The 144,179-nt window shown below is 34.4% G+C and overlaps 1 protein-coding gene across 12 annotated transcripts; it reads right to left on the minus strand.

Annotated features, from left to right (window-relative positions):
• Positions 1 to 31,702: 31,702 nt before the first annotated feature.
• Positions 31,703 to 114,838, minus strand: TRIQK (triple QxxK/R motif containing). Of its 12 annotated transcripts, none has more exons than XM_040625951.1 (7): positions 114,721 to 114,838; positions 104,530 to 104,689; positions 95,828 to 95,897; positions 93,203 to 93,325; positions 71,893 to 71,974; positions 38,392 to 38,477; positions 31,703 to 33,135 (listed from the first exon to the last, which is right to left on the minus strand). In XM_040625951.1, exons 4-7 carry the CDS (start codon positions 93,218 to 93,220, stop codon positions 33,022 to 33,024), a joined length of 300 nt encoding a protein of 99 aa, XP_040481885.1. In that variant the 5' UTR covers positions 93,221 to 93,325; positions 95,828 to 95,897; positions 104,530 to 104,689; positions 114,721 to 114,838; the 3' UTR covers positions 31,703 to 33,021. The 12 variants fall into 12 exon arrangements, with proteins under 12 accessions (XP_040481885.1, XP_040481888.1, XP_040481891.1 ...); XM_040625954.1 differs by having other exon boundaries at positions 71,893 to 71,971; positions 114,719 to 114,814; XM_040625957.1 differs by having other exon boundaries at positions 71,893 to 71,971; positions 93,187 to 93,325; positions 114,719 to 114,814.
• Positions 114,839 to 144,179: the final 29,341 nt, after the last annotated feature.

Genomic DNA, 144,179 nt, shown 5'->3' on the forward strand with positions numbered 1-144,179 from the left:
ATTCTTTTCTTTGAGGAATTCTGATAGTGCTGGTCTTGAAATAACAATAGTAAAGATCAACTCAGCAATATTATTTCCCAGGGCTATGTCATATACCAATTTTTCTTTCAGAAATAGCAAAAGATGAGAACTTTATCTTGCTTTTGGTTGGACAAGCTACTGATGTTTATCAGTTGGGAAGTCAGAGACGATAAAGACAGACTACTGCATGGAGGAGACTGTAGCAAAGATCTACTGACCAAAAGTCAGAGCCTGAGCAAAGAAGCAAGATGGTTCAGGGCTTTCAGAAAGGAAGAATCTGCACTAGGGTTTTTCCCCCAGACTGTGCCACATTTGCTTACCGGGGAACTATGCTACCTAAAAGTAGTAGAGAGTAAATTAAGATCAAGATAAAACCAAGAACAACAATAATAAATACCCATTATTCACTGAGAACCTATTACGTGCCACATGCTTTACAGATCCACCCAAATGCTATTACACATGAAGATACTGAAGCTCAGAGAGGTTAAGAACATGGGTTAAGATCACATAGCTCCTAAATCATGCAACAGGGACTCAAGCCAATTCAAAAGCTATATTTTTTCCACTAAACTGTTATCATGTAAGAAAAAAGCTATACTCACCATTGTATTTCATTTATACAGAAAATTTAAGCTACTTAGAATCTAGTCCACTGTCATTTACCAGCACTATTTCTGTAGGGAAGAACTACACTAATTTCAGTTCAATCAGGCTGACTCAATGGCATGCATGGGTTTATGATTATAAATACCTCTGTGATTCAAAAAGGCAACTGGTGTTCCATTTTTCCAATCCATCAAGTTGACTGTTTGCTTCAGAATAAAACATTGCTACATGAGCTGTTGCATGTTGATATTAGCCTTTCTAAAAAGGAATGGAATTAACATTAATTGTGTCCAGGTCTTGAGCAAGAATTTGCTTTCTTGATCCTAAGCTAACTTTATGAAAGTTTAGGTCCATTTTATAGATGAGGAATTAAAAGCTCACAGAGAACAAGTCAGCTACCAAAAAATACAAATGCCAGTAGTTAGCACTCTTGAACAGAGTGGTGGTAACACAGATGCAGAAGGAATGAGATAGACGTAGGGTTCAAGTCCTGGAGGTGCTCCTCACCATAACTGTTCCAGAGTCTGGACCAGGCATAGGGATACCAAGAAAGAGTAAGTTTCTTGCACTTAACTTGTTCATGGAAGCAGTTTCTTTGATGACTCAGTTCTGTAGTGTGCCATTTGAGAGGCATTCTTATGAGCCTTTTAGGATGATTTTGTAACCCATCTCATTCCCTATAGCAAGTTCCTCCCTGCTTAAAGATGCTGGAGTGAATTGATTCTCTTCTATTGAATTCTTACTAATACCCATGTGAATACAATGGATTAATGAAATTTGTGAATCATTTACACCTTAGTGTTCCTTAATGTTTTAGACTTTAGGTGTCACAATTCAGGAAAATGTGTGCCCCTATTGTTTGCTCAATGGAGTGTCAGAGGGTTTGACTTTTCTTTAAACTCTGGAAAGAGACAGGGCTAAAGAAAAAAGTGCACCAGATGCCATGGCCCAGGATAGGACGGCAGCAAATGGATTGTCTGCAGCACTCTTTCTTCTTACTTTACCGCATCTCTTTATCAAGTGTGTAGTGAAAAGAGAAGACCAAGAAAGAGAATGGAAAAACCATGGCCAATCTTTTCTTTTAAGAGAATAAAAACAAAACAAAACAAAACAAACACAGGAAAAAAAAAAAAGAATAAGAAGTACCAGAAGCAGATCACACAGAAAGATTAAATATTGTTTAAAAATTATCTCCTGACATTATTTCAAGACTTACAAATGTATTATGAATTGAAGTTTGAAACACACTGGAGTTCTAATTTCTCCATCATCTTTGGTTGGCAACAAAGTTTAAACAGAATGAGGAGATGTTCTCTCCCCCAACTCCTGCTTTTTTATTCTTCTACTTTTTTTCCAGAGGAAGTCTTAAGTATCTCCATCTAATTGGAGACTTAACCACTAAACTCCACCCTGTCCCCAATCACCCAAACCATTTAAACTTGGGGACTTTGTTTTACCCGCCAAGATGTCAAGAGACCACATTATTAAACTAGATCATGTCCAAACTCAACAAGGTAGCAATTCTTTTTACAACATCCCTAAAGAATGGCCATTTAACCTCTATCTGAATAGTTATGTTAATGCTTTTGTTTCCTAATTAATTAAGAGAAGGAATTCAGGTCAGATGTGAAGAATAGTCAGGTATTCTTCCCTAAAAGTAATTAGCCACTCGGTTTTAACATTTATGTTCCTTGAAAACATTATGTTTATTTATACTGTGCTTCCCCCTCTCCCTACACAATTCAGGTGTAAACAAAATAATAAAGTGTTAGCCTTTTCTGGTGCATCTGTGAACACAATATTAGCTTCTAACAGCTGAGGACGGCTGGACCTTCACCTTTACTTTATTTCCTCAAAATAACAGTTGTCAGATGCATAAACACAAACATGTCTATATAAATAAAACCTCAGATATTAACATATGCAGAGAATCATGTGCTCATACTAAAATATCTTAACACAACTCAATCAATTGATGTTTTAGACTTTTCAAGTTCAAGTGATAGTCAAAGATTTACTCTGATGCAAGATGATGTGGTCAACCATAGGCAACCACAACACAGCTGGGAGCCCTTGAGTGTTGGGTATGCTAGAAAGGAATGAAATCATTTTGCGATACTGGGAGCAGGAGTCACAAACTCAAAAGCCCACAGGGGCCAGGCAGATGACAAAAATGAGGGAAGTGGTGAAGAAATGGGGTCTACTGGAATGTCTGTGCCCTACTAAAAGGAAGTTCCCACTACTCAAGGTTTTCCCACCAGCTAAGGCTTTCTGGCAGAAGATGTAGCTCAGTTTTCTAGATTTTTCTGTTTTTTAAGAGAAGCCAGACAACTTTTTTGTATTTAAGGAAATCTTTTTATTTTTAAATGTTGGACACTAGCTCAATTAAAGAAACAAAACAAAAACAAACTATTGGCCAAAGAAAATATATCTGCAGGCTCACGTGTCTCTAGTTTGGTAAACTTATTTTAGGCAGATGGGCCACTTTCAGCTTTTTTCCTAAAATTCAATATTTATATTCATTTACTTATATGCTTAGGCAAAAGTAAGTTATTTCTCTGATGTTTTTAATGTACTTAGGCTAAATTAGATAGGAAATGCCTTTGAGATGAATTATCTTAAAGCGATGGCTGCTAGGTAAGGCGGAGGCACTTCTGCTAGGTTGTAGCGGGGTGGGGGTGGGGCAGGAAACCAGAATGAAAAGAAGTATTTCCTTGTAGAAATTATTGTTGAAGACAGTCTTAGGGTCACCATCCAGTAGAAGTTTCTATAATGATGAAATGTTCTATATCTGCTCTGTCAAATATAGCCGCCAGCCACACATGTGGCTGGCTGTTAACCATTTGAAATGTGACTAGTATGAGCAAAGAACAGAATTTTCAAAGTTATTTAATGTAAATTAACCAAATTTAAATTAATCAAATTTAACCATATGTGGTTAGTGACTACTGTATTTGACAGTACAGCTCTAGATACACATGAGAAAGAGAACATCTGGTTCAAAGATAACACTCCTTTGTGCAACCTTTATTAGATATTGTCAAATTGATTTCCAAATTTGTTTTACTAATTTACATATGTAAAAATTATTTGGTTTTTATAGTATATCTTCTTCAACACTTGTCAAAGTTTTAAATTTTGGGTAGTCACATGAGCAATAATGTCAGCTCTGGATTAGTTTACTCTCAATTTTCCTGATTATTAGTGAAGTTTATCTTCTTATAATATCAAACATTTGGGTTTACACTTTGAATTGTCTATTCATGTACTTTGATCATTTTTCTACTGATTTCTTTTCCTTCTACCTTTCTCTTCTTTCTTTCCTTCCCTCTTTACTAATCTGTAGACATAATTTATAAATTCTCAATTTTAATCTTTTGCCAGTTATATGAATCACAGACATCTTATCCCAGTCTGCATATTGTATTTTCTCTTCACTTATTGTGTCTTATTTGATCAGAAGTTTTAAAATTTTAATGCAGTATGCTGCGTCTATCATTTATTTTATGGCTTACGCAGTTTGTGCCTTATTAAAGAAATTCCTTCTGAACCAATGTCTACTTTATCTGGTATTAATATAGCTAGACCACCATTGTTTTCATTGAGGTTTGCCAGATTTAGTAAATAATTATAGGGCACGCAGTTAAACTTGACTTACTGATAAACAATGAACTCTTTTTTTTTCAGCATGTTTGCTCATGCAATATTTAGGACATACTTATTATAATAAAAGATATTCCTTATGTATCTGAAGTTAAAATTTAGCTGGTCATCCTGTATTTCATCTGGCAAACACTATGTTGTTTAGAAAATACCTACTATGTATTTTTCTCCCATTTTTCTTCCAAACTTTCAAGATCCTTATGCATTAGGTGTGTCTTTCATAATTAGCATTTAAATGAGATTTAGCTCCTTACCCAACATAAGGATCTGCCTTTCAAAAGGCAAAGTCCATTTACATTTATTGTGACTATTTTCTTTTAATATTTACCATGGTTTTTCCTAGGCTTATTTTTTCTCTTTCTCTGCCTTTTCCTATATTGATTGGGTTTTCTTTATTCTTGGCTTTATACTCTGCTGACTTGGACGATATGACTCTGTTAATTTTAATTATTGACCTTAATAGCTTCAGCAACCTTTTTTTGTTGAAGCTCTATTTATTTTAGAGACATGCATGTTCTTTTGCCATATCTGAATGAAATTTTTCTCATTACTTAAATTCCTTCTTTTCGTGTGTATTTAATGCTTTAAAAGTCGTCTTGTCTTCTAGTCTGTGTTAGGTTGCTCTATTATCTCAAGTTTTGAGGAAACCTAATACTTATCTTTCATGCACTTTTATTTCATGTTTCCATGTGTACTGGGTTTCAGACCTTTTAATTACCTCTGACTTTTCAGAGCTAGTATCTTTAGTATCCCTTAATATTTCTATTTTGCAATGGTATGTTTATTGATATTACAAATACGTGTTAAAAGTCTACTCTGCTTAAGTAAGAGTTGTGGTTGCTACAAGATGAATAAGGCAGAATCCCTGTGGCTCAAGATATTTATAGATGTTATTGCCTCATAAAATAATAAACATAAAATACATCTTTTATGTAAGTGCGTATATATGAGTATGTGTGTGAATATAGCTTGCTACCTAACATCTATATCTATCTACTACTTATAAACACACACACAAATACTTATTCCACCGACCATTGCTACGATGGCGCATTGGTGTGAAACTGCCCATATGCCAGGTACCAGTGGGGGGCCACATGGAGCCACTGAGCCATAGTCTTCATAATAAAAAAGTCTGAAGTGCTTTATAAACACAGAACAGTCTCTCATAACATGATAGCAGTGTTTTCAAAGCACTTTCATGTTCCTTCTCTCACTTAACTTTTTCAAAATTCTTATGGGAGTAGGAAAGATATTCTAAACCTCTATTTGTAAAGTAGTAATCGAGACACCAAAATGTTTTAAAAAGATTAGTTCAGAAAGTGTATTTTCTGAATCCTGGAAAATGAATTTCTAGGATTCTGTAAACCTCAACTTCAATTTCAGGCAGTATTTGATTTGTTACTACAGACTATGGCCTTTTTATTTTACTTTATTCATATTTTAAACATAGCTTAATGAAATAAACTTATTTTAACCAGAGTTCTGTGCTTTTTTCTTCACAAAGCCCTGAAAGATTAGAATAATGAAGAAAGCCACATCAAAAATAATCTACTTTCAGAACAGAAACTCAACATGACCACATATACCATGTTTAAATCGAACATCAAAGTGTATGTTTATGTTTTTAAAATTACAGTAAAATAGCTAACATTTTCTCAGATACATCTCATAGTAAATAGTTCAATGATTTATGTTGCAATGTTAATTAAAATCAATCTTATAGAAAAAAATTACTTAATCATGTGTTTCATATAAGGTTTTTCCTGGTTAAATTTCATAACCTCGTGAGCTATGCAGCTAAAACTTTTAAAAGCCATCGAACTGCAGACATGAGGTAGAAGGAAAGAACAAACTTCTGGGATTCCTTTTATAGGGGACCAATGAAGAGAGAATTTTTTTTTTCTTAATCAGGAAAATGAGGGAGATGACCTTTAAAAGGATATGCATAAGAAGAAGGAAACCTGTTGAAGATAGGCGTAGCCACAGAAGCTACTTTGATTAGTCAAACAATGTAATTTATAAGCAAATAAAAGCCATTCTCATTTATCTAATTATATGTGTCTTATCACGGATTAGCTCGAAAACTTATCCCTCACCCATATAATACAAACTGAAATCCAGTTGTTGGACATGCTTCTATAAAGATTTAACACATTTGACCCTGTTAGAAGTCAGTCTACTGTTGAAATGAGTAACCGGTGTAGGAAAGGAGGGGTGCTATAGCAATTTCCTACTTCCTCAACATTGCATTGCGAGAGCAGAAACTGGAGAAATAGATGGTAGAACTGTTGTCTAAGCATCTGTGGGTAGTAAAAGCATCTGTTCCATTCATTCACGGCACTGTACTCACTGCCCTAAACACCGCTTAACACATATGAACCACTTAATAGGTATTTATTGAAGAAATGAATGAATGAAGGTTAAGCAGCAAAAACTAAATTTTTCTTTTTCACTCTTTCTCCTAAACTGAGACCAATCCAGGTGGATAGGAAATAGACTATAAGATTGTGCCAGTTGCTGCCTAAAGGGTTTGGCATCATGTTGGCTCCAAGGCATGCCACAGCGTAGGAATCACACCGCTGTCTGATCACCCTCTAAGTTTTCTTCATCACTATCCATAGGGGTCCCAGTGTTCTGGTGACCGTGTCCACGTTCCCATGCTCTGGGAATCACAACTATTCCGTCTGCCCCTGTTAAATGAGTTTAGCAGCAGCTGTGTTTGCTTCTTCCTTCTCTTCTTCTTAATAGAATAACATCCCTGTAACTTGGAAACTTAGCTCTCTTTCTTACAGAATCAGCACTCTTTTCCTGGGAGCTGCCCCTCACCCAACTATGATCGCATGGCTTAGTGGAAGTTGCCAATCATATTATTCTTCCATCCACTCCCCAGACAGCTGAATTTCCAACTGGATTGTGAGGTTGAAACAATCAGAATCTGTCTGTAGAACTTTTTGAAATAATGCACAAAAAGAAATATAAGCTCTTTCTGTGTAAATCTGTGAAATACGGAGAATGAATTTATTGGTGATCAAATTGTTTTATATATGTGAATGGAAGTGGTCTGAAAAAACTAACAGAGTGGAAAAAGCAGATGAGAGAAAGAGAGAGAGAGAGAAAGAGGGGAGAAGAGGAGAAGGAGAAGAAAGAAAAAGACAAGGGAAGAGAAGGATGGGGGGAATGAATTTAATTTTCCCTGAAGATTTAACTATATATCCCTAATCATCCCCTGGTTTTGTGGGGGAAGAAATGGTTCTTTTTGCCCATGTTAATATGATTTTTTGGCCACTTTCAGTCAAACAATGGGGAATAATGATAAAGAGCAGTTGGAGGATTAATACTCCCACTTTTGCAACCCACCTGAGGGTTGAGTGCTCCATGCAGTTTTCCAAAGGTCCCTGGCAGGGCTGAGTCCCAGTTGCTCACAATGGTATGTAATCTGTCCATGAACAGCCTGCATAGGCATCATCCTCCTCCTTTTTTTTTCCTTTTTAATTTATTTATTTATTTATTTTTGCGAGAGAGTGAGAAAGAGAGCGCGAGTGTGGGGAGGGGCAGCGAGGGAAGCAGACTCCCCGCTAAGCAGGGAGCCCAATGCAGGACTCGATCCCAGGACCCTGGGATTGTGACCTGAGCCAAACGCAGACGCTTAACAGACTGAGCCACCCAGGTGTCCCATCATCCTCTTTCTTGTTTCTACTCTCCACTCCCTACCAAGGCTCCCAGTGGTTACCTCCCAAGTAAATTCATTGTGCTCAAATCCTTATTTCAGAGTTTACTGCTAGAGAAGCCAACTAAGGAAAAAGAAGAATATTTTTATGTTGCTACTATTTTCTGATCATAAAAATAATACTTGTCCACTGAAGACAATTTGAAAACTAAAGAGGTACAAAGAAGAAAACAAAAACTATTAGAACATTAATTGTGGTAGCTATAATAATTAAAATTTTGAGGTATTTCAATCCATATAAATAAAGTATCTGAACTGTGTTCACTATCCAAGTTTGTATCCCTATACCACCACCAAGATGTATAACTTATCAACAGCTATTTTACTTCCGTTTGTCTCAATTTTTTATTAGTAAAATATGTACACAGAGACGCACACAGACACATAGACACAGACAGACAGACACACACACACACACACACACACACACACCCCAACAGGATTGTTGCAAAGATTAAATGCAATAAAATATGTGAAAGCATGTGGTGCAAAACATTTGCCTAGTATTCACCATTATTGTTCTTCGTTTCAGGGATTTTCAGTGAAATAGAAGATCTACCCATGCCTCATTCATCCTACTTGGTAAGGTAATCTTTACCCACATTATCTAATACTTAGAGAGGTCAGTGTTTCTCAAATTGTGGTTGAGAAATCATGAACGTCAGAATCACATAGGGGGCTTATTTAAAGGGAAATTCCTACACTCTACTAAATCAGTCTTTTAGATTGGGCCCTAGAATATGCATTTCAATAAAGCACCTCAGGTGACTCGTTTCCCCTAAAGCTCAGGAAAGCAGTCATTTAGGTGAAGCTAGTAAGTGTGGCCTGGGAGGCCTGACACCCAGCCAGCTTTCCCCATTTGTGGGAGTCAAGCACCCCGTGAGAAACCTGCACTGACACTCTGCCTACTTTGAAATGTCTCAGCTGTGAAGAGTCTGGGCTCTGAAGCCAGAGGCACTTGACCTCAAACCTTAGCTTTGCCATGTACTTGCTGTCGGATCTTGAGCAGGTTACTCAATCACCACGAGCCTCAGTTTCCCCCTCCGGGAAATACAGGTGGTACCGGTAACCGCCTTCGAGGGTCTGGGACGACTAAAGAGGCTAATCGTGCAGGCAGAGTAGAATGCGTGGCACAGGGCACAGAGCGAGTGCCTGGTAAAGGCTGGCATCTTCTTTATCATCGGCTCCCAGGAAGCACTGGAAGTGTACAACCAACAAAGCATCTCTTGAGAACACCCAACAGTGAGGCTGTGGCCGGGTTGGTTCCTCAGTGAAACAATATAACTAGAAGGGAAATCTTTGACTTAAAATTGGGGTGCCAGAAAATTTACTATACCACTAATCCATTTTTGTTCAGGACAAATGCTAAAAACCAGGGGACTATCTAGACAACACCTGGAAACTGGTATCTGCCCTCGTGAATCAGGAGACTGTGTGGTCACCCTGCTTACACTCCAACCTCCGCACTGCAAAGAGCCTGTCTTTGCGATGGAAAATCCCAGTATTGCACAGTCTGTCATTTTCTGCTGGTATCTAAAACATGTGATCCCTCTGTTGCCCAAATTATAGGACAAATCAGGGCTCACACTATGCTTTCCAATTGTGCATTAAATAAATTATTTCATTGTTTAGCAGACTGCATTTACCAGAAGGAGTTATTTTTTAGGTTTGTCTCGTCTACATAACAAATAATGTAATGGACAGCATTACCAAATAGTTTGTTAGCAGGTCCTAATTTAATTTCTGTGGCTGGAAGGCGAGGGATGATGCAGGGGAGAAGCATCAATAAAATTCAGGATAGTTAGATTATTTGCATGCTCGTTCTGGTGCCATCCCCAGCTGGCTGTGTGATCACAGGGAAATTACTAGACTGTGCTGTGTCGCAGTTCCAGCAGCTGCAAAATGAGAAAAATGCCACCTGCCCTAAGTCCCTCAGAGACTGGTAATAAGATCAAATGAGATGTCAGTGTAAGTGCTTTGAAAAAGTATGACAAAAGAACACTTACTTTTAGTAAAGGATGGAGCCTCACTTCTTAAACAGAAAGCACCCATATCTCCTTTTAAGCCACCAAACAGAATTGAAAGAGGCAATGTATAATTATAATAAAGCTCAAAAGATCTGGTCTCATGGGCCTCATCTTCCTTGCCCTCCCATTGTTGTGGCAGATGATTAATCATCAGGTTCTTGACTTCCCTCTTTGCTGATTGGCCACCCTAGGGTCGTAGCCACTTTTCAAATCCATCGCTGGGCTTTGCAGCTATGCAGGGCAAAAAGCCTTCCCTAGTGTTAGGGCATGCCAAAGCTGAACCCGGAACCCCCATTAGCCTAATTGACAGCATGACTTTCCCCTGGAGAGAAGAGTGATAATCTAGCTATTTATCTTGTCTGTAGGTTTATCACCACTGTGCTCAGGCAGAGATGTTTAAATATAAAAATGGGGTAAGGCACATTCTTGCCAGAATAGGTGCCATTAAAGCCAGGTTGGGGGTCAGAAGCATGAAAGGGGAGCATCTGGGATTGTGGTCTTCTCTGCTGCCGCTTAATGTCTCAAGTGGCCTTGGAGTAAGGGGCTGCCCACGAGGGCACTAAAGGACATCTCTTTGTAATTGGGAGCAGGCTGGAGCTGCGTGGCCACTGCTACCCATGGAGCTGCTGCCTGCAAGCGGCTAGACTGCTGCTTTTCTGCAAGGCAGGAGAGGCCCATTAGAAACACGAAGGGGCGGTTTAATTCTGCAACAAGATGTGTACAAATGTATGCCTCCTATTGAAACCCATGCAACAGCTTCCAAAGTTAATTAAAAGCTAATTTTCTAATGAGGTGGCAACACTGGCAACAACATGATATCAGTATGAGAGCTGCAGCCAGCAGCTGGTGAGGGAACAGGCAACCTCCTTCTTACAGGATGGAACATCCTACCTGCCTCCATTAATTAGCCTCCAGCTGTATTGCTTTAATACCAGACACCAGTATAGATTGTCATAAAAACCATAAATTGTTTTGGCATTGCCAGGATATTGTTGATACTTATTTTACCGCAGGACTCTTTCCAGCCACGACACCATAGGCAATGAGATCCATTTCTGGAAATATTAAATCCAGAGGCAGTGCCATGGACACTCGGTTATGTCAAGTGACATGGCGTTTTAATCCTTTGGGCAATTGTTAATTGTAAGCCAGACTTGCAATTAGCTTTAATAAATAGAGAGAAAGTACCTTAAATTAACTGCACTTATGTTGGTTTTGCCTCTTGTTTTGATTTCAAACACATAGCCAAGCAGGATGACTCGTGGCCATTATCCTAATGATATCGGTCTCCTGGCCATAGTCAGTGTGTGCCAGACACCTGTGGCTGTTCCTTGGCATTCTTCACAGGGAGTGTATAATGATGTCATGCAAATAGATGCTGAGAATCTTGGGGAAAAAAAATATTTCTATAGATACTCCAGGGTTCTAGATATTTAAGATGTAACTTGTTTGTTCACCTCTATCCAGAAGTAATTAAAAGACATATGTAAGGTCTCCAACATAATCTAAGAAACAGAGCAAAAACTTATCACATAGTCATTCAATAATAAGCAGCTGGTAGAAAAATCCACTTGAAATTTTCTGCTTCTACAGGAAGCTTCTTGCTGCCAGCTCAATAGAAGAGTCATTTTTTATTTGCTCATCCTCTTGGAAAATAGTATAGAGTCAGGGCTTTACAGTTAGCTGGTCTTCATGTACACTCTTTCTCTCTTATTCTTGGACTCACTTTCTCTCCCTCACAGTCTTGCTTGTAGCTTCTGTCTCTCATTCTTGTATTCATTTCTTACTATCTCAGTCTCTTGTATCAGTTCATTGTGTCTCTCTCTTACTCTTGCTCTCTTATACCATTACATTCTAGCACTCTTTAGAGTGCTCTAAAACTTACAGTACAGTGTTATGTCTACTTTGTTACCAGCTCAAGGAAACTTTAAGAAATGCCCCTCACGTCTCACTGGGCAACACCTAAATCAATCACCAGAAAAGGGAACAAGATCGTATGATTGATTAGATTAATCAGGACCCATTCCCTGGGGCTGGGGCTGGCCTCACCTCCCCTGAAGCAATGGCTGTGCACCGAAGTGTGGATACCTGAACAGAACTTGGGTTCTGAAGGAAGGATAAAAGGGAAAATGGCTGCTGGGTCAGTAACCAATCGTGTGTGCTATGAGGATCACAAGCAATATTTGAAGTATGGCAAACAGACAGGAGGACAGGATCTGAATAATAGCTCTCGGGATTATTTCCAGAAGAGTAAGATGACCAAAGCCGGGCCCTCTGGAGAGGAAGTAGAGTTCCACGTTCTGTGAGACTAGGACCTACCCATGCTAGCCGGCGCGAGGAAAACCTTAACTAGTCCTAGGATGAGTAAGAGTTAGGTATCATTCTCTTGTTCTTTTCATCGATGTTTGTTAAGTGCTAACTATATGTCTGGCAGTTGATGACTTATGGTCATGACAAGGGAACGAGATAAAGTCCTTATTCTCATAAAAGGGACTCTCTAGCAGGAGAGAGAGACAATGAGCAAGTTAAACACAGAAATAAAGTAATAGATTATGAAGAATCTGAGACTCAAGAAGAGTAGAGAATTCCTGGTTTAAGACAGGAGTAGGGAGTCTTAACCAGGCTCGTTGGGATTGCATCTCTGAGGAAGGGACGACAAACAGAAAGTAGCAATGGGAACTTCAAACAAGCTGAAGGCTTGCTGCAAGTGGCATACAGTTAAAAGGCATGTCACAAAGACTTCTTGACCTGTCTGGTGATTATTTCATTTCCAAAATGTTGTTTTAATCATTGTGGTTAAAAAATCATTACTAAGGACACACCATCTGCTAAGAATTCTGTGTGCTTTATTGATTCATTCAATAAATATTCAAGACGCACCTACTATGTGCCAGGCGCTGTTCTGGACCAGAACCCAGGAACAGCAATTAACAAAACCAATGACATTTCTGGGGTTGGGGAGCTGACGTTCCCATTTAATTCTCACCCATTAAAACACGAACAAACAAGCAATGAAGTAGATACTAATCACACTTAGCAGATGGGAATACTGTCGCTTAGAGATATTAAATACCTTGATTAACATTATTTCTCAAAGCCTTGACTTTTGCCATTATACACACCGCCTTAAATGAACCAGTAATACAAAACAGTTGTGCTAGAAAATGCGGGTGGTAACCAAATCTTATGAAGGCAGTCTTCAAAATATTCAGAGTAAAGACAGGTATAAACTTGTGAGGTGAGATCCTACAACAAATATCGTTAAAATTAAATTATTTACATTAAAATTGTAATTGCCTTGATACAATTGTGGTAATCTTAATGAAAATGAAAATGAGAAAGTCTTCAATAATGGTGGTTGTAATCAGGATTTTGTCCACAAGGGTTCATGACTGAAAGTCTTTGGTTTATAAATTCCCTGAAATTATAGCAAATTTGAATGTCTAGGTGCACTATTTGAAGGAGGGTTATCCAGAGTTTTCATCAGATTCCCAAAAGTCTGTTCATTCAAAGTGGTCTAGAATCATCACTTCAGAAGTTACATGTATCCCCAAAAGAGGCTTTCCAATAGATTTCACTGTACAAGGGTGTATTAAAGAAGAACACATAGTACCAGACATTTCTAGAGAATACCATCAGGAAGTCTTAGCCCCTACGTGAATTGAAGTGAGTCAAAATTGTTAAGGACGAATATATAAAAAGTCTCACTTACCTATATTCCAAATAAAAGCAGGGAAGGTCCAGGTTTGCCTGTGGCTCAGGTCCGATTGTACAATGCTGACAGATGACAAGTAGAGAACAGATCTGATAAGGTCTGATGATTTTTCTGCCTTGGTTGTCAAGGAGAGTGATCTTCAGATAGGAAAAGTAGGGCAAATGCTGGTAAGAGGAAATCGAAGTCTGCAATCCATATAAAGACTGTAAGAATTTCTATGTCTCAATTGCACTGGTCTCTTAGCTTTCAAATATTCCTTATTTAGAATTTCAAGGAAACTTAATATCAGTTCATCCATCTAACTTAGGTATCTTTATGGAATCATTAAAATCCGAAATTTTGAAAGACCAGAGGTGGGCAAACTTCACTCTTGATGTTCCAAAACAGGTCAGACCACTTGACCGCAGTCAAAGGTAGAGAATAGATTGTTTAAAATGTATTTTTGTGAGCACGTAAAATGAAGGCAGGCTTATTTTCTTTTAAGTTAGTGCTTCTCAAATAAAAGATTATGGAGATGCAAATGCAGTAAACATCCTGCACTCCATAGGATGTTTAAAAAATTCCCTGCTTGGGAACATTTTTTTTCCTAGAGCCAAGTACAACAGGACCTTACCAATGTTAAATATGGGAAGTGGCAGACTAGATGGAAATGGTGTCACCTACTCAAATGTCTGTCCTACTGAAAGCAAAGAGATCTAGAAGCCAAATAAGCGTGGTTAAAAGACTGGCTCTGGAATCAGACATTTTTATTTTGGAGACCTACAACCATTATTTTTAGACTATGACCTTGAAAAAGTCACTTCACTCTCCGAAGCTTCAGTTTCAACGTAAAATGGGGATAACAATGTTATCTACCTCCCAGGTTTCTGTGAGGATCAAAGAAAATGATACACAAGAAGTGCTTACCAGTGGGTCGAGGCTGGCATAATGCTCAATAAATGAACTTTTATTTTTATTCCTAGCTAATTAAATGTAGTAGTTTTGATAGTTATAAGCCCAAGCAATGCTCAAAGAAAAGGGGCCCATATAATGGCATAATAAATTTTAGAACCTTTAAAGAAATTATCATATGAGGGATATTAGTAATAAGTGTAATAAGCCCTAATCTCCTCACATGTTAATATAATGCTCCATTAAAATGCTATTAATAATCATTAATGTTAATTGTATTTCAGAGTGAACTCTGCCAAGGTACTCAGAGAACTGTGAAGTCATACATAATAAATGTCTAAAACATTATAAAAACTTGTGAAATAACAATATTGATGTACATATAAATGGTTCTTTGAAAGTAACTGAAGATAACCACTATAATTTGCATAGTTGTAAATGTGTTTCTGTATCTTGGTGTCCAGTTATTCAGAACTGTGAAAAAGATACCTACTTCTCAGTGGACCGTTACCATAACCATCACTCACTGAGATGCTTTGCAACCACAGTATTTTCAACAGAACAGGAATCCAACAGGACTGAGTTTGCCCAATCCTTAATTTGGGAGTGTGGTAGGCAATTCTGGAAGTTGCTAACCAAATGACCTTCTCCTATGAATCTACTGTGTCATTTTAACGTTAGGACATTCCTATTTATTTATTCTGTTCTCAGTCCGTTTGTTGAGTTTCACTGATCCAAAGCCAATGTAGGAAAGGAGGCATTTGACATGGGCCAGCGTGCAGGGGGATAATGGGCTACATAAATAATTCTAATGCTTGAGCTGTAGTAAGTACCTTATGAAAGGGACAACTGAAGTGTTCTAGGGAGGAAGAGAAAATGCCGTTTCAGTTGAATCGTAAAGCACCAGAACTATATAGACCTGTGAGTGAGTAGGTGGTGACAGCAGGGAAAGAACCTGGAAGTAGATAGAACACCAGCAAAACGCAGAGAAGGGAAACACAGGTGAGCAATGGGGAATGAATGAGTTTATTTAGATTTAATTAGATTGGAACAAGAGGTCCATGTGGATTAAAGCCTGAGGAATGCTTAAGGACCATAGATCGAACCTGAAGGGATACTCTCTTAAGGTCAGAGAGAGAAAAGGGAATTCACAGAGGAGGCTACAAAGAATCACGAGGAAAAGTGGAAAAGAAGGATAATGTGGTGTGACAGAGCCAGGAGAAGAAAACGTGTCAAGCAGAAGAGAGCTTCCAACAATGTCAAATCCCCAGACAGGCAAAGTAAGAACCAAAGAGTGTCCACTGAACTGGACAGTTAGGCCATTATCAGTAATCTCAGCTTGAACAGATATGGAGATATAAGGACCTAAGTGCAATAGGTGGGGAATGAAAGGGAAAGTTAGTGAACACAGATGAGCCTTGAGAGAGATTGCTTTCATGACACTAGGTTATGAAGAGAAAACTGAAACCACAGTATTAAGGGCCTGGAAGAAGATGCCCACTGCGGGGAAAGAGAGGACAGGAGATGGGAATGAGCACGGGGTGAAGCTGGCAGGATACAAAGCCTAATAATACTGGGTAATACTGGATATTATTAGCCATAATACTGGATAATATTCCAGTTTGGCTGGAAAAGGGAAGAAGAATCAGGTGGGACAGCTAGGCTTCTACAGAAAAGATAAGCCATGTGGAAAGCAGAGATGCAAGAGAACTAAAAAAGCAGCTGATGAATCCTTCTTGGAATGATCTCAATCTGAGGTCCCTTCCAGACTTATTTTATAGATCAACAATATAGTAGAATCGGTGCATCTTAAGACATTAAAAATATTTGCTATTCATTTTCTGGGCCACACTGCAGTTTATGCATGTATTGCGTGTACTTAATTTTACAAAAATTTGAATCTCTGTAACACTTGGGAGATTGCAGTGACAATAAAAATTGTTTTTACTAATCAGAATTATAGAGCTTCTCTTGTAGTATAGTGCTTATAAGAGCAATAAACTTAAGAGATGTTGCATATTTATCTTTTACCAAAAGATATATATTCCAAATTTGCTGGCCTTTTCTTTATTGAAACATGTTCTTCTCTCAGATCACAGAAGGCCATGCTCAATTGGTGTTCCTACTTTAGTCCCCACTTTTCTCCCTGGAGCTTCCTCATCTTGCTGATTTCTTAATATTGACATGCCTAACGATTTTTCCAACAACCTCTCTTCTCCATTTTAACTCATTCCCTAGGAGATCTCTTCCAATTTTATGACTTAAAATGTCAGCCTACAAGACTTCCATGTTTGTATTCCTACCCTGGACTTCACCTTCAAAACTCAAGTTTTGGATATGCAACCACTTATTCAACATCTCCACTTTAACTATCTCACATATATTTTTTGAACACCTACTGTGTGCCAGGCACTGGTTTCAGCACTTGGAATACATGATTGACCAGACCAAAAAAAAAAAAAAAAATCTCTGCCCTTATAGAACTTACATTCCAGTGGAGGGAGATTGAAAAAAAAGAGATAATATGCAGAATAACCAAGAAAAATATGCATAATGTTCAAAAGTGGTAAGTGTCCAATATGAAGAAAAAGGAAAGTAGCTGGGGGATGCTGGGGGCAGGAAAGGTGGCATCAGGTTGCAATTTTAAATAGGGTAGTTAAGGTAGGCCTCAATGAGAAGGTGACATTTGAATGACAATGAGAAAGAGGAGGAAGAATGAGTCACAAAGAACTAACAGTGAATACAAAGGCCCTTAGGTCAAAGCGTGTCTGGTGAAATCAAGACAGGTGTGAGCTGGGGCTATGCCAGAGCAAGTGGGAGGATGGGGACACTCATTTTCCAGCCCCCTACCTTCTTTTCTCCACAACACTCCTCATCTTCTGGCATACTGTGTTTATATATTTTTATGTTATTTTTTCATTTGTCTATTTCATATTTCTGCTTACCTACTCTTCCAGAATGTGAGCTCTGTGTGGACAGGGACTTTACTCATTTTATTTCACTATTATATTCCCAGGTGCTAAAAGCGCCTTCCATGTAGTAGAAATGCAGTTAAGTATTTGCTGAATGAATGAAAAAATTAGAAGGAATATGGCAACATGGTAGACCTGTATCTGTCTACATTTATGCATCTTTTGATTAAAGACAGCAAAAATGTGTGTATTGCTGTAGTTACAGGCTATTGGGGTCTGGGAACAAATAAATTACATATTTTTATAAGACTATGAATGCACCATAAGGCCTAGAAGGCTAAAAGGAAAAGCACAATATATAAATATCATTAGGGAATACGTCTGGATAATATGATTTGGATTGAGTTTTTTTATTAGTTTTTATATTTTTTCTTTCATAAACATATATATTAAAGAATGATAAAATATATATTAAAATATATATTAATATATATATTAATATATATATATCTCCTAAATCTGTGATATTTTCTGTATTGATTTGAACTTTTGAAATAGAGAGAGGAGGTTAGTGTATATTAAAGCTCTGCTTTGGGATCTTATTATAATTTTTGGTTCAGTAGACTATAATTGTGGTATCCCTCCACAAGCCACAATTTAATGAACCTGAAGCCTCATTTCTAGGACCAAAGAGGATTGGGAAACCTGGAGCTCGATAATGCTGTTTTGTTTCATTAAATGTTCTCACTGTCTGTGTGGAAATAAATGTGACTTGTCCCTGACAGATGATAAAAGGCAGCAGACATCATTAGTGTCCATCACATGACTCCTGACACCTACTGGAGAGAGGGCTTCTGTTTGCTCATGATCAGAGGTAAAATCTTTCTACAGATTGATTTGAAATTGCTTCTTAACTTTAATGTTCAGATCTAGCCATGAAGCCAAGAGTGGCTTCCCATTCCAACCTTAAAAACCTTCTTCTGTGGTTTTAAATCATTTCAGCTCTGTATTTCAGGATGTTTCAAGGGGCAGCAATGTTCACAAAGGAAGAGGGCTCTGTGGAATGCTTTATTAGAATTTCAAAAAAGTGCCATCTCTCGAACTGCTCATTACTAGGAACAACCTGATGCCAAGCAATTTATGATTATTAAAACATATAATTTGCATATAAATTAAATGAATTAATAAATCGCAGAGATTACAATAATGTGTTATATTTCTTTATTGTTTGCTGCTTTAATTTTTACACATGCTAAAATAAAGAACAAAATGTATAAGTTTTCTTTTGTGTTTCTGCAGAGAAGGTATTGAGAAAAATATGAATTGGAGAAATTACTCAGTTTCTATTATTTCATGAGAATGAGTCCTCAGATGGGTGTTTCCCTTAAAACATGGCTTCTTTGTAAGAAATTGAACTATATTTTAGTTGTTTCAGAAGATATTTCTCAACATTTATTCTGAGGTAAGAAATCTTTCTTTTTTAAAGATCTATAAGTAACCCAAATGTTTTGCTTTAAATATCATATACAATAACATTTTCTTATATCAATAAATGATAGTCTTAATAACTAAATAATTAATATTTATTGAAAAACCATTATGTGTACATTAATATACCAAGTTCTGTGGTAAAAATCAAAACTACAAGACCCCTCCCCCCAAATTATGGAGTCCAGTTGGAGATATGCAACTTACACACAAAAAATTTAAATTCATAACATAATAAAACCTGTTGAAAACAAATCCAAGGTGACCTTATACATTTAACCTAGAAAATAGTCAATTTCAAACTCTATTTCCAAGGAAATTCTGGGGCTGGAAATAATGGTGTCCTCCTGAAACCGAATCTCTCCTCAAGTCTTCCTCCAAAATGATAATATCAAAAAAAGTACAAATAAAATCCCAAATGACTCAAGATTTTAGCTTTACTAGAAAGTAGAAAACATCATGATTAAATTACCTATAAATAGAGATATAAACATCACATCCAAATGATCTCTTGAGCCTGTAGATGACAAACACAGGAAAGAGATACCATTAAGAAGTGGAATACACAGACAAAGCAAAGACCCCAGAAAAAGAAAGTACGATGCTAAGTGGCAAAATCTGGCATCTGGTATTTGGTAGTTCACAGTACCAGCTATAAGAAAGAGGTTAGAAAATGAGTTGTACTGAAGAAGTCAGCAGCTTCAAAAAGCACTACTCCTTCCTGGAGACAATCCTAAAAGTAGAGAAAAGATTATGCCCTTGAGGATGTAGTAGAAGTGAGAAAGAAGAAAGTAACAAGGGAATTCAGAAATAAAAGAGACACAAGGCATGCCAATTCTCTGTCTCCCCTATCACTAGGGCATTCATAAAAGAAACCGGTCCTATTATACTGACAGAAGGGGGCACTCCGGGACTACAGACGCTACCCCCAAAATGACTAGGAATAGAAAAAAAAATTAAGCTAACTCCATACAAAGTTAATGGAAGAAGGAAACAGATAATTCAACTGAAATACTTCAGTTGTTGAAATGCTCCCTACCAAAGAAGAAAAGAAAGAATGAAGAAAAATCTACAAAACAGAAGAGCACTCTAACATAATTTTTCACTGAATTGAAAATCCTCAAATAAGCAGTTGGAGATTAGATGTAGATATGAAGATATGCATAGATGTAGATATAGATAAAAATAAGAACCAGAAAATTCTAAACTAAGCCCATAAGTGGGAAAAAAAGAAAGTAAATCATTAAGAGTTAACTGATCTCAGTAAACAAACTAAAGAAAAAAAAAAAAAAGTCCATTTCGGAAATAAAGAATAAATTAAAAAGTATCTGAGGTATAACAGATTCTAATGAAATTGAGTAAGAGACTGAAGAAAAGCAAGAAAACCAAGAGAATAAAAATGAGATAAGGTAACAAGTAAAATGGCCAAAGAGAAAATGGTTGAAATAGAAGATACACAAAGAGAGTTCAACATACATATAATTGAAGTCTTTGAAGAAGGGAAAAAAACGCATAACTATAACTGATATGTAAAACTATAATCAAAGGAAACTTCTCAGGACTAAGAAAAGTAACCATTTTTACATATTCAAAGGGCCCACTGTGTGTCTTTCAAAACTCAGAAACAAACTCTGACACATATTCTAGAGAAACAGTAGGAATTTAAAGTCAAAGAAAAACATTTGGTGTATACAAGACAGTAAGATCAAATTACTTGCAATCACTACTTTTTAAAAAATTGGCAGGCATCAAACTTCTCAAGGGCAACATACAAAACAAAGCAACAGTGGAAAACAACATTTTAAAGAAATTCAAGGAAAGAACTTGCAAGCCAAGTATTTTAGAAACAGCCAACCTCCCCTCAAGTGTCAAGGCAACAGAAAACCGGTTTTATAGGTTTATGAATCCACAGAATACTTTACACATGAGCCCTTCCTTGTCTGGATAAGCTTCATTCAAAGGGGACATAACCTGAAGAATTCTGGGAAAAGAACTGATGATAAGCATTTCATAGATTTAATTTTAGAATTAAGTGTAAGAATTAAATGCCTAAAAGGAGGTACGTAGTAGCAAGGCTGGAAGAAGAGTAGTGTGTACGTATTATGTGTTACCTATGATATACTATGGCAAATTAGAAAGAAAACACCTTGAAATAGAAGGAAAAGACAAAGAAGAAAATAAAGTAAGATTGACTGTTCTATAGGCAACGGATGAGAATCAAGGATATCATGTAAGATTGACAGTCCGCAGACTAAAAGGTTTTTTATAAAAATATTTTCAAGTGCAAAAAAAAAGCATAAATAGAAGAGAAACCTCTAAATAAAAACACCAATGTTCAAAAATACCAAAATGATCTTTTTTAAAAAGCAGAGATATATCAGAGAAACATAGCATATGTAACAAAATTAATACAGTAACTATTACATAAAATTATACGCAGAATTGATACCAGTATATTAGCCACATCAAAAATTGTGAATGGGCTTGACTCGATCCATTACAAGAAAAACATTCCTAATTGGCTCATGGAGCAAATATCAACTTTATGGTTCTATGCAAGGGGCCCACCTCACAGTGATTCAAAAGGTAGAAAGTAGAGGTGTGGGAAAGATATATCAGGAAAACAAAACTACGAGAAAGCAGGAAATGTGATATTTGATGTAGTTTTTGAATATATATGAGGTTTGGTGGTGGGGTCCAGAGCAGACGGCCAAGAAAGAATTCTTGAGACGTCTTCGGTACAAAATGGTGGTTTTATTAAAGCATGGGGGCGGAGCGGTGGGCTGAAAGAACTGTGGCCAAGGTTGGGGCTGCCTGTTGCTTCCAGCTGCCCTGGAATTGTGAGGGGCAACTGATTATATACTTTGGGGCGGGGGAAGTAAAGACAAGGGAAGTTCCAAAGGATTTTCATATGCTAAAGAAGACTCACCAGATACTTGCTATTCTCAAACCAAGGCTGTTTTTCCCTCTAGCAAGGCATTAACATTAAGACAGTTCGGGAGCTTCCAGGAGGAAGGTTATACTCTGCCTGCCTCACGTATTTGTCAATTCACGGCAGGTTATAAGGACATTTAAGTTTATCTACTTTTCCTTTTACCTTTGTTTCGCACAAAGGTAATTAAAAAAAAGTAGAGTTCAGGCCAAAAAGTATCAAAAATATTCTATAATGCTAAAGCCAAAACTCACGATAAAGATATAATAGCTATGAATATCAATATATCAAATAACGGAGCAACGGTGTCCAAAAAGCAAATACTACAGAAGATGCAAGAACAAATAAGTACCTAATAATAAAAGACTTTAACATGCCAGTCTCAGTATAAGGCAAGTCAAATGGATGAAAAACAAGTAAGAATGCTGAAGATCTGTACAGCATAAGGTAGATTTTGTGTACTAACACTGAACAGCATACTATAATAGAATATACCACTTTTTAAAGTGTACATGAATCATTCACAAAAAGTATATATTAGGTCAAATAGAAAACAACAGCAAGTTCCATAAAATAGAAATAATGCAAGCAACACTGATTACTGTGAAGTAAAACTTGAACTAAAAATTTAAATTTAAATAACAGACTGTTCTACCTGTAAACATACATATTTTAAAAATTTCTATGAAATAATTCTTGGATTAGAGGGAAAATCCAAACAATAAGGATTAGATAAGAGGGACATAAAGTATTCATTTACAGAGGACAGCAAGAGAATCCTCAGAAATCTTAAGAGAATCAACAGTAAAACTAATGGTGAAACAATAATGATGATCAGGAAAATGAAAATTTTAAAGTGAAACATCTTTATATACTCTTCAAAAAGGCAAAAAGTAAAAGAGCCAAACAATACGAAATGTCAGTAAGCCGGGCACTGGTTGCATGGGTACTTATTTTATCCATCTCTCTCAACAATATACCTGTACATACATATATATGCTTTTAAAAATAGGAGTCATTTCACATTACAAAATAGAGAAAATGGGAATCAGACACTGTATCCACGAAAAAGAATTTATACATTAAAGTTTCCAATAACTCTCAGAATTATGTATCTGTTTCTAAGGCTCATTACTTAGCTTTCTACGTATAAAATTTCTCTGGCTGCACTGAATGTGCTTAGTAGTAAGTAAGTAACTAAGTAAATAAAAGGAGGTGGAAGGGCCATCCTTTTCCTGCTTTAGGAGTTTTGTCTTACAGTGTGTTTAAAATTTCTTGAAAAAAAATTCTAGATTGTTTGATAACATCAATATCTTAAAGTCCTTCTCCCTTTCCTTTGAGAAAAGAAAATGAGCTTGCAGTAACCCCAGGGATTTGAGCAGCAGGTGGGTCAAGTTCAGACCTCTCTTGTGACCTCCCCCCACCCCACCCACCAGCAGGAGTACAGGATTTGAGTCAACAGTCTGTACCAAGTTGTGGCCAAACGCTTGGCGTTAACAAACATTAAAGGCCTCTGAAAAAAGGCGTGAAGTAACTCCAAAGTCCTGTCCCGCGCTTCCCCGTTTCCACCTTGTTCTCAACGCAACTGTGATTTTCATCGTTCTAGGGCAGCGTTGGTTCTCAGGGATACAGCTGGGAAACATTCTGACCCCAGGGGACACTTTGCTACGTCTGGCTGTCCTAACCACTGGTTCGAATCCTCGGCAGCTTCCCCGGTGAAATGTGAAACAGGCCCCAGACACAGCCGGAAAGAGGAGACGAAGAAAGAGGCAGAGAACCCCAAACTAGGAGGCGGCAGGTTTAAAAAGCGAGGAAATGAGCACAACGCTTGTCTGGGCGGCGGGGCTACGAAGTCCTAACAGTTTATGAAGAGACCTTACCTGGGTTCAGGCAGTACACTGCCCACGTTGCTCCGCCGAGGCTGCCGCCTGGAAAACTAACGCTTCCGGCGTGGAACCTGCGGGGGGCGGAAGTACATGCCAAAGACAGGGCGGGCCCGCGGGGCCTCGGCTTGCCCATTGCTCCTCCTGCCGCTCACGGGGCAACCAGTGGTCACATCCTGTTGATGACCTCCTCCAACTGTAAGTAGGCCAGGAGCAGGTGCCACCGGCATCTAGGTACATGTGAGCATCTAGGTTCGCTGCTAGACAGCCTACAATTCGCAGGAGCGATCTCCACGCGAAGAATTAGCTGGTTCAACACGTCAATAATGCCGAAGCTGAGAAATCCCGTTCTATGGGAATGAGGTGTAGTACTTATTCAAACATTTTTACCGTGGAATAAACCACGTGTCTGGTGCAGCGCTTCGCATTTGAGATAAAGCAAAAAACCCTAGAGTTCCTTCCTTACAGACCTCAGAGTCCAGTTAAGAGGCACGTAAACGGATAATCATGGAATAGATTCTATGTAAGAGAAGAATCACCTAACTTAGCCTTGGGCGGGCGGGGTTGGGGGCTTCTGTGGGGAAAGTCGAGGGATTTACCTGGGAATAGATAGATCTTGCGATAGATACGTAGGCATTTTCCAGATTAAATAAGAGAAAATGGTTTTCGTTGGAGGAAGGAAAGAAGGTGAACAAGGAGCACAAACGGACATTAACAACCTTCCTATCCCACTATACCACATACAGGCCAAGCACTAATATGTCTTTGTACCCTTTCATTGGTTTTTCTTTCATTTGGAATACGTTTTTCACCCTCTTTTTCTGTTTAATGAAACCATCACCATCTCTCAAGTCGTATGTCATGAGAGCAAGAACACTATTTTTGCTTTGTTGTTTGTAATGTTCATGGATTTGTTGCAAGCATAAAGCACAGTTCTGCCATGTGACAAATGCTCAATAAATACTTTTTGAATGAAAATGGATCAACTTAAATACCAGTTCCTTTCTGACACATTCTGAATTTCTCACTATAAGAAAAGCAGAGCCGCCTTTTTCTATACTACTTACATTGTGTATAGATGGGGAATTTGAAAGATGAGTTATTAGTACCTGATAGGTGCTTAATGGTTATTAATGAAAAATAAAAGTACATAATGGGAAAAAATGGGCGGACTTACCAGGTGTCTGGACTCATAGCTCACTAAAACTGTCTTTCCAGTCCTCTCTGTAGAGTGGAGACTGATTCACTCAATATAAAGAAGTAAAGATCACTTATAATCTAATAACCAGAAATAATCTTCTACTTCTTCCTATTCTTCAAATATACTCAGATAGACTCTTATGCGTACACACACACAAACACACATACAGACATATACAATCAAGCAAAATAGAATCCTATCACACATCTCCCATTTTTAAGCGCTTCTTCACCTCTCTCCACATCAGTAGGTATAAATATTATTTTAATGAATCCATCACATTTTATTTAATAGTTGTAACACAATTTGTTTAAAAAGACTCTTATGTTGGACATTTACATTGCTTTCAGGTTTTTTGAGGTTATGAACAAAGCTGTGGTTAACATACTTTGTGCACTTTTGCACACGCTAGGCATTATTACCTTGAAAGAATTTCTAAAGAGATATGGAAGCAACTAAAGTATATATGAAATTTTAGACTTCTAAAGTACACTGCAAAAGTGTCTTCCAGAAAGTGTGTGAGATTACCATTCCCCCAAGCAGTATATGAAAGAGACTGTTTCCTCACATCTTTAATTAACACTGAGTGCTGGGCTGCGTGTTAGATTTTAATTTAATGTGTTATAATCCAACAGTATTTCCTTTATGATTTCTGACTCATGAATCAATGCCTAGAAATAATTTCAGTACTAAAAGATTCTAAAAATGCTGTAGTTTCTTCTAATAATTTTATGGGTTTTTTTTCATTTAAAAACAATAAATTCCATCAGAAATTAATCTTGTTTTAAGTCATGGTACAGACATCTTTTAATTTCCAAATGGATACTCAATTGTTTTAATATATTCAATAAGTAACATATCTTTCCATCTTCATGACTTATAGGATAAGCAAGTGAATATTTATATTTGGATCTATTTCCAGACTGCACATTTTATTGCTTTGTCTACTTTCCTTGACTATGAGATTATTTTAATTATTATAACTTTATAATACACTTTAATATCTGGTGGATTAAGGTTCTCTTTTCTGTTTCCAATTTAGAAGAAAGTTTAAATTTGTACAATATTGAATCATCTCATCCAGGGAGACAGTTGGTCTCTTTTTTATTAAAGTTTGATTATCTTACCCTGTAAGGTCTTTTTTCCAGTGAAGACTCTTCATATTTCTTGCAGATTTTTTTCTAGACAATTCGTAATTTTGATTGTGATTGTAAGGTATATTTTTTATGTTATGATATTTAGCTAATTATAGTAATTATTAGATAGAGCTATTAATTTTCAGTTATTTTCTAATGGACCACGTTATATAAATCTTACTCAATATCTTATTAGTTTTCCAGTTAATCCTATAATATGCAAATATTAGTCTTTTTCCACATTTACCACTTATTCCTATTTTAAAAATCTGATTGTATTGGCTATTACTTTTGGAAAAATGTAAAATCATATAAAAGCTTTTGCGATTTTAATGATAATACCTCTAATACAAAGCATGATAATGGAATTTGTATTTCAATACTGAAAAGCATGGTGATTGCAATGGGTTGAAACACACATCACATATGTAAAATCTATGGCTTTATATTGATAATAAAAGCTACAACAGGAACAGCAATGGCAAATCTCCACTGGTCACTATTAGAGAGTGTTAACGTATTACTCCAAAATTTGATAAAGGCAAAGATGCAAGTATTTATCCTTCCTTTCCTGTTATGAGCCATATTTTAAGGTAACCAAAGAGTTGATTAAGTTTTGTTTTGTTTTGTTTTTAAATAATTTCATTTAAATGCTGAAGGAATGATAGGAAAGTGTCATTCCAGGGTGCCTGGGTGGCTCAGTCACTTAAGCATTCGACTCTTGAGTGCAAGTCAGGTCATGATCTGGAGGTCCTGAGATTGAGCCCCAGGGCAAGCTCTGTGCTGGGCATGAAGTCTGCTGAGGATTCTCTTTTTCCTGCTCCCTCTGCCCCTCTTCACCATCTCATTTGTGCACATGCTCTCCCACTCTCTCTTGAAAAAAAATAATAAGTAAAATTTTTTTAAAAATTGCCATTTTTTAATGTCAAATGAGATAACAGACCTAGGGAATAATTATAAACAGATGCTAAAAGCTTTAGGCAAAATGTTGATATAAACCTTATTTTGGAGGGAATCAGGTTACTGGCACATGAACCCATGGTAAATTTCAGCATTGTTATAAACGAGACAACCAGAGATAATGTGTCTCATTAAGTACTATGACATACTATTGACTTAAAAACAAACAAAAAACAACCACAAAACTATCTGGATCTAATCTAGCCTAAGATCTAACTCCTACTTTATAGAAAGTATGAAAAATAGAGGTATAAAATAAATAACAAAATGAAAATAGCCAAATCTAGAATATTGGACATTCAACAGGACAAATATTGTGGTTTCTTCAACAAATAAACGACATTATAGAAAAATAGGTTTGCTATAGAATAAAAGAAATTTAAGACGCTTACAATCAAATGCAGTACAGATCTTGATTCAAAACCTATTATAAATTGATATCTTGAAGACAATTAGGGACATTCTAATATAGGCCTGGTATTAAACGATTTGAAGAAATAACTAATCCTATTAGCTGTAATAATAGCTTCCTGGTAATGTAAGAAAAAAACAACAAATAACAAACGAAAAATGAAAGTTCTTGTCAGAGATGTATACTGAGATATTTATAGGTAAAATGTCACCTTATTTGAGGTTTGCTTTAAGATACCTCAGGTTACCCAAAAAATTGGGGAAAACAAAAGAGTGGCAAAATATTAGTAATTGCTGACTCTAGATGATGGGTACATTGAGGTGCATTATACTCTTCTCTTTAGTTTTGTGTGATGCATGTGGTCAGTGATAAAAAAGAAAGGGGTAAGGAATGAGAGATAGTGGGAAAAATAGTCTTGATTTTAAGTAAAAGAGTAGAGGCAGTTAATATGGTAAGTACGTAGTTAAACACGACTTAATGTACAAGTGAGGTTCATACAAAATTAAAGAAGAAATGTTAGAGATTGCCTAGAGTTTGGAACTGGGGCAGATAGAGGAGAAGGTGAAGGGTAGAAAAGGGAGCAATGGTACTCAAATAAGATGTCTACAAGGGCGCTAGCTATCTGGATCACCAACGTTTGGGAACTAGGGTAATAAATGATCGTTTATCTCTGGATTACTTCTCTTTGATCTACCAACTTCTCACAAGCCAGTTCTTCATGCAAAGCATCCCACTGCAGCTAAGACTGTGACCTCCTTCTCATGGACATTATAGCCAGAGTTGTATCTTGACATAGTTTATTTATAAAACCTTCTCTTAAAAAACTAATTGCTGCAAATTAAGAGACTTACAATGTCTTTAACCTCACTTTATAAATATGAAAGCAGAAAAAACAATCTCTGATTTTTTGTGTTATCCTAGGATGTACAGAGAAGGCAATGCAATGAAGACCTGCCTTGTCACATTCAGTAGAGCAACTGCAGAAGCAATTTGTTACAAGCAGATGGATAGTTGAACGCTAAAAAGGATAATAAACTAGAACCAAATTAGATATTGAAATCAATTTCTTTTAGACTTACCATGAAACTTCAGATTTACACAATTGTATTTGAAGAAGTCAGAAAAAAAAAAGGCATAGTAAGATGGGTGCCCATGAAAACAGAACTTTACACATGCTATAGCCTTTATAGTCACCATTTACTTGGTTGGTTCAAATATTTATAGTTCATTGTTATGACTGCCAAAACTGGCAACCACAAGGATTGTTGTCTCAATTAGGACAGTAAACAGATTGTCTCTTTTTTTAATGAAAAAATCTAAAATGTAATACTTCACAGTTTAACATGTTTATTCATCTAAACGAGCTAAAAAATAATGGTGCGACATCTGTTCGAGAGGCATTGGTACCTCAAATTTTGGCTGCCTCCCCACCAATTTGGTTGTTGTTTTAAAAAATGAAGAATAGGAGGGGGTACTGTCATCAAAAAATCTTCTGGCATGTAAAGTATCTTATTTTTTCTTGAAATAAGGATCTCATGTCTGTTGCAAAAGGATAAAAAAAATTATTTAAGAATGAGGCACTATGCTGAATAGGGCAGCAGTTCACTTGTTTTAAATGAATTTACTGGCCCACTATGGATATTTTCACACTGGTATAGTTCTTTGAGTGACTCTCCTAGTTCCCTTCATACTTACCTGCATCATTAAAATACAAAATAAAATAGTAAGAGTGTTTCTGTTGGCACTGAATTCCTGCTAGGGTTTTTTTTTTTTTTTTTTTTTTTTTAAACTGTGGGTTGCACTGATTCTAGATATGATGTCAGTGGAACAAAATCTAGCAAACATCATTCTATCCAGGCTGCACTGGAGCAATTCTAATAAAAGAAGGCAGTGCCGCTAAGGGAGAAATGTTAAGAATCTCCCCAGAGAAGCCCGAGGTAAGTGTACTTATCTTAGATGGTTTCTGGCTCAACAACCTTACATTATGGATGAAATATATGAAAATTCTCTAAGTTTAATTTCTAGAAGTTTTATTTCTGAAGCCCATCTAAAGAAATCATAATTTACTCTACTGAATTATATTTGACTATATCATTTTAGAATCTGGAAAACATAGTGCTTTAGTATCTACATAAATATAAGCATTTTAACGAAAACTTAGTTTTATTTTTGTTGGGAGTGGATGTATAATAAGTTAAATTAAAAACACTTGTGGTTTTCAATAATACTAAGATAAAAATAACATATTTGATTCCCTAGAAAAGAGCAATGTTTCTGTTCTACAGCAAATTTAACACTAGTTGTCGTGATCTTAAAAAGGAACGGGATGAAACATACATTTGTCCCAGAATATTCAATGATCATAAATGCTAAATGCTAAGTTGGTCAATATAGTGATTTCTAAGTTTTATTTATTAAATGCAAATAATTTTTGATCATCTATTACATGCAGCAACTGTACGAGACTCTGAGAGCACTAAAAGAAATTAACTTAAATTTTGACATGCATTTATTAAATATGTGCAGTTCACTACACTACTGGAATTACAGAAATGAATAAGAACATATCTTTTGGAATCTTGCAATCATTGGTTGGGGTAGAAGTAATTCAGAAAAATTGAAAAGACAGAAAATCTTCAAGTATTTGCCACCTTAAAACAACAATCTGTATACTGGTACTATGATAGGCTTTTTGTTCATTTGTTTTAAAAGAAATCCTGGATGAGGTTATATTTTTACAATATCTCCTCTCAAATGAATCTTTTATGTTTATTTTGCATGCAAAATAAGAACCAGCAACTCTTCAAGCTTCTTTCACAGTATTCCATAGGCTAAATGTAAAGTCTGCTGCATTAGGTGAAATTTATCCTGCAGAGTATGTTAGCAAATAGATTCTAACATTCTGAAAAGTCATTATATTTTTTCTGTTTTTGTCTTCTGAATTACTCTGAGCAGTGAATTATTGTAGGAGAAAAAACCCACGCCTAAAATTCGTGTCTAGTGCCAGTCTTAGATTTATGCCGAACACCGCTCATTATTCAGTAGTGTGGTCCCCTGAAAATATAGGCCGGATATCACCTCTCTACCTTCAAGGATTCAAACTAAATTTCAATCTGGGATTTCTCCACAGGCTGCTTCTCAGTTAATGTGAGTTTGAAAAATTTGCATTTCATGAAAACAGTGTTGTATAAACATATATTGTCTCAGTTTACCTGCTATTTATTAAAACCAGAGTTGGGCCTTTGGGACTTGGTTCTGTGGAGCCATCATAAGTCAGTTACGCCAACGGACTAGCCAGAGACTCAGGGTATTGATAAAATGAGGTAATCAAACTAGCCTGTAATTATACTATGTATAGATTAATATTAATTACTCTCAGAAACAACCTTTTCCCTTAAGAGAACACCTCAAGAACAGAAGGGAACAGTAACATTTTTTTTTCCCCAGGGTAATGAATTTTCAGACATTTCCAAGAGTATACTCATCTATTTTAAATACTGTAAATCCTGTTATATTTCACTTGGATAGGTAACTAATAAACAATTATTACATATCTTCTCATTTAAATTACTACTGGAATTAGAAATAATCTTTATTTAATATGACTGTTTTTAACACCATATGGGAGGTAAAATAACTAAATGAAAATTGTTCACGTAAATGTGATAGGAGTAGGGGAAAAGCAGTATTTCTTGACATGTGGCATGTCACTCAGGAAAGGAAAAGGCCCATCATATCCAAAATGCCAGCTTGGATATTCCCTTGCCACCCACTTCACGAACAGACATACCACATGGCATTAAATGCTGCAACCTTTCCTAAAAATGCCACTTGGATTGGTCTGCAGTGGTGAGTGTATAAGAACTCTTGGTCTGTCTCATGAGTTTGTGATTTCAAGGGATAGAATCCAGTAAATAACACTGGCTAAATTTTGCCCTCAGATGTTTGGCATAAATGATCTGTGAGGATACTGGAACTTTGGGCTGTTTTCACATTGATGAAATAAATTATGCTACTTGAAAAAATTCTACAGAACATAATGCTACACAGCCATACTCAACTATTTGCAAAAGTCTCAAAGAATATCGAGTGTATTCATCAAAGCTTTCTTCTCTGGGCAAATATGGAAACAATCTTAACATTTTATTTGCTCTTCATAAATACAATGTATATGATAGAAAACACTTTGTGCACATGTTTCTAACTATTAATTTTTTATACATCTTTATATAAGGTAGTAGCTAACAACTCTGTTGTGGACAAATATTTTCTCATCTCTAAGCTTTATGTATTCGTGTATTCTAAAAATATTTTTAAAAAATCCATTACTGGTAAAAATATTGAATATATTGATTGTTATACTCCAACAAATGCAGAATATCTTGAAAATTTATGTAAACAAAAAAATTACATATGCAAGTAATATGAGACATATATTTTCTTCTATTATTTATTTTTTCACGAAACAGTTCTAATTGATTAACTCTCAAGAGACAAGATGTAATTTTGTAAACCAACTTTGTATTGTTTAGGCTTAAGAGACAACCCAAGAAAATTATTCTGAGTAGGTAGGACTTCCATTACTGTTGTGTGAAAAAAACCAAAAAACCAAAAAAAACAAAACTGCACAACTAAACGACAGATTGTTACATATCTCCTTTACAAGAAGGGCAAACTGATACTGCAAGCATCCAGAACAACATAATTAAAATAGAATTCCAAGTTTATATTAATACAATAATAAGTTAATTAAAATCAAGATCAACTGAACTTTCTATTTACACCAGTTCAGACAGCCCAAGAGGAAAGGAACTCTATTTTACAGACATATGTGACTCTTTGAGCTTCTGTCATCCAGGTGCCATTTCTGATGGAGCACATGTGCACTGAACAGTTGGCAAAGAAGGAAAAAGATTACTGTAGATGTATGGCAGATAGTCTCTCTAATGATATAAAATATGTCTGGAAAGAAAGCAGGGCTTCTTTGTAAAATGAAAAATTTCCCACGACTTTTCATTCCTTCTTAGGCTCTGAATGTGATTTGAGAATGTTTCTGTAAATGAGGATATATACTTTTACTTATGTATACGGAACAAAAATAGATTTAGTAATCTGTAAGTGATGGAGTTATACACATAAATTGGCTAAGACATCCGAAGAATTTAAGATCTGTTTTCCATTTAATATAAACGCACCATGAATAGGTTGCCTGTCAAAGTAGAAAGATTTATAAAAGTATCCAGTAGCATACATTATACTACATTGCTAGGTAAGGTTCTTTTCTTGATATTCTATGCAACTATTTAAAAAGATATTTCTGAAAACTGAAAATACCAGCAGAAAGATTTCAAGATGTTCCAGTTTCAGTACTTTAGAAAGTATTGGTCCCAAGGGGTGCTTTTATAAAATTATTTCCCTTTAATGCATTGATTGCTGTTCAGCTAATCTTCATCTTGTTCCAGATCAGGGTCAACATCTGTGGACAGTCTGAGATAAAAGAAAGCATAGAAAGCCAGTAGGAGGGCCAATATAGCTGCAAGTACGAGGCCAACTTCCTGAGGAGGAAAAAAAAAAAGTAGGTTTGAAATTGATGAAAAGAGATTGGTTAATGTTACGAGTTTCATCAGAGAAAATAGTGATATAAGTCCATCAACTAGAATAATAATTTGAACCTAATTAATCACATTCTTTTTGTTTAACACTTCTTGTCATTTAGTAAAGTAACTTATTTTGTACTTGACAATACCGACTGCAATGACAAGTACATCAGTGGGTGACTAGTTTCTATCATTTCTTCTATGTAATTTGTGCTTTTCTAATAGTAAAATTAAACTTTATAATTTTGATATATTTGCACAGTTTGGATATCAAGATAGTTTCTACTACATAGTTTCTCTGTTCTCTATTTGAGTATGTTTAACTTTATTTGTTGCTTCAATTAATTTGTTATTAGTTATAGCGTTAGGACACAGATTTTAAAACATTTATATTTCTTTTTCTAATGGGAAGAAACTCCTATTATAACCAGTTTCTAAATTATGTCTCTGTAAATCCTTATTAAATATTTTTTTGTTGAAAAAATTTTTAAACTCTAAATTCTATAGTTTATAATGTGGGGGAACAAAACTGAGTACTCTTGGCTCACGAAGCAGATACAGTATAGTTTATCAGAACTGTGAAGGGTGATTCTGAATATTTCATTTGGTGATTTGATGTGGGTTACATTAATTATGTTAAAATAGTAGCCAAAAAATTTACTACATATATTATGGCAAAAATCCTATTATCTCTTAAAAAGTCCATAAACTTCATATATATGTATGAAGTATATAGTGTGTAGTATGTAGTATACACACACACCATTAAGGAATGTTCTCAATATTAACATATCATTTGGCTGAAAAGGTCAAAAAAGAGCAACTAGTGCCAGTTTCACATCTTAAAGAGCCTAATATGCCTTTCTAATTTTCAATTGTGTATCACACCCATTCCTGGCATTGTTTTATGGAGAAGCTATTTATTTGCATTTACAAATAGAATTTGCATTTCATCAGAATGTAAAATTACTAATTCAACATATGCCACCTAATAAACTAAAAATATTAAAATGAATTTGGTTTATAATCAACATGAATTTTTTACCTGGATATCGAAATTACAAATGGGCACTTTATACAGATATTTAGCTTCAAATTTACATTTATTTAGATTTCCAAACTATGAAAATAAATATTGATAAAAATGTGGGGGTTGATAGCCTCAGTGTCAACTACTTTTGTAAGATTTGGTTTTTTTAATCTAATACATCAATATAATGTCAAATGAACGTGAATTTTTCTTTGTTGCAGTTGGAACACTTTGGCATCTCAAAAGGGCATGGCAGCATCAGACAGGTTTCATTTATATTCTTATATCCACAGCTGTGCTCCCAGACCCATCTGGTTACACAGCTACTAATTTTAAGAGGATGTAATAAACAAGTGACACACAACTGCAAACTCCATCTGTTCTGTATAGTGGACAACAAAACTGTTCAACAGCAGTCACCATTCATACAAGCTTAAAGCAAGAATAAAGTTTTTACTCTTGATTGGAGGCCATCATCCACATCTCATTTGATAATCACCTCTAACTGCTGCTTTTCAGCTGCTCCTTGTCCCTTCAAAAAACTATCCTCTTCACTATACATTTTCAGGATATCCAGATGCAAAAAAAAAAAAAAAAGGGTTTTAAGGGTAGGAAGCAGAGAACATTCATAGAATACAACTTCAGAGGATCCACTAATTTAATTAAGTCTACTGAATATATGGTGGAGCGGGGAGGGCTAAAGAGCATTGAATGGGGAGGAATATTATCATTTTTTTTTAAAATGCCCCTATTCTGTTGAGGAGATGAACATTGTGGGGACTGGATGTATAGAGGGTTAAAACAATGATAAAATTTGAAAATACTGCTTTCAGGATGCTGGTGACACTAACCATAACTTAGAGACCTGTAGGCATTTATGACCCCCTACCCTCCAGCCATTTTTAGTTTTACATCTGAAATCACAAAAAAGAAGAAAAATAACGTTTCCAGACGGCTCATCCCAAGAGGTTGTTAGCAGGATCTGGTTGACACTTGAATATTTTATCTATGTAACAGATAAATTTTTGATCCTTACTCTCTTATTAGATTATACCTTTCAAATAAACTAATTAACAAATATGAATTATCTTTTTCCTTTTAAATACTAGAAAACATGGGTATTTACGTTCTAAAAAAATTTTAATGAAGTCGTAATTCTTGAAAAATAATCTAACTGAACAGCAACCAAATAGGAAATATTAGTTGTGCAAGTATTTTTTAGGTAGCACTCATTACTGGGTCATAAATTACAACATTTTGTTTACATTGGTAAGATATGGGAAATAAAATAGCAAATAAAATAGCTTCTAAACAGAAATTAATTCTAGATTTAACACAACAATATTCACATCTTATTTTGAATCATTACTGTTCTCCCAAAACATTTTCAATTACTAAACGTATGTTTACAAAAAGGCACTAAAAGTCTTCGAGCATAAAGACTGTATTATGTATTCTTTACATCTCCGGTCCTACATCTCTCAGTCAATACTGTTGGTTTTATATGGTAATGAAATCTGGAAGTTATTTCTTGTATAATTTCCTCCAAGATGATCACGTCTTGGTCATCTTTCTTTCTATAGGTTCTACAACATTGTAATACAGCATTTCTAAACAAATAATGAACGATTGAGTAAGCTTTATATAACCTATATATAAAGTATATTAAAATTATGCAATACTTTGAAAACTTTACAACAGCAATATCAGTCTCCACAGCAAAACTGAGGACATTTTACAATATGCAATATAATAACACAAAGCAGACTGAGTTGAAGTGGGGGATCTTAAGGCCACTGACAACCAACCAAGGGAAGTCTTATGTGTGCAAACCAGTAATGGCTAATTCGAAAAAATATTTTCTCAATCAGCTAACATTTCATAAATGAATTCGATGTCCTGGGTTCAATGTTAAGTGTTTTTGTGGTATTATTTAACTCTTCTGACAACCCTGTGAGGTAATGACATAATTGCTTTTGCAAATATGTCAGGTTAGACTTAGCTAGATCATGACAACAGGAAGAGACCAGAGGAATGTGATCCTAGGCCTCTTTTTTCTGTGTTCAGTATTGTCATTGCTGGTATTTTTCTATTCCATGCAGCTGTTCATATTTTCTATAGATTTAAATTATTTTAAGAGCATAACTATGATTCATTCTAAAAATAAGCAGTAAAGTGATAAAATACTATAATATTATGGTCATCCTGTATCAACTAGATAAGAGTCAAACATGTCTGATGTTCATTAGTCCTTAGTTGCTTCTCTGACATTATCAATATGGATCAAATCACTCACTGGGGAAATTAAACAGCATTAAATGGCAATTGCTGAAAGAAACTTCGTTATTTAAAATCCTATGCTAAAATGACAAGGCAATCAAAGTTTGACAGGGCAAACTAATTAGTATGCCAGATTTGAAATGTAAAACACTTCCATGGTTCTGATTCTAAAAAGTTTCGAATCATTTTAATGGGCTCTTCATGTAATTTTTTAAGGAACGTAAACAATGTTTAAAGTTAAGGTTTTTGTTTTCCACAGGTTTATAAGTCAAAATTATATGCTACCTTAGTAAAAAGGAGCTATGTTTGGGTGTCAGTTAGAAATTCTTCCGTACATACATTAAATCATGAATGAAATCTAAGAAGAACTTTTTTCTCAAAAAAAGATAAGCAAATTCTGCACTGTTTATAAAAAGATAAAAGAAAATTGCACTATAAGGTAGATTTATCTGATGCCAAGATAGTCATTTCCCCAAATTAAAATAATAATAAAAAGTATAAGAGCAAATAAAGAGAATGTGTATATATTAATATATGAGTGGCTGCACTATTTCTCAAATTCTAATTTACCGCTGCTCATTATATTATGCCACAAGTGGATTTTGCTACCCCAATATCTTTCTTTTAAAAAACCCCCAAACCAAAACACCACATTGGGAGAGATAAAAGTGAGTGCCATAGTGCCTTGGTGGAAAATTACAAATAATGCTCTCACTATAAGAGACAATCACCAGGTAACTAACTGTAAAATAAAGAAAGAAAAAAACCCCTAACTAATGCTTTTAGAAAGATCATGTCATGGAAATAATTTTAAAGATGGAAAAAATTTCATGTGATATTAGAAGAAAACTTCAAAAGATTAATCATCTCTCTTTTAAACAAAAAGGCAATTTACTTTTTTTTTTTCATTAAAAACTGACACACAGCACTAACTGAAGGAGATTGTGTTGTGAAAACATACCGTATCACACGGCAATGCTTGATCAAAATCAGCAATCAAGAGTAAAAAGAAGGCAGTGTTTCGTGATCATAATAGCAAATTCTGGAAGACAACCAAATATATCATCTGGCAGTTCAACAGCTGTTACAGCCTGGTAGTAATACCTTGGCATTTGCTATAAGCTATAACTTAGAAAAATTGATTTTTCATCTGCCAGATAAAAACCAAAATCTCCTTTTAACAGTTTAATATTTAAATAAAGTATATATACCAGTCACTTTAATTTTACACATTTGACAGTAGAACCATCAAGTTAATTTTTGTATTTATAGTTTGATTCCCCTCTAAATATTTGGCAAAAAATTGACATGAGTAATAATGTAAATGTAATTTTGCTGAACTTGATTGTGCTAGCACACTGGATTAATATCTGCTAACATCATTCTCCAATGCATTTATCCCTCTTAAGCAGTTAAGACACTGGTTTTCTAAAAGAACAAGTTTGGGGACATCATTAGAATTTCATCGTAGAGAGTACTGACAACAATAATAATACACAGAGTAAAATTACATATATTAATGATGTAAGTATATATAATTATAACTAAAATCTTGATAACCATAAAATTAAATTTATTGAAAATATAAGTTTTTGATTCAGACCACATAAATCACTGAAATGTTTGAACAATATATACAGTAGCTAGAGAAAAAATAAATTGCAACTTTAAGTATAACTGGTTCTCTTATGTGACATTGTGTTTTATTTTAAGACCTGGTAAAAATCTCAGGATCAGAATGATGTTTCCCATTAAGTAAATTCTTTATAAAAACCTTCAATTCTGGCATTGACTTTGATTTTGAAATGTCATAAAACATTTAGCATTCAACATTTATGCAATCCAGTTTTAGAAAATGAAATGGCATGCATATATCAAGTCTTAAAGTTACCAAATACAGGTACCTTTATCCCTATTGCTGTTTTCTTTGCTTCTGCTTTTAATTTGGTTGCTCGTAAAATAGGTTTGGTTTTTTTATAATCTTGTTTACCTAGAAAGAAATAATTTCAGGCAATGAGCTATGCTTATATATAATTCAAGTTTAACAGCCATCTGAAATGTCAAAGAATGTTTAAATACAGTAAGACTGGGACACAGAGTTGCAAAGTAGCTCCCAGGTTTAGAAACCATAAACTTGTCACCCTAAGGTCAATTTCTCCTCTCAATTTTTTTGCAGGAAGAAGATCTGACAGACATCTTTGATTTGGTGTGCAGTGAAGAGCTAAAAATATAAAAACTTATTTCAGAGAGTAGGATTTTTAAAGACAGTAAACCTTTTGGAAGGATTTAGAAATAAATGGGTAAATGAGTATACATAAGATCCCATTAATAGGTAAGTTAACTTCATCTTCCCATGTGAAGAATAAGAGCTCATTATAAATTTTATTAGGGATATATAAAATACCCAAATAATCAATTTGAGGAATATCCTCAAGTTTTCTGTAAGAAACTAAGGAAGATCTGTAAATACTTAACTTCAGTCACTGAATTCATCAGAAAAATACACATTTAAATTGTGTTTGCTCTTTAAATAGAGGACAGAATAAATATGGCTAAATGAAAGATGTAGGAAAGTTACATTTAGATATTAGATCCAATCTTCGCTACCACATTTCACAACCAAAGATGAACAAAACTAAGTTAGTTAACATCACCAAATTTCCTTTTTTGTGCACCGTTTGATGAATAATGACTAACAAACCTCAGTTTGTATGTAACCTGTATGTAACTAATGAGTTACATAACCTGTGAAGAAAATAGTTTCGACAGTAACAAAAAACAAAACAAAACAGAACAACAGTAACAAAAACATTGATATAATATACTCTTTCCTTAACCAAAAGAATTAACTAAGAACTGGGTCAATGGGTCTCAAAAACAGTATGTTACTCTGTGGGGGAGTTAGCATAAGACCATGTAATCTCTCTTTTATATTCTTAGTTTGCCTTGTTTCTATCTTACTCCCTTTCCTTCATGACTGGTTCCTTTCCAAATCTTACCTTTATGTAAATAATACAACTTCTAACTTTAATTTCCACATCTTCCTCACATTGAAATAAATCTGAACACAGTTGATCTATACTATATCATAAAAAGTTAATGTACAATAAAATAGTGTCTTTACTAATGATTCAAAAGTGCCTTTAAAATTCCATATAGATTCTCAGAATTAGAAATGGCAGGGAGAAGGGAGTCAAATGGATGGGAGTGATGAAGAAATGCTCTATTTGTGTTCATTAGACACATAAAAGTGTTTGTTTGCTGAAAAGATTTTTTTTTTTAAAGAGCCAGTGTATGCTATTTCCTTAACTGCTATCATACAGCAGTCATTCTGGATCTATGAACATGCGGAAGCTTAATAAATATTATTTGATGATAAGGTTTAATGATCCAGAAATGAACCAATTGTAAAAATGTATATCAAATGATCTAAATTTAAATTATGGAATGAACAAACTACAGAAAAATATTACTCTGACCCATTTTAAATTAGCAACATTTAATTTTGCTGAAAAAGCCTTGACAAGTGTTCACTCTGATTTCACATCTCAACAGTCAAACTATTCATGTCATTATTCCTGCTGAGATATAAACAGCTCAGAACAATGAAAATGGTGACACATCAAATGCCTCCACTCAGGGTTACAAAGCGAATTTCTAAGGAGAATCTAAGAGAAATTTGGAGATTATAGATCTGAGGCCAAAAAGTCATTTCTTGTTTTATCTTATATATGCCCTATAATAATCTCTGGGTGCGATGAGGAAAAATAAATGGAAAAAGGATCGTCTAAACCCAAATGTTTTACATACACATATGCATTATTCTGGATGATGTGTCTGCCATAAAACAGATTCAAATATACCTCAAAGAGTCAAGGTTAAAGTGAGAATTTATCACTCTACTTCACTTGCCATGTAACTTATTGGTTAAATAATACATTCCATTTCAATTCAACTCCTGTATCTCTTAGAGAATAATACCTCTAGATTCATGTTAAAGTTGATATGAACATTTGAAACTGTATTTATAATAAATAGATGGCTTTAAAAATTATTTACACCTGGTACGTCTCCAAACAGTGCATCTGTCAGTAGTTTAGCATTCTGCTTGCTAACTATGATATCCAAAAGTATATACTGAAAAACGAGGCTTCAGTCTACAAAGTGAAAACGTTTACAGGGGCATCTGTTAAGTTCTTTATAACTAAAACTAGATATTTCTATTATACTCAAAGAGGTTTTCAACATTCAAATTTTTTATGGCTTCAAGAACGATACCTTTGCCTACACAATTGTAAAAAATGTAAAATACAGAAGACTTCTGAGTACTTAACTTAGAAATAATACATACATATATATATAATGCATATATAATAATCTAGATTTTATATGTAGATGGCTTCTTAGACATAGTTGGGTCTGATTTTGGTTATATCAATAATGCAATAACCAAAGTAGCTGTTTGGCAATTGCTCATTACCTTTTATATGAGAAGAAACCTGAAGAATTCAAGCCTATGAAGCTAATCTGGGGCCTCAATTATCTAGTTTTTCTGTTTAACGACAACATCCATCGTATTTCTCTATTTTCATTTCCTATGGTGTAGTTTAAGTAACAAAAGCTTATTTTTTTTCCATCCCCAACCTTCCTGATTGAGTGATTTATGCTTCCTCTCTCCAATATAATCCTATAATACTACTTTATTATATTTTATTCTTAAATTATCACAATGAAATTGACTTTTTTTTCCTTTTGGTATACAGTTCTATGAATTTTAATGCTCTTGTATAGATTCATGTTACTACTACCATAATCTGGGTACAGAATAGTTTCATCTCAAAAAATGCCCTGTGCTATCCTTTTATATACATGCCTCCTCCCATCCATAATTCCTGACAACAACTGAGCTACTGTCCATTTCTATAGCCGTGTCTTTTCAGTAATATAGCAGTAACATGACAGTGGCTTCTTTGATTCAGCATAAGGCCTTTAAGTTTCACCCAAGTTGTATGAATCACCAATTCATTCTTCTCTATTGCTGATTAGTATTCCATTATATGAAGGTACCAGAGTTTATTTATCAATTCACTCACTGAAGTGCATTTGGGGTATATCTAGTATTTGGCAAGTACTACAAGAGCTACCTATAAACACAGGTGTATGGGGTTTTATATGAACACAAGTTTTCAATTTATCTCGAGTAGGACTCCTGAGTCATATGGTAAGTATATATTTAACTTTGTAAGAAACTGCCAAACCATTTTCCAGAGTGGCTATATCATTTCATATTCCCACCAGTAATGGATCAGAGTTCTGGTAGCTTTGCATCAGAACTTGTATTAGTATTGTTTCATCTAGATTATCTAATTTTTAACATACAGCTGTTTATAGTATTCCTTTATAATCCATTTTATATACATAAGGTCAATAGTAATGTACCCTGTTTCATTAATGATATTAGTAATCTGAGTGTTCTTTGTTTTTGTTTTTGTTTTTTTAACAGTGTAACTAAAAGATTTTTCAATTGTGTTGATCTTTCTAAACAAACTTTTGGTTTTGTTGATTTTTTTAATTATTTTTCTCTTCTCTATGTTTTTTCCACTTAAACCTTATTATTTCCTTTACTTCTGCTTTGGGTTTAGTTTGCTCTTTTCCTATTTTAACTTGTCTAGGCAGAAAGTTAGGTTATTGATTTGAAATTTTTCCTCTTTATAAACATACTGTTAAACAAGTATAAATTGCCATCTAAGTACTGCTTTAGCAGCATCTCATAAATTAGCAAGGTGAGGAAAAAAGTTACACACAAAAAATATATGTAGACTTCTATTATACTTATCAATGCAGTTACCTTTACTGGTGTTAGTTTTTTGAGTTTTTTGTTGTTGTTTGTTTCTGTATATGGACTTGAGTTATTGTCTTGTGTACTTTCATTCCAACTTCAAGGACTTTCTTTAGTGGATCTTGCAGGGCAGGTGTGCTATTAACAAATTATCTGGTTTTGTTTTTCCAAAAACATCTTAATTTCTCCCTTTTTAAAGAACAGTTGTGCTGGGTATAGAATTCTTGGCTGACCATCTATTGCTTTCAGCACATCATATGTAATATGTTACTTTTCTCTTGCTGCTTTCAACAATCATTCTTTACGCTTTACTTTCAACAGCTTGACTGTTGATAATGTAGCCCAGTGTGGATCTCTTTGAGTTTATCCTATTTGAAATTTATTGAGGTTCTTGGATAAAAAAATCAAAGTGTTTCATCAAATTAGGGAAGTTTTTGGATATTGTTTTTTCAAATACCCTTTCTGACCCTCTCTCTTCCTCCTCTTATTTTGGAACTATTGTTGTACACAGGTTGGTATGATGGATGGTATCCTACAGGTCATTGTGTCTCTGCTCATTTTTTGTCATTCTTCATTTATTCTTTTTTCTTCATGTTCCTCAGAAAGTACAATCTCAATTAACTTCTCTTCATTATTCCAGATTCTTCTGTCAGTTCATATCTGCCATGAGGTCCCTCTAGTGAAATTTTATAATTATTGTATTTTATACATTTTATAAATTATTTTTTATTTTATAATTATTTTATAAAATAATTTTATAATTATTGTATTTTTCAACTCCAGAATTTCTATTTGTTTTTTAAAATATACATAATTTACATTTCCATAACAAAGTGCTTTATTTGATGAGGCATCATTCTTATATTTCAATTCTTTAGACATCATTTTCTTTAGTTTTTTGAACATATTTCAAAGGGCTGACTTAAAGTCTCGGTTCAATAAGTCCAAGATAAGACCTTCTTAGAGACAAGTTCTACTATTCTTTTTCTGTGTATGGCACACACTTTGATGATTCTTTGTGCATTTTATAATTCTTGTAGAAACTGGACATATCAAATAATGTAATGTGGCAACCCTGAAAATCATATCTCCCCTATGATGTTGTTGCTGCTGTTTGTTTTTCTTTTGTTGGTTTTATTGTTTGTTTTTTTAATGACTTTTATAGTCTAAGTCTGTAAAGTCTGCATTCTTGTCATATGCAGCCACTTAGCTTCATGTTCATCTAAAGACTGGACAAATATTTTCTTAAATACTTTGAACCAATATCTTTCACCTTTGCTGAGGAGCTGTGTGTTGTGTATGTGGGTGTGGGTGTGTGCATGTGTGTGTCTGTGTTGGTATATATTTTCTATGTTCTGAGAAGAGTTTATAGTCCTGCCTTAGCCTTCACTTCCTTGCTAGCTTCCTCAAGGTCAGCAAGAGGCAAGAAATTTTATAGCCTTTTTGGATCTTTATTGGACATGGTATACCACTGCACAGGCTTGTGGCTTTCTAGATTCCCAGAAATCTATGTTGAAGATTTTTAAAGACCCTACAGACATCACATTGCCCAGTTTTTTAATATTTTTAGGACGGCCTCCTACTAGTCCCAACTATTAATACTGCTTCAAGTAGTTGTGATGTTAAAGACTTGCCACTGACTGTCAAATTCTGGGAGAGGGCTCTTCACACAGAGTGAGCGCTAAGTCTAGTCAATTAAGGACAAGTTTTGAGAATGAGACTTTTCAGTGAGTTACCAGACAGGTCAGATAGGAACAATTCTCTGAGGATGGAGTGTGGCATAACTCCAAACCCATTCTGCCTTCTCCGTTAATTGCAGGATGCTGTTTTTCACAACTACTATAGTTGCAATGATGAGCAGAGAAAGATGGAATTAAAGACCAGTTAAAACCCAACAAAGCTTACTGTTCTTACTGAGATTCAGTTGTTTTTCCTCAAATAAATACTCCTTGGACTTTTTTTTTTAATGTTTTTTTATTATGTTAGTCACCATACAGTACATCCCTGGTTTCCGATATAAAGCTCAATGCTTCATTAGTTGCGTGTAACACCCAGTGCACCATGCAACACGTGCCCTCCTCACTACCCATCACCAGTCCATCCCATTCCCCCACCACCCCCTCTGAAGCCCTCAGTTTGTTTCTCAGAGTCCATAGTCTCTCATGCTTCATTCCCCCTTCTGATTACCCCCCTTTCTTTATCCCTTTCTTCCCCTACTGATCTTCCTAGTTCTTATGTTCCATAGATGAGAGAAATCATATGATAATTGTCTTTCTCTGCTTGACTTATTTCACTTAGCATTATCTCCTCCAGTGCCGTCCATGTTGCAGCAAATGTTGAGAATTCGTTCTTTCTGATAGCTGAGTAATATTCCATTGTATATATGGACCACAACTTCTTAATCCAGTCATCTGTTGAAGGGCATCTTGGTTCTTTCCACGATTTGGCTATTGTGGACAATGCTGCTATGAACATTGGGGTGCATATGGCCCTTCTCTTCGCTACGTCTGTATCTTTAGGGTAAATACCCAGTATTGCAATGGCTGGGTTACTCCTTGGACTTTTGTTAAGAGTTCCTTTAATTTCCACATTTCTGAAAAAGTTGATTTTGACTTTTTTTTTTTTTGCCATTATTCTTATTGCTTTTATAGAGGAGCAGACTTTTGAGATCCTTACTTTTTATTCAAGAAGTACTTCTCCATCTCTTTATTTTTAATGTCATTATATTTGAAGTTATATGCCTATATTTGCGTTATTTTATAAAATTTCAACCTGAAAATCTACTGTCTTTTAATTGGTCTGTTTAGATCATTAATATTTAATGAAACCATTAATGCATTTTTATTTAAGTCTACTATTTTATTATTGCCCTCTTTTGTTCCCTTTGATTTGTTCCTGTTTCACTTTTCCTGCCATTTTTTAAATTATTTAAACATTTCTTAGTATTTGATTTAAATTATTATGATTTTGATATATTTTTAGTATGTTTTAAAAATTGCCCTAGAGATTACAAAATGTATACTTAACTCTTTAGATTCTAATTCAAATCAGTATTTTATTCAATCCCCTATTTTTAGACATAATCTACATTATTTTCAAAATTTTAACATGCACACTGTAATAAATTTCATATTCCAATATGATGAAAATAAGCAGTATAGTGCTTTGTAGAGCTATTTCTACTAGCTGTAGTTTCTATTTTTGACTTTGCTGTGCTTATATTTGAACTTCTGGGACATGTGTCATAGGTTTGGAAAGTTGATGTATACAGTGGACTTCTACTAATTCAGGCCTTTAAATGTCTGCAAGGAAAGAATTATGAAAGTGAACAGACTGCTGTAGCACAGGTGTGTATTCCTTAAAAATGCCAGGCAAGACATTGTTGTCCCTATTGGATGTATGTGCTTATTGTAGCTTAATAGTTTTGCAATAAAAGATGAAAGGCACATGCATAGTTAGAAGGATATTATATTCTCGTTACTGAAACTTGAGATTCGTGATAAAAGCTACAACTTATCCTTAGATAATATCTGTGATTTAGTTATGAAATAACATTTCCTACCAGTTTTGTGACTGGCTGAAACTGAAGAATATCCTGAAGTTTCTATCTCTGTACTATTAAAAAGTTACATTATTATTTTTAACTATTCACGTTAATAGAATTTTCTTTATATTGTGAAACCAAAACAAAGTACAGAAATACATGTAATGTTCAGGATGATACATGATTACAAGTGCCATTCTTAATCCCCAATCTCAATGACCACCATCAAAACAGCCATAATATTCTCTTTAATTCTCTCTAAAATAACTACATATTATAATTTAAACTTATGAGATATATTTATACTAAGTGCCATCTTTGTATGTTTAAATTAAAGTTGTAAAATTAATATTTTAGTAGAAAATTCTATAATATGGGAAACTGCTTTTATGGCCTACTAAGAATACAGATTCTATTATCCATTATGTATAGTTCTTAATAAGGAAAATACATTTAGATAATTACATTATTAAGATTACCAATCCAACAGAAAATTTCCCAAAAATCATGACATTGAGAATTAAAATTCTGTCAAATCAATCTGAGATTCTTAACAAATAGAGAGTGTGTCAATGTGAATTACTCATTACAAAATTCCTTTTCCATGTAAAATTCTAGATCATTCTTGGGGAGAAAGTGAAAAAGTCCTCCCCAAATATGATAATGATGCAGCTAATTAATACACTTAGAACAATAAAATACATTTATTTTTATGTGAATGCATGGATTTACAAGAACTAACATAAGGCAAAAATACACTTAGGATGTGTGAGGTTTAGTATTTATCCCATAATAGATTTTAGCTTTTTTTTTTTTTTCCAAAATGAATCTGGATTTAATGCTGAAAAATGGACATTTTAAAATTAAGAAATATTAAAACTTACATTTTCACATTGGAAAATATGTCATAAAATTGCTCTTTGAACTAATATCAGCACTGATTCCCAAATTATTAGTATATGCACATAATTATTGAGTAGAAGGTAAAATCTCTGAAGTAAGGTTATTTTGGCTAGCAAGTAACAAAATACTAATTATTGTCCATCAGGAAACAAGAAAAATATGAGAAAATTTATATAATGGTTTACTATTTTCACCTGCATCCAAAATTTTAATTGCATGTATCATTATTTTTTTAAGGTTAGTAGACAGACTTGCCAGAACCTCAGAATAGTGTGACATTAGAACATATCACTGACTATAAGTTTTCTGTATGTAATTAAGCATAATTGAAAATGTTCCCTTATGGTCATGAGAATTTTTATATTCTGTTTTCTAAACAACTCTTTCATTCATTCATTCAAGATTATTTATTAGGGGATGCCTGGCTGGCTCAGTTAGTAGAGCAAGTGACTTTTGATCTCAGGGTTTTAAGTTCAAGTCCCACACTGGGTGTGGAGATTACTTAAAATCTTAAAACAAATTATTTATTAAGCACTTACCATGTAACAATGTTCAAGGTACTAAATATACAGTAGTGTGAGCAAAAGAGACCAATTGCCTATTGTCCTTGTTAAAAGATAAATAATAAGCAAAAAAAAAATTAGTTTTCTAGGTGATAAAAAGCACTAAAAGAATAGAGTTGGAGAGGGGCAGAAAATAAAAGGGAGAGAAGTACTGCTTCAGATAGAGTGGACAAGGAAGGCTTCCTTGATAATGTCATTTGGCATTATTACTTGATGTCACTTGACCAAATACTTAAATGAGTTTAGGGAGGAAGTTATGTAGATATCTGGTAGAAGCAATTCCAAATACTGGGAACATCAAAATGCAAAGACTCAGGAAACATGAACCCCCAGAGGGTGAAAATGTCACTAAAATCTCTCAAGTCAGAAAAAGAGCTTTATAGGTAATAAAATAAAAGTCTGAGAGTGAGGTCAGCATCATGGCAGCATGTGTTATTCCTTTTTTCCCTACCCTTTCATTTACAACTAATCAGACTCCATAACCAAAGAAAAGTACCTCCACAGCACATACCAGGACACTCAAGAGACCCATCTATTCATGCACCCAAAAGTGGATGGACTGGATAGCAGAGGAGGCAGTGGAGCAAGGGGAGTTACACCAGAAGTGGCAGTTGCAGAGAAGACTGATGCAGGTCTGGCTATGGGCCAGCACAATCTTTCTCGCAAAGAAGGTGGAGGGTGAAGGTGGTAAATGGGGTCTGCCCAGTTTTGCATTTTGCAGCTGGGGAATCCATTGCTCTCTCTTAGAAGGGAAGTAGGCAGACAAAGAGAACTGAAGGGAAGTATCTCCTGCTGTCTGCCTCAGGGTTCTGGCAAAGAATCACCCATATTCCTCTGGGACAACTTCCTCCACAATCATGGAACCCTCTGTAGAGCCATAGGCTCTACAGCCCCCAAGAGCTAAATACACACATACCCCCACTCTGTCACCTTTTTTTTTTTTTTTTAAACGCTTGGACTCCCAACCTTAGCGCGGATCAGCTCTGATAAGAAAAACCAAAAAATTATGCTATACCACCATCTTCTGGAAGGCAAAAGGAAGGCTCCTAATTACCAACCTGTTGAATAATTAAAATCACATTAAACAAAATCTTGCCTAAACAAGAAAGGTGTACACTACTTTTAATGTGGTGGCATATACACTTTTCATCAAAAATGAAAAATCATGATAATATCACTAAAAGAAAATGACAATTTCCCAGCAACTGAACCCAAAGATATGGAACATTGCAATCTAATGGATAAAAGAATTTAAAATAGCTGTTATGAAGACATTCAATGAGCAAAAGAAAACTCAGAAAGGCCATGAAAGGATCTCAGGAATAAAATTAACCAAAAAAAGGAGTACTTTACCAAAAAGATTGAAATTGTAAATAAGAACCAAACAGAAATTCTGGAGGTAAAGAACTCAATTAATGAGATAAATAATGCATTAGAATGCATTGGAAGTAGAGCAGATCAGATGGAAGAGAGAATTCACAAGCTAGAAGACATGCACCTGGAAATGAATCAGGTAGAAGAGGAGAAAGAACTAAGATTTTTAGAAAGTGATGAAATCCTACAAGAGCTATCAGACTCCATTAGAAAAGCCAATGTAAAAATAATGGGTATTCCAGAAGGAGAAGAGTGGGGAGAGGGCAGAGAGTTTAATTAAATAAGTAATAGCTGAGAACTTCCCAAATCCAGGGAAGAAACTGGATATAGTTCCATGAAGCTTATAGAATACCTTATTACTCAATGCAAAAAAAAACAAAAAAACAAAAAAACAAAATTCCAGGACACATTTTATTAAAAGTGTCAAAAGTCAATGATAAAGAAAGAATTTTAATGACAGCCAGGGGACAAAAGACAGTAACCCACAAAGGGATGCTTATTAGACTATGTGTAGATTTCTCAGCAAAAACTCTCCAGGTCAGGAGAGAGTGGAACAATATATTTAAAATATTGAAAGATAAAAACTGCCACCCAAGAATACCCTCTCTGGCAAAGTTATCCTTCACATATAAAGGAGAAATAAAGACTTTACCAGAGAATTAAAGCTGAGGAAGTCCATTGCCACTATATCTGCCATACAAGAAATGTTGAAATAAGCACTTCAAGCTGAAAATAAAGGACAGGAGTACACAAAAAGAAGTCAGTCAGAATCAGAATTGGAATCTTTTTAGAATAGGAGCGCCTGGGTGACTTAGTTCATTGAGTGTCTGACTCTTGATTTCAGCTCAGGTTATGAGCTCAGGGTCCTGGGATCAGCTTTGCATTGGGGCTCCATGCTCATCAGGAAGTCTACCTGAGGATTCTCTCTCCCTCTTCCTCTGCCCCTCCCCCTGCTCGAGTTCTCTCTCTCTCAGTCTCTCTCCCTGTCAAATACATAAATAAATATTTTTTAAAAATCTTTTAGAATAGTATGTTAAACTCTTAATTATAGCATAAAGGTAAAAGGAAAAGAACATTAAAAATATAGCTACTACAACTTGATAAGAAAATCACAGTGTAAAAAGAGATTATTTGTGTCATCAGAAATATAAAAAGGGAAGAATGAAATGACAGAACCCTTACAGCAAATGAAGATAAATTGCTACCAGCAGAAAAAAAAAACAAACTATTTTATTCATCACATTTTTTATACAAACCTTATAGTAACCACAAAGCAAAAATGTAGAGGAGAGACATGAAACAAAAACAGAGGAGACAAAGCAAATCATCACAGAAAACCACTAACTTAAAAAAAACATAAAAAGAAAATAAAAGAAACAATGGAAAGACAGAATAACCAGAAGGCAAAAGATAAAATGACAGTAGTAAATCCTTACCTAGCAATAATCACTCTAAATGTAAAGGGACTGAACTCACCAATCAAAAAGCAGAGTGGCTGAATATGTTAAACACACACACACACACACACACACACAAGTCCCAACTATATGCTGTCTACAGGAGACTGAGCTCTTAAAAACACACATAGGTTCAAAGTGAAAGGGTGGAAAATTATATTCCAAGCAAATAGAAACCTAAAGAAAGTAGGTGTAGCCATACTTACATCAGACAAAATATACTTCAAGACAAAAAAGGTATGAAGATACAAAGAAGGTCATTATATGGTAATAAAGAGACCAGTACCTCAGGAAGATATAAGAGCTGTAAATGTTATTTTCCTAACATCCGAGCACCAAGATATATTATTAAGTAAATAATAACAGATCTTAAAGGAGAAATAGATGATAATAATGATTGCAGGGGACTTCAATACCTCATTATACAGCAATGTATAGATCACCCATACAGAAAATCAACAAAGAAACTTTGCATGAACCACGCTTTACAACAAATGGACTTAATAGACATATACAGAACATTCTATCCAACAGTACCAAAATAAACATCTTTTCAGGTGCACATGGAACATTCTCCAGCATAGGTCATATGATAAGTCACAAAACAAATCTTAGCAAATTTAAAAAGACTGAAATAATACCAACTATCTTCACTGATCACAATGGAATGAAACTAGAAATCAACAATAAAAGGAAAGTGAGAAAATCTATAAATATGTGGAAACTAAACAATACACTTCTAAACAAATACTGGGTCAAAAAAGGAATCAAAAGGAAATTAAAAATAAAAACTAAAACAAAAATAATATGGAAAAACAATACACCAAAATAGTCAAATAGTGTGTCAAATCAAATAGTGTGGGTTGTGGCAAAAGAAATTAGAAAAAAAAAAGAACAAATAAAGCCTAAAGTTAGCAGAAGGAAGGAAATAATAAGAACCAGAGAAGAAATAAATGAAACAGAGGCCAGAAAAACAATAGAAAAGATAAATGAAACTAAAACCTGATTCTTTGGAAAGATAAACAAAATCGACATAACCTTTAGCTAGACTAAGAAAAAAAAAAAAGAAGATTCAAATAAGTAAAATTAGAAATGGAAGAGGAGACCTTAAACTGATACTACAGAAATATGAAGGAGACCTCTATGAACAATTATTTGCCAACAAGTTACTTAACCTAGAAGAAACGGATACATTTCAACAAACACACAACTTACCAAGACTAACTCAGGAAGAAATAGAAAATATGAACAAACTAATGAATAAAGAGGTTGAATCAGTAATCTAAAAACTCCCAACACTGAAATCTCAAAGACCAGACAGCTTCACTTGAAAATTCCACTGAACATTTAAAGAATCAACACCAATCCTCTTCAAACTCTTTCACACTCTTCCCAATTCATTCTATGAAGCCAGCATTACTTAGATACCAAAACTAAATAAGGATACCACAGTAAAAGAAAATTATAGAACATCCCCAATGAATATAGATGCAAAAATTCTTAACAACGTATTGGCAAACTGATTTCAAGAATTCATTAAAATAATTATACACTATGGCCAAATGGGACTTATCCCTGGGATGCAAGGATGGTTCAATATATGCAAATCAATAAACATAATACATCACATCCATAAAATTAATGATAAAAATCATATGATCACCTCAATAGATGCAGAAAAAGCATTTGACAAAATATAACACTTTGATGATAAAAATCCTTAAAAGATTAGATATAGAAGGAACATACTTCAACATAATAAAGGACATATGTGACAAACCTACAGCTAAGATTATACTTAATGGAGAAAAATTGAAGGCATTTCCTCTAAGATTAGGAATAAGACAAGGATGCCTATTCTCACCATTCCTATTCAATATAGTATTGGAAGTAATTAGGCATGACAGAGAAATAAAAGACATCCAAATCAGGAAAGGAAAAAGTAAACTCTCTATTTGTTGATGATACAACCTTATATGTAAAATCAACAAACTTCAGTAAAATGGCGGGATACAAAATCAACATACAGAAATCAATTGCATATCTTTACACTAATTATGATGCATCTGAAAAAAAGAAAACTATCGCCATCTAATTCACAATAGCATTGAAACAATAAAATACTTAGGAAATACATTGAAGCAAAGAAGTAAAATATCTATACAATGAAAATTACAAGATTTGGCTGAAAGAAACTGAAGAAGACACAAACAAATGGAAAGACATCCCATGCATGGATCAGAAGAATTAATATTCTTAAAATGGCCATACTACTTAATGCCATCTACAGATTTAATGCAATCCTCATCAAAATACCAAAGGCATTCTTCACAGGAATAGAAGAAAAAAGTCCTAAAATTTGTGTGGAACTACAAAAGACCCTAAATAGTTAAAGCAGTCCTGAGAAAAATGAACAAAGCCAGAGGTATCATGCTTCCCAATTTCAAATCATAGTATAAAGCCATAGTAATAAAAACAGTATGGTACTGGCATGAAAGCAGACATATCAAGGAATGAAACAGAATAGAGAGCTCAGAATTAAATCTCAGTATATATAGTCAACTAGTATTTGATAAGGGAGCCAGGAATACCCAACAGGGAAAGGATAGTTTCTTCAATAAATGGTGTTGCGACAACTGGAGAGACACATGCAGAACAATTAAACTGGACCCCTATCTAACACCACTCACAAAAATTAACTCAAAATGGATCAAAGACTTAAACATAAGACTTGATACTATAAAACTTTAGAAGAAAACATAGGAAGATAATTGTCAATATTGGTCTTCACAATGACTTTTTTTAACATGATACCAAAACACAAACAACAAAAGCAAAAATCAACAAATGGGTCTATATTAAACTGAAGAGCTTCTGCACAGGGGTACCTGAGTGGCTCAGTCGGTTAAGCATCTGCCTTTGGCTCAGGTCATGATCCCAGCGTCCTGGGACCGAGCCCCACATTGGCCTTCCCACTCAGCAAGGAGGCTGTTTCTCCCTCTTCCTCTGCCTGCTGCTCCCCCTAGTTGTGCTCCTCTCTCTCTCTGTCAAATAAGTAAATAAAATATTTTTTTTAAAAAAGCTTCTGGACAGCAAAAGAAACAAAATAAAATGACAAACTATAGAGTAGGAGAAAATTTTTGCAAACCATGTATTGGATAATGGGTTAATTCCAAAATATATGAAGAACTCAGCCAACTTAATAACAAAAAAACCCCCCAAAAAATCCAGTAAAAAATGGGCAAAACTAAATAAAATTTTTTCCAAAGAGAACATCAAAATGGCCAACAGACACACAAAAAGATGCTCAACATCACTAATCAGGGAAATGCAAATCAAAACAACTATGAGATCTCATCACCTCATGCTTGTTAGAATGGCTATCACCAGAAAGACAAGAGACAACAGGTGCTGGCAAGAAAGTGGTGAAGGGAATTAAGAGTACTCTCATTTCGATGAGCACTGAGTAATATACGGAATTGTTGAATCAATACTATACACCTGAAATTATTATAACCCTGTATATTAATTACACCGGAGTAAAAATTTTAAAAAAGAATGTGGTGAAAAGAGAACCCTGAAACATTTTTGGTGAGAATGTAAATTGGTCCAACCACTATTAAAAACAATATGGAGGGTTCTCAAAAAATTTAAAAAAAGATGTACCACATAATCCAGTAATTCCTTTTCTGGTTACACACCCAAAAGTAATGAAATCATGATTTCAATGAGATAGGCACATTCCCATGTTTATCAGAGCATTAGTCACAATAGCCAAGATGTGAAAACATCCTGAATGTCCATCAATGGATAAATGAATTTAAAAAGATGTGGTAAATACACACAATGGAATATTGTTCAGCTTGGAGAAAGAAGGATATCTTCCCATTTACTATAACATGGATGGGCCTTGAGAACATTATGCTAAACCAAGTAACTCAAATAGAGAAGACAAAGACTGTATGATATCACTTATATGTGGAATCTAAAAAAGTTAAACCTGTTTTAAAAAAACAGTAAAATTGTATTTACCAGGGGATCAGTGGAGGAGAGGGAGAGGAGTGATGGTGTTTAAGGGTATAAACTTGTAATAAGTAATAAATAAGCCATAGAGAGCTAAAGCACAGTATAATGAATATAGACAAAAATGTTACACTTTAATTATGTAAAGTGATAAATTTTGTTACATCAGCAATCATAATACAAAATGTAATAAAGTAATACATCATATACCTTAAACTCATACAATGTTACATGCCAAATTTATTCAATTAAAAAAACAAAATAGAGTAAATTTAAAATTAAAAAGTTCAATTCCTGATTGTAGACTCAAAGGGCCAGAACACACCCTATGAACATTGACAGTTTCTGGGTGTATGGGTTAAAATGATAGGCAGGATCTTCAGCTTGGCTCCCTGACATGTGCTGTGAGTTATTTTGAAAGTAAAAGTGAGGTAGAAATATTACTCCCCTTCTTACTAAAATGGTAAATCAAAGGGAATGTACATTCCTGGAGAAGTTTCAAAGATTCACTGTATCATCAAAATATACAGTCACACTGTTTATTTCCATAGACCTATTTATTTTCTTACTGCAGCTAGTTGGTCTTGAGAGACTAACTGAGCAATATTAAATTCAAACTTATGGTAGAATTTTCTTATTGTTCTTACAGTAGCAGAATATAAAAGTCCTTCACACATGGTCACAAATAGCTCATTATTCTAGACAATGCTTTTTTCCTAGGTTCTGATCACAGGTACAAGAAACTATCTGCCTTTACTGGAACAGGACAGCAGTATACTTATAGTCCTGCTCAAGAACTAGAACAACTGTCTATCTCAGTGCTATGGTCTCATTCCCAGAGAATTAACTGCCTTACTACTACACAATATATCACAATAACAATGATATGATGTAAGCCTTGGAGAAGACCTAACAACTGCCTGAGATGCCTCATTCAAATACATGCATAAGAGGGAGAAGAGAGAACATTCTGTTAAATACAGAAACTAGCTACCCAAATCTGATTCATGGAGGTCCACTGATTTAGAGCATGTCAGGATGGTTTCTAAGAAGAAAAGTCCAACTTGCTGTAGTTCATGCTATATCTACCATTAAGAAAGGGACATAGGTCTAACTTACCAGCATTTGATAACATTCTTCTATGACCTATGATCCAGCATTCTTCCACTAGGTATATATTACAGAAAAACTCTTGTATATATGACCAAAGAACATACACATCCAAAAATTTGCAATTAATCCTTTTAATAACATTCATAGAAAAAAAGAAACTGAGAATGATCCAATGTCAAAACCAGGAGAATAGAAAAATACTGGAATATACGTACAATAAAATGCTAGAAAGCATAAAACATGAGAAAACTATTATCAAATTTCATCAGTAAGAATAAAACTCTAAAACATGATGTTCAATTAGAAGCAAATTACATAACAATATATATGGTATGATTTCATTTATATAAAATTAAAAACAAACTAATATATTGTTCAACACGTATCATAAACAGAATTTTACAAAATCAAGATAGTGGTTTATCTCTCAGAGGCTTAGACAGTGTTGCAATTCAGAAGGGGCATAAAAAGGGGTCTAAGGTACTGGTATATGTCTAATTTTTAACCTGGATGATGGATACTTGGTTGCCCATGTTATAATTGTGTTTTTAAAATCCGCATACATATTTTATACATGTAGAGAACCTGAAAAGCTGCTAGGTTGAGTGGGGCATGGGACAATAAAAGGTTCTCCAGTAGATTGCTGTGCAAGCCATTCTACCTCTTAGAGCTTATGACATGGCAGAATAAATGAAGCTTGAAGTGCTTTTAGCTGTGACATAGAAATAAGCCTTTAGCAGGTCCCCCCAAAAAGAAGTGGCAGTCTCTAGGGTTTTGGAATAGCGCCATACATCCCTCAGCAGGTAACAGCTGCTAAGAAACAACTTCTGGATTGCTACCAAGCTCTGATGGAGACTGACTACCTGGTCATAAGACACAGGGACCATCTGGCCAGAGCTACCAGTTATGAATTGGAGGTTATCTAATTCAACAAACCATAAAATTGGGTGTACCATTTTAGCAGTTAAAAAAATGTTTATAGATGGCTCTTTACAACATGCTGACACCAGCTGGAAGTAGACTGCTATCCTTGGAGATGGCCCTAAAACACAACCTATAAAGGAAATCCTCCCAGTGGCCAAAGTTTGAGTAGTACACTTTGTTGTGCACTTTACTTAGGAGAAGAGGTAACTTAAGAAAGGCACAATATTAGTTTTCCTGAACTGGATACCGAGTCTGCCACCTGGTCAGTTTGGATTATTTATGCCTATAAGTAAACAGGCAACACAGAGAATCACAGTATCAGCTGGGGTAATAGATGCTGGTTATCAAAGATAAAATGATTTGTTAACACACAGCAAAGGCCAAAAAAATTACAGAAAGATATTAGGGAACTCCTGGGGTAATCTCATGTACTATTTTGATCAATAATAAAATTTCATGAAATTTCTACATAATTTTATAAATAGAAGAATCACTTAGAACCTTCAGGAATAAAGATGTGGGTTATGCACTAAAGACAAAGGGCTCATCAAACTAAGATGCTTGCTAGGGACAAGATCCAGAATGAATTTTGGAGGGAGGAGGTCATAAATTACAACTACTACAACTAGCTAAAGAACTGAGAATGGTAACCTGAACTTTTATTTCTTTGTTCATCCTCTCTATACAACCAGTTTCTCTGTAAGATTGGCATTACCAAAATTTTAAAAATATTTCTTCCTCTTCCTTAGGCTGAATCACAATAAAATATATATATATATTATATATATTATTGAAGATCCTCGACTTAGAGAACAGTAGTCCCAGGCGTGGTTGGAAAATATGTAGGTAGTTGTAGAATATCTTTTTAGATCCTTTCAAGATTATTTTAATGATAAAGGGCAGAAATCCAGCCTGGAATAATGTGAAAATAAAATGGGTGGAGGGAGAAGGAGAGAAGAAGAGAAAGAAAGAGAGAGGGAGAGAGCAAGAGATTAACTGATTTTTTTACTTATTCCAGGAGATAAGAGAAGAATGAGTTCAGTTGGGGATTGACTTGAAACTCTGAAGGACTTTCCACCACCAGTTTGTATTTCTTGTCTCACTCTAGAATCATGGCTATTTCCTGCTCTGGTTCACGTTCTTATAAAATGAAGAGCAAAGTGGAATGGATACTTTACCTTGGGATCATTTTAATCATTCTTAAACTCAAAAAAATTATCAAGTTTCTTCCAATTACAGAAGAGTAAGATTCACCTAATAATATGAGTCTAGTTCCCAATTGCAGCAACTTTAACAAATCAAACTAGCCTATCTCTGATTTCTCCTGTTAAATATAGATTGAAAATATATACTTGAAAACTAATGGTACATAATCAACAGAATTTCTGCTCCAAGTCTTAAACAGGGGTTATGAGTATCAAGTAAAAGCAAAATCATAACTAAAAAGTAAACATTGATGCAAAAGAATTACACCTGGATTTTTTGATAGCTAAGATGATTTCACACATATTCACAATTTTTATTTATATATACTTTGCAGACAATCTGTGTAGTATCTGCTTTTAAAACAGAATAATTTAAGAAGGCATTTTCAGCTATAATTTCTAATCAGTAGATATTATCTGTGTTAAAGTTTCCTTTCTTATTCAGTATGTTAAAATATATTTAACTCTAGCATGGGCACTGTTTCTATAAAAAATCACAAGTAGATACAAAAACATATTTAATAAAAATAATAAATATTCTGATACTGTAATATTGTCATATACTTTTCCTCATATTACACTAATTTAGAAAAGAATAGAACAATTTATATGCTCTATTTAATTTGACATAAAAACTCATTTTATGTCATAAATTATTTCATATTTAAAGACATGGTTTTAATTATGCCATTGTTTCACCAAGTTTTCTTACTTTAATGAAAGAATAGATTACTTAACTGCTTTTGGCTTTTTGCTTTTCAATTCCTTTACTTTGTCCAGAAACAAGACTGCATCTTTGCCCTTGTTGATATTGCTGTCTAAGCTCATTATCATGTGAATATCTGGTTATTGTTTTATAAATGTTCATTTTTCAGAAGCTCGCTGTTTTTTTCTTTCTCAACAGTCGACATTACACTAGCCACACTCATTATCATCATGTGGCAGTACTGCTCTTCCTCTGCCTTTGCTGCTTTAAAAATTAATGCACTGTTATTTTCTGAATACTGCATAAGCTGCTTATGAGTACATTATGCTATCAAGCAAGCACATGCAGAAAAGCTTCCTAAACTGTTATTCTTTCAATGAAAATACAGCTGGTTCTGCTTCAAAGGCACATCTTTTCACCTGCAAATGGACTTGCTCCTACACTTATTCCTCAATTCATTGTCTTTTATTTGTGTCTGGAAATCTTTAATTGCCTTTAATTAGAAAAAAGTAAATTCAGTGCTTTAATCTTGCAAATACATTCAATCATAATTCTGTCTGGGATGAATACCAAGTTCTATTCACTGTCTGATCTCTATAACAAAGATATATAATTTATTGTCCATTTATAGAGACCACACCAATTAAGATACAATAGAAAAGCAAAGAGATAAGAGTCAAAATATTTGAAAAGAAAAATTTGCAATCTAAATTTAATTACTCAAACGAATTATTGGAAGATGAGTTATTTACAGCATGCCAAAAATACTGACAAATAATAATATTTGTTAATCAAAGTAAAGACTTATATTTCCTTCAACATTTTTAGAATAATTTCTCATCAACTGCTTCAAATCCCTCCCCTCTTCTTCGAAAAGCAAAACACTATTTGAAATCTTACTTTTCTCATCTTACCATATGGTATTACCATACCATATTACTTGTATTACATATAAAAGAGCAATATAATTTGGCATATAAAGTAATTTCCCTACCATATGAACACAAATTTTAGTTACAATATTATAAACTACAAATAACTGTGGAAAGCTCATTATAAAAGCAAGGGTCTATAGTCTCTCCTATGGAATCCTATAGCAAACTCCAGTAACTATGTCAACAAACAATTGATCAGCATTTTGATAGCTACAAGAAGAATAAAATCAGAAATGGCATGATCACAGGCAAAAAAATAATCTAAATGTTAATCAAGTTGATTAAAAACTTACTGCAAAACCAGAAACACAATAAAATACAGATAAAGAATAAAAAATACAGATCCAGTGGATTATCACTGGCATAGTACACCTTTATATTTAGCCAGTCATACAAAATGATGTAAAATTTGCAAAAAGTATTTTTCTCAAAATTATTTAGGGATATTTGAACTAAGGAGAGGAAATAGGTAAATTAATCCTTAAAAATAAAAACTCATGCAAACCTTAAAAATTGTGTTAGAAAGGCAACTCAAACCAATTTTTTTAAACACTTGGACAAAACAGCTTGATACTAATCATATATTACAGAGGACCCACCATCATTTAATATCACGTTAAGTACTCAGAAACAAGTACTATGCTTTGGGTTGCTAGAAAGATAAACCAGCAAGTTGTTCATGAGACACCAATTAATTTCTCAGAAAATCATACTAAAAATGCTGACCAAGTAACAACTTAGATATGGAGAGAAATTAAGTTGAATAGAAGATATCATCATAAAGCATATCAAACTTTAGTTTGGACCTAGTCAAAACAAGGAAAGAGTTTTTTTAGTAACTGCTATGTGTAATGTATCCTTGGGGATACAAAGATGCAAATCAATAGAAAACATCAAAAAGTACCATAGGGAAGATAAAACATAAACTTGCAGAAAAACTAAATAACATCATATTTCAGTAAGTTTTCAAGTTAAAAATACTCATTATTTCAAGTGATATAATAGAACACTTAAGACTAATATGCACAGAGTAGATTAAACAAAGACTATATAGAATTTAATTACCTTAGAATTATGGAGATTTTTTATTGAATATTTGTAAGTACCCTCTATCATTATAGATGATCAGCAGGGATGCAAAATAAAATTAGATAGAGCTTCTGTCTTCAAGAATGTTTAAATCCCAGTAGGTACAAAGAAAAAATATATATAAATACTTAAATCAAGGCAGAAAGAAAGTGGTATGTGCTATCAGCCAATAAAATTCAAAAGACTTCCAGTTCTGGAAATATGGTAGACAGAGCTGAGGTGGACACTTCTTTGATATAAACACATAGAAACAGTAGTAAAAATTCCATCCTATGAAGCTATAAATATATGAATATATATTTACATACACATACATACATACATACATGATAATAAAAGGAAAAATGGAAGTGTTCAAATGGCAGAAACAAAGATAAAACTCAAAGCAAAACAGCTAGTTCTAGCCGATATCCTAATAAACTTGGGTGGGGAGGTGCGGGGTGGTACATCTAAAACCAGTGCCTGGTTCTAGATGTCAAGAGGATTGCACATTGGCTTTTAAAGCCCAGGCATGGGCAGCGCTGCTGTGAGAAAGGATAAAATTGATGTTCTCACAGGATTAACCAAACCATACAAAAAAGACACTGTATTTATTTGGAGAAATAGCAAGGAATATTTCTACTTCCTCTAAGTTCTGGGTGTAGAGAAAAGATGTGTCACCTGTGAGAAATATAAATCTTAAGCCTGTCAGGCCCAAAAAGAAGGTGTGAGGTCCAAATTGCAGGACTCTTTGGCCAAGAAATAAGTCTAGAATAATGGTCAAAAAATACCTACTGTCAGTAAGTAAACTAAACACTGCTCTGTAAGAATATTTCACAATTCAGATTGCTTGTATACTTACAGAGGGAGAAAACAGAAACAAAAACAAATGACCTTCTGTTGAAGATGAATACACACACACACACACACACACACACACACACACACACATAAGGGGTGGGGGACAAACCATAAAAGGACTGAAAAAAAGAAAGAAAGATAAAGAAAATAGCATGAGGTACAATAAACCAATATAACAAATGGGAAAGTTGGTACGATAAGAAGGAATAGTGGAAGAATCTGAAAGAATATATAAAATTGATATTTAAAATAATTAAAGAGGAAAGAAACAGAACAAAAAAGAATGATTTTTAAAGTGATTAAATGGACCTTTTACACATGACAAAAAAGGTCATTGAAATTATATATCCATGGATGCAATTTAGACATAGTAGTAAATAAATGATTGAGAAAGAAAAAAATTCGTAAATTTTAATCGAAGGGAAGATAAGTCAGAGAAATAACAAGCCCAAATACAATAGAAATTTATTTTTTTAAGATTTTATTTATTTATTTATCAGAGAGAGAGAGAACATGCACAAGCAGGGGGAGCTGCAGGCAGAGGGAGAAGCAGGCTCCCCACTGATCAAGGATGTGGGACTCAATCTCAGGACCCCGGGAGCAGGACCTGAGCAGAAATCAGACACAACCAATGGAGCCACCCAGCCATCCCAGCAATAGAAATTTAAAGAGAGAAAATATATAACTATGATTTTAAGAGATACAAATGTTCTAATATAAGACTCAATTTATATACAATAGTAATTCTAGAAAGAGAAATTAGAGAGAAGGGGGAAAGCCATTATTTCAAAGACAAAAAAAAAAAAGAAAAAATCAGATACTGAAGTCTTTCCAAGACTTAAGAAAGACAAGACTCTTTAGGATGAAGGAACACACCAAATTTCAAGTCTTTTTTCCTGTTTACCAAATAAAAATAAGCATTTGCATTAACTAAAGGTGAAAAACATTTAAGATAAAAAGAAAAATCTTAAAAACAGGAAAGAAAATGAAAAGAAGTGACAATTATATTATTGGAAGATGTCTCATCAGAAACACCAGAAACAGGAAATGAATAAAACAGTATTTTCAAAGTTCTGAACAGATATAAATATTGACTTAAAATTAGGTACCCAGCTAAACTGTAATTCAAGCATAAGTACAATATAACAATACTGTCTTATAAACAGAGAGCGAGAAATTTTGCCACTAATGGATATTTGCATGAAGGCAAAAGTAACAAGAAAACTTTACTAGAAGACAGATGTGAAATATAAAAAATAAAAACAGCAAATATGAAGTTAGATCTTAGTGATTACTGGTGACTGAAACTAAAAAATAATAGCTGTAATAATTGAGTTGGTGCTGTTAAAAACAAGAGAGAAATAAAGTAATACAATAACATGAGCAACAGGAAGGAATAATCATATATAGAGTTAAAAATCTTTATATTGTTTTGGATAAATAAAGATATTAATGGACTTTAGATTTCATCAAGTCAAATATATCACAAATAAATTTGAGAAATTCAAGAAAAGGAAGAAAATGAAGATGAAGAACAAGAGGAAGAAGGAGGGGAAGGAGGAGGGAGGAAGGGGAGGAGGAAGAGGAGAAGGGAAGGCAGAAAGAAAGGAAAAGAAAGAAAGAAAGAAAGAAAGAAAGAAAGAAAGAAAGAAAGAAAGAAAGAAAGAAAGAAAGAAAGAAAGAAAGAAAGAAAGAAAAGAAAGAAAAAGAAAAAGGAAGGAAGGAGGGAGGGAGGAAGGGAGGAAGGAAAGGGGCAAGAATTGAAATGAAATGAAATGAAATGTAATGTAATGAAATGAAATGTAAACCTTTCAAAATCTGAACAATAAAAAGAACTCCAAATTTCTCAGGACAGAAGGTTAGGGTAGAGATTAGCAAAAAAAAACCCATCACAAGTAAAAATTAAAAAATAAAATTGTGGAAATATATCTAGCTTTTTCATTCACAGGAAATGATATAGAATTAAATTTGCTTGCTCAAAAACTAAGATTCTTAGGCTGTATCAAAAACATAAAACATAATGCTTAAGTTGAGACAAAAGTAAAGCAATGGAAAAAAATATCAGAACACTAAAAAAAAAGAAAGGTATATATCCATATTAATGCAAGACAAAAAGCTCTAAGGAAAAACTAAATGCATTTTTAGAAATAAAAAGACCATTATTTAATAGAAAAAAGAGCAATTACCCGAAATATATACAAATTTAGAAATGCTATGCAATAAAAACATAGGCTTAAAATATACAAAGCAAAAACCAATAGAATTACAAAAATTAACATCTCCATAGTCTTAGTGAGGATATTTTAATTCTCCTTTCTCACAGAACTACAGCTCAAACATTCATATAAAGTACAAAATAGATTTGAACAGCATAATTAACATAAGCAGTACAACATCCTGATGTTAGAGAATACCTATTCCTTTCAAGCATGGACAGAACATAAATGATATTGACCACATACTAAGCAATAGAGAAAAGTTTAATATCACAAACTGACATCATCCTGAAAGTCTCTGAACAAAAAACAGTAAGTTTAAGAATCAACTGAAATTACATGAGTATAAATATCTATGAAATACCTATGTATATGAAATACATATATATATATAAAAGTTCATGAAAGCTCTAAATAATGTAATGGTGCCAATAATGAAATGAAAAAAAAACTGATCCATTAAATGAATATGTTATTTTTTTAAAGTTATAAAACAAATAGCAAAGCATTCAACTCAAGTAACTGCAAAAGAAAGAGAGAAGTTGAGGAATTGCAATGAAGGAAGTCATAAAGAGTAAAATTATGGAAAAAGAAACAATAGAAAATATAGTACCAAAAGCTAATTCTTTAAAATGTGTAAAAAATTAGACATCTCAGTTAATATTGACAAAGAGTAAAGATAAAGTTAAATAACATCAACTAATTGAAAAACACAACATAACAAGACACAAAAGATGAAATGCAAGAATTAAAAAATTTTTAAAATATACCTATTAGAAAACTATAGAGAAAATCAAAGAGAAATTACAAATTATTACAACTAATAAGAAAATGCACTCAAGTTGCTTAAGATTAATAATTAAAATTCAGTAACATGTTTATATGGCAGCAACAACCAATTACAAAATATAATTTTATAAGATCTAGTCACAGTAATAGCAAAATATTGAGGTATGTATCACATCTGTTTAACTCAGAAAATTCAACAACTTTATGAAGAAAATAATAAAAATTTATCAAATATATCACCTATTGATGGTTATCAATTGATATTGATACAAATTTCATGTATAAAGATAGAAATTCTTCCCAAAGTAATCTATAAATCCACTATAATTCCAAGATGACTACCAATGGCCTTTTTCATGACTATATAAAGTTAATTTTAAAATTCATGTAAGAGGATAAAGGACCAAAAGTAATTGAGTTAAGTTTTAAACACAGCAAAGAGGAAAGAGGATTTGTTCTACCATTTGTCAAGACGTATTATAAAGCTGTAGTAATTAAAAAAGTAAAGTATTACCAAAGCAATAAGCAAGTTTAATAATGGAATAAGGTAACAGAGGATTATTATCGATACCTAAAGAACTCAACACAATGAGAAAAAAACAATTCAATAGATTTCATTTGACTTTATCACAAAATGTGTTACCCAAATTCACTCAAGAAACTATAGATATATTAACAGATGAAAAAAAGAAAGAGCAGTTAAAAGTCCACTCACCAAAAAAAAAGAAAGAAAAGAAATATGAGCAGCAATATATTCACAAAAGAGAAATCAAAAGATCAATAAATATATGAGATGTTTAGCCACAGTAAGCAGCACAATGAAAACTAAAATAAGAATGAATACAATTTCATGTGTATGAAATTGGTAAAAATTTAAGTCTAATGGTAACAAAAAGATATGGAGAAATAACACTTTGCTTATAGGGCTATAAAATAGCACGACCACTTTAGACAACAATTTAGCAGCTAAAAATGCACATATCTTATTATGCAGCAATAGAATATCTGGTATTTTCCCAAAAGGAGAGAAGAAGAAAACTGGAGTAATATTTTAAAGAAAAAATGGCTAAGAATTTTCTAGAACATATTAAAGAAATGAATCTACAATAACATATACCATTACAATAACAATACCTCAAGTAGGATAAATGAAGTCAAATCTATACCTAAACTCAACATAGAGAAACTACAGAAATCCAAACACACAGAAAATTTTTAAAGGAGGTACAAAAGAAAAGATTGGTAATTTTTAAAGAAGCAACATTTAGATCAACTTCACAGTGACAAAAAAATAATAGCCGAAATGCAATGCAGTAATATTTTCATGTGTTGAAAGAACACAGTGAAATAAAAACAAAAACCTGCCAAATGAGAATTCTATAACCAGAGAAAACATATTTCAAAAATAATGGTATGTCCCCATAACCAGCAAAGAAATTGAATCAGTCATAAAAAATCTTCCAACAAACAAAAGTCCAGGGCCAGATGGCTTTCCAGCAGAATTCTAGCAAACATTTAAAGAACAATTAATACCTGTTCTTCTCAAACGGTTCCAAAAAACAGAAATGGAAGGAAAACTTCCAAACTCATTCTACAAGGCCAGCATTACTTTGATTCCAAAACCAGACAAAGACCCCCAAAAAAGGAGAATTACAGGCCAATATCCATGATGAACATGAATGCAAAAAGTCTCAACAAGATACTAGCAAATTGAATCCAACAGAACATTAAAAGAATCATTCACCCCAATCAAGTGGGATTTATTCCTGGGCTACAAGGGTGGTTCAGCATCCACAAATCAGTCAATGTGATACACCACATTAATAAGAGAAAGGATAAGAACCATATGATCTTCTCAATAGATGCAGAAAAAGCATTTAACAAAGTACAGTACCAATTCTTGACGAAAACCCTCCATAAGGTAGAGATAGAGGGAACATACCACAACAACATAAAGGCTATATACAAAAGACCCACAGCTAATATCATCCACAAAGGGGGAAAGACTGAGAGTTTTTAAGAAAATGATGTCCACTCTCACCATTGTTATTTAACATAGTACTGGAAGTCCTAGCCTCAGCAATCAGACAACAAAAAGAAATAAAAGGCATCCAAATAGGCAAGGGAGAAGTCAAACTTACACTGTTTGCAGACATGATACTCTATGTAGAAAACCCAAAAGACTCCACCAAAAAATTGCTAGAACTGATACACAAATTCAAAAACGTCACAGGATACAAAATAATCTGTTGCATTTCTATACACCAATAATGAAGCAGCAGAAAGAGAAAACAAGGAATTGACCCCTTTATAATTGCACCAAAACCCAGAAGATACCTAGGAATAAACCTAACCAAAGCGGTAAAAGATCTGTACTCCGAAAACTATAGAACACTTATGAAAGAAATTGAAGAGGATACAAAGAAATGGAAAAACATTCCATGGTCATGGATTGGAAGAACAAATATTGTTGAAATGTTTATAGTACCCAAAGCAATATAAACATCTAACGCAATCCTTATCAAAACACCACCAGCATTTTTCGCAGAGCTAGAACAACAATCCTAAAATTTGTTTGGAACCACAAGATACCCAAATAGCCAAAGCAATCTTGAAGCAATACAACTCCAGACTTCAAGCTATATTACAAGGCTGTAGTCAGCAAGACAGTATGGTACTGGCACAAAAACAGACACATAGATCAGTGGAACAGAATAGAAAACCTAGAAATGGACCCAGAACTATATGGTCAACTAATCTTCAACAAAGCAGGAAAAAATATCCAATGGAGAAAAAGGACAGTCTCTTCAACAAATGGTATTGGGGAAACTGGACAGTAGCATGCAGAAGAATGAAACTGGACTACTTTCTTATACCATACAAAAATTCAAAATGGATGTAAAGACCTAAATGTGAGAAAGGAAACCATCAAAATCCTAGAAAAGCAACCTCTTTGACATTGGCTGTAGCAACTTCTTACTAGACACATCTCTGGAAAAAAGGGAAAGAAAAGCAAAAATGAACTATTGGAACTTCATCAAGATAAAAAGCTTCTGCACAGAGAAGGAAACAATCAACAAAACTAAAAGTCAACCTATGGAATGGGAGAATGTGATTTGCAAATGACATATCAGATAAATTTAGGGTTAGTATCCAAAATCTATAAAGAACTTATCAAACTCAACACCCAAAAAATAAATACTCTAGTTAAGAAATGGGCAGAAGGCATGAATAGACATTTTTCCAAACAAAATTCCATTTCCATTGTGCGCACACACACACACACACACACACACACACACACACACAGTGGAATATTACTCAGCCATCAAAAAGAATGAAATCTTGCCATTTGCAATGATGTGAATAGAGCTAACGAGTATTATGCTAAGTGAAATAAGTCAGAGAAAGACAAATCCTATATGATTTTACTCATGTGTGGAATTTAAGAAACAAAATGAGAGGGGGGGAACTATTGGGTAAATAGGTGATGGGAGTTAATGAGTACACTTGCTGGGTGTTGCATGGAAGTGTTAAATCACTAAATTGTACACCTAAAACTAATATTACAGTGTATGTTAATTAACTGGAATTTCAATAAAAACTTTTAAAAAATGGTATGTTAATATCATCAAAAAACAGAACTTGCCACAGGTAGACATACATTCTAAGAAATTCTAAAAAATGTTCATCAGGCACAAAGAACATGATTTCAGCTTTAAGGTCTGGGATGCAAATGAGAAGAGCAGAGTAGGTGATAAATATGTATACAATTGTATGAGCTTTTACTGAATAAACTACAACAATAATGTCTTAGGAGTTTTAAAAATAGAATTAAAAAATGGAAGCATCATATTTGGTCTTTCCAAATTAGGAACAGAGATACCTCAGACTCTCCTGACAGCCAAAGCGCTTTTATACTGTCAATTCCATGAACTCAAATCTTGTGACTTAATTATCTTTGCATCTGCCAGTACCTAGTATAGTCTTCAACCCCAGAAAAGTAGTATGGTGAAGGGATTATGTGGTCAATTTCTTGGAATTGAGTCCTGCTTTACCTCCTACCAATTGTAGAACCTTGGGAAAATTCTTTAACCCATCTGCGTCAAGTCTTCCTGATCTGTATAATGGAGATAACAGTAATTGCTTTTTTGCAGGACGACGGTAAAAATCAAATAAGATGTGCCTGGCGCAAGATGCTTAATAATTATTAGCAACTTTTATTATATAAGAAAATAGAGATTCACAAGTAAATTAGTTGTGTTTACCTAGTACATATAAATATTATTTGCCTGATATACTTAATAACATAGATTTAAAAATATCTTAATTATGTTAAAGCAGCTTTTAAAATTCTCTTCCAATTTTGAAATAATTTATCTCTAGAATAATACATGTAATATTAGGCAATGTTACTCTCTATTTTTATAATATTGTATCTGAAGAGATGAAAGGACCCAAACCAGTTTACTTCCCCTTTAAGCCAGCAATATTTCAGAACATTGTTTTTCTTGGGTGCATTGACTTGAAATAGAGAAGGTATTTCATCTTCGTTCACTACACATTTCGAGATTATGCTATAGTAATTAAAACAGTGTCCATTTAATGTGAGGATTCTGTAGCTACAAAGTGTTTTCAGTCACAGCATCAGCCCATTTGATTCTTACCTGAGCGAAGAATATTGTAAAGAAAGCTTTTATGAAAGCCATTAATCACTGTCATTTAGTACATAATTGAAAAGGCAAAACTTTTAGCAGAAGATAAATATTAAACGGTGATATTAAAATCATCATTCAAAAAACGGCACTGGTATTGCCCGATATAGATGCTGACTGTCCATACAAAAACTACATAAATAGGTGAGATTTTGTAACAAGAGGACATTGCACATAGGTAATACCACTATTCTTTGTGAATGTTTATAAACTAGCAATTAAATTAGCTCACTAGTAACTTTAATAGTAAAAAAAAGCCCACTATGATACTCATTTTATTTGCTATTTATATTTCTTTTTTTTACCACCAATACTGAAATATCTCATCAAAATAACTTTAGTTGATTTATTCCCTCCTCAGATTTTTGATCAGATCTGGGAAACATCTGCATAGGGCTCCATTTAAGGGAGACAGTGCCAGTGATAGATCTATTATCATTAGTATGAGCTCAGGCTTGTGGTACTTTCTAACTCTGATATGGAAAATCAGATAATCCTTCCTTGAGGAAATTCTTGAATTAGTTAATATCTTAATTAATTAGTTTGTATTAATTAACTAGTCAATATCTTTTCCATTTCATTTCTCTGTTTTTCCAAAGAACTTACATATATCATAATATTCTATAGTATATGCATAAGAATCTTAAGACTGCAGCACATTATCTTTAAAAGTAGTGAACAAAAGTATACCATCACTCTTTAATTTTTAATACAGTGTGTTTGATTATGATTTCTGTATTTGCAAAGTACACAAAGGATAACTCATATCCATGTAACACTGTAGTTTACAAACTGGTCTGACACTTCTCATGGATCTCCAGAGAACCTTGTGAGACAGTGAATTTGTGCAGCTAATATTTTCAAGAGGAAGTAAAACAGGAAAGAGAACTTTATATGGGAGTATAATGCAAATCACAGCACCCTCTGAACAATTTAGTGTAAGAACAGGGCTGAGGCCTTGTAATTATACTACTTTGTCTCACCCGTCCTTGGTTCTAACAAATATGAATAGAACTAAATAAAAGAACAGATATGCCATGTTTATAAAACAGAAGATTTTAGATTTTTAATGTCTGTTCTCCAAAACTGATCATTAGATAAAACTCAATTTCAATAAAAACGCTGCAGGCCTTTTTGTTGTTGTTGTTGTTTTGTTGTAGAAAAATTCATCTGTGGTGATAGAAATCAGACAACTGGTTGCATATGGAGGAGGGTAGAGACTGACCAGAAGCAGATACGAAGAATTACATGAGAAAAATGGAAATGTTTCTAGTTTGATTGGCGTTTCTGGTTACATGGGTATGTCGCTTGTTAAAATTCTAAGAATTGTATATATAAGAGTTGGATTGTGAATTGATCCATGATACGGCTATTCTTTATGTGGTTATCATATCCCATTTGATCAGAGACTTTAATCTGATAAGTCAGTCTTGTTTAAACACGTAAATAACATAACAATCCACACTATTTATTCATCAGGCATCCTGTAAGTGAAGGAAGGAGGAATATAACAAAAAAAAAAAAAAAATCAAAATCATAAACCAACCTTGAAGAAATTTTATCCCATTAGAAATACTTTTTTAATTTTCTTTTATCTGACTACCAGTTAGACGAGTTAGATCATTTTGTAAGGCTCTTTTGATTTCATTTTTTATTGTAATAGTTGTTTGCTTTTTTATTTTTGTTTATTTAGATTTCCTCTTTCACGAATCACCTCTTCATGTTTTTTTTTTTTTTTTTAAAGATTTTATTTATTCATTCGACAGGATAGAGACCGCCATCGAGAGAGGGAACACAAGCAGGGGGAATGGGAGAGGAAGAAGCAGGCTCATAGCGGAGGAGCCTGATGTGGGGCTCGATCCCATAACGCCAGGATCACACCCTGAGCCGAAGGCAGACGCTTAACCGCTGTGCCACCCAGGTGCCCCCCTCTTCATGTTTTGTACACATTTTACTATTGGGTTTCCAGACTACTTTATTTATTTATAGTAGGACTTAATTTTTCTGCATATAAATTTTAATTGGTTATATATATATACTCTAAATATTCTTTTTATTTTGCATCTCTTTTGTTTTACAGAAATATCTTTATGGAACGCACCTTATATATCACATTTATTAAATAGGTATACACTCTTTTGGTAAAGACTTATTTTCTGACTTCTATTGTGACTTCTCTGTTTATCCTTTAGTTTTTTAGAAGAGGTTTTTTATTAATTGTTATTTTTTTATTTCCAAAGAAGCGGGAATGGGTGGGAATGAGTAGGAACATGTTAGAAGAGAAGGTGCAAGATGGGAAAGGGTAAGTTACCTTTTTTGCTTCTAACCGATTTCTTTTTTTTTCTTTTTGTTAAGATTTTTATTTATTTGACAGAGAGAGACACAGCGAGAGAGGGGACACAAGCAGGGGGAGTGGGAGAGGAGCTGAGCCCGATGCGGGGCTCTATCCCAGGACCCTGGGATCATGACCTGAGCTGAAGGCAGACGCTTAACGACTGAGCCACCCAGGCACCCACTTCTAAACGATTTCTAATTTACTACACTTTGCTCCAAGTTGTAGTTGTAGGATACGGATTCTTTTAAAATTGGGGGAACTTGGTTTGTGGCTTTGTGTGTGGGTAATTTTTTATAAATACTCCATGTACCCTTGAAGAGAATGGGTAGAAAATCTTGTACTTAGAACATAGTCTAAAATAGATAAGCTTCCTGTTATTTTTTTATGTTGACAAGTGGACTTTTCTCTAGTCCACCACTGTATTAAAGGAAAATTTTAAAGAAGAATTTCAGGCTTATCAAATTATTGTCGTTGAGTCAACAAAATTAAAAGTTTTTACATGGATAAAAATAAATGATTTAATAAATGACAATACTAAAAATATTTACTATATAAAAGCATCTAGCCTTAAGTAAAATAATAAAATGTATTTTTGCTTTTATTAAATTAATACAAATTATAAGAGCTTTGAAAATAACAAGTACACGAAGTGTATTTCTCCATCAATAAACAGGGCTACACTTATTTTTTGCTCTTTAAAAATATATGGTCCTTCGTTATTCATATTCTGTGTATCATATGTATTAGGGAAAAGTTATTTTCTTAATACCACACATAATTGCTTTTATCTTTATCTTAATTCATAGGACTGTATCAAAGGGAATTCATTGCTTACCAATTTGCTTTCTGTACTGATCAACAGGAAGTTTTATAGTGGAGGCATCTTTTCTACCCATCTTTGATCTCCAAAATGCCTGCTGCAAAGAAAGAAAATAATTATGATGAAATCCTAAAAAATCAAAAGGACTATCTACAGACTTCAGGAATAATTTATTCCATAAAATTCATTTTTAAAGCAATGGGTAAAAATGTTTTTGACTTATTCCCATTAGATATCAGTAAAGAACACAAAATTCTTTCAAATAAATTATCAAGGATACAATTACTGGTAATTAAATTTCCCAGTTATTTGTTCTTGGTAACATTCATTTCATCAAGTACTACCAATACTCAATTAAACCAAACTATTAGAGAGTATTATCTGTAAATGTGAAAGTCATGTACCATTTATTCAGATGGGCTGGGGTTGTAGGCATGCTCTTGGCAGTATGTTTCTTTCCAATTACCTATTCTGTCACACAGAAAGACTAAAGTTTGAATCTCAGATACTTTGAATCTTGTTTTAAAAAGCATGACATAGGTACCAAAGGGGTATAAATTTGAGTTCTAGTTCTGTCTCCCCTTCTGTAAACAGTATAAATTACTACCATTTACGAATATTCTCATCCTTACTACATTACATGCACTGTTTGATTTAATCTACAACACATCTTTCAAATCTTATAATTTTTATTGAATTTAAATACATGGCAGACATATGTGGAATTTAAGAAACAGAACAAATGAGCAAAGGGGAAAAAAGGACGGGGGAGAGAGGACAACCATGAAACAGACTCTTACTAAGAGAACACACTAATGCTTACGGGTGCAGGGGGTGAGGGGATGGGATGCTTACGGGTGTGGGGGGTGAGGGGATGGGTGAAATAGGTGATAGGGATTAGGGAGCACGCTTGTGATGAGCACAGGGTGTTGTACGGAAGGGCTGAATTACTGTATCATTCACCTGAAACTAATACTACACTGCCAACTAAATGGAATTCAAATAAAAATGTTAAAAAATATATGTGGCAGAGACTGCACTGTCACATGGAACTAAGCAGAAATAGTAAGAAGGTTACTAAAAGCTAAAGGATTTTATTGACAAGGAAATCAACTTCGTCTAAAAAAGTATGTGAATGAAAACCAATTCTAGGACCTCTAAACTCAAACCAACAGACTGCAGCCGCCAAGGAAGGCAAACTCTGTAGATTTGGAACATCCACTTCATATATGACCAGAAAGGGGAACCATCCAGAAGGGAAGGCCATAAAGAACAATGGAAAAAGGAACTTTTCTAAAAAACCATAATTAGGGTCCAAGGAAGAAACTTGGGTAGGTACGGTAGGACTTCTCAGTGACCTCACGCACAGCAGGTTTCCTTGTCATGCTGGATCAGTGCTTCCTGTATGTTTCCCATTCTTCCCATTCTTCCCATTCTTCCCTTTCTAAATGGGAGTGATTATAGGAGATATGAAGCAGTTATCTTCTGCTTCACCATTAGGAAAATTTCATAGTCTGTAAACTTCAAGGAAGCACATTTCAACCTAAGAGGGAGCACTGCGCCCTCACTTGAGATCCTTGGCTTTGCCCTGGATGCAATAAGTGGGGAACTCTAGGATCTTCCTACTAAAGAGGCAGGAAAAAGGATGTGTATGGCTATTTCATGACCAGAAAGGTGAAGTATAAGAAAAATGGCTGGCTGCTTACTAAAATACATGTACTCCTTCGTTTTTGGTTTTGTTTTTTTTTTCTTTCCTGAGCTCACTTGACAACTTTTCCAGCCTCCTTTGATGTTAGCTGTGGGCATGTGACTGAGTTTCAGCCAACAGAATATGAATGAATTAGTGTTTGCTACTTCTAGAACTAACCTATAAAAACTTTCTATATGTACTCATTCATCTGGCTAACATGGAGATGGCCCCCACAGTGATGCTGGAAATAATGTGATGAAGAGGGCAGAGCCTGGGACATCCTGGACCCTGAATGACTACATGAAGGAAACCTACTCAACCAACTTGTTTCTCTCTTTCACACTGCTGTGAGAACAAGAAATGACTGATAGCATTTGAGCCTCTATACATTTTATATTTGTTTGTTACAGTAGGTAGTATCACCCTGACTAAAACAAGTACGTATAGATGTCTCTGTATAAATTATTAAACTGTAATTTTCCTAAAGAGCATTATTAAGGTCCTCAAATACAGAATGTCTTTGAAATCTGTTCCGATCAAAGTGTATTTTTTTTACATATATGGTCACACAGAGCAATCCTAACAATGATAACACCTAACACAGAAAAAGGCATCCCCAAATTAATAATTATTATTTATGTGTAAGAAAATTATAAGCTCTGTTAAAAATCTATTTTTCTATTCATAACAATCTTCAGATTTAATATTACAGTAATATTTAAGAATGTACAAAGACAAAAAGTCAAATAAATGAAATCTTCACCTCTCATAAACCATGTAGCTATCACATCTAAGAAATACAATCTTACAGTTTCAGAAATGAAACCAAGACATCACCTAATCCTATATTCTCACTTATTATTATTCAGAACATTAATAAAAGCATCATAAAAAATATCAATAGATATGTTATAATTTATTCATATAGCAATCCATTTGCATAGTGTTTTGCATGTACTAATTGTAAAGAGGAGTCAAGTTATTTTAATCTTGATTATGTGAGGTTAGAAAAAATACCACTCCAATTTAGGAGAGAAGTTTAAATAAATAAATACACAGACATTATTCCCTCTTCGGTTTAGTTTTGTCTGTTGCCTTTATGGAATAGCTTAAATTTTTAAAAAGCAAATTACTAAGGCTAGCTACCAAAACGGTCACTCACTATGCTTCCCTCAATTCCTGCTTGGTCATTTAAACCAACATCCTACCAGAGATAATACTTTAAAGGCCAGTATTGTATTCTTTCCTTACCTGTAGTAAATAAAAAAGGAAGGGATCCACACAGAATATCTTTTCAACAAAAGGAATTAGATTTTACTGATTTTAAAATGTACTTTAAATGAACAAAGTGATACCAACAAAAGCTAAAGAATCTATATTTTTATAAAGGCCTATACTCTATGAATTGACCATTTTATAGGTATATAGCCTGTGAATATAAAATCTTTAAAAGAATTTCAACTTAAGAGATACATTAAAGAGGAAATAGCTTTAAATTTTTGTTCCCTATGATTTTGGTAACTGATAATCCTTACCCAGAATTTCAAAAATTAAAACTTTAGTCTCTGAAATTATTCTATTCAATTCATTTATTCTATTCTATTCTTTAAGCAAAATAAAATTTTACCAAATGTTGAAACAAAAAAAGTCTGAAGAACACACCCATGCACAAATGACTTACATTTTATTAGCTGTAACAAACACAAGAAGAAAGAAAATATTTTACTTTCCTAATAAACACACTGAGGCTATTTTAAATGATCTAAAGAGATTCCCATTCACGCGTATGGTGCAAACTGTCAGTGTCTCAGACATCTAGAACCTCTAAAATGTTCTGACTTTTCTTTGTTCTTCAAAGCCTTGCAGTAATCATCATTCATTTCTATTGCTTTGATGGTTAGATAGCAAACTCCCAAGAAATCCAGGGAGACATTAGCACATAGAGCCGCAATTTCTAATAAGACAGCTATTTGCATACAAGATCAGCCACTATTTAAAATGTGTTGTGATAGATGCGGAAAGGGAATAACAGATTTATATTAGCATGTACAATACCAAGATTGTTTTCACAATTTAATTCCTTGGAGATTACATCTCATCACCTTCTTTTATAAAGAACACCGCATTCCCTGAGGAACTAACTTGCTCTGAGACCCAGCTAAACTAAAATATGGATTAATAAGATAATATTTATTATTTATGAATTTCGCTGTAGGAATGATTTCAGATTAAATCATCAGAGAAGTTTTTAACATTCTTGAAACTTGATAACACATACTTAAGGAAGAAAAAAATGCTAATTGTATTTAATGCCTAAATTGCATATTAAAATATTTCATAATTAATTTTTATTTAATTAAAACTTCACACTCTTCAGGACTTTTCAGATTAAAAGAGAGTGTTTTTGTTTTTAATATCCTTTCTTAACCTGAATTTTACACAGTAATTTGCCACACGTATTTTTAAGTACAATATGTGACCTTTAAAAACAAACAAAGGTAGTACAATATCCTATCACATTCCAACCAAGTTATTTTATTGCTCATTTATACCTTTTTTATGAACTCCAGAAAGAACAAGTAAAGAAATAAGAAACCTGAAGCCTTCACATATGTCTCTGCTTCCAGAAAAAGCATTCAATCCAGACTGTGACATTTAAATACAGATCAAAACACAGGTTATTAAAAATTCAACCCATGACCACAGAAAAAATAATCAGTTCAGTTTTTAAGGCTAAAAGACCCTTCCTTAAAAAAATTCTTACTTTAGAATGAAGTTATAAATAGGCAGAAAAGATGTTTGGTTATGGCTGGATCAGAATTGAGAACCAATTGTGAAAATAAAATCTTATGCCAGATGTTGGGATGAACAAAGTAATGGGTAAGTAAAGAAGGCACTTGTCCCTGATCTGATACATTCATTATTCCCAGACTGATGTTTTTAAAAATTCAAAGCCGATCATGTAAGCAACATATTTAAGTCATCCAAATAATGGCCCATTTCCTAAATAAAGCAAAAACTCTTTTACAGAACCATTAATAACACACGTTTGCCATGTGTTCCTTACTCATAGTTCCGATGCATTATCAAATTCAGCTCTTAGTTCCATGATTTTGACAAGCTCATTCACATTTTTATGAATTTTCTCGTGCTCTGCAATGTACTTTAAATGTCATTTTCATATTCCCCCACTTGTGGAATCTATATTTTGATATTTTAAGCAAGGGCACATGATTCAGATCTCCAGAGATAATTCTCCACACTTAAGGAAATGAAAAAAATAAGTCATTTGGGAGACTATCAAAAGTGTGACACAGTAGACAATGTATACTTTGACATAAATATAATATCGAGGTAAGTTATTACAAGCAGGAACAAATTCCTATTGTGTAAAACTGGAGAGCTAACCAGTGGTCTTCTTAATGTTTTCAGGGATCAAAGTGACCACCTCATCATTAATTTGTCAAATTAATTTCCTTTATAGCTGCAGAAAAAAAATATCAAAACTTGAATATGTGAAAAGGTGATTTCTAAAATCCTGATCACTAGCCAACACTGACATAAAAATTCATAAGAAAGAAAATTCATAAGCTGTGAAACCCCAAAAAGTCATATACCAGGAAAGGAACCTTAGTTGTTGGTCCTCATCCTTCAGCCATATGATGGAACTAATATGAATACAGTATTAACAAATAGTGCTGGAACAACTGTATATTCTTATGGGAAAACAAAGCCAAAATTAGACCACTATCTCACGCATGTCTGGCTCCCTGCTCAGTGGGGAGCCTGTCTCTCCCTCTCCTTCTGCCCCTCCCCCAGTTCCTGCTCACTCTCTCTCTCTCAAATAAATAAATAAATAAATAAATAAACAAATAAATAAAAATCAATTGAGGATAAATCACAAACCTAAACAAAAGAGCTAAAACAATAAAGCTACTAGGAAAAGAAGAGATTACCTTATAACCTTGGAGTAGGCAAATATTTCTTAGAACACAAACAGTATAGGTTATAAAGGGAAAAAAAAAGAGGATATACTGAACTTCATCAAAATTAGATTTTGCTCATAAAAAACAAGTGTGCACTGAATTCTACCCCTTCCTACCTACTTGAAAAGCCCAATCATTTTTTTTCCTGTCCTTTCACCCCCCCACTTTCTACTGGCTCCTTCTAGTTATTATGTAGACAGTTTGTAAATACCCACAATACTTGTATCTGAAAAAAGAACTTGCATCCAGAATGTATAAAGAACTACTACTACTACTAATACACAACATACATCCCAATAAAAAAAACAGGTGAAAGACTTGAACAGAAACTTCATCAAAGAAGATATACAGATGACAAATAAGCACATGAAAAAGCTCAACAGCATTAGTAGACAGCAAAATGGAAATTAAAATAAGAATTAAAATATTACTACACCCACTAGAATAGTTCAAATAAAGCTTTACTATACAAAATATTGGGAGGATGTGGAGCAACTGAAATTCTGGTACATTGTTGATGGGAGTGTAAAATCACAACCACTTTGGAAAACTGGCAATTTCTTACAAAATTAACTGCCAGAAATTCCATTCCCAGGTATGTACCTAAAAGAGATAAATACACACACCCACAAAAAAAGCTTTGTACAAGGATGTTCATAGTATCTTTATTCATAATAGCCAAAAATTGGAAATAGCCCTCATGTTGAACAGAAGAACTGATAAACTGTGGTTTATTCATCCAGTGTAATATTACTCAGCAAAAAATAAATAAATAAATAAATAAATAAATAAATAAATAAATAAATACTGATAATGGGCAACAATGGTGAAAAATCTCAAAAACAGTGTGCTGAGTGAAAGAAGCAATGCTCTTTTAGACCTAAATTGAGTGAGTGTTCACCAGTTTTACATGCCCTTGTAACATCATTTAACAATAGTGATCCCTGCCTCTTTCCTGAAACACTCATTAAAACGCTTACTTCCCATGGGCGAAGGAATATATAAGAGGTAAGAAAGCAGAGTGGAAAGCATAGACAAATCTATTACAAAATAAGTAAAGGGAAGGGGAGAGATAGGATATTACTCAGAGAGGGAGAAGTTAAGGAAGATTTTTTTGTTGTACTTTGTTTTGTTTTATTCTTGAGGGTTCGTTTGTTTTTGAATGCAGATGGAAACTGGAGTCAGTCTAAATAATGAGTAGAAGGGGCCAGCAGAAAGTGAGGGGGTGAAAAGACAGGAGAAAAAAAAAAAAAGATTGGGCTTATCAAGTAGGGAGGAAGGGATAGAATTCAGTGCACACTTGGAGTAATAATCACAGCAAACTACCTCTTTCATTTTAACAGTGAGGGGAAAAAACGATGGATAAGAGTAATGCAACTTTTGAGGTTTGGTAGTCCAGAGCAAAGAAAGTTCCACCTGGCAACTCCACGTTCACGATGAAGTAGGAGGCATGATTATCTTCGAAGAGTGAAATAGAAGGTAGAAACTTTGGAAATTTGAGTGCAGAGGCTGGAATTTATGCTGGGGAAAATTTATGCAGGGGGATAATAGAAAGGGCTGTCCAGGGGAAACAGGATTAATGAGAAACACTATGATACCAAATTAATTTGTTAACCATGAATCCATGGTGGCATTAAACTACATGATTGAAAATAGCATGTTTTTTTGGTTTTTGTTGTTGTTGTTTTTTTGTTTTTCTGAGTGCTCAGCTGCTCACTGCTGGCTTTGGGAAGGGATAGATAGCTGGATTAAGCAAAGTTCAGGTTTTCCCAGGGAGGCATGACAGAAAGGCAGCAGGGCAAAAAAGTTCAGGATACTCTATAAAGTGGATAAAGTGATGTGCCATGGCGTCTAAAACTAGAGAAGGAAGTGAAGACAGCAGAGGGTGTAGAGTTAAGCAGAAAGGAAACCAATTTTCGGACTTAAAAATTTGCATGAGGTCAAATAACCAAAGTTTGGGGAAGAAAAGAACTAGAATTTCTTTGACTAGAGAACTAAAGGTTATTAACAGAGAATATGGAGTGATTGATGTTATTACTGAGATGGAGCAGGTTATAATCCAGAGTGACTAAAGTAATAGGAAACCAGCAAGGCAGACAAGTTAAGGAAATGAGGGCTAGGATAGTGCAAACATCACACATGTGGAGAGTGAAGGCACCAGGATGGCTGAAGGATCTGGGCTAAGGAGGAAAGACTCGAAGTTAGGAAGACGGAGGAGTGACCACGCTTAACAGCACTAAGGAGGCTGAGGTTCCTAAGTCAAATGGAATCAACTACAAAGGAGCTGGGTTTCTTGTTTCATTTGTCTTCTTTGTTTTTTATATGCATGGAAAAGTAAACAAACTAGAAGCAGCAATAAGAAAATAAGAAGATAACAATCAGACTTTTGATCCACAGGTATGTGGAGAATTAAAGAAAGAAGAGTCTCCACTTAGAAGGCTTTAGGGAAATGGTGTCTATGAGAAAAATCAGGTTTCAATTAATGTCAAGAGGTAAAAGTGATAATCAATGAAGTGCTTGAGGATGGATAGGGTTCAAGAGGGATATAAAGAAAAATAGAAGGAAGAGAATGGCAAGAGATTGGTCCAGTAAAAGAATAAAAATAAACCATAGAATAACATGGGCATAAGTGTTAAATGTGGAGACAAATAGTTAAATGTGTCATCTTGGAGAGCAAATAAAGATAACAGGAATGCATAATATCTTTTTTTTTTAAAGATTTTATTTATTTATTCAACAGAGATAGAGACAGCCAGTGAGAGAGGGAACACAAGCAGGGGGAGTGGGAGAGGAAGAAGCAGGCTCATAGCAGAGGAGCCTGATGTGGGGCTCGATCCCATAACGCCGGGATCACGCCCTGAGCCGAACGCAGACGCCCAACCGCTGTGCCACCCAGGCGCCCCAGGAATGCATAATATCTTGAATTAGGTTATCTCAAAACTGCATTGAGTACTCAGGCTTCTTCAGGAGTCAGCTGTGGCCTAGGTAAAATGAGGAAATCCCAGTCCCTCTGTTAAGGGTCAGCTGGCTGGAACTGAACACCTCAGAAGACACACTCAGATCTCTAGAGTCTAGTTAGGTCCCAACTCACCAGGAGTGACTAGAGGCTCTAGGCCAGCGTTTGTCAAAGTGCTGCTCACCCAACACCATCAAGAGTTATGTGGGACGCTCATTAAAATGCAGATTCCCCCATCATAGTCCTACTGAATCAAAAGCTCGAGGACTCAGGTCCATGAATCTCCAGGGGCTTTTTTTGTGGTTTTTTGTTCGTTTTTGTTCTTGTTTTTTGGCCATTAATGTTTAAGAATCACTACTTTTCTTTTTAACCAGCTTATAGGTAATTCTGTGCACTAACATTTGAGAAGCGCTGCTGGAAGTCGATGGAGGGCCTCAGCAGGGACTGTGAGATCCTTCAGCCTCTTCGGTGGAGGCTGAATAAGGCAGTATGACAAAACTGGGGAAGCTTTTAAAAATCGGCTAAAACTTCAGACTTTTCCTAAATTCAACAGGAAACTATAAGAGGGTATTGTGCAATGGGGTAATCAAATCAGATACTTTTTAATATGTTTAGAAAGGCTAGAAGTTTAGAAGATAATTAACAAGCTTAAAGCAAATCTGGGTACTTTCCAAAGGAAATCTACTAAGAGAGTAACACAGCGAGTAGAAAGGAAGAGACACTTTGGTGTTTGACTTTTCAGAATTTGGGAAGAGCAGAAAGGGGGTATGAAGCAGAGGAAAAGCTGAAGATAACGGTGCTTTTAAACTTGAGTGGTGATTAAGACACGAAGTCCAGGCCTGAATATCAAAGATACCCAGTCAGTAAGGTTGGGGAAAGACCAACGAAGCTGAACTTTTAATAAGCACCAACTCCCTGCCAGGGTTTTCAGTCTCAGGTGGTACATGGACCAGACTTGACAAAACATTCGGTTAGAGAGATGGTATGCCATTAACAGAAATAGGTAATATAAGGAGGTAATAGGGAGAAATAGATAAGGGTAGGTGGAGAGGGTAGGGGAGTATTATAAATATACATTATAAAATGTTTATAATTATAATTGCTGTAAGAAAACAATGCTCTTGTTTTTCCTGAAACCCCATAGAATTGGTTTATCTACGTAAACTGTAGATAACTAATTCCCTGGTCTCCATCAAAAAATACCCACAAATATTTTACTTACTTTTATTTTAATGCCTTTTTAATGCACAGATTGTTGTGGCATCTGGACACATGACATACTTGAAAACAACACATTAAATTTATACTGCCCAGAATAGACAAAAATCCGCCTTGCGTGTACCATCAACAATGCTCATCACTGGGGGAAGGGGATGCTGCAGTAGCAGGGTCCCATGGAATTATTATTCTTTAAATTCCAAACTTTGCACTAATATCAAAGGAATAAACACTTCAAATCTGAGAAGCAGAGAATTTCTACCAAGTAAGTGACCATGTTCTGAAGTGGAAAAATCATCATTACCATTTACAGAGTTTAAATTCAGCAAAATGGGAAATGCACTGCAGTTAATTTCTTGTACTATATTTGCAAAAGGAGATAGGTTAAACTAGGATTGGCCCACGATATAACTTTTAATTGTCAATAAAAAGTCATTAGTGACATAAATTATACTGTCTTTCAAATAAAGGATTGTATTATGTCAACTGTACTGTCAAAAAGTTTCTAAGGTTACAATAATGTGGTAGCAAATACATAAAACAGCAGACGCTGTTTTTACTATTACAAAGTGCTGACAGAAGAAGAGACACATAGCCAACCATACTGAAAGAGCAAAGACATCTACAATTCTAGCATAAAACCGATAAGGCAAGCATGATGTACCACTGCGTGCTAAGAGCTTACTGAGTCAAGAGGAATGAGAAGAAGCAAGTGTATGTTTGGTTTCAATGATCCTGAGGTAGAGAAAAGGCATTTTCATGTCTACTTTGACAGCTAACTAATACACCTTCAGACTATTTTTTTCTGATGAGACAAAGAGTAATTGAAAATAGGATTATAGATCTAAAGGTCACAAGCCTTGATATTTCAATACTTATGATCCCTTTAAACTGGTTATTTTAAAAGAATTATATGAAACCCAAGATTGTTTCAATTATCATATAGATAATAAAAAGTTCTATTCTGTCCAGATGGTACCAAAAACTGGTGGCTAAAGGATGAGGGAAAACAATAAGCTCTAGATGCAAACATCTCAGATGGCATCTATTCTTATCTCTATAATTCCTAAGTAAACAGATATAGATCTATTTTATCATAATTTCTCAATATGAATTCCCTTTCCTTGGTTCTCAAGTAACATTAGAGAATTCTTATCATTCAGAGCTTTCAATAAGTTACCAGAGACAAAGATTTACGGACAAAAACTACGTTTTTTTCTATGTAGTCCAAGTTTAAACACATTTCAGTGGGAATGTCCAAATAATATATGTGTTCAGTGTAGATGAAATGTTCTGATACACTCTAAATCAAACAAAATCAGAATAACCAAGTTTGACTTACTTGAAGTTAACAGCTTTTATTTTTCTTAGTTTGCATGTATCTTACATTGAAGCAAACATGAACCAAGTTCCCCAAATATGGTCATTTTAGGACAATATATTAACAACTTTGGGAAGTCTACTGAAAAGCTTTTCTGAGTCTCTACATGTGCCTGTTGATCTCTTAAAGAGGACTTGAATATGTCATTTCCAATGTTACTTGACCAACTTCTCAAATTTTGCACATTATCATCTCATGAAGCCTCTATTTCATGTAATGTTTGGTGAAATAGAGGGATTATTGGAAAGCTGATTTAGAAGGATTATAAGGGAAGTGAATAAGCATCTTGTTGATGAATAAAAGATGTCAAGAACTGGCTAAAAGACATGCTTATTAGCTCCCAGCTTCATATAGGATAGGAATATTCTGCCAACAGAGACCTAGATTAGGGTGACCATATAATTTGCCATCCAAGCCAGAACATTTTGAGAGTGAAAGAGAACTCTGTGACACCAGGACAGCAAGTATAAACCAGGACTGCCCTGGGCCAACTCCTACTCCAATACACTCTTGCCCTAACTATAAAGTACACAAGTACGATTCACAACACACTGTACCTCAACTAGTTTTGTCTTTCATAAGGTGTTGCAGTAGAGGGAAGGAACGGCTCACTTCTGGAAAACTTACATTTCAGGAAACAAATGATTATTTTAGGCAATACTTGCTGCAGGCATGACGATACCACAATATCAGATTGTACTATGGGACAACCTGTCCTCATTTAAGAATCTCTCTGTGACATGTGGCACTACTGAGTACTTGGTCTTGAAACTAAGGTGTTGGTTTCCCAGCTAGCATTGCCTCAAGTCTCCCCTCTTCCATCTTGATTTCTTCTTGACCACCTTCATATGCACTCTTACTCTGCCTGTTAAACACTGGTGCTCCCGATAGTTCATCCATTCCACATAAGCTCTCCTTGGGTACCTCATTCCCTTGAATATATGTAACAAGGACCTATATCCCCAGCCCTGGCTTCTTCGATCATACATCTAGCATCATTCTGAGTATGACCAAACTGAATTTTCATCTGTCCCAATGACTGACTTGTTTTTCCGATGTTCTATCTCATTTATTTTCTAACTAAACTCAAGGAATGTCACAGAAGCAATGTTGTTTTCTTCTCGTTGCATGTTTTCTTCAACTGGTAGTGTTAACTTTGATCACTTTATTAAGGTGATACTCTGCCTGAGTTCCCCACTGTGAATTTAGTCTTTTCCTCTTTGTAATTAATAAGTATTTGGTTGGGGGTACTTTGAAATTATATAAATATCCTGTTCTTCCTCAAATTTGCAACTACTAGTTTAAGATTTATTGATATTTCATGCTGAATTAATCATATTCATACAGTTGTCAAATGATTTTTTTAAAAGATTTTATTTATTTATTTGACACAGAGAGAGACAGCCAGCGAGAGAGGGAACACAAGCAGGGGGAGTGGGAGAGGAAGAAGCAGGCTCCCAGTGGAGGAGCCTGATGTGGGGCTCGATCCCAGGACCCCGGGATCACGCCCAGAGCTGAAAGCAGACGCTTACGACTGAGCCACCCAGGCGCCCGTCAAATGATGATTTTCTAATTTCATCATTCCTTCTACACTTATTAGCTGGTATTCTATGGTATGAAAAGTGTTTTCTTCTCCCTATTTATTCATTTTTGTGTTTATAACAGTATACACTCATAAATTGCTGTTTTATTCAATGGGTTAAAATTCATTTATATCATTTGTTTATTTTGATGCTCAGATTGTCCTGGATTTAGCCAATGAAAGGTCCTTCAAGTGATTTATATCTTTTTGACATAATGCCATCATTTTTTAAACACTTGCTATTTTCTGACATAATAAAATATTCAAGGTTCATCTTATACTTTTCCTGATCCTTCCCTGGAATCTCCCATTTCTCCCATGAGCCCTCACCTTTCAGTGTGGAATAGTATTTAGACATCAAGATCTGGGGACAGGATATGTTCCCTGATAATGAGTGATACCATTTCCCTGATAATGTTCCCTGATATGTTCCCTGATAATGAGTGATACCGTTTCCAAGCTTGTCAATGCACAGAGCTAGGGAACATTATGTATTGATGTGAACTCAGTGCTTCCAATTTCCAATCGAATGCCACACAATTTATTGTAGTTTTGCCCTTTCCACATTTATATTTGTAACTTTCGTCTCCAACAGTGACAAACCTATCAACATTATTATCAATGAAATTTGTCATATTCATTTTTTTTGTATAATATTTGGTAATGTAAAGTTAATATCTAAGATTTTGTAACTTGTAGATCACCCAGGAAACAATGGACAAAAGCCCATTTGAACTAAATCTAACAAGTAACTAACCTATGTTAATGTAGACCAACTTGAGGGTAATAGTAATATCAAATATTAAATATCCCACAAATGTCAGTCACATTATTTTATGCCTTAACAGACATGTGCTCCACTCTACGGCAAGAAAAATGAGACTTCTCTTAAAACAACTAGGCCTATCCCTAAAGTTGGCCATGGGGTCTACTTCTCAGAAGCATATGTTTGCATACGGGAGGAGTAGCTAGTGGAGTAAAATCAAGGTTCTTTAAAGATAAGGGTTAATGGAATTCTAAACAGACAACTAAAAGTGTCATTTCAATGTATACATAAGTATTCATAAAAAAGAAATAGATTGAATATATCAAATTGCTAACATTCAAGACCTATAAAGATTTATATTATGCAATTACATGTATGTGTATTGATTCATCACTTAATCTAAAATTTGAAAATGATGGTTTTCACAATTTTTTCTTTTTTTCATTAAGCCTTTTAATTTCAGTATAGTTAACATACGGTGTTATATTATTTTAGGTGTATAATATAGTGATTCAACAATTCCATACAGTACTCAGTGCTCGTCATAAGTGTACTCTTTAATCCCCATCACCTATTTCACCCATGCCCCCAACCACTGCCCCTCTGGTAACCATCAGTTTGTGCTTTATAGAGTCTGATTTTTGGTTTCTCTCTCTCTTTTTTTCCTCTGCTCACTTGCTTTGTTTCTTAAAGTCTACATATGAGTGAACTCATATGGTATTTCTTTCCCTGACTGACTTATCTTGCTTAGCATTTTACTCTGCAGTTCCATTCATACTGTTGCAAACGGCAAGATTTCATTCCTTTTTATGACTGAATAATGTTCCATTGTATATATGTACCACTTCTTCTTTATCCATTCATCTATTGATGGACACTTGGGCTGCTTCCATAATTTGGCTATCGTAAATAATGCTGCTATAAAGATAGGGGTGCAAAACTCCTTTTAAGTTAGTGTTTTTGTAATTTTTTTGGTAAATATCCAATAGTACAATTACTGAATCATAGGGTAGTTCTATTTTTATTTTTTTGAGGAACTTCCATAACGTTTTCCACCGTGGCTACATGAGTTTTCATTCCCACCAACAGTGCAAGAGGGTTCCTATTTCTCCTCATCCTTGCCAATACTTGTTTTTTTATTTTAGCCACTCTGACAGGTGTGAGGTGATATCTCATTGTAGTTGTGATTGGCATTTCCATGATTATGAGTGATGTTAATCATCTTTTCATATGTCTGTTGGCCATCTGTGTGTCTTCTTTGGAGAAATGTCTGTTCATGTCTTACTTGTTTTTTGGGTGTTGAATTGTATAAGTTCTTTATATATTTTGGATAGTAACCCTTTATTGGGTATGTCATTGGCAAATTTCTTCTCCCATTCAGTAAGTTGACTTTTAGTTTGTGGCAATTATCATTTATGGCAATTATCACTTATGCTAATTATTAGTCATTTCAATGTGTATTACCTATTTCAAGTAATTAGGTTTTCAAATTCAACAAAAACATTCTGGAAAAAGTCACTTAAGTCCATCTGGAGAGAGCAAAAATATGATTTCACTTATATGTAGAATTTAAAAAAAAAAACAAATGAACCAAAAACCTAAAAAAAAAACCAGAAACCAACTCATAGATACAGAGAACAAACTGTTGCTTGCAGAGTAAAGGAGGTGGGGGTACAGACAAAATAGGTGAAGGAGATTAAGAAATACAAACTTCTAATTATAAAATAACTAAGTCATGGGAAGGAAAGTACAGCATAGGGAATATAGCCAGTAGCATTGTAATACCAGTATACGGTGACAGATAGTACCTACACTTATCATAGTGAGTACTGCATATTGTATAGAATTGCCAAATCACTATATTGTGCAAGTAAAACTAATATAACATTGTATGTCAACTATATTTCAAGAATAGAAATGTTTTTAAAACTTCAAAAAAACCCACCTAGATTTGTCTTTCTTTCTCTCTCCTTCTCTTTGACTAACCACTTTAGGAAAAGCTAACTAAAAAAGAAAATTCTAGTTTGGTACATGGAAATTTCTAAGAAACATTCAATGTTAATATACCAGACCAGAACATATAAAAATTTGGTTGAGCCCAGTATTTAAAAAAACAAAACAAAACAAAACAAAAAAACATTGGAAGACCTTGACAAAATCATGCTATTCCCCTTCTTAAATGATTGCTAAATTTCCTTCAAATTAAAAAAAAAAAAAACTAGTGTACATGATCATACGTATCAGGTTAAGGATAATTATTTTCATGCCTAGCAACAAATCGTAGAAACAAACAAATTGGATAGGCCCAGTAATAATACTACATACTTTTTAAACATATCTTTTAAAACCAATGAAAGATATGTTCACTGAGGTAAAGTTAATCTGAGTATATAAGGGGAAATAAACATCTCAAGGCAACCATCAGAATGCTCTTTATGGTTATTTTGTTTTTAATAGTTTCATAATTCTGTATGACTTACTAAAAAATAGCTTTATTAGTAAGTAAGTGTCAAAACTATAAAAATAACTAGTATACATCCAATTTCATAGAAGTTGCATTAAATGCATTCATTATATTGAAGTCTCATGTGATTATATCATTACCATTTTACTAATATAAGGATTTCTCAGACTGGTAGTTTTCAAACAGATTGTGTTATTAAAACTTATATTTATAAACAATGATGCAAATTGCTCATTTTTAAAACCACCAAACTATACTACCAGAGAAATACAATAAAAAGTATTGAGTTTAAGAACTGAGAAAATAATGTAGAAAAAGGTTAATGGGGAGAAGCACTGGGTTATTGGGGCGCCTGGGTGGCTCAGTCGTTAAGCGTCTGCCTTCGGCTCAGTGCGTGATCCCGGAGTTGTGGGATCGAGCCCCATGTCAGGCTCTTCCGCTGGGAGCCTGCTTCTTCCTTTCCTACTCCCCCTCCTTGTGTTCCCTCTCTCGCTGGCTGCCTCTCTCATCACCTACAAGCCCGTGAAGCATGGCAGGCCAGGCATTGGGGCCACCCACTCGTCCTGCTTCATCCCGCTCAAGTAGCCCATCTGCCCAATAAAGGCACAGACTTGCGTAAAAAAAAAAAAGCACTGGGTTATTAACTAATATACTTCTACTACGTAGAAACAAGCAAATAAAAATAGAGAAAAAAGTGCAAAAATACAAAAGTAAGCTTATTCTTTTTAAAGGATCTATTTATTTGAGAGAAGGAGATAGAGGTGGGAGGCAAAGGGAGAGAGAGTCTTAGCAAACTCCATACTGAGTGCCCAATGTGGGGCTCAATCTCATGACAGTGAGATCATGACCTGAGCCAAAACCAAGAGTTGGATGCTTAACCAACTGTGCCACCCAGATGGCTCTGAAAGCATATTAATATATTTCCATAACAATGGATCAATAGAGAAAAAAATACCCCAGACACGAACCAAAACGCAAATGAAAAAACCATAAATTCTACTTTGTACCAGGTTTTATTTCCCATTGCCTATTCCTTAATTCCTATTCTATCAAATATATAATGCTTTTTTTTTTTCAAGATGTATTCATTTATTCCAGAGAGAGACAGAAAGAGAGAGAGAGAGCAGGGGCAGAAGGAAAGAATCCCTGGGCAGACTCCCTGCTGAATGTGGAGCCACACCACGGAGCTCTATCCCGTGACCCATGAGATCACGACCTGAGCCAAAACCAAGAGTTCGAGGCTCAACTAACTGAGCTACCCAGATGCCCCTGTAATGCCTTTTATAAAGCATTTCATTTAAAAAGATGTCAAAGTATTGCTTGATAGCTGACCTAAAAGCATTCAGTTTCACAAAAAAGAAATAATTAAAGAAAAGCTATCAAGTGAAAATATGGAAGATATAGATTTATAATGGTTAAAAAGCAACAAAAGACTTTACATTCCAGCAATGCTATGGATTACTGAGATTAAAATATTTCAACTGCAAATTACCAAGAAATTATCAGGATTCTGCTTACATGAGTGTTCATTTTGTGAAAACTGAACATCTAACACTCTTGCGTTATGTTGTTTTATGTATTATTATGTATTTATAATTTATGTATTATACATCAATGAAAAGTTACAAAAAATACAGAATTCAGCTAACATAATACTTAGAAGAAAGAAATTAGACAAGAGACTGAAAAAAAAGAACTAAAAAGTAAGCACTAGGAAAAAAAGGAGTGAAGTCCCCCAAATTACAAGGAGTGATAAACTAAGAGCAATAAACAATGAAACAAAGATGCAAAAGAGATGAGATGATCAACATAGACAAAAGTTGATCTTCTGAAAAATAAGAACATGGAACAAACTCTTGTCATGATAGAACAAGAAAAAAGGTACAAAATTATTAGAAATACGTAAGGGAACATGGCTAAAAATTCAGCAACTATTACTATTATTTAACAAGAAGATATTGTAAAAAATCTTCTTGTCAATAATTTAAAAATTAAGATAAAAGATCATTTCTTAGAAAAAAGATTTACTAATACCACTTCAAGAAGGAGATAGCATAAAATTGAACAGAACAAAAGTCATTTAAAGAAATCAATCAGTGTTAAAAATCTACCCTTAAAAAGTAAAAGGCACACAAAACAAAACCAACAAGACTGGATCGTTTTAGAGGTAAATTCTATTAACCATTCAAGAGACAGATAATCCACTTAAACAAGCTATATCAGACCCATAAAATGATAAGCAATTTTGAAAAATACAAATAGGTACACCACTTTTCAACGCATTTCATGAAGCTAACAAACCCTTACAATGACACCAGGGACATTATAAGAATGAGAAATCATAGGCCAAACTCACAAAGAGAGAGATAAAAATCCTAAATATAATATTAGAAAATAAATACAATATGTATAATCATAATAACAAAATTTACCACAATAAAGCTGGGCTAATAACAAAAATGGAAGGATAGTTTAACACTAGATAATGCGCTAGTAATATTCTCCATGTTAACTGATTTAAGGTGAAAAATTTGGAAATCCTCAACAGATAGAGGAAAAAAAGTTATATTCAATATCCATTGATTCTTAAAGAGTGAAAGAAGAAAAGAAGGGAGGGAGGGAGGATAGAAAGGAGAAAAAGAGAAAGGAAGGAAATCGCAATAGAAAAGAACCTTCTTACTGTGTTGACAGGAAGCAAACAGAGAAAGAAAAGATTATCCTTAATAGTGAAAATCATGAACAAGACAAAGATAATCACTGTAATGAGAAATCCAGGTAATATAGTGAGACAAGAGGGAGACAGGACATAGGGATTGAAAGAAAAAAAAAAAGTTACTATTCACAAATAATATGACTGGGGATGGGCAGAGAAAAACTACAGGCAAATTATTAGAATCTGTACAAGATTCTTTATAAGAGCTCAGCAAAGTTACAATTTATAAAGTCTATATACAAAAATCATTATTACTATACAATAAAAAATTTTAAATATCTATAAATACTATGAATACCTATAAAATATATGCAAGACCTCTTAAAGAACTTTTTTAAGAGAATAGATTATTAAAATAAAATAATAGCAGTAATTAATGTGCATTTGGGAAGTGCTACAGCAATATTTAGTAAAATCTAAGATATGTATATACCAGAACCATCAAATTCACTGCTGGTTATATGAATTAGAGAAACAATCCTCTATGTGAACAAAACACAAACAAGGCTATTTAATAACACAAAAATTTTAAAAAATTGAAAAAAAGCCCAAAGTCCTATATGCACACCACAATTCATTCATCAATGAAATATAATGCAGTTAAAATGTGTGGGCAGTGAAGGGTACACCTGGGTGGCTCAGTCAGTTGAGCACCCCACTCTTGGTTTTGGCTCAGGTTGTGGGATCTATTCTGGCTGGGGCTCTGCATTCAACACAGTTTCTGCCTGGGATTCTTTCTCCCTACCTCTCCCTCCCCCTCTGCTCCTCCCCCCATTCACTCTCTCTTTCTCTCTAAAAAAAATGAATACATAATCTTTAAAAAAAATCTGTGGACAATGACACACCTGTTAATACATTTACATAATATTTTAAAACATTCAAGGGGTGCCTTGGTGGCTCAGTCAGTTAGACATCTGCTTTGGCTCAGGTCCTGGGATCAAGCCCCAGGCAGGGCACCCTGCTCAGTGGAGAGTCTACTCCCTCTCCCATGGCCCCTCCCCCTGCTTGTGCTCTCTCTCTCTAAGAAATAAATAAATAAAACATTCAAATCAATAGCTGATACTATTTAGGGAAAATACATAGTATATATAATATATATTTTCATGCTTCTTAATAATAAACATCAAAATATCAAATTTGTTGGTTATCTGGTAGAAACAAGGAAGACAGATACAACTGAGAGTGCTTGCACAGAGGTATTTAATTGGATCTGTAAATAGCATACAGTTGGGTCTTGCTTTTTTACCCAACCCGAAAATATTTGGTTTAAATGGAGTGTTAAGGGACACCTGGGTGGCATAGTTGGTTAAGCAACCGACTCTTGGTTTTGGCTCAGGTCACGATTACAGTGTCGTGAGATTGAGCCCTGCATCAAGCTGCACACTCAGCACAGAGTCTGCTTGAGTTTCTCTCTCCCTCTGCCTTTCCCCCCTCAAATAAATAAACAAATCTTTTTATAAATAAATAAATAAATAAATAAATAAATAAATAAATAAATAAAGAGTGTGAAGATCACTTTATTCAATGGAATTATGTTTGTGTTTATATCCACTATCATGTAATTTATTTTCTATTTGTTCCATCTATTCTCTTCTTTGTGCTTCTTTACCTGCTGCTTTGCATTTAATTGAACATATTTTAGTATTCTATTCTATCTTCCCTTTAATTTGTAGTTATTCCTCTTTGTTTTGCATTTTTGTGGTCACTCTAGAATTTATAATGTCCATATATTGCTTATCACAGTCTATTTTTCAAATAATCTGCTACTATATTACATATTACATAAAGCTTTACAACAGTAAATTTCCATTCCCTTTCCCCAATCCTTTGGGCCATTATTATGACACATGTTACATCTACATGTATAATAAATAAGCTGTAGCCAAGATATTTGCTTTAAACAATCAAGTATATTTTTTAAATTTTTAAAAATGAGAAAAATGTTTTTCATATTTACCAACATATTTACTATTTCCAGTTCTCTTTATTCATTGTATAGATTGATGTTTCATTTTCCTTTTTCTAAAGAACATCCTTTAACATTTCTTGCAGTGCAAGTTTTTGGCAACAAATTGTCTCAGCAGTTTTTTTATGATACAAAATTATTTGTTTTGTCTTTCATGTTTGAAGAATATTTTTGCTGGGTATAGAATTCTATTTTCTTTCAGTACCTGAAAGATGTCACTCGTTTGTCTTCTGGTTGGCAGAGTATTGAAGAACATTCTTCAAATTTATCTTTTTTCTTTATTTCATTTACATCTCCTCTTTGACTATTTTCTATTTCTTTTACCCCTGTTTTCAACAATTGAATTTTGATGTGCTTAGGGGTCTGTTTATGTTTTATCCTAGTCTGAGTTCTTTGGACAGTTCAACTAGCCTTATCAGAGAACCTGGATTCCACCCTACCCTGGTCTGGCTAAAAATGACAACAAAATAAATGACAATAAGAAAATATTTTTCTAATATTTCTAATGCAATTCTAATCTGAATTCAGCCATAATCGTGTGAAATTGAGACAACTGGCTTTTGTCTACACCAGTAAAGAATACTGACCTGGTTGAATACTCACATATGAAAAGCAACACATCCATAAGATCAATGCTTTTCAGTACAACTCTAAGACTCGGTTAACAAAGGTGTCCGAAGGAATGATATCTATTGATTCTCAGTTAATTATGATTGAAGTATTTCCCTGTCAATAAAAAAAAATCCAAATTTTGAAGAGACTCTAAGAACCAAGGCGATTATATTACCTAAAAATTGAACTTTACAAACACTCAATGAGTTCAAACTGTGGCCTAGATACCATCAAAGGCACATTTATACATGATAAAGAATCTTTAAAGAAGTTATCCAGATGCAAATGCTATAAATCATCCTATGTGAGACCCAATTGATGCACTTCCCCAGATTCACTGCCTACTATAGCCTCAGTCCTTGCCCAGTGGTAAACACCAGCCATTACCTTCAATTCATCTTCTAATACCTCTGTCTGTCTTGGGTTCTCTGGGTGTGAAGGTAAAAGCACAGATTCCACTAACACCTCCACAGTCACAGGAATACCTACTCCTACCCCCACAGGAAGCGTGGCTCCTCCCCCACTTCCAAGATTCTAATGAAGCCCCAGAGCACACAGGGTGAGATCTGACTTCCCCAACAACAATCTGAAAAGTACGAGGACAGTAACATGCCATGAGATGAGATTTGAGCAATGAGAAACAAAAGATAGGAAGATGCAGGCAAATAAATTTCTTTCTCTTCCTCGGTTCAGCTACGATGAGCTTTGAACAACATAGGGATTAGGGGTGCCAATCCACACAAAAATCCACGTATGACTTTTAATTCCCCCAAAACTTAACTACTAATAGTTCACTGTTGAATGGAAGTCTTGCCGATAATATAAACAGTATAAACAGTCAATTAACACATATTTTGTATATGTATTATATACTATATTCTTTTTTTTTTAAGATTTTATTTATTTATTTGACAGAGCGAGAGACAGCCAGCGAGAGAGGGAACACAAGCAGGGGGAGTGGGAGAGGAAGAAGCAGGCTCCCAGCAGAGGAGCCTGGTGTGGGGCTCGATCCCAGGACTCTGGGATCACTCCCTGAGCAGAAGGCAGATGCTTAATGACTGAGCCACCCAGGCGCCCCAATATATACTGTATTCTTAACAATAAAGTAAGTTAGTAAAAATACTGTATTTATTGAAAAAAACCCACATATTTTAAACACACAGTTCAAACCCATGTTATTCAAGGGTCAACTGTAACTGGTTCTGTACAGCATGTCTGGAGATTCCCCACTTGCCTAAAAAATGTCTATGTTTTCTAATGCAGCTGTGGCCAGCTCAGTAACCACCTTGTATTTGTCTTTCTTTATACTATTTTTCTTTTGTCCATTTTTCTCTTACTCATGTCCCCCTAGTATTGCACTCAAGCTTAAGCTATACCTCAAAATCTGTTATCTGATGACCTTATGAGAGAATTCATTGCTATATTTCTGTCACATCAATTCCTAAATATATTACAGCTTTTTGCAATTAATGGGGATACAGTGCAGTTTCTCAAAAACAGTTCTGAATGTCCAATAGAGACCCAGAATAACTTTGCCTAGAAATTCACAAGCTGCTTCTCAAAAATAGAAATCTCAGTGTGTGGATTCCCTATGTCTATCCTGTTCTAAACCCAGATAAGAAAAACCTATGATAATAGTGGCAGAGATGTAGGAAGTGTTATGTCAAATGTAAATACAAAAATGTTAAGTGGGTAAAGCAAGAAAGACCCAGTATTAGCTACAGAAATAATGAGGTGATCTTGGAACACATAGTAAATCAAAGTTTGAGGGTAGGTGGAATCTGTGAATATGATGAAATATAACTTCTATGATTATGTTACATTAAATGGCAAAAGAAGTTTCACAGATTTAATTAATGTCTATATCAGCTGACTTTAAAATAGGGATATTATCAAACTGGGACTTATCTAATAATAAGAGCACTTTAAATCTTGGTTTAGAGGTCAGAGAAGTTAGAGAGATTCAAACTGAAAGGGATTTAATGCCTGAGAAACTCTCCACTGCTGGATGGGGCCATGTGGCAAGACATATGAGTGGTCTGAAGGAGGTCAGTTAGCTAAGAGTAAAGGACGAATTCAGTCCTACAACCACAAGAAACTAAATTCAGCCAACAACTTATAATGAGTTTAGAAGTAGATTCTTCCACAGAGCCTTAAACATCCTAGTATGATTTCAGGATTGTAAGACCCTGAGCAGAGAACCCAGCCAGGCCACACTGAACTTCTGACCTACAAAACTGGGAGGTAATAAACGGTTGTTGCTTTAAGTCACCATGTTTATGGTAATTTGTTATCCAACAATAGAAAGCTAATTAATATATACCTGGAAATGGGTCATCTGATATCTAATTATTGAATCAGTTAAACATAGCTATGCAGGTTATTACTAGTAATTATTTTTAAAGACAAAAGAATGTTAAATCCTTTCCTAAACTATATTCTTATTAATAAGTTAAAAATGTCACCATATTAACATATATTTTATGGTTTCTATTTTAGAATCAATTTTTATTCTACTATAAAATGGCATTAGTACTCTGCAAGTTTTCTCTCTTTCCCACTGGCCAATTTTCAACAGTGTTGATTTAAATCCTCCTTCAGATAAGTTAATATTACCTCTGAATCAGGTCCTCTAGAAGATATTTCCAAAAGAGAATGATTATTGTTAGCAGTTTGCTATTTGCCCCTGTGGACAAATAGAATAATGATCACTGTTGTTTATAATGAAAGGCCACAAGCACAGGAAATATATAAATGTTTTCTGAATTAAAAAATTCAATTATTTTAACAGTTTATAAATATGTTTTATTTCATTTTATTTTATACACTGTTACTTCTATATTTATATGAATAAACATAGCATCTCCTTCAGCCATGTCATATAATAAAAGAGTTCATTTTATTTCTGCCCCAGATCTTTGTATCTGCACTTATATGTCATTCAGATATGTAAGGTGCTGATTGAAAAAACATCTTCTCATGTTTATTATTTTCAAATAATTTGAAAAACATACTTTGGATCTCCTGGCTCAAGAAGTAGAAAATGAATATAGACAACACCAGTCACACGGTCCTTAAATGCCCACTCATATAGGTATCCATTGGGAACATGCAGCAATAACAAGAAAACCAGGAATAGTGAGGTGCATGATTTTTACTTGCAGTTTCATACCTTCTGTAGAATCACTTACTTTGTTACATGGTGAGAAGACAGAGCAATAGAAGGCTAACACACTTCACTAAGTGCTTCATGTCCATTTATTTCTTAATTTTGAGAAGTGCATTTAAATTTTTACTAAACCTACCTTAGGCAAACTCTCATGCAAGGAAAGAATGACATTTGTGCAATGAACTGTCATACTAGCATGACAAGCATTCCTTATGAAAAGATAGAAGTGATAACAAACAAAGAACTCCCATAGCCTTCACTTAACACTTTTAACTCTGAGTATCATTATAAAGACTAAGGGAATAATAAAAGATGTGGAATAAACTGAACTGATAAAATCAAGTAAAGGTATTCATGTTCTATGGGCGCCTGGGTGGCTCAGTCATTAAGCGTCTGCCTTCAACTCAGGGCGTGATCCCGGCGTTATGGGATCGAGCCCCGCATCAGGCTCCTCTGCTATGAGCCTGCTTCTTCCTCTCCCACTCCCCCTGCTTGTGTTCCCTCTCTCGCTGGCTGTCTCTCTCTCTGTCAAATAAATAAATACAATCTTTAAAAAAAAAAAAGGTATTCATGTTCTATTTAATTAAAAACAGAGATAATTTTGTGAATTAAAGATTGAAGTTTAAAGGGTTTACTCAGAAAACGGATGCTCTCTGGAAATAAATTGTTTGCACCAGTAATGGTTTATTTCAAAGACTTAATAATTTGCTAGTCTTCATGATGTTAAAATAAATAGTTTAACTATACGTGCTGAAAGACAGGTAATAAAAACTTTTTTTCTTTTAAGATTTTATTTATTTATTTATTTGAGAGAGAGAGAGAGCATGACTGGGGAGGGGGGTGAGGGTGGAGGAGCAAAGGGAGAGGGACAAGCAGATTCTGTGCTGAGTGCAGACCCCTGCACAGGGCTCTAACCCAGCACCCTGAGGTCATGACCTGAGCCCAAATCAAGAGTCCAAGGCTTAACCAACTGAGCCACCCAGGTGTCCCAAGCCATAAAAACTTTGAAATAAGAGTTTTGGTTTCAATTATTAAAAGAAAATATATACAAGTCTGACAATCATAATTTGCATAAAATTTCATATTCAAGAAGATGAATAGTGGGGCTTGCTTTAATCTGACAAGCAAGCTGTGTAAATTATCTCTACATAAATCAGTAATCACATTTATTCACAATAATCAATATATTTACTACAAAAACACCGTTCTTTATGAAAACTGTATATGTGAGGTTGCATATACAGAACAAATATGTACAAAGACTTCATGTGCGTACAAGCATAGATATTCATTCTAGTGTTATCATGAGCCCAAGCAGACAGCTCCATGTATTAAGTTTAAAATAAAATTAACTTTCAATTAAATTATAAAAAAACATTACTAAACTATATCCACAGAAATGTCCAGCAGCTTCTATTAAAAATAGAATCAAAGAATAGAAAATTAAAAATATATATCTGATGTTAAACAACATAACTATTAAAAAAAAAAAAACCCAAAACACCTTAATTTCCCAGTGAAAAAGATGCTCTGGGCAGAAAGAAAATGACTAAAATATCAAAATAGAAAATTAGAAAATGGTTTGTTTAATAAAATAGGCTAACTCTTAATAAAAATCTACTACACTTCCTAGAATACTTTGATGATATGAAAATGATGAGTAAATTATTTTTCAAGTGTGATGTATCTAGGAAATAGATCAGTGAAACAAAAAGAGTAATATCATCACAGCATACAAACAGAAAATTCACATATAGAAGGAAAAAATCACAGTTTACATTGCATTCATATTTAAAATCAAACATCACTTTTTCACATTCTGAAGATTCCCCCTCCCAAATATGGAAAGAAAAACAAGCCAGGGCTTTAATATAATATTTTTTCCAACCTGGAACAGCTGCAAAAAACAAATCTTGCTGGAGATAAGCTTGGTTATAAATATCAACATTCCCTTTAAATAAGGGAGTCCAGTTTTCATACCATCTGCCTCTTTCTAAAAGGGAAAAAAAATGAAAATCATAAACTAGGACATCCTCTTTCAAATAAGCCATTTAAAAATGAATGTAGTAAAAAGGCTATGAACTCCTCTGAGCCCCTGCCTTTAAACTTGTCCTGTTTAGCTCAGATCAGAAAACAGGATTTCATGAAAGTAAGCAACTCTTAGTCTATGAATAAAGTGCCTAAAGCAATTAATAAAGAAAAAAATGTTCTCAAACTTTTTCACATTTATTGGTCATAATCATAATTTCTGATGGGATCATATTTCTCCTTAATGCATCATATTCCTTATTGTTCATTTTTTAAGTACATTTGTCATTTTTGTTACCTCTACTTTTTCCAAAACCTTTTTACAGCCTGTGCCAAAGACTTTCATGTTATCTCTTCTATACAAAAATCTAGTTGCTAACAGAACTGGACTTTTCTTTTAATACAGAATATATCCTCTGCAAAAATCTTTCCAAAGTCTCTCTCAACACAGTGGTCTTCTTATAGTTGAGTTTGGATTTTATCTTAAAACCATCTTTCTTCTTTTGCCCTTAATTATTTTTCATTCTTTGTTAATGACCTTGTGATTGAACATTTTAATTTTCCACTGTACCACATCATTACTACTTCAATAATGAAGTCCATAAACCGTATCCATTATTTAACTCCTTAAAGCATTCGGAAGAGAGAACTAATGAAAGATGGCCTACCAAATAGAGCGGTGCAGAGTGGTCTACTGGAGATGCATACATAAAGGTATATCTTGTATAGCAATACTAAGACTGCTTAAGGGAAAGTAGAAGAAACCCAAGACAGAGAGAAATAGCGTCCTCTACTTTAACAATATATGTAAACATTTAGTCAATTCCTGGAATTACAGCGGTAGGATTCTGAAAAGCTGCTGTAACAAAGGCACCTAGGAAGCCCTGGCATAATTCATTCTCATATTTATTCTCTCCCTTCCTCTTTTTCTCATACACACATAAAGACACACTGATATAGCTGAACAAAAAGAACAAAACTGAATATTCAATCATAAGCATTTCCTGTTATCTTAAGGTGCTAAGACTATACTTAAATGTGTCCTTCATAGGGAAAATACGTCCGAAGACTTTTTTTTTAACTTCACTTTCATTCCATTTTAGCCACAGACCACCCAGGTCTGTAATTACACAAAACAAAGTCTTTTTACAAACGACAAATGACATTTAATTGCTTTCTTGGAATGCTGCATCTTCAAGCGTATGAGGAGGGAGGTGAGGGAGAGATGTCTTCAAAATAACGGTCAATAATGTTTAATCTCGAATTAATTATTTAAAATAAATGACCATTTTAATATCAATCAATATTTTATCCTTTTCATGATTTGATGTAGGCAGTACAAAATGATGTGAACAATTAGATTACCAGTGTTGCAACAAAAAGTTGTTTTACCTTAGATCTATCAACTATTTAAAAATGTTAAAAAGGCTTTTTCATATTAAATTTACTCTATTTATTTTCTGAATTCCATCCACTGGAACAAAGTACCACAAGAGTAGGGATCTTTGTTTTTATATACAAAGAATCCAAAACAATTAGAAAACTGTGGCACACAGTAGACACTCAATACATGTTTTTGAGTAAATATTTTTCAGAAGACAGTTACATTAAGTTAAATCATCCATATTTTATGGTTAGTCATAAACAATTAAAAACGCTTTGAGTTTTAAAATACTACTATAAATTCTCTATCTCTTACAGGAATATGAGTCTGATAAAGGGTGGGTTAACTCTTCTCTATTTTAATTAATTTCCTTTCTGGTTCTATCACTTTTTAGTTGTTTATCAGGCTAAGCTCATTTACCATTTTTAAAATGAGCACTGTAAGAATACCTATACCATACTGCTACTGTGAGCACTAAATTAAATAGCTAAATATATAAAGTACTTAATATGGTACTTCTTACATAGTAAGTGTTCATTAAATGTTATTAGTATCATTACGTCATGCTGGTTTAATCAGTTACTCACTGTTGAGGTACCACACAGGCCAAACGGTTTTTATAAACAAAAAAACAACCCGAACTTGATGACCTCACATTCATTTAAAAAGTAAATGAGCTCCTTTATAGTTAAGGTTCTTAGAGTGTAAGAATGACCTCAGAATATACTATGTCTGTATTAACTTAATTACATATAAATTGTACACTTTTCTGCTACTATTTGGTCTCCTAACTATCTTCTATTATCAGCTAAGTGGCTTCAACAAAAGTATCTTTGGATTAACTTTTAAGATGCCGAATTACATATACTCTTTTATTATCAGTAAGTATTAGAAATTCTGGATTAAGAGAGTACCACTTTCATGCTTACAGTATATGCACGTAATCAGTACTCAAAAATACTTTGTAAAATGGTAGGCTTCTAAACAAACAAACAAACAAACAAACAAACAAACAAACAGGCTTAAACACTAGCCCCCAGTTTTAAAACTAATAACTGTTGTCTCTAATCTTTGTCAAGAGTTCCAAATTACCCTCCAATCTAAGAAAAGAATCTTCTCAGGTCAACATTCCCATCAATTTTTTTGTTATTCTCTCCTCAAGAGTTGTACAAAGTTTTACTAAGTTTACAAATATAAAATTTATATATCTATATCCATATGTACCTATATTCTCACCACATACATTGAGCAAGTCAGTATGGTTCTCTAGGAAAGTAGTCTGATATTAGATAAAACTGATGCTGTCATCAAGGTCTCAAAACTTTAATTTGCAATAATTAATGTAGCATCCCAAGTATTTTGACATGGGTCTAATACACAATGGCAAACAATAAACATGATTTTAGAATATTTTTTAAATTATAGAACATTCCAAGCAATGTCTTCTAAAACCTTTAAGAAAAATATCACAAGTATTCCAATCATTTATCTTCTTTTCAAAAATTAAACTTTGCTGTCATATTATACTACTTTATTTGAAAGTATATCATAAAAGAATGATTTTATAAAAGCACTAGATAACTAATTCACTAGTTTTAGTAATTTGTATTCCCTCTGTTGAGAAATAATTGCATCCTTATTATCACATTAACCAAAATTTGGGGGCTGGAGCTAGATTATATCTCATGAGTCCCTCTAATGGAAGCAGCATACACAAAAGTCTTTTCACATATATATTTTTTAATTATTACTGAACTCTAAGCAATTTAAAGAAAAAGCAACTGAGCTTCCCAAAGCAATTTTTGCAGTAAAATGTATAATCTGATTTTTTTACAAGTGCATAATACTTCCCAGCAATCTCTCTGGCCCAAGTTGGCTGTATGTCCCATTTGACTCAGTAGCCATTACAACTTGCAGGACTTTCCTGAAGTCTTCTACCCACCTTCATTTTATTCTAGGCATATGAGTTGGTTTCCCAAGTCACAAAGAAAATACAGATCACTAGGTAAGAATCGCTCACTCGCAAGCTTACTCTAACTCACTTTCTCACACACCAACATATACACACATCAAACACACATAAATCCACACACACATGCTACGGCAGGAACACTGTTCCTTCCATTACCTCTACTATGATCTCAGTGGATGAAGTGTCCTGTCCTCCACCATGGCTCCCTCGGTGCCCTGGAGTCCACCTCCATGTGTACACTTGTCCTGCCTTTTTAGCCTTTGTTCCACTCCTTTATCATTTTCTCTGTCATTGTCTTCATCTGCAGTCTCACCAGCATTACCGCATTAGTATCATAATTGGTCTTACCGTCTCTGGTCTTGCTCCCCTCAAACCATCCCTCATTCTACTTCTAGAATACTCTTTCATAAATTAAGTTTAATCAAGAAATTTCCCTGAAGTATATTATATCATTCAGTGTTTCCTAATGTCCTTTAGGATGGAGCTCTAATTCCATAGTTTGGTATAATCTAACCCCTCTTCTCCCCTCAATCTGTTTAACCTATCTTTATCCCACACCAACACTGCCCTCTAACTACTCTGAATTTCACACAGTTCCCTGAAATTATCACACTGTATAACAGCTTACTGCCTTTGCCCATGCTCTTCCTTTCTCTGAAATACTTTCAAATACTTCTTTACCTGGATAACTTATACACCTTTAAATCAGTAAAAAGGTATAGCAGTCATTAATTCTATTCACATATCTTCCAATTTTCCTCTCCCTCTGGGTAGAGACAATATCACACTTTACAGTCCCCCTTTTGAAATTTGTTTTGACCAATAAAACTCTAAATGCCAGTGCATAATTAGTCACTCTCTTCCCATTGCTGCGTCTGGATCATGGAAGTACATGAGCTTTCCTACCAACACATTTTGGACATGTAGTCTCTGTGAGAAATAAACATTTGTTGTGTTAAGACACTGTGAATTGGGCTTGTTTGTTCCTACAGCATAACCTAGGCTATTCTGTCTGATAAAAAAAAAAAAAAGGTTACCTTTCTCAAGAAGCCTTCCATGAGCCCAACACAGTCTGATTCAAATGTTGTTTCTCCAAGTGATGATAGCTTTGTATTCATACTCTCATCACAACACAACACTATAGTAAGATGGTGTTGTAACCATCCATCTCCCTTCAAACAGTACTTCTGAGGGCAGGAACTGTGTATTTCATCCCTGTATTGCAGAGGCAGTTTTTAAGCAAACAGACTTGAGCAATGGAATATATAAAGGCCCATCAGGAGACACACCTCAAAATATCCATAGGCCCTAACTGACCAACGGACTACTTACAATTAGGGACGGATACCAAAAAGGAGGGAGAATTCCACAAGAGGGTATACCTCCTCACCTTGCCCCTTTAAAAGTACTACCACCTTGCTGCAAACAGCCTCTCTTCTGCTGCTCTGCCCACCTCTCCCTTGCGGTATATTCAATAAACTTCTGCCTCCATGTTCTGTTTCAGGTGAATTTTTTCACATCCTGCGCCACTGCTTCCACCCAAACATCGCCCACCCAACCGATGAAGAGACACTCCATTTGGACACCACATGTAGGATCACCAATTAGCATAGTGCCTCACTCATGGTAAGTGAGACACTTACGATGTTTGCTAAATTAACTGGTCATTCATTCATTTGTTCATCAAGGACCAAAAACTACTCTAGTTACTAAAGATAGAGTAAACCAGAGCAAACAAAAACACCTACCCTCATAGGAAATTATATTCTTGTGAAGGATAATGACAATAAGCAAGACAAATAAGTATAAAATATACAGTTTATTATATAGTGATAAATGCTAAGTAGAAAGTATAGAGCAGGGATATTTGGATGGTGAACAGGTTAGATCTCATTTAGACGGCGATCTTTTAATAAAGACCCAAAGGAAAGTAAATAAATGGGCTATGAAGATATCTAGGGAACAGCAACTCAGTAGAGACAATAGTATAAAAACCCTGAGATGGGAACATGCCCGGCATGTTCAAAGAACAACAAAGGAACCAATATGGCTGAGCAAGTGCGTGATTAGAGATGAGATTAGAGCAGTAACAGGAACCATCCCTTGCAGAGACATATAGACCAGTTTAAGAGCTTTAGCTTTTATCTTGAGTGAAACAGAGAGCCACTTAAAAGTTGTGAGCAGAGGAAGAGATGGAAGAGGGCAGCAGAAGATAAGGTCAGAGATATAGTGGGGGCCCATATTCTTTGATTGTATAACATATTTCTTCTTCCCACAAAACAGGTGAAATGCAGGTATACCAATTAATCAAGAAAGATTAAAAATGACATTGAATGGCATTTTATGATGATCTTAATCTGTTCATTACTTACTATACAGAGACATTGATTACAATTCATATAGAACTACCAAAATATTGTAACGTACCAAAGTATCATAGTGTATCAAACACAATAGAAATCAAGTATTTAAAGTAGAAACAAATCCTAATAGAAAATTAATAGTACCGATTTAAAAACTAAATCAGAAATAAATTTATAGCTCTATGGATCTTGCTTTATCTACTTGGATTTGCCCAAATACCACAAAATAAATATAAGTAAAATCATTCCCCCATTGTAATACTGCCTTCCATAAGAAAGAACTACATTCCAAACTCAAGTTCATTGCCAGAAGCAAACAAACCAAAACAAGAAAAACAAGTGAAAGAAAACAAACCACAAGTCAGAACACCTTTTGCCAAATGTTAAATCAAATAAACACACCTTGTGTTGTGTCCTTGATGCTGCCAAGTTTGAACTCTGGAGAGCTGCCAATGGGTAAGATATTTCCAAAGGCAAGATCTTTACTGAGGAAGCTGTGCTTGCATTCCTGGCAAATTCAATTCCAGATACCAATAACAATGCTCCCGGTTGCTTTTTCTTACTGGAATTCAAAGTAGAGTATATGGAAACATTATAAATGGATGACCTCCAGTGCCCTAATACCTACAAAATAAAATCACTGTGGTAGCATTTTCCAAGAGGTGTTTCTTGGTTTGCTAAGTCTGTTATACATTCAATCGAATTAAGTTTCTCTGGTCAAATATACTCAGAAAATGTTGCATATCATGCCCCTTTTTCACAAGGCACACCTTCAAAAACAAGGCTCGGAGAAATCCTGTAATAGAAAAGCCTATTTAAATTTACTTGACCCAATGTGTCTGAAATTTATTTAATTAAAGACCCCCTTTCCACTGTTATAAATAGTAACATTATTTCTGCAGATCACACTTTAAGAATGGTTCATTGTATAGTGATTATCTGAAAAGTAGTTAGAGATGTGTTCACTATATTTTAGAGTTGAGTATGAGGAGACCAATTTGAATTTGTTCTCTGTTAATGCAATTTGTACAGGGTCAGCCTATAAAAACAATTGTATTTATTTAACCACAATTGTTTAAATATGTTACTTTCTAAACTAAATCCCCATTAAAAAGCAACAAAGGAAATAATCAAATAATACATGATTTATTCATTTTTGTTTGGCAAATATTTACTGAATACCTATTATGTGTCAGGTACCGAAGTTACTTCTAGTTTTATATTGCAGTTGCTCTTATATAGATAAGAGTATCAAGTTTAAATGGTTCCAAACCACTGTCTCAAAATAATAACACCAACCCAAAATTTAACCCCAAGCATTTGGGAACAAAGTTTCACTAATTCTAATCATACTAAAAAAAAACTTGGAACCTTTAGGTTGTTTTTAAATAGTGATAAAAATCCAGCTCAAGCACAATAACATGAAAGCATAGTCTTTTAAAAATGGTGCTGCAAAAGAATAAAATTGAAGTCTGATGTAGGAAACAAAGGCAAAAAGAAAAATTAAATTTCCTTACTACCTACAGCCCACTGCCAAGTCATTAAAACAGGCAGAGTGACATTCCTCTAGGGACCCAACTGCCTCGATGTTAATACTTGGCTAAGGGTAAAAGGCAATCTCAGCCAGACCCCTAGGATCCTGTAAGTCTACTTTAACATATAAAAATTCCTTTGGAAACTTCCTTTATCTCTACCCACCCCCCAAGATACATGTTGGCAATCATCCCCCAAGCATATGACCCACCAGAAGACAATAATAAATGACTTTTTCCCAACAATAGCTAGTCCCCTGAAGGTCCTGGAAACCTTGCTTCCAAAATTCTTTAGAGACTTAACACTATCCCTAATCCCCTCCCAACTTGAAAGCTGGGGTAGAATCAGCCACTCCTTAGGACCCCAATGCAGCTACTTCTGCCACGGCTCCTATCCCTGTGCTTGAATAAAACCACGTTTTTGGACCAAAGATGTCTCAAGAATTCTTTCTTGGCCATCAGCTCCAAACCTTAACATCTCTGCTTCATACCATACACAAAAATTAACTTAAATGAATCACAGACCTAGTGGTGGATATTGAAATTATGTAAACTTTAGAAGAAAACAGAGGAGTAAAACTTCATAATCTTGGGTTAGGCAAAAGTTTCTTAGATATAAGACCAAACATACAAGCAACAGAAGAAAAAATAGGTACATTGGACTTCATCAGAATAAAGAAAAACGTTTGTGCTCCAAAGTACATGACCAAAAAAGTTAAAAGACAAGCCATAGAATAGGAGAAAAGGTCTGCAAATCATATACCTGATATGGGTTTTATACCCAGAATAATGAAGAACTCTTACAACTCAATAGGAAAAATGCAAATAATCCAATATTTAGAAGGGCAAAGGATTTAAATAGAGATTTCTTCAAGGAATAAAAACAAATTGCCAATAAGCACATGAAAACATAGTAAATTTCATTAGTCAGGGAAATTCTAATCAAAACCACAATGAAATACCACTTCACTAGAAAGACAATAAAACAAGATGTGTTAGTGAAGATGTAGAGAAATTAGAATCTTTAATACACTGCTGGTGGAAAAGTAAAATGGTGCACAGCCATCTAAAAAACAGTTTGGCAGTTTCCTCCAAAACCACAGAGTAACCACATGACCCAGCAATTCCACTCCTAGGTATCTACCCAAGAGAAATGAAAACAAATGTCCACATAAAAACTTGTACATGAATGTTCTTAGTGGCATTATTCTTATGGACAAAAAGTGGAAACAATCCATGATGAATAGATAAATAAAATGTGATATAACCATACAATGGAATATTATTCCACCATAAAAAGGAATGAAATATTGATATGTGTGACACCATGGATGAACCTTGAAACATTATGCTAAGTGAAAGAAGCCAGTCACAAAAGTCCAATTAGTACATCATTCCTGTTGTTCTTTTTATATGAAATGTCCAGAATGAGAAAATTTATAGAGATAGAAAACAAATTAACAGTTATGCTAGGCTGGGAGTGACAGCAGAAGAGATGGGACACGACTGATAATGGGTAAAGGGTTCCTTTTTTGAGGTTATGAAAATATTCTAAAATTATGTAGTGGTGACGGCTGCAAACCTTTGTGAATATGCTACAAAACTACTGAATTGTACATTTTAAAATAATAAATTTAATGGTTGTGAACTGTATCTCTCTAAAGTTGTTATTAAAATAAAAGAATCATAATATATATAAATAGTCCTTACCTAAAATGTTTGGGCCAGTTGTATCTTACAGTTTTTAGATTACAGAGAGGTAATATGTCCCATCTACTGTAATTACAAAACAATCCTGGAGGAATGTAAGGGCAGCACGTAAATACTTCATAGCAAAATCTTACCACTGTTGACAATGACTAGAAAAGTAAACACTACATAAATAGTCCCGTGTCATTTTAAATACGGTTTTGCCTCAATTGAGTTTATGAAAAACTTGGGGAAAAATTTATTTTGCAGAACTTTTTTTTTTGGAACTTTGGGGTTTTGAAAATGTGAATAATGGGTGTTGGACCCTTATTAATAATGATGATTAATATTAGCAATAATAATCATATCAGCAGTTCCCATTTACTATGCTTTGCATGTCACATGTATTATCAGAAGGAAATGCACCTAACATTCCGTGGGACAAGTACGATTAACTCCAACTGGGAAAACTGAGTTTCCTAATGATAAAGTGACTTTTCCAAGCACACACAGTTAACAAAGACAAGGGCAGAGATTTGAATGCAAATCTATCTGATCACAGAGCATGCTCACTTTCCTCTACAGGGAAGAGTATGTTCAGATCATCCATCTGAGATATAGACTTCAAACCTATAAAATGGAGTAAAGAACTCTTTTATATATATCACAGAGATTATTATAAGAATGAAATGAGATCATTTTTATGAAAATAATGTGGCAAATATAAAGGTCCATATAAACGTGAGACAACATTACGTGGAAAACTATTTTTATTACATATCTAAATCAATGTTTAAAGTGAGATATATAGACAAATTCTTTACAGGCATTCAAAATAAATACACTAATTTTATTTGAAGAAATGCTAAGCATTAAACATTGTTTTTTAAATATCTAAGAAAAGAAAATCCAAATGTGTTCAAGTGGTCCATAACTAAACGTCTATCTCAAGTTTTTATAAAGTTTTTATAAGCCATATATAAAACTGGTGCAGTGCACAAACATATATATTATGTTTGGTCTTAAAGTAATTCTGTGTACCCAGGTGAGGCCGGACAGATTACTTTTTTACCTTATAGGTAATTTCTTAATCTTTTAAAATCTTAACATTATTTCAGTTTACAAAAACTTTTGCTCACAAAAGTTTACATACCATTTAAGTTCCTGGGATAATTAGGGGGATTGTCTATATATCCTCCCTCAAGGAAAATTTTGTTATAAATAGGACATACGGGGTATAACCCAATATGTCATGATGGTATATTCATAGCATTAAAAAAATTCAGGGAGTGCACTATTTGAAAAGTTTAAGAATCGTTATTCTAAAGTACTGATCCGATAACATTGCCTCTACAGTATAAAAATCTAAAATGGATCCTCACTGCCTATAAGATGAAAATTGCTTTGTGTAGCATATAAAACAGCCTTCTCAGCCTGGGCCAGCAGCTCTTTATTGCCTCAACTCCAGGCACTTTTCTCCAAATTGTGTTTCAGCCACTGAATTTCTTTCATTTCCCAACTATGTGATCCTATTGACAGCTTAGTAGCTTTACAAATCTTGTTCTCTTTGCCTTGATGTTACCTTAGCCCCAGCCTTATCTACCTTAAATTCACAGGCATCCTTCAAAACCTCATTTCAAAGCCACTTCCCCTATATAATTCACCTATACTTGCCAAACAAATCTTTGCTGATTAACTGATTGATACATAACTTACATATTAATACAGTACATGTCTATCTCTATAAGCACATAGATTTTTGGCATACAATAGTCAAGTATTACTATTTCTTACAATACTGCAATATTTAACTGTCTTTGGAAATGAAATTCTAAAATCTTTATATGAATATGTTCATTTAAGATACAGAGATGAAAAAGAGAAATTTTGGATGATTAAATATGAGAACAATAGACTTGTTTTTAACATCAGTCCATATAGGACCAAAGAAATGCTGGGGTAAGTACACCATTGAATGGCAAGTAAATTTGGGTACCTTGAAATAAAAAGAAAAGTCCAATCTTATTCACTGAAGTTTATAGTTTAGGGCAAGAGTTGCAAACTTTTCCTGTAAAGGGCCAGATCATAAATTTCTAGGCTTTGAAGGTCAAGAGGAAAAATCAAATTATAGCTGTCACAGCAATTTGTAGTGCTCTGAGCAATGCAAAGCAATACAGCCACAAATCTGCATATCTGCTGCAATTACTCAACAGTGCTGTTTAAGCACCACCTACATTATGTAAATATATGTGTAGGTGTGTTCCAATAAAACTTTATTTATAAACAAAACAAAATATGAATTTCATGTTTACATCATGTAATATTGTTTGTTTGGTTTTCCCAACCATTTAAAAACAAAAAAACTATTCTTGGTTCACAGGTCATACAAAAACAAGCAGTGAGCCAGATTTAGGTAGCCCACAGATCATAGTCAGCAGATGAATGGTTTAGGCATATATTTTTTTCCAGTAAACAGATCTCCTCCCAGAGCCTCCAGAAAGGAATGCAGCCCTGCTGATACCTTGATTTCAGCGCAGTGAGACCTATGTCAGACTTCTGAACTACAGATCTACAAGATAATGAATTTGTGGTTTTTAAAGTCACTACATTTGTGGCAGTTTGTTAAAGCAAGAATATAAAACTAACGCAGTTCTCATTTTTAGTTTTTTCCTCATCTTTTTAACTTTTTATCTTCCTACTGTTGCTTAATCATTGTCCATCCTTTTTATATGGAGTTCTCCTGTCAATAGAGGCCATGAATTCTTACATGTGTTAGATGTCAAAGAATTTCCACAAATGTTCTTCTGTAGCCTAAACTTCTTGATTTTCACAGGTATGTCATGGAATTTTCTGCTGATTATCTTTTCCCTGGATTTGTGGGATTTTTTGTTACACTCTATTCATTTCAAATGCTAAACCTATCCAGAATATTTTGGCATTGAACAAGACTATACAGATCATTTCTACCTAGTCCAGTCTTTTCCAAATGTATGTATGTATGTCTGTATGTATGGGGGGGTGGAGATGCTGAGGAGAGAAGAGGCAGAGAATGGACACCTAGGAAATGACAAAATGGAATCAGAAACTGGTTCTTTTTTAAATTATACCTTTCCATCCTGAAAAAAATCTGATATGCCCCTGACCAGAGGGAGTCAGTGCTATATTGAACCACTGTGAATAATGAGAATGTATCATAATGCTCAAGCACATTCTTCATAAAAATGGAAGAACATCACAAATCTTCAACTGTATATATTCACATATAAGGAACTTGATGCCTGAAACATTATAAACCACCCCCCACCACACCCAAAATAATGTATCTACTGCTGGAGCCAAGCCTAAAACTTTCAATCCAGTGCACCTTCTACCCAGTGTAGTTATAAACTGTAATCCACAAGTAGGATTTTTTCACAGGTATCCATATAATTTGTTATTCTACATCCTGTAATATTCCGATATTTTTAATATCTATGTTAAACATATTTTTTGGGTTAAACCATCTTCCTTTTCTTTTTGCCAAAATTTTAAGTTGTTCAGTCTAATTAGTCTATTTTTGCAAATATGTCACCACATAATACTACTATGGAAGAACTAAGCTTCTTTTTATCCCTGTTGTCATTCTCCATGTTCAGTGGCTTGAAAACCATGAAATTGGTAAGATCCTCTCACTTATGGAACTGTCTCCACCTTCTGATTCAACAAAATAGAATTTGTTTAACTTCTGAGTACAGAGTATTTATCTTTCTATTGTTCAACATTTCCAAATTAAGAAGCTAAGAAATCATCTTTTCTTTTTCATGAAAATATATACCTATTTCACTCTGTTTTGCAAAGATTCTTAACAGGTATGGTTGTAACAGGCATAAAAAGATTTAGCTTTAGGACTCTACATCCTTATCTGTTCAGTTAGAAATATCTTGAGGATACCAAATATTATAAAATATGTATCACCATTTTCCATTAATATTGTTTTAGACATTCTGGGAGCAAAAAAATGACAATTTTCTAAGCAATATTTTTATTAAAACCTCCACACTTAGAGTCAAATCTATTGATAGCAAAAACATGAATACAGAGGAACAAAGACTAGGGAGAAATCTCGCCTACCCTCATGTTTCCATGCAGAGGAACTTCACTGGAACAGTGGTTCTCAAAGGGGATATTTTTGACATTGGAGTGGGGGAAGAAAATTCTTCAATGAGCTGGACCTCTACATTACACAGGGTCCCAAAACCAGTAGTTTTTAAACACATAGTAATAATTTAAAAACACCTCCATTTATTTCAAGTGGCCCAAAGGGCTCACCCAGGTTGGAAAATCAGAGCACTAGATTAGTAGTCCTGGCCTCAGATTCCACTCCTTATTTGCAGCTTCCCAATGAGAGAGTTTTCTGATTGATGGCTGAAATCCGTTGGTCCATCTTACTCCAACGGGTAGATATTAGCTATTGTAAACCTGTAAATACTAGAGGTTTTTCTTCTTTTACTTCACTCTCTGCCCTGGACCATGCATATCAGTAATTCTGGGTAAATGTATCTTTTCTGCAAACTGAAATTTTCTCTTTTTCTCTCACTGAAGTCTAGGTTCTGAGAAAAGTGGAGGGAAAGGGGCAGAAGGTACTAGTACTCACTTTTGGTCTCCTATCCAAAGCATTATGCCCAATCAGCTATTTAGTAATGAAGCTCATATTGTAAACTCCACCTGTTTACAAACTCAAGAGAGAAAAAAAGCTATTATTTTTTGAGCCCCTAAAGACTTTAATTTCATTAGAATGCTTTCTCTAATCCATTTGCCTTTATACCAGCTTCTCTCCCAGAAATGGAGGTAAGAAAGGAATAGTCAAATACTAAACAGTTCAAATGAAATTATACATGCTAATAAAGAAAAGAAGCGCTCCTACATATTCTTATGCTTATTACAAAAGCAATATATATTTTCTTTTTCCAGTGTTTTCCCTATCTAATGATAACATCTACTACAGATGTCCACTTCTATTGATAAACCTAAATAAAGAAAATTTAGCAAACAAAATAACTCTATTTATAGCCTTTTATTTAAATATAGAAATCAGGAAAAGAGCCACAGTGGAACCAACCACAATATGTTTTAGCCACAAGAAATTAAAATAGGTATAAAAGATGACTCACTTAAGTTGAAGAAAAGAGTCTAGGAGTCAGGTTATGGTATTCAAGTGGCATATGCTAAACATAATCAGGTTTTCTTTGTCCAAAATGGACTTTAATAGAAGAGGAAGTTTATGTATTTAATGTTTATCTCAAAAATACAATTTAACATTTTCTCAAAGTATTTGACAGTAATTTCTCTACTTGCTTAAATATAAGAATATCCTTTAAGAGAATGATCAAAGGGCATTTGAAAAAAATTACAGCTTACATGGTTTTGAAAAGACAGCAACAATCTATTGGTAGTTCCTGTTTACTAAATACTTTTAAAAACAAAGAAAAAGAAAAAGATTAGCTTAAGATTCTGAATTAAAGTAAGCTATGGTAAGATGCATTGTGGAAGAAAGGAAAAAGACCCAATTCTTTTCCCAGCTATGTGCTCAGTCTCTCTTTGGAATGAGGCAAGGGGGAGAGTAATTTCCTTATCCTCAAGAAGTTGAACCAAAACAGGATCATAATCCAAGACCACTTATGCTTCCAACTGTGTTTTTCTTCAAAGGGAGGGTCGATAGCTTTCCTTGGCTTCTCAAAGTAGTATATGACACAAAAAGGTCATTCGTCTTTGGATTAGAAGGTAATCTTTCCCAATCAGGCCACGTATATACTTTGAAAAACCTAGTGATCTCAATCAAGGTGGAAAAAAGTGTCATGCAAGTCATGTAAGGTGCTATGTAACCATAACTCTCTCAGAATCAGTAACAAATAGATAAATGAGTTTCTTCCCTAATTCTAAATAACCCAATGATAAAAGAAGTCACAAGGGAAGTCTGAAAATATTTTAAGCTGAATAATCATACTTCTGTGTTTACAAATTCAGATCATATAGACAAAAAGATAAAAGTGTAATCAATAGCACTTCACATCTGTGTAGATCATTAATAATACTTTCATAATCAATTATTCCTTCTTACTCTTTAGGAACAAAGGGCACAGTAGCCCTACTTTATAGATGAGAAAACAGTTATGAAGGTTATTGCCCAAGGACAATATTCCTAATCCTGCCAGTTTTCTGACTTATAGGCCAAGGTTCTTCCTAACGTTATCAAGCAGTACAAGCTTTCTTCTTGGGGATTTATACAGTAAACCTAGCAGAAGGAAGTAAAAGCGGATTTTTAGCTCCTTTTGCGTTTTCTCTCTGGAATGTTTGTTCTGCTGAATCATTTGGGGCCAACTGGTATGAGCAAAGAGATGTGAAGTGGTTATCAGTGGTTACCATCTTACAGTTAATCATTAAATGTGGGTCAGTGAAGGAAAGGGGCTTTATACGCTTACTTTTCACCCACTCTCCACAGAAGAGACAAGGAGATCATGTATTGGGGCCTGTCCAAAAATGAATTGCCTCAACTTCCTGAGCTGCTCATTGTGCTCAAACGGGCACTAGCGAGAAAAAGAATTCTAGGCAGAAGAAACCAGATCTCCTATCCCCCTTTTCCTAACCATCCACATGGACACCAACATTTTGTGGGTTCATGGATTCACCAAGCACCAAGCAAAGATCCTCTCACCATCCCGGGGCACCTGGGTGGCTCAGTCGGTTAAAGATCCTCTCCCCATCCCGCCCCTGTGCCCTCCGTCTCCGCGCAAATAAAGCCACCTCAAGCTGCCCGAAGCTCTTCTCTGCAAATGTTTTGGTCTGCAGATACTTATTAAAAAGGAAAGGCGGGGAAAAGTACGGAGCAGGGTAATACTGGAAAGGAAGGCCAAAGAACTACAGATCCGGAGCTGGACAGTAAAATAAACGGACGCGAATTAACTGACGGCACAAGGGAGCCAATCCCTAGTCAAGTGAGAGGTCTCGAGAGGTGGGCGGGACTAAAATTTCCAGGGCCCAGCACCCAGACACGCTGGCAGGGCGGGAACCGCGCGTTCCTTAGCAACAACGGCGGTCACGCCCACCCACCGCCCCAACACCGGACCCGCCATCCCCACCCCCACCGCGAGCGTCCTGTTAGCCAGAGGGGTCCGTAAGTTATTACCGTACCTACTGGGTTTCCCGGGCTTCGGGTTCCCCCTCTTCCAGAGCCTCCCTCCACCCAGCCCACCCAAGTGCCGCTCTCAGGGGCGGAACGACCATCTCCTAAACGCTTTGGGGGCTCGCTAAGGACGTGCGCCCGCTTTTAGTCCCGGACCCCGAGCTTCCCTGGCAGGGCCTCCCCAGCTCCCTCGCCCTCGCTGGACACACACACCTCAGCTCAGCCGAGGCCAAGGGCCCACAAACTTCGTGTCCGGCTGGAAATGTTGCTGTCCACGGTCCTGTCACTCAGAGGCAGGGGCGGGACGAGCCAGCCGCACACCCCTAATCCCAAAGGGCGATACGAAAAGAGGCGGGGCTCGGCGGAAAGGGACGAGACCAGTCCCCAGCCCGCGCTCCGATTGGTCAGTCTCTCTCCCTCCTCTGCGTGGGTCCCCGACGCAAAGGAGACAGCCCTGCGGCCTTTCCTTCCTCTAGCGTGGAGTCCCCAAACTCCGATACTTGACTCATGAAGTGGCCACAGAAATTAGAAATAAGGACTATGGCTTGTTTTATAAATATAAAACACAAAAATGCATAATTTTGATTGTTGAAGTCCTCTCACCTAACTCACACTCCCCATACCCACTCTCCTGGGAGCCTCTCTTGGAGGAAGCATGAACCATCTCTGAAAACAACGTTGTTTGCAGATCGAAACTTTTCACAGATTAATCAATTTAGGAAAAGTGATTTCTGAAACATGACCAACAACAGAACTTTGGAGGTATGTCCAGGTGTTCAGTTTTCACGTCTATGAAATGGGAATGAAATACTAAGTTATTATTATTTAGAAAGCATTTGACACTTGAATTATTTATACCTTATAATCATGTATGCTTGTTAACACCCAACAGAGCTGTTATCCAAGGCCTATGAACAATGAAACTGAGGTTCACATAGGTTACATTTATTCAACCATTCAACAAATGAAAAAGTGCCTGTAGTCATTTGAATTTAAAATTCTTTCAAATTGAATTGAATTTAAAATTCTTTCAAAAAATTATGCAATTTCCAATTTAATTTTTCAGTTTTTCTCTTGCTCCAGTTTAAGTCATTTTCCTGTAGGCCAGCCCATCATAAGTTCAAAACAAAACAAAACAAAACAAAACAAAAAAAACCCTGGAGAAAGGAAATAGCATGCAGAATAAAGAAGGACTGAGACAAGTATGAATAGACTAACTAGAAGGTCTCTGAAATCTCTCAGGATATCAGGGCCAGGAATTGAATCCAAAATGTAATTTTATTTTCTTTTCTCCTAAATCATTTGCTGGTCTCCAGTTCCTCTCCCAGAAATAAAGGTAGAGTTAAATGAGATTATCTTAATACTCCTAAGCAGATTTGTATGCGTGTGATTTTAAAAGAGTGCAACCCTTTTTCCTTCTATATTAAACCAATACCCAGAAGTGTTTATCTTGTCCAATACAGTAGTAATAATAAAGGAAAAAAACAAAATGATACTTCTGGACAAGTGCTTTGAGATTCAATTAAATGTCCACTATACTCTGATAAAATTGTTGGAATAAAAGAAACACTCCAATTGCAAATGATGTTATTCTCTTGTCCTGATGAATTTTCAAATTCTTCTGAAAGTCACTAACTATAAATACCTCTCCACTAAATTTCTTGATTTGTATGACTCATGATCACCATTATGTTTCTTTAATCTTTTAAAAATATTTGGTTTTAGACTAAAAAGAAAGAGCTATGATTGTATATTAATAGGTATGTTATAGAAATACTGCAAGATTTAAATAAAAGTGGTGAATTATTTATTTGAATCCTTTTTCAATTGCATATTCAAATAAGTACAGCAAATGTATTTGTTTAAATATTCTCACATATATAAAAGATTATACATTTAAATAAATGTATTGTATGCATGTAAATGTGTAATCATTGAAATAAACACAGCTGTATATTTCCCATATGTATAGCTCCAGATGTTTGAAGCATCCATTCAAATTTCTGGAACTCTACACCTTGGTATCTAGTTAAACATCCAGTAGAAAATACTGTGCTACATATACATAGGAATACACATCAAAACTCTATCCGCAATGAGGAAATAAGGTTAGAACAATGAATAATGAGTCTCTGCCACTGAATTTCTTATCTTGAACATTTTCTTTTGAGATAGCTTGTCCTGGTACGTTGTTCTGCAAGGACTTTACTGTTCTATAAAATGAGCACTAGCCACCTTACCTTATATGAATATGACTATTGCAAATAGTTTTGCAAGTGTTTATCCAGATGTTAAACTCCAAAAAATAATGTTTCTAGTTAACTTCTCCACTTTGGAGTAGGAAAGTCTCATGTTACCCATGCCTCAGTTGTTTATTTTTTAACTTATGCTTCTGCTCCAATACTTGGAACATATATAATTTGAAATTTCCCCATAGGCACAAGTATACATTAGAAGAAATTATGAAGTACAAACTAACCTAATATGAAATAAAGTCTATCTTAGGGATATGGAACAAAAAGTAAATGGCTTAATGTAAAATTAAAACATCCAGATGTATGTTATGAATATGTTTATTTCTTTACCATGTAATGACAGACATGCTACATTTAAATTTGTGGTAAGTTGAAATATAAATTAGAATCTAATAATTACATGTGCTAACACTTTGGTCTAGATGAATATGCATATAGCTTGAAATTTGGGGGTACCAATTTGGATCATTTGGAGAAATTATGATTCTGTCAAAATATATGAAATTCATTGGGTATATTAAAATAAGAAATATAACATCAAATTATTTAATCTTTTTCAGCAGTTCTTTGCCTTAAATTTTAAAGTTTAAATATCCAAATTAGCTATCTCAGTAGCTGGAAAATGGCCGTTTGATAGGTCAAATATGCATATTACTATTTCTGTTCAGTCATTCTAGAATATAGGGAGGCATTTAAGGTGAATTTTGTTTAAAACGTGTAAAGAAATGATTTTTCATGTGAATTAGTTTAAGAAATCCCTGTAATCCCCAAAGTCTGTGCTTGAAAATCTTGGTTTTAGCCCATAGTACTAAATAGAAACCACTTAATAAAACCTTGAAAATGTGTATGTTTTTCCTAAAGAAAAACTTTCCTAAAGAAAAACTTCCTTTACGAAACTCAGAAAATTAATAAACCATAAAAAAATTTTTCATTAATTTGTGTAGTATTTGAAATTATAGCTATATAGCACATTATAGAATGAACTTTCTGGGAAGAACTGACATACATTATTAAATACATATTTCTATGTTCATTTGACTTTTGATTACTTGAACACAAGATTATCTCTGAAATCTGAAATAAAATTGTATCCAAAATATTCTTCAGATGATATAAGAACAGATAGAATTATTTCATGTTCATAGAAGAAAGATGGATCCCATATTACAAATATTTTGAGGATATAATTTCAGATGTTTAACTGCTAGCTATTTCTTTAACTGGCAAATGACATGTAGGTAAAAGGTATATCTTGTAGCCAGTTGAAAATGTTCACATTTCCTTTTTTTTTTCAGTTTATTGAAAATTTAATCCAATATGGTAATGATTCTAAACATTCTGAAAACAGGATGCAGTTTACAGATAATTCACTGACAGCATTTTTTTCCCTTCTTAAGGGTACACATAATAATAATGGCCTTTTTTCAGCTGATAACCCCCTTATATCCGGGTGGTGACTTATTAATCAAAACTGCTTTGATCTCATGCCCTTTCACGCTCAAAACAAGGCCTCTGAATTGCTCACACAGGAGAAAGGAGCAATTGCAGGTTTTCATAGTTTTCACTGCTACAGGACAGAATTGAGGCATAGCATCTGGATGTACTTTTGTAACTCACCATTTGCTAAGACTCATCAATATTATATACATTTAGTATTACACTGATAAAAGCAATCTTCCTATGCTCCCCCTATATCTAAACTCCAACTCAAGTATTCCAGAGCCCACTTACCAATGCTTCACTTGTTCTTTTGTTTATAGCCATGCATCACTTTTTAGTGTACTTTATACATAATTTACCTGTTTATTATGTGAATTACTTATTATCTTTCTCTACCTCAAGAATGTAAGTTGTTTGAGGGTAGAGATCCTGTCAGTTTTTAACTGATGTATCGCAGGTGCTGAGATCAGTGCCAAGCACCTAATGGGCACTCAAGAATTTTTTAGTTAAATTAATTGTTCTTCATAGTTGTGATTGATTTAGTTCCTTATAATATTCTAGCGCATGAACATGCCACAACTCATATCTATTCTTCTATTGCAGGGCTTTGCGGCTATTTCTGGGTTTGTTTTATAATAAATAGGGCAGTCATAAGCATTCTTATGTAAGTTTCCTGGTGTAGATGTACGAGAGTTTCTCTTTGATTTATAACTAGGAGTAGAATCACAGATTTATAGAGCATGTGCACATTCTAAATGAAAATATAATACTAAATTTTTTCCCCAAGGTGTTACACTGTTTTGCATTTCTAACAGCTATTTGTGAGATTCAAATGTATTGACCTTTTCAGAAAACCAAATTTTGGCTTTGTTAACTTTCTCATATTTACTTTCTATTTCATTGATTTTCTGTTTTTTCCACCAACTTCACTTTATTTTTCTATATCCTAAAGTGGAAAGTAAGATAATTGATTTAAATTGTTGTCCTTTAAAATTATAGGCATTTAAAGCTAGAAAATTACTTGTAAGGACTGCCTCAGTGATATCCCATAAATTTTGATATGTTGTGTTTTAATTAGCATTCATTTGAAAATATTTTTAAATTTCTCTTTCTGTGAGTTTTATCATTGGATTATTTATCTAGAATTGTGTTGTTTAGAGTCCCAAGTAGTTGGGGATTTTCTAAATATCTTATTTATTATTGACATTTAGTTTAGTTCCATTGTTGTTAGAGAACATACTCTGTAAGATTTCAAACTTCTGAAAATTACTGTAACTTATTTTATAGACCAGCATATGTCTTATCTCAGTGATTGTTCCCAATGTACTTGAGAAGAATGTGTATTCTGCAATTGTTTGATGTAGTGATCTATAATTCTAGAATTAATAATATGTATCCTCAAATTATTGCTAAGATTCATCAGTATTATATATTTAAGAGTGATCCCTCTATGCCCCTCCTTCACACTGTCCCTGGTTTTCTCCTCCACTCCCAGCAGCCCACAGTTGGAGTTCACAGTTGCACATTTCATACACATTACTTTACACTTCCCATTCATACATCACACTTCAGAGATGTCAGAACCCTATGACAGTGTAATTCCATTCATCTGCCCCCACTTCATCTTTTGTATTACTTTGTATATGTTTCTTTTAAATGCATTATAAAACCTCAATTTTAAATGTATTTGCTTTTGACCTAAATGGTTAGCTTTTTTAAAGAAAACAAAGAGAATTGTCTTTTATATTTCCTCATATATTTACCATTTCTGGCGCTTTTTGTTCTTTCTACATCTCCAATAATATCAATTCCCTTTGTATTGTAGAATTAGTAGTTTTTTCTATCCTCTCCAACTTTCAAGTTTCCTTTCACACAAAATATGAGATTATAAATGATTCTGTTATTATATACATATATATGTGAGTATATTTCAAATAAAAATGAATACAAGTATACATACATACATTTTTACTTTTGAACGTTTTCTTTGGACTCAACAAATATGTCTACACATTTCAATTATTTCTTGCAACATTTATCTCAAGTTACATTTACTATCCCGCATTATCTTCAGAAATAAGGAAATTGAGGCTCAGGGAGATTAAATTTTTAACAATTACTTTAAAAAGCCATTAAATCCTCTTGTGTACTTTTATTTTCTAATTAGCATCCATCTCCCCAACCCACTACTCTAAGATTCATTCCTCTTCAATACTGTGTAGTGCTTAGCTCACTGTTGGGAAACTCCTAGGTAGATCTTCAAAAATGGTAATGAGTACATAAAAGAGTGAATCCAATTTTTAGATATAGATATAGATACTGGATCAAAAACTACAATTGGAGTGCATTTTTTCCCAACCCCTGACCCTGACTCTGGCAACCACTATTCTATTATCTATATCTATGAGCCTATTTTTTTGTTGTTGTTGTTGTTTTGTTTTGGAGGCAGGGGTTGTTTGTTTATTTTGTTTTTCTTTGTTTTGTTTTTCTTTGTAGATTTCACATATAAGAGAGATAATATGGTGCTTGTCTTTCTATGACTTATTTCACTTAGCATAATGCCCTTGAGGTCCATCCATGTTGTCACAAATGGTAACATTTCATTCTTTTTTATGGTTGAGTAATATTCCACTATATATTTTATATATATATTATATATATGTACACATTATATATACACACACATATATGTTATATATATGCACATTATATATATATATATATATATATACACACACACACCACAGTTTCTTTATCCATTCGTTAATGGGCACGTAGGTTGTTTCCATATCTTGACTCTTATAAATAATGCTACAATGAACATAGGGGTATATATATCTTTTTGAATTAGTGTTTTCATTTTCTTCAGAAAAATACCCAAAAGTGGAATTGCTGGATCATATGGTAGTTCTATTTTTAAGTTTTTGCTTTTGTTTTTTTTAAAGATTTTATTTATTTATTTGACAGAAAGAGACAGCCAGCGAGAGAGGGAACACAAGCAGGGGGCGTGGGAGAGGAAGAAGCAGGCTCCTAGCAGAAGAGCCTGATGTGGGGCTCGATCCCAGAGCACTGGGATCACGCCCTGAGCCAAAGGCAGATGCTTAATGACTGCGCCACCCAGGTGCCCCCTATTTTTAAGTTTTTGAGGAACATTCCATACTGTTTTCCATAGTGGCTACGCCAATTTACATTTACCCAAAGTAATCTTAAGAAAGAGAAACAAAGCTGGAGGCAGCATGCTCCCTGAATTCAAACTATATTACAAAACTATAGTAATTAAAACAATTTTCATAAAAACAGACACATAGATCAAAAGAACAGCATAGAGATCCAGGCATAACCTCATGTATATATGACCAATTAATTTACAACAAAGGAGCCAAGAATATGCAATGGGGAAGGAAGTCTCTTCAATAAATGGTGTTAGGAATTAGTATTTTTAATAGTCCAGGTGTCTTGGTGATATTTTCTCTCAGTTTTTATCTGAAAATGTCTGTCTCCTCTCTCCTTTTTTGTAAGTTACTTAGAATTTAAGGTTGACAGTAATTTTTTCTTTGAGCACTTTAAATATGTCATTCAATTGTCCTCTTGCCACCATATTTCTTTGTGAGGTTAGCCATTATTTATCTTACTGTACCTGTTTGCAATCTGTCTTTTTCCCCCACCTCTGACTGCTTTCAAGATGCTATCCTTGTTTTTCAGTCTTGTGACTATCATGTGTCTAGGTGTGTACATGTGCTTCTCTTTGTATTTATCTTACTTTGATTTTGCTGAACTGGGATGTAAAAGCCAAGGCTTCATATTATTTGGGAAGTTTTCAGCTATAATTTTTCAATTAACTTTTCTGGCCCATTGTAATTCTTTTTTCATTCTTATTTTTATCTTTTATTGAAGTATAGTAAATATACAATATTATATTGACCTCAGGTGTATAACATAGTGATTTGACAATTACATACATTATGCAATGCTCACCAGATTAAGTGTAGTTACCATCTCTTTCATTCTTTAAAGCCAGTTACATGAATGATAATATATCACCCAGATCACTGGGGTTCTGGTAATGTTTAAGACTTTATTTTTGTTCTTCAGATTGGATGCCCACTTCTGCTGTCTTTAATCTGCCCTTAAGCTTATTCAGTAACTTTTTCAATTAAGCTACTATAGAATTTTTAGAATTCCCCTTTAAATGTTTATCATATTTCTATTTATATTTGTTATATTTCTGCTTACTGAGATTCCTTAACTTTTCACTCGTTAAGGCTGTATTTCCCTTTAAGTCCTTGAACATGTTTATAATATTTGTTTCAAACACGTTACCTAGTAATTAAAACATCTAGACCTTCTCAAGATCAGTTTTTATTGACTGCTATTTTCTTTGCTGTTGGTCATATTTTCTTTTTCTTTGCATATCTGGTAACTTTTTATTGAATACTGAACATTGTGGGTGATACACCGTAGGGGCCCTGTAGGATGTTAAATTCCTCTGAAAAGTGCTTTGTTTTTATTTTGTTTGTTTTTTACTAACAGCAAGTTCAATTAGATCCAGTCACCTTGCATTTGTCTAGGCTTGGTTTTATACTCTGTGAAGGTGGATTAGTGGGGATTCCAAGATGATTCCCAAGACCCTTTGCATTGGCTAGCCTCAGATTCCATACTCAGTTTCCCCTCCTGTTCTTGTCCAGGCTTGGTTTTAAGCTCTGTTTGCACAGGTCCAGAGTAGTTCTTATTTTACGAAATGGCCCTTGCGCCTAAGTTGTGGTTGTTCTGCTATCTCAGTTTTATTCCTGAAGTATTTCTGAGGTCTCTTCATTCTACTTGGGCTGGAATTTTCTCTCTCAGCTCTGATCAATCTCTAATATCTTTGTTCTCCCGATCTCATAGCCACTGGTCTTTGGTAAGCTTTGCAAAGTCTCTCATTGCGTATGCCCAGCCTATTCCTTGTCCAAGGACTTGTAGGAAACCCCCAAGCAGACTTTTGGATCCTTCCTAATGTGCATCTTTCTTCTCTCCAATATCCTGCCCTGCAGATTCCAGATGTTTCAACAACCTCAAGCACTAAAATCTGCCTCTGCAGATCTGTGAAACCAATGTGCTTTGCTTGCACTTCAGCTCCTTATGCTGTGATCAGGAAATTGGCTTCAGACAGAGAGCTGTAGTGAACCTGGGGCTCATGTCAAGTATTCCCCTTCTTTAAGGAATCACAGTCAGTGATAACTCTTGCCCAATGCCTGAAAAATATTGCTTCCTATATTTTGTCCAGTTGTAAGGTAGAAGGGCTAGTCCGGCGTGAAGCAGAAGTTCACATTGATATTTGAATTTTTATTCTGTCTTAAAATTTTGTTGAACTTTTTTTAAATTGCATCATTTTATTTTTTACACAATAATTTGGTAAATAATGACTTTTTTCTTTTCAATATTTATTGGTTATTTTTCATGCTACAGTATTGAATAGAAGTGATGATGGTCAGCATTCTTACCTTCTCTGTAATCTCAAAGGGAAAGCTTTAAATATTTTTGATGTGGGGAACAAAGGGAAAAGAAAAAAATTAAATTTCCTTACAATTTATAGCCTATTGACAAATCCTTGAGACAGGCAGAGTGACCTTCCTCTAGGAACTCAACTGCCTCAATGCTAGTACTTTAGCTTAACCTTAGCCAAACCTCCAGGATCCTGTAAGTCTCCTTCAACATATTCAAATTCCTTTGGAAGCTTCCTTTATTTGTACCCCCAAGGTATATGTTAGCAATCATTCTCTAAGCGTATGTCCTGCTGATAAACATCCGAAGGGTCTCATGACTAAGGTTTTATTAGACAGTAGTAAATGACCTATTTCTAACAACAGCTAGCCCCTCGAGGTCCTGGAAACCTTGCTTCCAGAGTCCTTAGAGACTTATGCTATCCTTAACCCCCTCCCAACTAGGAAGTATGCAGTCAGCCACTCCTCACAACCCCGATGCAGCTCTTTCTGCCCACACATCCCATCCTCATGCTTTAATAAAATACCTTTTTGCACTGAAGACACCTCATAATTCTTCCTTGACCATTCTCTCTGAACCGCAACATTTTCACATCAATTTTATCATTAAGTATTTCTTAGCTATGAATTTTTTTATGGCATTCTTTATCAGCTTAAGGAAGTTCCCTTTCACTTCTTATTAAAGATTTTTCTAAAAAATCTTAGGTGGATATTGGCTTTATCAAATATATTTCTGCATGTTTGAAATGATCATAATGTTTTTCAACTTTTCATATTGGTTTAATGAATTAAATAATTTTCAATATTGACATTAACCCCAGGGGCTTTCCCACCATCCTGCCAGGTATAGCTGAAGCCTTGGCTGTTAACCTAGGTAAACACCTGGCCATTCTCAGGGCTTCAGTGGATCACTGGGAACCAAGAGGGTGGTTCATCCTTTGGCACCAGACCACATGATATGACCCCAACCAGGAGGGTAACAACACTACTTTCTGTACCTGGACCAAAGAGACAAGGAAGTGAACTAAGAGAATGGAGAGGGCCAGTCCCACCGAGTGGTCGGCCAAGCAGCCCTGAACCTTTAGCAAAACCCAACACTCCCCCTAATTTTTACTGAGTTCTAGAATGTACCAGTCAAGGTCAGCTTCATGGCTGAGAATTATGTGAGCCCACAGGACCCCATGCTCAGAAGGGCCCTATGTTTTGTTAATGCTCTACTGTCACCGTCATGAGATTCTTAGTAATTTTATCTTTGAACTTGTCTTTTGTAAAGGGAGTCTAATTGGATAACGGATGATGTGCATGAACAGAGAAAGTATACACAGTACGTGTGTTTGCCACCATTCCTTGGCATCCCATTGCATGTCGAGTTCAGGATGCCCTGTGAGCACAGAATTCTGGTGGATTATGATGTGGGGGAGTTCAGCATGACACAAAATACAAGGTAAGTGTGTTATGAAAGTCACTAGCAATACCAATTAGACTATTGGTTGAATGTTCACATACAAAGAAGTGAAATAAGAACAGTTGAGTTAGTTTTGTGCAGTGTTATTACTGTTTTAGCAAGAACAAAATGAATATGCGTGTATGAGCTATGACATATGAATTGTATAATTTCACTGGGTCTGCGTATCAGCAACTGACCAAGGATACCTGGTTGTATAACATGTTTTGCTCCAGGTGGTCTGCTCTTATAACCTCTTCAATTTCTGCCAATAGGAAATTATATTATTTTACATCAAGTAAAAGAAACTTAAAACAATATACTTCCATTTCTCAGGCCTTTTGTTATGGTCATGCACTTTATTTCTATATATGTTATGAGCACAACACTATGTTATTATTTTTCTTTTAATAATTTTCTTTAGAAATTTTTTAAAATATGAAAAGAGGTCTTTTATCTTTACCTACATATTTATAATTTGTAGTGTTGTTTACTCCTTTGTGTAAATGCACGTTTCCACTGGCTATTATTTTCTTTCTGCTTGAAGGACTTCCTTGAACATTTTTAATGATGCCTGTAGTGATGACTTCTTTTGTATGACTGAATAAGCCTTTATTTTGTCTTCATTTTTTTAAAGACATTGTTGCTGGGTATAGAAGTCCAGGTTGGTCGTTTTCATTTCAGTATTTCAAAGATATTACCCCACTTTCTTCTGCCTTGCATTATTTCCAACAAGAAATCTGCCATCTGCTACCATTTATATTTGTTCTTCTATAAGTAATGATTCTTTTCTCTCTGGCTGCTTTTAAGATTTTCCCTTTATCAGTCCCTTTAAGCAATTTGATTATATGTTACGATGTAGATTTCTTCATGTTTCTTATGTTTGGGGTTTGTTGAGTTTCTTGGACCTATGTGTTTTTGATTTTTGTTAATTTTGAAATTTTTTCAGTCATTTTTGCTTCAGATATTTTTTTCTATCCTCCCACTCTTCGTCTCCTTCAGGGACTCCAAACACATACACATTGGGTTGCTTGACCTGTTCATATTTTTCTATATTTTTTCTCTCTGTATATATTTCAGTTTGTATTGCTCCATTGCATTATATTCAAGTCATTAATATTTTTTGTTGTTAATGCCATCCAATGTATTTTTTTCATATCAGAATTTTTTTTATATCTAGAAGTTCAATTTGATAACTTTTTCTGTATCATTCATTCCTTTCTCTAACAGATTCTTCCTTCCCTCTGCTTTCTTTAGTATTTAGAAGATAATAACTTTCACCATTCTTATCTACTAATTTTATCATCTGTGTCTCTTCTGGTCTGTTACTATTGACTGATTTTTTTTCATCATATGAGTCATATTTTCCTATATCTTTGAATACCTGGCAAATTTTTCTATTGAATGCCATTTTGAACTTTACCTTGTTGGATGCTAAAAACTTTCGTGTTCCTAAAATATTCTTGAGCTGTTTTCTGGAATACAGTTACTTAGAAACAATTTAATCCTTTTTAGGCTTGCTTTTAAGCTTTGTTAGGCAGAAACAGAGCAGCCTGTAGTCTATTAATCTTTCCCCACTACTGACCCAAAACACTTGTGTTTATTCTAACCAATGCCCTTTAAATTATGATGTATTTCCACTTAAGCTGGTAGATTGTTAGCCCTGTAGATTGGTCCCTCTGCCTCTAGGTAGTTCTTTCTCAAACTCAAGTTGTTTCTTCACACGCACTCACTGATCAGTACTCAGCTAAAATTTGAAGAGGTAACTTTTATGTCTATGCAGAACAGTCACTGCAGTTTTCTGTGGTCTGGCATTCCTTCCTGTGAACTGTAGCTGCCTTGGCCTCGCCATATGCCCAACTCCATCATCTCGACTGAGGGGTACCAGCAGCCTCCACCTGGGTCTCTTCTCCCTGTACTGTGGCCTAGGAACCGTCCAAGCTGTAAACGGGGGCATTCAGAGCCTTGACCTCAAATTTTTCCCTCCTCCCGGGGATCAGTGTCTTATGCTGCCTAATGTCCAGTGTTTGAAACCATTGTTTGATAGATACACTTGAATTTTTCATTTGTTTCAGGTGAAAGTTAGATCTGATCTCCATTGCTTAATTATAATGGGGAACAGAAGTTCTGAGGTATTTAATTTTATTTGAAAATTAATTACCAGAACCTTGTGGTTGTAGGAGAAAGGTACAGTCTTTCAGAGAGGATTTGTATCACCACAGTAAGCACATTAGGGCAGTAAAAATGTAGAATCATTTAAAACTTAATTGAGGGATGCCTGGGTGGCTCAGTTGGTTAAGAATCTGCCTTTGGCTCGGGTCATGATCTCAGGGTCCTGAGATAGAGCCCTGCATAGGGCTTCCCATTCAGTAGGGAGTCAGTTTCTCTGTCTCCCTCTCCCTCTGCTCCTCCTCCCTACTTGTGCTTGCTCTCTCTCTCTCTCTCAAATAAATAAAATCTTTAAAAAAAATCGTAACTGAAGCATAAGAACCTCAACTTTTGACTACAAATACACATCAAGTCTAGCTTGTGGCTACAACTTCTCGGGGATTTTTTTTTTCTTTTCTCTGCTCAGAAATGGCAACAATAGTTCTTTGAGGATAGAGGCATGAGTATATTTAACTTTGCTTCCTTCTTACACTGAGGTTCCCAACTCAATGTTTGAGAGTTTCCTATCAGATTTCCCACCTTGGGTGGGTCCTGACTCCTAAAGGCTGTGAGAACCACTGAAGTTTCTACATTTGACAAATAGTTTCTGAGCAAAAGCAGTTTCGATATTCCTGCTACTTGCTGAAATATAGCTGTTCCAATTAACTGTTACTGCATAACACACCACCACGAATCCAGTGGTACAAAACAACAATAATTTTATTAGGATAAAAAATTCTGTGGGTTGGGAATTTGGTCAGGACTCAACCGGAAGTGCTTGTCTGTTCCGTGATTTCTGAGGTCTCAGCTGGGAAGCCTGAACTGCTAAGGAAGGACACAAATGGCTGGTAGTTGGAATTGTCTCTAAGCTCTTCTACACAAATGCCTGGTACCTGGATCAAGATGTTTTGAAAGCAGCATTGCACTTAGCTGGAGCTGTTGGCAGGAGGACCTATACATAGCCTTGTGGTGTGGTTTGGGATTCTCACAGCATATTGAGGTCACATTGTAGAAGATCTGTGGGATGGAAGTAATTATTATACTCATCTTTGGAAATGGGATTTGCCATACCTTCTCTTATATTTGTGGTTGAAAATGCTTTAATCTTATTAACTCTTTGGATATATACACATATAAGCAGTTTTCATTGTTTTTAGCTATTTTTGACATTAAGAATTAAGCAATGAAGAACTCCAGAGGTCAGTCTGGGTATTTAGGCTCAATCGTATCCCTAGATATGGCACTCTCAACTATTATATGTGTTTTAAAATCAATTTTTCAGATTCCGTGAAAGTCTTACTGGCATTTTGGTGGGCATTTCACTGATATTACTGACTTTTAGATGCCTTTTTAATATTGTGTTCTCATTCTTGAACATACATATTACTAGTCTTTTTTATAGCTTGTTAACTAAAATTTCATAATTATCTCTAGTCAGGTCATGCACATTTTTCTTTAGGTTTGTTTTCTGGAATATTATGGTTTCTGTGGTTTTATGAATGGTATTCACTACATGCTGCTATATTTTCTAATTGCTTACTACTGGTTTGTGGGAAAGCTATTGATTTTTGCATATTGAACTTGATTCAAGCCATTCCACTTGCTTCTTAGCTGCTGCCAATTGTGCTTGCTGATTATCTTGAAATTTGCGATCATGTACAAATAGTAGTAGACTATCTTAGAATTTGGCATCATATATGAATGACAGAGTTGTTTCTTCTTTTTCAATGTATATACCACTTTATTTTCATTATTCCAGTAGCTAGGACCTCTGACGTAATGTTGAAGAATAGCAACAATAGAGAGAATCTTCATCTTGGTATCAACTGTAATTTGAAATATTTTTAATATTTCCCCCTTGTGATATGGTGTTCACTTAAATATCTGGTACTTTATTAAATTAAAGATGTTCTATTCTAGACCTGTTTTGTTAAATGCTTTTATTATGAATATTTTTCCTATTAAATTTAAATGTTTATCGTTACTCATTGACATAAACAAATAACATTTTATTATTATTACATTAATAGATATTCTAATATGGGAATATATTTTATCCTGAAGAAACACTACCTAATCATGCCTTTTTTAAAAATGCTGCTTAATTTGACTTGTTAATATTTTATATGGTTTTATATCTTTTATAATTATAAATGGCATATTGTGGGATGTGTGTGTTTGTGTGGCATTTGCTGGCATTGCTCACTTTTGGTAACTATTGGGTATACTAGGTTAATAATGTCAGTTAGGTAGCTGTACCTTATTTTCTTTGCTCTGGAAATCTTTGCAGAAGATGAGAGATGTTTTATTTTTTAGGTGTTGCCAGAACTCACTATCTGGGCTAAAATTATCTGGGCTCGCTACTGCTTCAATTTCTTGTAAGGTTAAAGGTTTAATTCAATTGTTCTAATTCCTCTTTAACACACTTGGAAATTCACATTCTCCTACAAGCATATACAATTTTCATAGTTTTAAAATTTATGGCATAAAATTTTATACATTCTCTTACAATAAACTTTATTCAGTAACTTTGTCCATTTGAGTTCCTAATGGGTTTCTCCCTTTTTTTATGACCATACTTCCCAGTTATTTTTTATATTTATCTCTCCAAAAGTCTTGCTTTTGATTTCTGTTGATCAACTTTAGAATTTTTTTTATTTATTTTATTAATATATGCTTTAATTTTACTGACTTCTTTTTTTAAGTTTATGTTATTTTTGTGCTATATTTATTACTTATCTTTAGTCTTTATTGTTTCCTAATAATACATTTAGGTTCATAAATCTTTCTCTGAGTTCTGACATAGACACAAGTATACATTTTGATAAATAGTGGTTTTATTCTTTAAAAATAGTTTATGTTTTTCTTAACAAAGAAGTATTTAAAAGCATTTTCTTTAATTGATAGGTTTATAGATTTGGAGGGGGCTTGGAAGAGAGCTTTTTTTGTGTGTTAATTTCTTATTTTGCATCTTCAATGAATATGGCCTCTGTGATATCAGTGTTTGATAGCTTTTTTGAGATTTGTTTTGTGGCTTAGTATATAGTGGTTTTTTTTCTTTTTTATCCCACTTGTGTTTAAATCCTCCATTGAATACAAACTTCTGTAAAATTCTATGTATATCTACTAAATTGAGTTTGTTAATTGTGTTATACAAATATTTTATATCCTTTTTCTTTGTCATGAATCTAGAACTAACACATATTACACCTTGCTTAAACCCTTAATTTCTTCTTCTTCTTCTTTTTTTTTTTTTTTTTTTTTTTTTGTTGTTGCAAGTTTTTATTTAAATTCAAGTTAGTTAGAGGTACCTGGGTGGCCCGGTTGGTTAAGCGCCTCTTGGTTTCAGCTTAGGTCATGATATCAGGGTTGTGAGATTGGGCTCCACACTCAGCAGGGAGACTGCTTAAAGATTCTGTCCCTCTGCCTCTCCCCCTGCTCACATCTGCATGCACTCTCTCTCAAATAAATAAATAAATCTTTAAACAAATTTTAAAAATAAATTCTAGTTAACATGTAGTGTAATGGTTTCAGGAATAGAATTTAGTGATTCATCAGTTGCATGTAATACCCAGTGCTCATCACAACAAGGGCGCTCCTTAATACCCATCACCCATCTAGCCCATTCCCTACCCACCTCCCCTCCAGCAACCCTCAGTTTGTTCTCTGTAGTTACGAGTCTCTTATGCTTTGCCTCCCTCTCTCTTTTCCCCCCTTCCCCTATGTTCATCTTTTTTGTTTCTTAAATTACACATATGAGTGAAATCATATGGTATTTGTCTTTAACTGACTTGTTTCACTTAGCATAGTGCATTCTAGCTCCATCAACATCATTGCAAATAGCAAGATTTCATTCTTTTTGGTGGCTGAGTAGTCTTCCATTATATATGTATATATATGTAACCCTAACCTTAACCCTAACCTGTATATACCACATCTTCTTTATCCACTCATCAGTCGATGGACACTTGGACTCTTTCCACAGTTTGGCTATTGTTGATAATGGCACTATAAACATCAGGGTGCATGTACCCCTTTGAATCAGTATTTTTGTATCCTTTGGATAAATACCTAGTAGTACAATTGCTGGATTGTAGGATTGTTGTATTTTTAACTTTTGAGGAACCTCCGTACTCTTTCCTTACTTATTTTTGTATCCCTGATTCAACAAATCAAAAGTTTCTAAAGGTAGGTATTAAAGTTTCTGACTGTGATTGTGGATTCATTAAATTTTTTGTGTATTGATCAGTTTTACCTCATGTATTTTTCAACTATGCTGATTGGTACATAAAGAACTTTTACTGCTCTATACTGCTAAAATTCCTATGTTATATTTCATTAGTATGCCATATCACTTCCCCTCTTTAATGCTGCTTACCTTAAATTCTATTTGGTCTAATGTTAATATCACTATTTATTTTTTTCTTAACGAGTTTCTGGTTTATTTGTTTTTCATTTCTTCCTTTACTTCCTAGCATAATGTGTCCTTTTGCTTCAGGTGAGCTTTCTCCTACTGAATGCAATATGCTTGGGATCTTTTAAATTTCCTCATAGTTTCTAGACCAAAAAGGGATATACTTCTTGTTTTCCAGTGCAATCATGGATATTTAAAAAATGTTTTTACTATGAACTCCAAGAAATTGGAACAGAAAGACAGTACAGCACTTACCGTAGTGTGTCATTTTGATTATGGTATATTGATAGTATTTTAGACTCTGTAACTTATCATATCTCAAGGGCATGATTTCTCCTTATGAAAATAATACCTTTCATTTTATATTACAGAACATACAATAAAGGCCCATTTTAATAATATCCAGAAATAAGTAAATAAGATTTTCTATTTTTGTAAGAATCTTAGAAAAATCAATAAATGGAGACAAAATAGAAATATTTAATATTAACAATAGGTAGTAAAAAGACATTATTAATTTTGGAAATTTGGTTTCTCTTTGGTAATTTTTTATTTGAAATCTGCTAAATTAATAGTTGCATCATTTGCAATATTACCTTACTTGGGTATTTTTCTATGGAAAACAATTTTGAGATTCAATTAGGCTTAAAAATGGAAAAGCTAGACAGTTGGTCCACTTTAATTTTAGGAATGTATATTTTCTGAATTTCAATGGAAATCATGTTTTTATATATAATATATTTGTTGTAGAATGTTAAACTATAATTGTACTCTGCAAACTAAATAAAGTGTTTTGTCAGCCAGCCGAATACATGAATACTGGACAAGAAAAAATTCCTTCAGCAATCTGACACTCACTGAATTAACCATATGTTGTTCAGTTGTGGGAATTGTCCAGGATGAGGAAGAGATCATGATTGACTGCTTTCAATGCAATTTTATCGTGCTAGAACATCCACCAGAACTGATGCAAAAATCTGAGAGAAATAATTTTTCTAGTTCTAAATGACTGGGTCAATTAAGGATGCACTGGTCTTTTAAGTGTTCCAGTAGACTCAGATGCCCCAAATATCAATGGGAGCTATTATATTCTCTTTTCCATTCAGCCAACTGTCCTCTCTTATGCTTCCTGAAGGGGGTCACATTATAAGCCCAGAAGTCAGATAAAGTTATGATGTGATATTCAGGCTTTTCTTCCTCTTTGGTGGGGGGTGATAGTGCCTAAAGGAAGTATTAAGAGAAAGATGGACCTTGCTGCAATCCATTTTGAGGAGCTTTGGGGCCTTTCAGAATTAAATTTAAATGCTAGGTCTATTCAATATATATGCAACAGATTGGGCAAATTACTTAATGTCTCTGTGCCTTAGAGTTCTCATCCATAAAATTAAGATGATAATATCCAGTTCACAGTGCTGCTATAAAAATTATACAAGATGATGTTTGAAAAGTTACAGATACAGTGAAACCCATGGTATGAATTATATGGTTTTTAAATTTAAATTTACTCTAAATTACTTTTATTTACTCTATAAGTGCTGCACTAAAGAGAGGAGCAGGGTTGCTGTCTATGTGCTAAGACACTACTTACTAGTCTCTTCAGATTGTTCTTTTGGAAGTAATACCACAGCAGACACAAAGCAGAAGCAGACAGGAGATGAGAGAGCTTCACTTCAACTCAAGTCGAAACAAAATATTCTACAACTGTTCATATGCACAGAGTAGAGTAAATGCTATAAGAAACAAGTGCCAAATTTCAGTGGTTTAACAGATTATGAAGGTCTATTTCTTGCTGACTTCACAGTTGATTCAGGAAGGCAGTGAGGCCTCTGCTCCATGAAATCACCGAGAGAATCAGGCTTCTTTCATCTACAGGTTCCCCTATTCCCAGGTCTTGAAGATCTTGGGTGAATCCATTGCACATGGCAAGCAGAATTTAAAAAACAAAAAACAGAGAAACACATAGATGCATTCTTAGGGACCACACATGGAAGCAGTATATTTCATTTCCAAATTTTTCATATTGCATTGGCCAGAACTTAGTCATACATGGTCCCACCTACTAGAAGAGGGGAGGCTTGGAGATATACTCTGTGTGCCCAGGGTGGAAAGAAGATAGAGTTTGATAAACAAATGCATTGTTTCCACCACAGATGTCATTTGGTCAGACACTGAAATAAGGGCAGAGAGTCCACTGAATTTTTCTTTTTAATTTCCTCACCTAAGTTTTTGCATACTCCTTTGAAGATCATATGATCTTCAAAATAAACATCCAATTTTTGCTTAAACTGAAGATCAAATCCAAGAATAGTTTACGATTTGCTAATCAGCTCAGCTGAGCAGATCTTAGTTCAGTGCTGGATTCTTATGCCTAGCTCTTTATACACCTGAAGTGACTCAACCTCTCCAAGTTTCATTCACCTGAAAAATGTCTATCTAAATCACAAAAATGGAAAGCTAAATTGAAATAATACATGAAAATGTATTTATAAATTAGGAAGCATGAGGCATTATTTTTACTAATGAAAAGATGGCTGGAAAATTACTATAGTGAGGACGTGGCATTCCATTTCCACTCTGCCCTGTCTTCATCAAGTCTATTAGCATCCCTGTGCAAATCATGTTATTTCAATGTCAGATGTATATTTGAATTTCACATGTATTTAGTTAACACTTTCTTATACTGAGAAGGTTCTAATGAGCTATGAGGTAAAAAATAATGAAGTCATCACAGGAGGATCTTACCATTACATAATGAGCCAAGGATTTTAAAGACAAAGATTCAAATGAGGAAAAGGGAGAAGGGAGTTTTTAAAGGTCACATTAAGCAGGGGTCTGAAAAGAGGAGAATTCAGTTGATTGTTAACATTATATTAAATATCAGAATAAGAAAGAAACCTAAGTATAGGGTCTTAAGCTAATTCTTCATTAAAGAATTGAAAAGAGGAAGTTAATTCTTTAGTTCCCCTTTTATTCTGTTACAGACATTAGCCTACCTTTCAAACATACTTCCTATGCAATGAATCATTACTTATTTAACATTTACAACTTTGTCCTTAATCACTTAAATGGAAACTTAAGATCGAATAGTTTTTTCATGCAAACTGAAAGATGATGTTCCAGTTCAATGAAGTCCCAAGTTATTATTTTTAGGTACACTGAAAAATGTTTTTTTTTCTCTCACCTCTCTTACCTTCCATTTTGGCTTTCCCTGTCTTTTCCCTACATTTTCTTCATTATTTTTCCAAATGTTTTCTTGAATATGTATTTAGTCTATGAAATCTGGAAACCACAGCAAGGATATTCAACTACTATGCATAAATGCTGTACTTGTTACCTCTAACTGAGCTAAATTCCACGTAGAATAAATTAGTTCTTCTGCTAATTATCATGACATATTCTTCTCCACCTGTCATATGTCCAAAGGTTAATAAATTCATTGTCTTAATTTTTTTCCTAGACTCAAGTCAGATACTACTATATATTTATTTCATTTTAGTTTTCTTTTTTTGAAGCTAACTGACACTATGATAGATTTGGAATGACTACTATTGTTTTCCAAACTTGTATACTACTATTTCTTAAATATATAGCTTTTTTTTTACTTAAACGTGAGTTGAAATATGAATGTGTCTGTATGAGCAAAAGGGAGAGAAAGAGCACATATCTGTATAATAAATGCTCATTGCAAGTTTTGCTAGTGACCATAAAATTTTCCCCATTCCTCATGACCACTCAATGGTTTCTAGACTCGATCTCCTATTTATTCTTCCACTTTTCTTTTTTATTTCCTGACAACTCTCAGATGAACTCTTAGTAGATGAAATTCATGAACCTATTTATTCCTGGTAGAAAAAAAACTGGAAATAGCTTAATGTAGAGACATTAGAGAAGATTTGGCTTCACTATATTTTCAGTTGCCATTTGCTATGGGAAACCAAAGGCTAACATTTAATCTCATGTACTTAACTGTTTGTCCATGTCTGACATACCCTAAAGTTCTTCAAGTTTTCCCCAGGCCTTGTTGTCATAAAGAGTCTGACAAACTTGACGAAAAACATGTTAGTTAACTGAGGAAAATGTAAGTAAAATGACTTTTTGTGGTGGTTATTGTTGACGCAAACTGAACAAACCTTTCAGCTGAAAGTAAAAAAGAGAGCTTTATTCAATCCCAGCTTGGGACAGCTGCCTGGGAGACACGCTCTTCACAGGGAAGAAAGTGTTTCGGACAAGGAACAGTTTCTACAGGGTTATATACTTTTTTACATCTTGTAAAAGCCCAGAAGGGTTACAGATTAGCATATAGGCAGAAATCACACGTTTTATCGTAAAGGAATTCAGTGAGTAGGAGCATTGATCTGAAGGACAAGATGGGTTTCCTTTAGGCTCCTTCACAAAGCAGGTGGACATACACTGCATGATGGAGGGCCATATGTCAGGCTTTGATTTGATCAAAGTTTATATACAGTCATGTTGACTTAGAAAGAAATCTAAAATGACTTCTTTTGTATATCAGGCCTTGAGAGAGTTTTCTCCATCATTACTGTTGTTACAAAACTATTACACATTCCATGCCCAGGATCTAGTCAATAAGAGGCCACATAAGGTAGCCATTAGCATAATCCAGGTTCTAACCCCTCATATTTACAGGCTAGGAGCCTTGATTTGTCAGTTTACCAAAATTAATGACAATCCAATATTGTCTACAGTGACTAATAATTACAATAGTAATATAATTGTTAAGAGCACCAGATGCTTTTCTCTGTTTGACTAGTGAATTTTCTCCCTATATCTGAGTTATGTGGAAGTCATATTACTGAAAAGGTATTTGTGGTCTTACACCTAGCAAACTAGTTCTAGTTAAGTGATTTGAATGTACAATGATGTACAAAGACGTTGGCGTTCGAAGCCGAAGGCCAAGAAAGAATTCTTGAGACGTCTTTGGTGCAAAAAGGTGGTTTTATTAAAGCACGGACACAGGACCCATGGACTGAAAGAGCTGCACTGGGGTCATGAGGAGTGGCCCATCATACACTTTTTTTTTTTTTTTTTTTTTTTTTTTTGTAGGTACTGCTTCATTTTCCATTATATACTTTCAATTTGGGAGGGGGTTAGGGATAGTGTAGGCCTCCCAGATATTGTGGAAGCCAGGTTTCCAGGACCTTGAGGGAGCTAGCTATTGCTAGGAAAAGGTCATTTATTACTGTCTAATAATACCTTAGTCATGAGACCCTTCAGATATATATCAGTGGGTCATATGCTTGTGGGATGATTACCAACATGTATTTTGGAAGGTGGGTAGAGATAAAGGAAGTTTCCAAAGGAATTTTTATATGTTAAAGTAGACTTACAGGATCCTGGAGGTCAGGCTAAGATTGCCTTTCGCCCTTAACAAAGTATTAACATCGAGGCAGTTGAGTCCCTAGAGGAATGTCACTCTGCCTATTTCAAGGACTTGTCAATGGGCCGTAGGTAGTAAGGAAATTTAATAATTTTCCTTCCAACTCTATTTCCCACATCATTCCCCGCTGAACAATTTTTACCCTTAAATCGTTAAGGTTGCTGACGGTGGAAGGGCTCATCTTCTGTAACTTCTTCTTGCTGAATAGGGGCATAGAGATATCCCTACCTATGGGTCAATATTTGTCAGTTGGGGGCTTATATATGTATGAGTTACATAAAGCAGAGGCAGCTGAGTCCAAGGGAGACTGCATGTTGTGGACTCCTCAAGTGGATAGGATCCTCTGTCGGCTTGAAGTTATGGCAGTGAGGAGTCTTGGCAGCAAGTGGACAGAGGGGGGAGAAAACGCAAAACATGATTCAAATAACAGAAAGAAACAGAAGCCCAAATAAACAAACTGAGGGCCTCAGAGGGGAGAGGGGTGGGGGAATGGGATAGGCTGGTGATGGGTAGTAAGGAGGGCACGTATTGCATGGTGCACTGGGTGTTATACACAACTAATGAATCATCGAGCCTTACATCGGAAACCAGGGATGTACTGTATGGTGACTAACATAATATAATAAAAAATCATTAAAAAAAAAAAGAGTCCTATGATAGTTGACAAAATTTCTCTTCCAGGAGTTTAACCAATCATTAAAGGAAAGAGAGGGATATTTTAAAGTGCCAATTTGAGTTAGAAATCCAGAAATACTTTTGTGGTAATCTGGAATGTATACACAGCATTTTGTTTTTATGATAACACAAATTTCACCTTGTGCAGCCGTTAAAACATCAAATGCCATTCTGTTTTGTAAAACTGCTTTACACATTTGTGTTACTTCAGTATTTAGCAGAGAAATGCTATTTTAACTGTCATTTAGGGTTTTGACCATGTACTTATTAAGAGCTTCCATGTGCCAAGCAACATCGTCCAGTCCCAAAAAGGGAATAACAATGGATGTTAGGTGGTCATACCAATGAGACACAGAATGTATCCACCACCATTTTAAATTTGGAAAGTTGGCTGGGTTGGTATTGGTTTTAAAAATGCATCCATGCAGGGACGCCTGTATGGCTCAGTTGGTTAGGCATCTGCCTTCAGCTCAGATCATGATCCCAAGGTCCTGGGATCGAGTCCTGCATTGGGCTCCTTGCTCAGTGGGGAGCCTGCTTATCCCTCTGCCTGTTGCTTTCCCTGCTTGTGCTTTCTCTCTTTCTCTGAAAAATAAATAAATGAAATCTTAGACTTGATTGGAGTTAAGACTGGTAAAAGACTTAATATTTATTTACTTTGTGCAGCCTCCCTGGCTGCACAGTCCACTGAATAGTTTCCTTTAGATTCTAAGATCATATCCTTTGATGTCCTTTGAGGTGAATTACAGCTACCTCCTTAGGTAGGTGTATAGCCTCAAGAAGAGTCATAATTGCAGGCCCATATTTGATTGGAGAGTTATGGCTTGATAATAATTCCCTTTCCTTCCAAATTGCTCCATGGGCATGTAATACTAGGAAGGCATATTTGGAGTCTGTATAAATATTGATTTTTAAGGCCTAGGCAATTGCACAGCACCAGTGAGCACTATAGTGTACCCAGCTTTTCTTATTACCTTTTCTGTGAAACTATTGCCATCAGTAAACCAACTGTCATCTGCATTTTCAATAGGGGAAAATCTGGTCAACTAGAAAAAACAAGATCAATAACCTCTGAATAGTTCTACTCTATATAAGTATGATGGTCAAGTCCAAGCATAAGCATAGCTGGGCTTAAAGTTTGATGGGTTTTAAGTATTATTTCAGGCATATCTAAAAGCATAGCCTGGTATTTAGTAAGGCCACCTCCCATCATCCATTCGTGACCTTTGGTCTCTAAGACATTCTGGACCTGACGTGAAGTCATTACAGTCAGGGACTGTCATAGTGAGCTTTGTGATTTTTATTTTTATCTCATACTTATTTATATTTTCTAAAATTATTATATCCCAAAAGGTGAATTCATATTCTTTTTATGTCCTTTTTATTATCACAAAAGGAAAGAGGGAGGTAGGAAAGTATGTATGTTTGTATATATACATGGTGTTTAAATTCCATGCCCCCTTTCTGGTATTTAAATAAAAAAGGGCACTAGATTCATTAGGTCTATTTTATGTTTTACTTTCACACTAAAAAAACACGAAGTCAATTTTATTTTCAATTTCAACTAATTATTATAAATTAGTTCAGTGATTTAACTTATCTAAAATTATTCTGTTTTAGATTGACTCTGTTCTACTTAATCCGCAGCATTTACTCGGGTAACATTTACACTTAATAATTTGGTCAACTCAAACATCATCTGTTCCCAGAAGCTTCCCACAATCCATTTGGCCCATGCATCAGTTCCTCGTATTCTCATTATACCAAAAGATACTTCTCTCTGAACACTTAACAAATTTTATTGACTATAACTTTCTCAAAATTAGGGCTTATGTCTTATTCAGTTTCTTATACCTTGGAATATTATATGAGGAATACACGTTGAAGTAAATATTATAAAAATGTTTACCCCTTTTTCCCCAGTCTGTAATTTTAGTTCCATTCCAACCAAAATACAGCAGTGATCTATTCACTTTTGGCAGTAGACATGCAAAAACTATTCTTAATTTTATTTAGAAAAGTGATGAACAATAAAAATTAAGAAAATTAGTACATCACAAATGCAAAAATATAAGGACAAATCGGTGAAAGAGAACAGACAATCCATAAATAAACTCTTTAGTGATTTAATTTAATATGCGATAAAGATAATATATTTCAAGAATGTAAGGATTAGTCTATAAAGTGTTTCTATTTTAAAATAACCAGTTTAGAGCTATTTCACCCCAAAAATTCCATGTGTATCAAAGTTAAAGCTTAGAAGATATTACAGCTATCTAGAATAAAATACAGCACAATATCTGGATAATCAGAACCATTTAAACATAAAAGTGAAGGAACCATCAGGGAATAAACATTTGACTACATAAAAGTATTTTTTTTTAAAAAAAACCTCTTGTTTGTTTAAAAAAATCAGAGAATTAAAAGACAACAAATAATGGGAAGATTGCCATAAGTGTTAATGATTTTAATAAAGCATTTGTAATAACTGATTTTTAAAAATACTAATATCTCAATTACTAAGGTCATGAAAAAGCAATACATAAAACATAGATTAAAAATAGAATAGTGCTATGACAATATTTCATATTGGCCAGAATATGGTATAATTGAAACGTAATGCTGGGAATCCCAAAGAAACTATATATTATGTTCTTTGCATTGCTTATTAAAATAATAAAATGAAGAAATTTTGTCAAATGTTGAGAATTTCTTTTTTATTTGTCAATTGATAAGAAAATTAAATTAACCAGAACATCTGCTTCTCTAAGAAGTTCAGTCAATTATGGTATGAAGATTGATGCTATTTTTACTGATGCTCCTGTTTTATTTCCTGTGAATTCTCTGCGCTTTCTCTGTAATTTTTTGGTCAGATTTGCCAAAAAAAATGTTTATATTATTGGTTTTTAAATTTAAAAAGACATAAAAATCAAGTTTTATTTATTGTACCAGGTAGGATGTGTTGATCTCAAGTGACGAAAACTGCCTTTGATTAACTCAAACCAAAGAAAATTAAACTTAGTACTGGATTATAGAATTGAGAAACGTGAATTAAAGGAGCTCCAGGGATTTTAGAAGCAAGGTCCCATGACAATTTTTTAGGTTACTATTAAAAGAGTGACTCAACTCTAGTTTTATATACTACTGTGGAGATTTGAATATCCCTTCAGATTTAAATTTCTGGAATAAAAAACTCAACTCCTATCAAATAGCTCTTTAGTTCTAGTAGCTTTTTAAATTTTTATTTTGAGTCCCTGGGTTTTCTTGATATATGCGGTCATCACAACAATTTTGTCTTTTATAACACAATTTTCTTATCTTATTGCACTAGTTATTACCTCAAAAATAAGGTGGAATAAATTACTTATTTCTTAATTTATTTGATTATACTTACTTAATTTTTTTGCCAGCCACTGTTTGAGGCTTTAGAGGATATAGCAGAGAATAAAACAGACAAAAACTCTGTACTCCTAGAATTTACATTCTGGAGGTCAATGTGACATAGACAATAATGCAAGAAAATAAGTAAAATATGCACGGCATTACACAGTTTTAAGTGTTGATGATAAAAATAAAACATAGAGGATCATAGATAATGTTGTTGGTGGGCTGAAAATAATGGTAACAGGAAGAATCCCTATCTTGTTCCTAATTTTAGAATACAGACTTTCACTATTTAGAATGAGTGTTATTTGTTGCTGTGAAATCATCCTTTTTTATATTTAGTTAGTTTTTTTATGTCAGTTTTTTTAAATTAAGAATGGCAACTAAGTTTGATAAAATTATTTTAAGCATTCACTTTTACATTCATAAAGATTTCCTTTAATTCTTTAATGAGATTAATTATATTCATGGATATGAGCTCATTCTATCCTTCCTAGAATAAATAATATTTTCAAATAATGATTATTTTTTAAATGCTAGATTCAATTTGCTACTATTATAATTAAAATAATATAGCTTTATTTATAAGAAAAATTGGTCTACAATTTTGTTTTGTCTTATCATAATCAAATTTAAGAATTATTTCAATGAGGGGCACCTGGGTGGCACAGCGGTTAAGTATCTGCCTTCGGCTCAGGGCGTGATCCCGGAGTTCTGGGATCGAGCCCCACATCAGGCTCTTCCGCTAGGAGCCTGCTTCTTCCTCTCCCACTCCCCCTGCTTGTGTTCCCTCTCTCACTGGCTGTCTCTCTCTCTGTCGAATAAATAAATAAAATCTTAAAGAAAAAAAAAAAAGAATTATTTCAATGAGGAGTTTTCCGTCTTTTTTTTCTAGTGCCTGAATCATTTAAATAGCATTAGGATTATATCTTCTTCAATATAAGAATAGCTAACATTTATATGAAGCGTACTATATTGCAGACTGTTCTAAGCACTTTATGTGTATTAACTTAGTTAATCATAACAGTGACTCAGTGAGGTAGACATTATTATTCACATTTTACAGATGAAAAAAACTAAATGCAGACAGGTTTATATAGTATATCTAAGTTCATGACAGTGTGATGCCTTTTTTAAAATTATTGATATTAAATACACTTTTCAATTTATTTCATGACCATTGATCTACTCATACTTTGTACCTCTCGGTAGATTTTATTAACTTAAATTTTGCTAGAAAAATATCCATTTCCTCTGATTTTTCAAATTTGTTGCCTGAAGTTACCATTTTTCTTCTTACAAATCTTTTATTGTTTATGATCTCTAATTATGTTTCTAATCATATTCAAATCATGTTTTTTTTGCTCTCATAACTTTGTCTTTAATAAGGCTCATTAAGGGATTTAACTCTTTTATTAGTCTTCCCAAATAACTTCTTTTCTACTTCTTAAAATTTTATTAATCTCAACCTATATTTTTCTAGTTCCATTTTCCTACTGTTTTTCAAATTTTTAAAATTTACTAAGATGAGTGTTGTGTTCCTTTATTTTTCTTTTTTTATTAATATTAAAGAGTGTTTATAGCAATAAGGCTTTTTTCCCCCATTTTTTCACTTGCAACCTGTTTAAGTCTTTGGATCCCAAATGAATCTCTTATGGACATGACTGCCTCCCTTCTGTCTATATATCCCTGGTATCTATTTGCTCACTCTTGTTTTCACCTTTTAAAAAATCCCTTTGTTTCAATTATGTTTCATAAAAAATAATCACAAAGCTGACAACTGCTTTCTTTAAGATGCATAATTCATCCCAGCCATATTCAGGGGAACAAGTTATATATTTATTTTTATTCTTTCCACTTTAATGTATTTTTACCGTTTAGTTTACTTTGTTGCTTCTTCTATTTTTTCTTATGTTTTTCTTAGACCATTTATTCCCCCTTTTTACCATTGTTAGTTTAGAAGTCCTAATATTTCTCCTTGTCCTTCACGTTCTTGACACTCGATCAAAATATACTTTTATTGTATTACATCAAATGAGATACTATGTCATATTACAGCAGTTTTTTTACTCACTGCCCCACTTTTCCAACCCCTGTCAAAATAAATCTCTTAGAGTGCGGTTAATTTTGCTGTTCCTACTGCCAAACTCCTTAGTTGGATAAATTAGAACTTTAATTCTAGAGTACTGTTGATTTCCTATTACAATAAGTTCCTTCTCATCCAAAAATCCATATTTATTATGTTGCTATTTCAGTCACAGTATTATTAATTATGTTCACTAAACTATTTTTATTGAAGGTTTATTGCTCACCATATTTTTTTCTTTCTATTTTCTTACCATTATCTGGGAGTCTGGTTTGTAATTCATTCTTTATTTGGTTTTAGTGGACTTTTTCTTAAATGTCATTTTTTTATACCCTAATCTCTTTGCTAAGTATAAAATTTTCAGATAACTCTCCTATTGTCTTAATGTATGTTATTCCAATGTTTCTTTGTTTCCAGTATTGTGGATAAGAAGTTTAATGTCAGTCTGATCTTTCTTTCTTCCTTAGTTTTAAATTCAGTTGTTCTGATGGGAAATTTCTACATTTTTCTCTTTTGGTGGAATTCAGAAATGTTATCAGGATATGTGTCTTTTTTCCCGTTTACTCTGCCTGGAGTTTGGTGAGCCCTTTCAATCTGGAGGATAAAATCATTGTTAAAAGCAAAGAATTTTTGTCTGTGTTGTTTCCTTCTATTTTCTCCTTTCACTTCAGTTTAGATCTTCTACGAGTCTTTTCCCTTTTCTCTTAACCGTTTCCATATTTTAAAAATTTTCATTCTGTTTTGAAGTAATTTTCCTCTTATCTTTCCATATCATTGATTCCCTTCTTAGTAGTAACTATTTTTTTTTCTCAATTCATCTACCAATATTTTTTTAATTTGAAAACAGGAAGTTATTTATATGTTATAATTTACTTAAAATGACATTATTCTTTTGGTCGAAATTAGTGAACATTGCTATGTATACATCTTGCAATTCTAGTTCATAGG

This window comes from Ursus maritimus, unplaced genomic scaffold (assembly GCF_017311325.1).
Source record: "Ursus maritimus isolate PB19 unplaced genomic scaffold, ASM1731132v1 scaffold_9, whole genome shotgun sequence".
NCBI classification, from domain to species: domain Eukaryota; kingdom Metazoa; phylum Chordata; class Mammalia; order Carnivora; family Ursidae; genus Ursus; species Ursus maritimus.

Coding starts and splice junctions, on each gene's coding strand:
- TRIQK (XM_008689140.2), bottom strand. CDS start 112,004: ATGCTTTGGATAGGAGACCAAAA. Junction 104,690..111,981: donor CTTTGGATAGGAGACCAAAA/GTGAGTACTAGT, acceptor TTTGAATTCCAG/TAAGAAAAAGCAACCGGGAG. Junction 38,478..71,892: donor TCAGTACAGAAAGCAAATTG/GTAAGCAATGAA, acceptor ATTTCTTTCTAG/GTAAACAAGATTATAAAAAA.